Raw genomic sequence first — 144,179 nt, 5'->3', positions numbered from 1 at the left:
TCTCAAGAACTTTGGATTTGACTGTGCAACATGGGAGATACTGGCAAAGGACTGCTCAGCATGGTGTGCCCACATCAGAAAGGGTGCTGTGCTTAATGAGCAAAGCAGAATTGAGACAGCACAAAGTAAATGTAGGATGCACAAATTTGGGATATCCGCCCCAAATATTCACATGGACTATCTGTGCCAAACTGTGGTAGAACATTCCTAGCTTGTATTAGTCTGATCAGCCACAGTCAGACACACTGAATTTTCACTTTATCATGGTGATGTCATTTTGGTTCTCTTCGAAAACTAAGGACAACAACCAACCAACTTAAAGAAGCCTATTCATTGAATGGATGTATCTCACTCAAAATGAGAATGCTTTAGCCTGAATGGTCCAGGGTCTCACATGGTATCGTAGGTCATCTCTAGCCATTCTGATGAATATCAGGCCACTGGACCCAGATGGCTCAGGAGAAGAAAGTGAGGTTGGTGACCTTGCACAGCCCTTCCTCACTCAAATCAAAGTCAACTGCAAGTCATGTCATCATCTTGATGTCACGGTCCTCTTCGACAATGAAGGACAAACACAACAACAACAACAATATATTTTGCATGTTCCTAGTTACAGATAGATAGATAGATAGACAGATAGATAGGTAGATAGATAGATAGATAGATAGATAGATAGATAGATAGATAGATAGATAGATAGATAGATGGATGGAGTTATAAATGTAGACACATCTATAGCTATTTAAATCTATATCTAGGCACGTGTCATCTCCATTAGAATGTGAGCTTCTTTAGATCAGGGACTATTTTTTGCCTTTCTTTGTATCCCCAGGACTCAGCACACCTAGTAAGCATATAATAAATTCTGTTGACTTACTAATTGACTGACGTGTTCTCCATGATTATATCCTCTCCAACTGGTAATATGGTAACATTTGGGAAAGTATACTCCCATGAGTGCATATGAGATTTCTTCTTCTTAGCACTTTATTTTCTATGTTGTTTGATGAAACGTCTTTTGCTTGGAACTTCTATGACCACTTGGGTGGAATCATCAGTTGTCCTACCACTGGACTCCCATGACTCTGGAGGAGAGAGTGAGGCTGATGACTTTGCACAGTTCTGCCTCATTTAAATCCAATTCACTTACACCACAAGAATCACCCTCCTGATGTCATCTGTCCTCTTCAAGAATGAAGGACAAACAACAACTACATGATCACTTATTGGCTAGGAAAGAATTAAACATAGTTATGGGGACCTTATGAATTATATTTTTTAATAGCTGCTTAGAATGTGCCTTGAATTGGATGTAGCTTTTCTGGAAGCCTACATGAAAGAGACCTCCTTGACGCTGGATACTCCATTGCTCAAAAAGTTTCATTAATTTCCTATTTTTTTAATGAGGAAAGTCACTTCACTCCTTTACATATCTCCACAGTCGCACCAGATTACCTTTCAAGCTTTATCTTGTCCTATTCCTCCTCATGACTTCTATGCTCCAGTCAAATTAGTTTCCCTGTTGAGTAAAACACTCTATCTCTGTACTTTTGTTCACGATAATCTCTATACTTGGAATATCCTTTCTTCCTCTTTGCCTATTGAATTTCTACCTATACAGGCATACCTTGGAGATAAGGAAGGTTCAGTTCTAGACCATCACAATAAAGCAAATATCACAATAAAGTGAGTCACAGGAATTTTTTGGCTTCCTTATGCGTATAAAAGTTATATTTATACTATACTATAGTCTATTAAGTGTGTAATAGTATTATTTCTTTAAAAAACATATACACCTTAATTAAAAAATACTTTTTGCTGAAAAATGCTTTTGCTGGTGGAGGGTCTTGCCTCAATGATGTTGCTGCTAACTGATCAGGGTGATGGTTGCTGTGGCAACTTCTAATATAAGACAATGACTCTTCCTTTCATTTGAACAATTAGAGGTCATTGTAGGGTTTTTGGTTGGCTTAATTTCAATATTGTTGTGTCTCAAGGAATAGAGAGGCCCAAGGAGAGGAAGGGAATGGCAGGTCAGTGGAGCAGTCAGAACATATACAACATTTATTAATGTTGGGGCACATTTGTGGTGCCCCAAAACAATTATAATAGTAACATCAAAAGATCACTGGTCACAGATCACCATTATAGAAAAAGTTTGAAAAAGTTTGAAATATTGCAAAAATTACCAAAATGTGACACAGAGACATGATGTGAGCACATGCTGGTGAAAAATGGCACTGGTAGACTTGTTCAATGCAGGGATGCCACAAATCTTCAATTTGTAAAAAAAAAAAACTCAAAAAACCTATAAGGTCTGTGAAGCACAATAAAATGAGGTATGTACAATAAAATGAGGTATGCCTCCATCGAGGCAGCTAAGGTGGTGTGGCGGGGTCAGGAACACCTGAGTTCAAATCCAACCTCCGACACCAGCTGTGTGACCCTGTAGGCAAGTCACTCAACCCTGTTTGCTTCAGTATTTTCATCAGTAAAATGAGCTGGAGAAAGAATGGCAAACCACTCCAGTATCTTTGCCAAGAAAATCCAAAATGGGGTTGTGAGGAGTCAGACATATGAGTGAAAAGTAATATGCCTATACTTCAGAGCCCAACTTAATGTTACCTCCTCCTTCAGGTCTCTACTAATTCCTACAACATTACATAGCACTTTATTTTACAACCCTTTGATATCCTTATCATATAATGTTATTTATTATAGTTATCAGTATTTGTGTCTTATTCCCCAATTGGATTGTAAACGCCATGAGGGCAAAGACCATAATTTATCTAAACTTTGCATCTCTACCTCAGCACAATGCCTTCTATGCTGAAGGCATTTCAAAAATGTTAAATAGATAAATGTTTGTGTAGTATGTACTTACCTTCCAGGAGTAATTTACCATATTTCACTACATAATTGTCACCACATCATCATCCCATCTTAGCTTTTCTCTTCCCCGCTCCCCAGTTCAAAAATTGGTTTATAACTTTTGATTGCATAATCATTGCATGACATGATTTGGTTCATCATTCCTCTTGCCACTTAAAAGGTAAACAGAGTAGCAATGTATTCACCAGTGGCATATGGGTATGCATTTATCTCTGACGCATTTACCTCTGGCACATTGCAAGCCTCTAGCATAGAATTCTCAGCACACCCACGCTGTCAGTATTCAATTTTCAAGTATATTCACGAGTATTCTATGCATCCTCATCTTGCACCAGAGACAATTTAGTAATAAATGGTTTTGAAGTAATACTGGCACATTTGTTTAAAAAAAGTTACTCATTATGGTTGTACTCCACTATTTTGTAAAAAATTTTGGCATAAAATCTGTGACGATTATGCAGTAAATGTAAAGAAAAAATTTTATTGGTAAATTAGTAAACAAATTAATCAATAATCATTTATTAAGCCCCCTAATCTGTGTTAGGTACTATGGTAGACATTTGGAGATACAGAGAAAAGATACGAAACAGTGCCTGATCTCAAGGATCTGTCAAGGTACATTCTGTCAAGGCAGACAACATGTATGGATATAATTATGTATTGAGTTATCTCTCTGACCTCACTCTCCACCCAGAGCAGCTACAACTACCCTCTTGAGATTCTAGGAGTACCCCTGAGGGGTTTGAAGCATATTTTTCCCAATGCTATTGGATTAAGGCCCAAACTAGTTATGTCTTCCTCACTATTTTCTATTATTAACTATGGTCCCAGGCCCATTTCACAACTTAATATCAACTAGCTTTTACAAAGAGATATTTACTTGGAAGATAGAGCAGTAATAAAAGTGCAAACATTCACCTCAACACCTCAGGGGCACATCCTCCTCTATACCACTTTGGTCTCTGGGAAAAGTGGTCTCGGACTTAGTACAATTTCAACACCTACCAAATTTACATCCAATGCCTCATCACTGCCAGAGGAGACCCGGTCTTAACTTTTACTGGGCTGGTCTTGAAAGTCACTCCTCAATACTTAAGGAATGGATGCTAAACTGGCCACAAAACCTGGAATGAACTCATCACACAAGTTCAAGTCTGATAGCTTACTCTCTTGACCTTTAGAAAGTCACAAGGTTGTCATTAATCGTCACCCAGCAGGAAAGAACCAACTCTGATGCAGGGAAAGAAAAAAGGCTGGTATTCACAGAGCCACATGTCAGCTTTAGAAGGAGAGGACCCAAGGATTCTCTCCTTATGTAATTATCTCTCACTGGATGTCATCAGTGAAGGGATCAAATAAGAGCAGAGATCCATCAAAAGTGAGAAAGAGGACAACTAAGACATTTGGACAGTCTCCTCAGTTCTGGTTCTACAACTTCAGACAATTAAAGTGGTTGTTGTCCACCATATGGGTAGCAGGCTGGAACTAATTACAGAATGACTACATATGCTCCAAAGACTCTCCAAGAACCTTCTATTATATGTCATCAAAACTTTCTTATTAGCAGGCTCAAAGTCTATTCCATAGGGAATATAGTTAGAAGTGTTTTGCTCTTAAGAAGCTTGGTGGCACACTGGATAGAGCACTTGACCTGGAGTCAGGAAGACCTGAGTTCAGATCCTGCCTCAGACACTCACTAGCTATGTGCTCCTAGATAAGTCACTTAACCTTACTTTCCTCAACTGTGAAGTGGGGGAGGGGAAGGGTAATAATAACACCTTCCTCTCAGGGTTACTGTGAAGATCAGATGAGATAATATTTGTAAAATACTTTTGGCGCATAATAGACACTTACTAAATGGTTTTTCCTTCTTTTCCATATGTTAGTCCCCCATTATAATATATACACAATACAGTATTACAATAAATACAGAATACATATATTAATTCCATTGGGGGCTCACCAATGTTTATCTCTTTGAGCCTTGGAGAGTTTCAGTATTGTGATTGAAAGGTGTCCCTGAAGAGAAAGAGTAGAAGAGGTCTATCAAGTAGCAATGACATTAATAAAGTATAAGGTAAGAGTTGGTCATGTGACCTGTTGTTACAGTACGAAGAAATGTGGAAGCAGGGGCTCTGCCATGCCTTCTTAGCTGAAGCAGCTTCAGACATAATGGATGATGCCACAGCCTCCACACTTAAGAGCTTCAATTTTAGGCACAACTAAGAGAACAAGAGAAGATGGGAGTTTAGTGCTCCCAAAGCTAGTACTACTGTTATTGATTGGGTAGGGTGATAGGGGGAGATGCAGGGTAGAGACTGTTGCTTCTCATGTTTGTTGAGAATGAGAGTTTTGAAACTCTTAGCTCTCTATCTCTTACCTCACTCTGGCTTTCTCTCTCTCAATGAGACTACTCCTCATTCCTTTAAAGAATTAGGCACTTTCTGTATTCACTAAATGTTCTCAAAAAAGGAAACCAGATTCATTGTCTGTGTCCTTGGGGAAAAATTAAAAGCAGATAAGCAGGAGGCTATGAATGCCCTGGGACACAGACATGGAGAAAAGGTAATTCTCTTTCTAATTCAATTGCTGGGGTTTGTATTGGCTGGGGTTTGAGAAAAACCAAATAAAATTTTATTGGTAACATATTACTGATCTCCCCAAAAGCAGAGATCAAAATTGAATCCTTGATTCTACTCTCCCCCAGATTCCTCTTTAGCTCCCAAACACCATATCAGCATTATCATTTGATATAGAATGGATACATGGTAGTTAGTGAGAGGGCACTTGCAGTTGAGGGATCAGGAAATGCATTGTATGCTCAAACAACCACTTAAAGGAGGAGGGGGATTCCATAAGACTGAGATGAAGAGGAAGTTTGTTCCAGAAATGAGAGATGGCTAGTGCAAAAGCACAAAGATAAGACATGGAGTTCTGTGCATGAAGAACAAAGAGAAAGCCAGTCTGGCTCTATTATAGAGGGTGTGGATAAGAGCAATACATAGATGATTGGATATATGAGGTGAGAGAGAAAGAAATCTAGTAATCAAAGTTATGAACATGGGAGATTGGAAGGATAATGATGCCCTTAACATAAATAGAGAAATGCAGAGAAGAGGTGGGCTTAAGGAGAAGGAAAACAACTTCTCTTTTGGACATGTTGAATTTTATATGGCTTCAAGACATCCTTTTGGAAATGTCCAGTTGGCAGTTGGTAATTCAAGTCTGAAACTCAGGGGAGAGACTTGCCCTGAAAATGTAGATCCATGAGTCATCTGCTTAGAGATGATAATTAAACCCATGGGAGTTGATGAGGTCATCAGGAAAAAATATATATAGAGAACATATGAAGATCCAGTATGGAGGAAATCCTCAATTAGGAAATGTGATAGAGATGATAAGTCAGTAAAGTCAGAACAGTTGAGACTAATATCATCACAACCCAGAGGGCAGAGAGTATTCAGGAAAGTAAGGAGTCAACAGTGTCAAAAGCATCCGAGAAGTCAAGAAACATGGATAAGAAGTGTGTGTGTGTGTGTGTGTGTGTGTGTGTGTGTGTGTGTGTGTGTGTGTATGGTGGGGGAGGGAGAATCAGATTTGTTAATTAAGAGATAATTGGCAGCTATGGAGATGGCAGTAGAGAGATGTGTCTTAGATTTCTCGATCACTTTCACATTACATAGGCAATTAGTAGTTGAATCTTCCTGTTCTTACCTCTACAACATCTCTCGAATCCAACCTGTTCTCTGTACTCATACAGCCATCATCTTACTTCTGACCATTCCCACTTCTCAGACAGATTATTGCAACAAGCCTCCTAGTTGGTCTCACTTGCCTTGAGCTTCTCCTCACTCTCATATGTCATTCACACAGCTGCCAAAGTGATTTTCTTTAAGTTATGATCTGACCATATTGTTCCCCTTCTCAATAAACTTCATCATCTCGAAGATAAAGTATAAACTCCTCTGTTTAGCTTTTAAAGCTCTTCACACCCTGACCGTCAATCAGTCTTTCCAGACTTGTATGTTAACTCCATTCCTATTTTTAAATATATAATTTATTTATTTTTCAGTTCTCAACATTACTTCCACAAGAAATTGAATTCAATTTATGACCAAGGAAGAGATAGAGACCATTATAAAGTGCAAGATGGAGAATTTTGGTTACATTAAATCGAAAAGTTTTTGCACAAGCAAACCCAATGCAACCAAGATTAGGAGGAAAGCAGAAAACTGGGAAAGAATTTTCACAACGAGTGTCTGTGATAAAGGCCTCATTTCTAAAATATACAGAGAACTGTGTCAAATTTACAAAAATACAAGTCGTTCCCCAGTTGATAAATGGTCAAATGATATGAACAGGCAGTTTTCAGAGGAAGAAATTAAAGCTATCTATAGTCATATGAAAAAATGCTCTAAATCACTACTGATTAGAGTGATGCAAATCAAAACAACTCTGAGGTACCACATCACATCTATCAAATTAGCTAACATGACAAAACAGGAAGATGATCAATGTTGGAGATGTGGGAGAGTTGGAACACTAATTCATTGTTGGTGAAGCTGTGAACTGATCCAACCATTCCAGAGAGCAATTTGGAACTATGCCCAAAGGGCTACAAAAATGTGCATATTCTTGGAGCCAGCAATATTGCTTCTAGGACTGTATTCCAAAGAGATCATAAAAAAGGGAAAAGATCCCACATGTACTAAAATATTTATAGTAGCCCTTTTCATAGTGGCCAAGAACTGGAAATCAAGGGAATACCCATCAGCTGGGGAATAGCTGAACAGGTTGTGGTATATGAATGTAATGGAATACTACTGTGCTATAAAAAATAATGAACAGGAGGACTTCAGAAAAGCCTGGAAAGACTTATACGAACTGATGCTGAGTAAAATGAGCAGAACCAGGAGAACATTATACACAGTAACAGCCACAGTGAGTGAGGACTGTTTCTGATAGACTTAACCCTTCATAGCAATGCAGGGACCTAAAACATTCCCAAAGAACTCTAGAGGCAAAATGCCATCCACATCCAGAGATATAACTATGGAATTGGAACACAGAATGAAGCAGACTATTTTCTCTTGTGTTATGCTTTGGTTTGGTTTGGTTTTTCTCATGGTTTCTCCCCTTTATTTTAATTCTTCTATGCAACATGACTAATGTGAAATATGTTTAATAAGAATGTATGTGTAGAATCCATTTTAAAAAAAGAATCTGAATTCAAAATTTTCTCCCCATCTCTCTCCACACCCCACCCCAGGACAGCATGCATCGCATCCATCCCTTCCTCTAGTCTGTCCTCCCTTCTATTACTCTCCTCCTTCTTCAAACTCCCTCCCCTCTATTTTCTTGTAGGGCAAAATAGATTTCTATACCCCCTTGCCTGTATATCTTATTTTCCAGTTTCATTCTAAAACAATTTTTAACATTCATTATTAAAGCTCTGAGTTCCATATTCTTTCCCATCCTCCCTCCTCACCCTCATTGAGAAAACAAACAATTCAATATAGGTCATACATGTGTAGCTATGCAAAACACTTCCATTATAGTTATGTTGCGAAAGAGTAACTACATTTCCTTTTGTCCTATCCTGCCCTCCATTTATTCCATTCTGTCCCTTGACCTGTCCTCCCACAATAATGTTTGCTTCTGATTATCCCTTTCCCTAATTTGCTGTCCCTTTTATTATCTTCCCTCTCCTATCCCCTTCCCCTCTGCCTTCCTGCAGGGTAAAATAGATTTCCATATCCAATTGAGTATGTGCTATTCCCTTCTTAAGAGAATAACTTATTTCCTTTCATCTTCCCCCTCTTCCCCTCCATTGTAAAAGCTCTTTCTTGCCTCTTTTATGTGAGATGATTTGTCACATTCTACCTCTCCCTTTCTCTTACTCCTAGTACATTTCACTCAACAGTAAATTTTATTTTTTAGGTATTCTTCCTTCATATTCAGCTCACCCTGTGCCCTCTGCCTATGTGTATGTGTATATATACACACACCAATGTATGTATACATACCTACACATATATAATATAAACATACACACATACCACACATACACACACACACACACACACACACACACACACATATTCCCTCTAACTACCCTAATACTGAAAAAACTCTCATAAGTTACAAATAACACCTTCCCATGTAGGAATGTAAAAAGTTCAACTTTAATGATTTCCTTAATGCTTCTCTCTCCTGTTTACCTCTTCATGTTTCTCTTGAATCTTGTATTTGAAAGTCAGATTTTCTATTCCACTCTGGTCTTTTCAACAAGAATTCTTGGAAGTCCTCTATTTCATTGAAATTCAATTTTTTTCCCATGGAATATTATACTCAGTTTTTCTGGGAAGGTGATTCTTGGTTTTAATCCTATCTTCTTTGACCTCTGGAATATCATATTCCAAGTCCTTTAATCCCTTAGTGTAGAAGTTGCTAAATCCTGTGTTATCCTGATTGCATTTCCACAATAGTTGGATTTTTTCTTCCTGGCTGCTTGTAATATTTTCTCCTTGACCCGGGAACTCTGGAATTTGGCTACAATATTCCTAGGAGTTTTCCTTTTGGGATCTCTTCAGGAGGTGATTGGTAAATTCTTTCCATTTCTATTTTATCCTCTTGTTCTAGAATATCAGAACAGTTTTCCTTGATAATTTCTTGGAAGATGATGTCTAGCTTCTTTTTTTGATCATGGTTTTCAGGTAGACCAATAATTTTTAAATTTTCTCTTCTGGATCTATTTTCCAGGTCAGTTGTTTTTCTAGTGAGGTATTTCACACTGTCTTCTATTTTTTCATTCTTTTGGTTTTGTTTTGTAATTTCTCATAAAGTCATTAGCTTCCAACTGCTCCATTCTAATTTTTAAAGACTTATTTTCTTCAGTGAGATTTTGACCCTCCTTTTCTATTTGCTCAATTCTGCTTTTTAAAGCATTCTTCTCCTCATTGGTTTTTTGGACCCCTTTTGCCATTTGGGTTAGTCTATTTTTAAAGGTGTTATCTTCTTCAGTATTTTTTTTGGATCTCCTTTAGTAAACTGTTGACTTACTTTTTATGATTTTCTTGCATTGTTCTCATTTATCTTCCCAATTTTTCCTCCACCTCTCTTACTTGATTTTCAAAATTCTTTTTGAGCTCTTCCATGGCTTGAGACCATTGCATATTTTTTTTTTGAATCTTTGGATGTAGAAGCCTTGACCTTGCTATCTTCCTCTGATTGTATGCTTTGCTCTTCCTCATCTAAAAGGATAGAAGAATATACCTTTTCATCAAGAGAGTAACCTTCTGTAGTCTTATTTTTTCCCCTTTTTGGGCATTTTCCCAGCCAGTTACTTGACTTTTGAGTCCTTTGTCAAGTGGAAGGTATACTACCCTAGGTTTCAGAGGCTTTGTGCAGCTGTTCTCTGAGATATATCTAAGGACCTGTAAGTTCTCAGTTCCACTAAGATGGCACAAGAGTAAACTCCTCTCCTAGCCTGTGCTCTGGTCTGTGAGCAACAAAAAACTCTTTTCTGCCCTGGAACTGCGAGTAGAATTTCCTCTCCACAGCCACCACCAGCTCTGCCATGCCAGTGCTCCTCCTCACTCCAGCACCACCACTCAGCGCTGAGACCCAGATCAGATGCTCAATTCCCCCAGTGTCTTTAGGCTGAGCCCTACAAAAGTGACTGCTGCTGCGCTAGGACCAAGGCTGGAGCCGGAGAACTTTCATACTGACCTTTGTCAGTATGGCATTTGTGGGTTGAGAAATCTGGAAACCACAGCAGCTACCCATGATTCAGCTCCCTGAAGCCTGCTTTAGTTCTATCCATGCTGTGTAGCCCATGCTAGGTTGGGCTCCACTCTGAGCCAGTGTGATAGACCTTTCCTGTCAGCCTTCCAGGCTGTCTTGAGGTGGAAATTGGTTTCTCTCTGTCATTTTGTGTCTTCTGCTGCTCTAGAATTTGTTTAGAGTCATTTTTCACAAGTATTTTAAGGGTTATGGGGGGAGAGCTAGAGCAGATCTGTCCTACTCTGCCATTTTGACTCTTCCCACCTAGTAGCTCAATTCCTTAACACTACAATCAGTCCAAACTGGCCTTCTCTCTATTCCTCATGCCTCCCATCACTGTGCCCTTGCACTGGAAATCTCATATGTCTAGAATGCATTCCCTACTCACCTATGTCTCATAGAATGTTATCCTCTTTAGTGAAATTATTCACTGTTTCTATGATTTGTACTTTAATCCACTCATTCTTTAATATTAGGTTGTTTAGTCTCCCATTAGTTTTTATTCTATGTTTCCACGTAAATGTAATTTATTAAATGCAATTTTTATTGCAATACAATCTAAAAATGATGCATTTAGTATTTTTGCTTTTCTTCTTTTGACTATAAAATTTTTACACCCTAATGTATAATCAGTTTTTGTAAAGGTACCAGGTACTGCTGAGAAAAAATTGTAGTATTTTCTATTCCCATTCAATTCTCTCCAGATAGCTATTATATCTAGCTTATATAAAATTCTACTTACTTCCTTGACTTCTTTCTTACTTATCTTTTAGTTAGATTTATTCTGTACTTGGGAAAATTGAAGTCCCCTATTATTAGAGTACTACTGTTTATTTCCATCTATAATTCATTTAATTTTTCTTTTTAAAAACTTGGATGCTACTATATTTGGTGCATATAGGTTTAGGAATAATATTGCTTCACTGTGTATGGTGCCTTTTATCATAAAGTAGTTTGCTTGTTTATCGCTTTTAATCAAATCTATTTTAGTTTTAACTTTACCTGAGATCATAATTGCTACCTCTCTTTTTTTGTATCAACTGAAGCATAATAAAATCTACTCCAGTGCCTTATTTAACTCTGTGCATATCTCTCATTTTATTAACTTATTTTTACTTTTCAACATTCACTTCCACAAGATTTTGACACCCAAATTTTCTCCCCATTTCTCTCCTCCCCCTACTCCAAGACAGTGTGCTTTCTGATTAACCCTTTCCCCAATTTGCCCTCCCTTATATCACCCCCTGCTTCTCTTATGCTCTTCCATATCCCTCATTTTAACATGTGTTTCTTGTAAATAACATTTTGCCAGATTCTGTTTTTTAATCCATTCTGCTATCTATTTCTGTTTTATGGGTAAATTCATCCCATTCACATTCAAAGTTATGATCATCATTTGTGTATTTCTCTCCATCATATTTTACTATTGTTCTTCCCAGCTTCTTTTTTTACCCTATCCCTCCTCACACATCTAGTTTGCTTGTACCTACTATCTCCCTTATCTACATCTTTTTAAATAATCCCTTCCTTGTCATCCCCCTTACCCCCCTCTTCTTTATTCTATATTCTTCATTCTACCCACCCCCTAAATGTCCCTCCCTTATGCTCTCTTCCCTCTCTTCTAAATCTTAATCTATACACCTTTCTAAAAGTTCCTCCTTTATCTTATCCCCCTGCCTTCTTGTGGCTTGATAAATTTAGAAGACCTTTTTTACCCCTGATCCAACGAGAGTAAAGTTCCAATGCTATCAGCCCTCTGTCCCCACCTGCTTGCTCTGTTTCATTTCATGCTTCATTTGTATGAGATAATTTACTCCTTTATATATTTTTACAGGGTTTCTTTAAAGAATCATCCCGTCATACTCAGGTCAACCCCAACCTTTCCTCTAAACTACCCAAGCAATAATGACAATCTTGACATTGATAACATTTTGACATATAAGAAGTAAACACTTTGACCTATTGAGTCCCTTATAATTGGTCTTTAATGTTTACCTTATATTTCTTCTGGATTTTATGTCAGATTTTCCACTGAGTTTTGTTGTTATTGTTGTTGCAATTTTTGTCACAAATGCCTGAAAACGTTTCAGTTTGCTAAATGTCCAGTTTTTTTTTTCATTCAAGATTATACTGAACTTTCATAGGTAAGTTATTTCTTCTCACAACCTCAGCTCTTTTGCGCTTCAAAATAAAATGTTCTAAGACCTACAGTCTTTTAGGGTAAAAACTACTAAGTCTTATGTGATCTTGATTGTCACTCTGCAGTATTTGAATTGCTCTTTTCTTGTTGTTTATAGCACTTTCTCCCTAACCTGAGAGCTTTGAAATTTGGCTATGATACACCTGTAAGTTTTCCTTCTAGGGTCTCTTGCAAGTGGTGATCGGTGTATTTTTTTCCATATTTTTACTTTATCCTCTTGTCCTAGAACTTCAGGTTGGTTTTTCTTAATAATTTCTTGTAATAATCTATTAAGATTCTTTTTTTGATTGTAACTTTCAGGTAATCTAGCAATTCTTATGTTGTCTCTCCTCTCTCTCTGTTCTCCAGATTAGTTGTTTTTCTAATTAGATGTTCCACATTCTCTGCTATTTTTTTCCATTCTCTTTTCTTTTTACTGTTTCTGGGTGTCTTATAACATTATTTGCTTCCTCTTGCCCAATTCTAGTTTTCAAGGAATTATTTTCTTTCTTAAGATGATGGATCTATTTTTCCACTTGGTTTACTTTCTTTTCACATTTTCTGGGATTGCTTTTATTTTTCCTCTAATTTTTTTCCTCTAATTTATTTTTTCTAATTTTTCCTTGATCTCTCTTATTTTATATTTTTACCTTATTTTATTTTATCTTTTTTAAATTCTTCCAAGAACTTCATTTGGGCTTGAGACTATTTGACAATTTTCTTTGAGATAGGAGTGGCTTTTTTTACTTCACTATCTTTCTCTGAATATGAACAGAGATCTTCTGTACCCCCACAGTAGCTGTCTATGGTTGGGTTCTTTCTCCTTTGCTTACTCATTTTAATTTAAATTTTGTTTTATTTCATTTTTAGCAGCTTATTGTTGCAATCAGATTCTAGTCCTGAGGTATGGGGAATGGTACCCAAGGCCTCAGATCCTTCTTACTGTTATTTTCTAGGGGCACAAACTAAGTCACTCCACTCTACCTCTAACCTGTAGCTAGGGCCCCCAGTCACACTGTCCCACAAATGCTCTTGCTTCCTGCAGTCCCTCCCACAGTTTTAAATTTCAGCTCTCCTCTTTGCTCTGGAACAAAAACCAGGGACTGCTCTCCTTCAGGTGCCCACAGTCAGCAGGGTTCCTACCCCTTGGCTACTGTGTTCACTTAGCGGCATGTACTTGCTCCTTCTCACCCACAGTCACAGCCCAGTACAGCATCTAGTCCAACAACAGTGAAGGGTTGCTCAGTTTTCCCCTGCAGCTGTCTGATCCCCACATTATGTGTGAGCTGAGTGTTTCTGAAGCTGAGGCATCTAGCTGCCGCAACTGCCCTGAGGGCTTGTTGTTTGTTGATTCAGTAGAGTTTGCCTGGAGGTGTTTGCACTTCACTCTGCACTGAAGCCCACACTAAGAGGCTTCGGTCTTCTTAGGTGTTCTCAGGAAGACAATTGCTTTACTCAGCTTTTGCTTCTTTTTGCTTGTCTACTTCACTTTGAGGTGATGTTCTGATTGTTGGTGGAGGAAATGTAGAACGTCTGGAATTTTCTGACCTTTTCAGCTATCTTTCCAGAATCCTCTCCTCGATTAAACATAAAAGTGAATCATTGATAACTTTTTTTTCAGACAGCCATTTGTCAAGCATATGCCAGTATACTCCAAACTTTCTTTCAGTTTCTACTCTCATTCCAAGTTTCTCATCAGCCTACTAATTCTTTCCTAGACACATTCTGTCTCAGGGCTAACAGAGTTGCGTGAATAAATGTCTCACAGGACTCCTGGCTATCCAGTTCAGAGCCCTTGGCTCTAGACCTTTTTCTCCCAATACCCTCAAAACTTTCTTGCTCTGAGTCCATCAGTTGGAAATCACCCGATTTTCTTTTTCTCATGTTGAAGAGTTCTGCTGTGCTACAGACCTTACCAAGCATTGTGAATAAGTAAGACAACAGGGTTTATTTTTAATCACATCTAAAGGGGAGAGATCCTGAAGTCCCTGATGAACAGACTTATGTTCTCTCTTTATCCACCAGAGGGAGCCCATTCATCAGGAAATTGAACAAATAATTTCTTTCTTTAGCATTAAAAAAATCAAGAATCTTCAGAGTTGGAAGGGACCTTAGAGGTCATCTAATTTATCTTTCCTTTTAAAGATAAGAAAATCAAGGCCTAGAGATGCCAAGTAATTTGCTTAATGTCACACAAGTTAGGGAAAGAGCAATGATTATCAACAAATTATCAACATATTATACTTCAAGGTTTGCAAAATGCTTTCTTTAATTAATTTTGCAAGTATTACTTTACTTTATCTATGTCAGCATTCCAATCCTCTATGATGAATATGATATCTTCCTTTTGTGTTATTTTTAGGAGGTGTTAGATCTGAACAGATATTCTGTAAATTATCTATAAGTTGCAATATAATAGAAACTGCAAGTATCTATAAAAATATCTACATTTTATAGATGTGAAAATGGAGCTTTTGAGAAGGTTTAGATTTAAATACAAAGCCAGTGTCTAAGGCAGGATTAAAACTCATGTTTCCAAACTCCCATTAGTTATAGCTTACATTAAAACTAGTTTACTTTGGCAAAGTTTTAGAAAGTTTTTAAGGTTTAAAAAACCCCCCAACACTATAAGGTTGTGGCAGGACTACAAAATTTAAATGCCTCTGTGCTTCCCATATTATCTGGTTTCTGTAATCTTATTGTCGTTTGTTGTTCAGTCCAACTCTTTGTGACTCCATGGACCATACTATACCAGATTCTTCTACCCTCCACTTTATCCCAAAGTCTGGCTAAACTCATGTTCATTGCTTTCATGACTATCTATCCATCTCATCTTTTACCATTCCCTTTTCCTTTTGCCTTCAATCTTTCCCAATATCAGGGCCTTTTCCAATAAATCCTGTCTTTTCTTTATGTGGTCAAAATATCTAATCTCTAGCTTTGGTATTTGACTTTCCAGTGAATATCCTCAATTAATTTCTTTAAGGATGAATTGATTTGATCTCCTTGTTGTCCAGAGGACTCTTAAAAGTCTTGTCCAGCACCACAATTCAAAAGTGGGGATTCTGTAGCACTCAGCTTTCTTTATAATCCAGTTCTCACAGCCATGCGTTGCACTGGAAAGCTTTAACTATACAGACCTTTGGCAGCAAGGTGATCATCTCTGCTTTTTAGCATGCTCTCCAGATTTGTCATAGATTTTTTCCAAGGAGTAAGCATTTTTAAATTTCATGGCTGCAGTAACTGTCTGCAGTGATCTTTGAGCCCAAGGATATAAAATCTGATATAGCTTCCGTTTCTTCTATTTGCCAGTGAGGGGACCAGTTGCCAAGATCTTGGTTTGTTTTTTTTTAATGTTGAGCTCCAAGCCAGCTTTTATACTCTCCTCATTCACCATCATCAAGACACTTCTTAATTTTTCACTTTTGTGTGGGATGGCAAGACCCCTAATCAATTGACTACTTAGAGGCATCTCAAAGTATAAACAGAAAGTCCTTTATTTGGTTCTTGCAAGAAGCAGGCAGTCCCTTCACCAGTTTCCTGGAGCAGGGAGGCATCTTACAAGAGAAGATGCAGGATTATAAAGCTAAAAACGACAAAACTCCCCCCCCCCCAACTTAACCTTTAACTCTATTGGTTAATGTTTTGAGCAAGTGGTGTATTCTCAGAAATTCTGGTGATGAAAAGAATTGAAAAAGAAACTGAACATACAATTCCTTTGTTCTACAAGGGGTTTTGATTGTACAATATGATAAGGAAATGGGTTAAGCAAACAAGGGGAGAGGGGTTGCAAGTGGTGTTACACCTTTAAGTTTAGAAACTCAGGCCTAGGGTCTGATCTACTCTAGATGAGAAGTCTTCACTTTATCCCACTCACTTTCTATTATCAACTGCATATCTGAGACTGTGGATATTCCTTCCAGAAACTTTACTTCCAGCTTATGATTCATTCAGTCTGTAATTTCAAATGAATAACTCTGCATATAAGTTAAATAAGTAAAGCGACAATATACAGCTTAGTCCTACTCTTTTCCCAATCTTGAACCAATCATTTACTTCATGTGTGGTCTTAAACTGTTGCTTACCACACACACACATTTCTCAGGAGACAAGTAAGATGACATGGTCTACCCATCTCTTTGAGGACTTGCCACATTTTGTTGTGATCCACATAGTCAAAGGCTTTAGTGTAGTCATTGAAGCAGAAGTAGTTTTTCTGGAACTCCCTTACTTTCTCCATAATCCAGTGAATGTTGGCAATTTGGTCTCCAGTTCCTCTGCCTCTTTGAAAACCAGCCTGCTCTATGGATAATTCTCAGTTCATATACTGCTGCAGCCTAACTTGCAAAATCTTTGTTGGAATGTGAAACAAGAGCAGTTGTTCACTCATTTGAGCATTTTTTGACATTGCCTTTCTTTAGGACTGGGTTGTAAACTTGATCTTTTCCAGTGCAGTGGCCACTGTTGAGTTTTCCCAAATTTTCTTCAAGGTCCACTTGACTTTATTCTCCAGGATGGCTCTAAATCAGTAACCATATCATTGTAGTTAGTGGTGATGTTAAGATTTACATACATATATATACATATATATAGTTCTTTTGTGCTTTTAGCTACCTCTTAATCTCTTCACTTCTATTAATACCTGCTATTTTTGTCTTTTATCATGCCCATTTTTTCATGAAATGTTTCCTTGATATCTCTATATTCTCTTTCTATTTCTTGAAGAGATCTCTTGTCTTTCCTATTCTATTATTTTCTTCTATTTCTTTGCATTGCTCATTTAGGAAAACCTCATCTCTTTCTGCTGTTCTCTGGAATTCTGCATTCATTTGGGTATATCTTTTCCTTTTTCCTTTCCCTTTTCTTTGCTTTCTTTCCTCCACTATTTGTAAAGTCTTATCAGATAGCCCTTTGCTTTCTTGCTCTTCTTTTTACTTTGGAGCATTTTTTGTTACTGCCTTCTGTACAATATTGAGAATCTCTGTTCGTAGTTCTTCAGGCACTCTATCTATGAGATATAATCCCTTAAATCTATTCATCACTTCTGCTTCATATTCATATTTAGGTCAAACCTATATAGTCTGATGGTTTTCCCTACTTTCTTCAATTTAAGTCTGAATTCTGTAGTAAGAAGCTCATGATCTAAACCATAGTTAACTCCAAGTCTTGTTTTTACTGACTGTATAGAGCTTCTCCACCTTTGGCTATGAAGTATATCATCAATCTGATTTTGATATTGACCACCTAGTGATATCAGTGTAAAAAGTCACCTTTTGGGTTGTTAAAAAAAGAGGGTTTGCTATGACTAATGAGTTATCTTGACAAAACTGTATTAGTTTCTCTTCTGCTTTATTTTGTATTCCATGGCCAAATTTGCCTGTTTTTCCAAATATCTTTTGATTTCCTACTTAATCATTGCAATCCCTTATGGTGAATATGACATCTTTTTTGTGGGGCATTATTTTTAGAAGTTTAGATTCAATTTTGGTGTTATTTTTAGAAGGCCTAGATTCAAACAGATATTGTTGTCATTTTTGAGATTATACTCAAGTATAAGTACTCATAGTACTACTTTTCTCCATTTATTGACAATGAGAGTTACTCCATTTCTTTCAAGGGATTCTTGCCACAGTAGTATATATAATGGTGATTGGAATTAAATTCAGTCATTCCTATCCATTTGAGTTCACTGACACCCAAGATATGAATGTTTTATCTTTTCATCTTCTGTTGAACCTTGGTTTGTAGATTTTATGTTCCAGGTTCCCATGTAATATTCATCTTTATAGCACTGGACGTTTCTTTTGTCATCAAACGCATATACAGCTGACCTTCTTTTTGGCTTTGGCCTCCCTACTTCATTAGTTCTGGAGCTGCTTTTAATTGTCTTCTACTCTTCCCCAGTAATGTGTTGGACACTTTCGAATCCAAGAAGCTCATCTTCTGGTGTTATATCTTTTATCATTTTAATTTTATCCATGGGGTTTTCTTGGCAGAGACACTGGAGTGGTTAGATATTTCCTTCTCCAGTAGATTACCTTTTGTCAGAACTCTCTACTATAACCTGTCCTTCTTGGGTAACCCTGCATGGCATAACTCATAGTTTCATTGAGCTACATATGTCCCTCAGCCACAAAAAGGCAATGATACAGAAGGGGAAGCAATTCTATATCCCTGTCAGTAATATATATGGATGTGATTTTATTTCTTAGAATTTTATAACTACAAGTGTTATCCTTTTCTACTCTGGGGAATATAAACAAATTGATATTGCTTGCAATGGAAAAAAGATATACATACACACATATATAGTTATAAGTTAACCTTTGTTACCATCTTTATTTATTAGAAATTTATTCAGCCTTCTCATATGGAGTCTAAATTAGCACTGATATTTAAAATTTCAAGAGAGAAAGTCAGAAGTAGTTCTATAAGGCTATTGATTCCTCAATTGAGAGAACAACCCAAGGCCACTCTCTTTCTTGTAAAGCTTTCATTTTTCCTCTCTCCCTCTCACTGCACCTCCTTCCCCCATAGAACAATTAAAAATAAAATTAAAACTCTCAACAAATGTGCATATTTTCCAAAACAAATTTCTGCATTGATCATGTCCCCAAAATTCATGCTTCAATCTGCATTTTAAGCCTATCATCTCTCTGGCAGGAGGTAGGTGATGTGCTTCATCTTCAGTCCTCCAGTGTCCTGGTTTATCTTTTCATTGATCAAAGTTCTAAAATGTTCCAAATTTTTTCCTATAATAATGTTGTTGTCCTTGAATCATCATTTTCTTGGTGCTACTCACTTCACTCTGGGTAGACATCTTCCAAGCTTCCTCTGAAACTGTCCATTTTACTATTTCTTATGACACAATAATATGCTACTATTCTCATATACCATAATTTGTTTAACTCTTCCCCAGGATGTGGTCACTGCTTTAGGTTCAAATTTTGGGCTACTATGAAAAGAGATGCTATAAATATTTTTTTTACATATAAGTCTTTTCCTTATTGCTTTGTTCTCTCTGGGGTATAGGCCTAATATTGGGATGACTGGATCAAAGGGTAGGCACATTTAGTAACTTTGGGGCTGTAGTTCTAAAATGTTTTCTGGAATCACTGGATGTTCACAGCTCCACCATCAATGCACTAGTGTGTCAGGTTTCCTAAAGCCCTTCCAAACTTTGTCATCTTTGCCAGTTTTGTGAGTATGAGAGGAAAACTCAGGGTTGTTTTAATTTACATTCTCTAATTGTTAGTGAATTGGAGCATTTTAAAAATTGGTTTTTGATAGCTTGAATTTTTTCCTTTGAAAATTTGACTGTTTATGTCCTTCGACTATTTATCTTTTGGGAATGGCTCTTAGTCTTATATATCCAAGTTCCTTCCATATCCAAGGCCATCCTCTTTGGCACTCCTCCTAAACTTGTGAATCAGGCAGATTCATGCCTGCGTTTGGCTATTATCCTATATGTTTCATTATTTCTTATGTTCTTCTGTTGTTGATGAGGATATTGCTAAAGAACTGGATTTGCTCCTCAGTCAAATTAATGAAATCACAGAAAATAAGGAGTAAGAAACAGAGACAACAGGTATTAAGTTCTCAAATGAAACATAAAAACTGTTTAGACTTGGTTAGGCCAAGTCTATTCCCCTCCCAGCTCTACTTTTGACTCTTAAGACTTTGCCACCATGCCTCAACTACCCTTACCTTGGAATTTCCCCTCAGAATCTAGGGCCTTCTCTCCAGAGCAACTGTGCTTCTCCAGCTCCCCTCTTACATTGGTAAGCTCTTTCCCAATCTCCGTTTTTGGGATAGGTCTTTGCCATCATGTTTCATTCTCCTTCTGGCTTTGCTTCTGACTTTCAGGAACTTCCCATCAATCCTTCCCAATCACTTTCAGCTCCCTTTTGCGTGGTTGGTGTATCATCTTGCTCCTTTAGAATATAAGCTCTTTGAAGGCAGGTACAGTCTTTCTTTTTGCTTGTATTGTATCCCTAACACTTAGCATAGCACATAGCATGTAGTAAATGCTTAATAAATGCTTATTACCTGGGTATAATTTCATCTCTCTCCTATCCAGAAAGCAAGGCACTCCCAACAACTCCATCACTTTCATCTTCTCAATCATTCCTGAGGAGTTGTCCATTGGCCACAGAGTATGATTTTGGTAACAATATGAAGGAATCTTATCTATTCCAGATTACAGTCCCACTCTCTTTCATGGGGCCTTATGAGCTATTGTTCTAGGAGTGAGGACCTACAAAGTACCTTAAACTTAGAGGTAGTTTCCAGGAGATCCAATCTAAGGGTATGAGTTGGAGAGGGAGCAGAGGGTGGGGAGCCTTTTTGCTTTTATCCCTCTGGATCCAGAAGGCTTCATAGGATGTGGCATTATAAATAATCCTCTATATTCCCCTTGTTACTTGTCTTTGGGTAAATAGGGAAACATTCCAATCATATACTCTTATCTGTCTCAACTAGTTACTATACTCAAAGATTTAAAAATATAGATCGGGAAGTGAAGGTACCAATAATGCCTTGTTCCACATACTGGGAACATTTTTACACATCTTTTCCCATAAAAGAGGAAAAGTCAAAAAGCTATCTTTGCAGTTGCCGCACTGTTACTATTCCCTGAATGAAGATTTGGAGGCCCACAGCAACCACTCATATGCAGGGGACTATAAATAATATTCTTTTTTTTTAAATTATTTTTTAATGTTTAACAATCACTGCCATACAATTGAGATTTTATCCCCCCCCCCACACCTACCCCCCACTACCCCCCTCCCTCCCCACGACTGCATACAGTTCTGTATAGGTTCTACATATACTTTCCTATTGAGTACATTTTCACTATAGTCATGCTATGTAGTAGGACTAAAATAAATGGAAGAAATCATATAACAAATCAAAACATGATACACAAAAACATACACATACACAAACATGATCTGCTACATTCTGCGAATGACTTCCATATTTCTTTCTCTGAGTGTGGAAGGCATTTTGCCTTAGAGAACCACCACTGGGATTTTCTTTTTTTTTTTTAAGAAGTTCTTGCGTTATTACAAAATTCCAAGTCTACCAGAAAAAACTCTCTCACACTGTGGTCGTTGCTGTACACAAAGTTCTCCTGGTTCTGCTCCTTTCACTCAGCATCAGGTCATATAAGTCCTTCCAGGCCTCTCTGAAGTCTTCTTGTTCATCATTTCCTATGGCACAATAGTACTCCATTACATTCATATACCATAATTTATTCAGCCATTCCCCAATTGATGGACATCCCCTTGACTTCCAGTTTTTGGCAACTACAAAGAGTGCCGCTATAAATATTTTTGTACATGTGGGACCCTTTCCCATTTTTATGATCTCTTGGGGATACAGTCCTAGTAGCGATATTGCTGGGTCAAAGGGTATGCACATTTTTGTAGCCCTTTGGGCATAGTTCCAAATTGCTCTCCAGAATGGTTGGGTCAGCTCACAGCTCCACCAACAATGAATTAGTGTTTGAACTCTCCCACATCCTCTCCAGCATTTATCATTTTCTTGTTCTGTCATGTTGCCAATCTTATAGGTGTGATGTGGTACCTCAGAGTTGTTTTGATTTGCATCTCTCTAATCAACAGTGATTTAGAGCATTTTTTCATATGATTATAGATATCTTTAATTTCTTCCTCTGAAAATTGCCTGTTCATATCCTTTGACCATTTATCAATTGGGGAATGACTTGTATGATTATACATTTGAGTCAGTTCTCTATCTATTCTAGAAATGAGGCCTTTATCCCCGAGCTTAGCTGTAAAAATTCTTTCCCAATTTACTACATCCCTCTGGATTTTGGTTGCATTGGGTTTGGTTGTGCAAAAACTTCTCAGTTTAATGTAATCAAAATTATCCATTTTGCATTTCATAATGCTTTCTATCTCTTCTTTAGTAAAAAATTCTTCCCTTCTCCATAAATCTGATAAATACACTATTCCTTGCTTCTCCAGTTTATTCATGGTATCAATCTTTATACCTAAATCATGTACCCATTTGGACTTTATTCTTGTGTACGGTGTCAGGTATGGGTGTATGCCTAATTTCCACCACACTGTTATCCAGTTTTCCCAGAAATTTTTGTCAAACACTGAGTTCTTATCCCAGAAGCTGGGGTCCTTGGGTTTATCAAACAGGAGGTTGCTATATTCCTTGCCTACTGCGTCTTGAGTGCCAAGTCTATTCCACTTGTCTACCTCTCTGTTTCTTAGCCAATACCAAGTGGTTTTGATAACTGCTGCTTTCTAGTACAATTTGAGGTCTGGTAGCACTAGGCCACCTTCCCAAGCATTTCTTTTCATTAGTCCCTTTGATATTCTGGACCTTTTGTTTTTCCAAATGGATTTTGATATTATTTTATCCAGCTCTAGAAAATAATTGTCTGATAGTTTAATTGGTATGGCACTAAATAAGTAAATTAATTTAGGTAGAATTGTCATTTATATTATATTAGCATGGCCTACCCATGAGCAACTAATGTTTTTCCACTTACTTAAATCTGACTTTATTTGTGCATATAAATAATATTCTTTAATAAATCTCTTTTGGCCACATGCTCTTGGATCCAATAACACTGGTCTCCTTGCTGTGTCTTGATCAAGACCCTTCCATCACTGGGCTCTGAGCATTTTCATTGACTGTTCTCCCTACCAGAAATGTTCTTCCTTATCTCTTCCTCCCTGTTTTCTTCAAGTCCCATATTAAAATCCCACCTTCTGCCAGAAGTCTTGCCCAATCCCTCTTAACCCCAACCCTTCTCTCTGTTGAGTATATCCTGTAATATATAATTTGTTTGTACATAGATGTTTGTGTATTATCTCCTCTCATTAGATTGTGAGTTCCTTGAGAACAGGGACTATATTTTGCCTTTCTTTGTATCCCCAGCGTTTAGGACAGTGACTGGTAAATAGTAGGCATTTAATAAATACTTATTGATTGACTAAGTCTTGTTCATGGACTTCCTTTTCCTCTCTCAACACAGGATACTGGAGTATCACATAATCACTCACTTGAAAAGCTTTTGTCACCTAATGAAGGAATTGAAATGAGTAGAAGAGTTTCTTTCTTTTCATTTTTAAAGTCTTCAAACTCAAGAGTTCTCATTCCAATGGTATCAATAAATGATGCTAATTTAGAGGTTCTACTTGCTATTTGTATGGCCTTCAGCAAGTCTCTTAATCTCTACAGGCCACAGTTTCCTCATTGTAAAAACAGAGGACTATGTCTGATGATCTACACTTCCAGGTATAATATTTTATTATTCTATGTATGGCTTCCATGCCTGAGGATCCACAAGTCATTCCTAAATACAGGATTCATTCTCAATTCCTAATACTACCTATAGTAAGCATACTACTTACTCACTTAAACAAATAGCCCCTCCTGTTTCCCTTTATTACCCCAGGCTCCTTTGTGTGGTACTATTCCAGTGCTGGCAACACATTAACAGGTCTAGGGGGAGTCACAGTTCTTGAAATCAAGATGAAATTGCATGAACTCTTATGAAATATGAAAAAGAGGAGCAGATTGGCTGTAGGAGAACCGGGAAGGAAGGCCACTGGCAGGGGAGTGTAGCATACCAACATGTTTCATTGATTCTGCCTCCACAACCACTCCTGACTCATTATCGCCACGCTAGAGCCAGCTTTCATCATCTCTGATCCGGGCTATTGCAAAATTTTCCTAACTAATCTATCTGCAGCCAGGTTCTTCCTTCTCTAATCCTTCCTTCATATAAATGTCAAACAGATACGATTTTTTAAAAAAATTATTTTTTTGTTCAATAAGCAGTTCAAAATAGGCTACACATGCAATGTAAAACATTAATGTAAAACATATCCATAATAGTCACTTTGTTAAAGAAAATACAGACAAAAAACAATTAAGAAAAATAAAGTAAAAAGGCATGTTTCAATCTGCATTCAGACACCATCAATTCTTTCTCTGGGGATGGATAGCATTTTTCATAAGTCCTTCAGAGTAGTCTTGGATCACTGTATTGCTAAGAATAGCTGTCATTCACAGCTGATCATCTTACAATATTGCTTTTACTTTGTACACAGTCCTTTTTACTTTGCAGCAACCCATGCAAGTCTTTCCAGGTTTTTCTGAAAGTATCTTGCTTATCATTTCTCGTAGTACAATAGTATTCTGTCATAATGACATACCACAACTTGTTTAGCCATTCCTCGATTGATAAGCATCCGCTCAGTTTCTAATTCTTTGCTCCCCAAAATAAACTGCTATAGATATTTTTGTACATATAGGTCCTTTCCTTTTTTTTTAATCTCTTTTGAGATACAAACCTAGTAGTGGTACTGTTAAGTCTAAGGGTATAATGGTTTTATAGCCCTTTGGGCATAGCTCCAAATTGCTCTATAGAATGGTTAAACCAGTTCACAACTCCACCAACAGTGAATTAGTTTCTTATTTTTCCCACATTCCCTCCAACATTTGTCATTTACCTTTTCTGTCTTATTAGCCAATCTAATAAGTATAGGGTGGTACCTCAAAATTGTTTTAATTTGCATTTCTCCAGTCAATATTGAGTTAGAGTATTGTTTCATATGGCTATAGATACAAAAATGCATATCTTTTGATCATTTTTCAGTTGGGGAATGGTTCTTATTTTTATAAATTTGACTCAGTTCACTACATGTTTGAGAAATGAGGCCTTTATCAGAGAAACTTGATTCAAAAATTTTTTCACAGTTACTATTGCTAACTCTATTTCCCTCCATTCTATCCCCTCCTCCTCTATTTATTCTATTCGCACTCTCCTTTCACCCTGTCCCTCCTCAGACGTGTTTTCTTCTGACTATAACCTCCCCCAATCTGCCCTCCCTTCCATCCTCTTTCCCTCCTACTTTCCTGTAAGGTAAGAGAGATTTTTATACCCAATTGACTGTGTATGCTATTCCCTCTTTGAGCCAATTCTGAAGAAAGTAAGGTTCATTCACTCTCCCTTCTCTCTCTCCTTTTCCATCCACTATGAAAGCTTTTTTTGCCTCTTTTATGTGAGATAATTTACCCCCACCCCACCTCTCCCTTTCTCTTTTTCCCAATGTATTCCTCTCTCACCCCTTAAATTTTTTTTAGATATCATCACTTCATATTCAACTCACACCTGTGCCCTTTGTGTGTGTGTGTATATATATATGTATGTATGTATATATACCAAGAGTGTATCTATCTTCTATCTACCTATCTATCTATCTATCTATCTATCTATCTATCTATCTATCTATCTACACCTCTTTGTAACTACCCTAGTAATAAGAAAGATCTTCTGAGTTACAAATATCATCTTTCCATGCAGGGATATAAACAGTTAAACCTAATTAAGTCCTTTATGATTTCCCTTTCCTGTTTATCTTCTTATGCTTTTCTTGAGTCTTGTATTTGAAAGTCAAATTTTCTATCCAGCTCTGGTTCTTTCATCAGTACTGCTTGAAAGAACTCTATCTCATTGAATGTCTATTTTTGGGTAGGTGATTCTTGGTTGTAATTCTAGCTCTTTGTCCTCCAGAATGTCATATTCCAAGCCCCTTGGTCCTTTAATGTAGAAGTTGCTATATCTTGTGTTATCCTGATTATGGCTCCACCATATTTAAATTGTTTCTTTCTGGCTGCTTGCAAAATTTCCCCTTTATCTGGGAACTCTGGAATGTGGTTATAATATTCCTCAAACAGATATTCTTAGAGCATAGATCTGACCATGTCACTTCTTCCTCAGGAAACTTTAGTGGTTCTCTAGGGTTTCTAGAATAAAATTCAAACTCATTTAAAGCTCTTTACAATCCAGTTTTAGCCTATCTTTCCATTTTATACTCCTCTCCCTTGTCAATCAATCAATAAATCAGTGTTTATTAAGCACCTGTTATGTGCCAGACACTGGGTTGGAGAGTGAGGATACAATTACAAAGAATGAAAAATCTTTTCCTTTCTGGGAGCTGGCAAAACTTGCTTACTTGCTATATTATGGATTTGGCACTCTCTCTCCTATTATCAGACCTTCACACAGGCTGTATCCCCCCATGCCTTTCCTGGAATGCTCTCCTCTTTGGAATTCTTAGCTCCCTCCCAGGTGTAGCGTAGATCCTATCTCCCACTAGCATTTATGTAGCACTTTAAGGTTTGCAAAGTACTTTAAAAATATTATAGTACTTCATCTTCACAACAACCCTTGGAGATAGAGAATATTATCATCCCCATTTTATAGTTAAAGAAATTGAAGCAGAGGTTAAATGATTTGCCCAGGGTCACACAACTAGTAAGTCTCTGAAGCTGGATTTGAACCCAGATCTTCCTGATTTCAGGTCCAGCATTATATCCATTGTGCCATCTAACTGCCTCACAAGAAGTCTTTTTTGATTCCTCTTCTTGCTAGTGTTCCTTCCCCCCCTTTCCAAATTGTTTTTTATTTATTTACTACATGTTTCACATTTACTTGTGTGTGTATGTTGTATTGTCCCTTGAATTACTCCTGATGTCAGGGATGGTTTTGTATCCCTAGTACCTAACTTTATATATTATAGGTACTTAATATATGTTTGTGGAGTCAAATTTATTTGAAAGCTTTGACTGCTTGTTTGGCTTGATGTCTCCCTTGTTGAGTTGTGCTAGAATATTGCCAACAATTTCCAAACCTAAAGACAGGGCAAAGGAAGCCAAGCGTGCTGTGGTCCCCAACAAGCTAAGAGGAAATTTGATCTGAGGCCTGATGTTTGCTGTAAACTATGCCCCTCCCCCATCCTTCCCACCCCACCCACTTTGGAAACAAGCAGCTTTCCTTGTCTGATTCAATCTCTTGTCCTTGAAAACATAGAATAACTGTCCCATTCAATCTCTCCTTCCTTTGATAAAAAAAGGTGAGAAGGATAGTTAAAAAACTGGGTGACCATTAAGATGCAGGTAAACCTTGATAGGCTTAGAACATTGGACTGAATTTTAAGAGAAGTTTTATATGGATAAATGTAGAGTCTTAATGTTTGGCTTCAAATAATCAACTTCAGATGTAAAGGATGGAGGTGGCATGGTTAGATGAAAGTTAAGGAAAGAACTTGGGATTTGGGGATTGCAAGATGAATATGATTCAGCAGTGTGATTTTGCAGCCAAAAAGGCTAATGGGATCTGAAGTACTGAATGAATGAATGAATGAATGAATGAATGAATGAAAAAGCATTTAGTAAGTAAATACCTTATATGTGTCAGAGACTATGGTTAGCACTGAGGATAAAACAGAAAGTGTGACAATCCTGGTTTCTGTAAAGGAGCATATATTATATTAGGGGAAAACAGAACTTGTCCAGGGAAAGGAAATTTTGGGTTTTTGTAGACACAAGAATAGTGAGAAGATTCCCAGGGCAGGTGACTGATCTACCCTTTCCAGAAGCAATGATACTTTTAAAAAAAAATTACTATTTTCTTTTTCCCCAGTTACATGTAAAAAGAATTTTAACATTCATTTTTCAAAGTTTGAGTTCCAAATTCTCTCCCTTCCTCCCTCCTTATGCCATGCCATTGAGAAGGTAAGCTATTCAATATAGATTCTACATGCAAAATACTTCCATAATCGTCATGTTGTGAAAGACTAACTTTATTTCCCTCCATCCTATTCCCTCTTCTGTTTATTCTGTTCTCTCTCTCCTTTCACCTTGTTCCTCCTCAAAAGTATTTTGCTTCTGACCTTACCCTCTCCCAGTCTGCCGTGCTTTCTATCACCCTCCCTGCTTCTCTTATCTCCTTTCCCCACTACCTTCCTGTATGGTAAGATAGATTTGTATACCCAACTGAGTGTGTACATTATTCCCTCTTTGAGCCAATTCTGATGAGAGTAAGTTTCACTCAGTCCCCCTCATCTCCCCCACTCTTCTCCTCCACTGTAAAAGCTTTTTCTTACCTCTTTTATGTGAGATAATTTACTCCATTCTACCTCTCCCTTTCTCTTTCTCCCAGTACATTCCTCTCTCACCCCTTAATTTTGGTTTTTAGATATCATCCCTTCATATTCAATTCACACCTGTGCCCTCTGTCTATATATACTCCTTCTAACTACCCTAATAATGAGAAAGGTCTTCTGAGTTACAAACATCATCTTTCCATGTAAGAATATAAACAGTTTAACTTTAATAAGTCCCTTATGATTTCTCTTTTCTTTTTCACCTTTTCATGCTTCTCTTGAGTCTTGTATTTGAAAGTCAAATTTTCTATTCATCTCTGGTCTTTTCATCAAGAATGCTTGAAAGTCCTCTATCTCATTAAATATCTATTTTTCTCCCTCATGGATTATACTCAGTTTTGCTGGATAAGTGATTCTTGGTTTTAATCTAAGCTCCTTTGCCTTATGGAATATCATATTCCAAGTCCTCCAATTCTTTAATGTAGAAGCTGCTAAATCTTGTGTTATCCTGAGTGTGGCACCATCATACTTGGTTTCTTTCTGGCCACTTGCAATATTTTCTCCTTGACCTGGGAACTCTAGAATTTGGCTATAATATTTTTGGAAGTTTTCATTTTGGGATCTCATTCAGGAGGTGATCAGTGGAGTCTTTTAATTTTTATTTTACCCTCAAGTTCTAGAATATCAGGACAGTTTTCCTGATAATTTCTTGAAAGGTGATGTCTAGGCTCTTTTTTTGATCATGGCTTTCAAGTAGTCCAATAATTTTAAAATTATCTCTCCTGCATCTATTTTCCAGTTCAGTAGTTTTTCTATTGAGATATTTCAGATTGTCTTCTATTTTTTTCAGTCTTTTGGTATTGTTTTATGGTTTCTTGATTTCTCATAAAGTCATTAGCTTCCATCTGCTCCATTCTAATTTTTAAAGAATTATTTTCTTCAGTCAGCTTTTGAAGCTCCTTTTCTATTTGGTCAATTCTGTTTTTTAAGGCATTCTTCTGCTCATTGACTGTTTTGGACCTCTTTTTGCCATTTGGCCCAGTTTGTTTTTTGAAGTGTTATTCTTCTTTAGTACTTTTTGGGGTCTCCTGTAGCACGCTGTTGACTCTTTTTCCATGAGTTTCTTGCATTCTTCTCATTTCTCTTCCCATTTTTTCCTCTACTTCTCTTATTTGATTTTCAAAGTCCTTTTTGAGCTCTTCCATGGCCTGAGACCAATTCATATTTTCCTTGGAGGTTTTGAATGTAGGAGCTTGGACTTTGTTGTCTTCTTCTAAGTGTGTGTTTTGATCTTCCTTGTCACCAAAATAAATTTCTATAGTCTATATATGTTTGCACCTTTCCCCAGCCTATTACTTGATTTATTAACTCTTCTTTAATGTAGGGCTCTGCTTCCAGTTTGGAGGGCAAACTGTCCTAAGCTTCAAGGGTATTGTGCAGCTGTTTTCGGAGATACTTGTAGAGACTTAGAAGTTTTCAGTTCTTTCAAGTGGTGTGATTTAAGGAGAGGTGTTTACTCCTCTCCTGGTCTGTGCTCTGGTCTGTGAGTGACCACAAACACTCTTTTCTGCCCTGAAACTGTAAGAAGAGTCCCCCCTCCACTGAGAAAGCTCTGTTGCTCTTGTGCCCCAAGACTGCCACCTAGGACTGCAATCCATATCCAAGTATGGGCAAAGCAACAGAGTCCTGCCTTAGTGCTAGTAAAGAGGTCCCTTAATCTCCTTTTGACTAGTTGTTCAACCCCCTTACTGTCTGTGGACTGAGAGGTCTGGAAGCAGATGTTGCCACTGCTGATTCAGTCAGTCCCAAGTCTTGCTCCTGGTTTGCTGGGGTTGGGGCTATGCTGGCACAGCCTGTGCTGGACTGCACCCTACTCTCATCCACATCCAACCAAACTTCCCTCCTGACCTCCTAAGTTGTCTTTGGTGATCATGAGCTGATAAGTTTGGAAACCACCACTTCTGCCATGGATTCTATCAACCCAAGGCCTGCTCTGAATTTGCTGGGGCCTGGTATATGTTGGCCCAGCCTGTGCTGGACTATGTACCTCTCTTATTCTGGTCCAACCAATCTTTTTTATTCACCTTCCAGGCTGTCTTAGGCTGGAAATTTGTTTCACTCCATCTTTTTGTGGGATCTCCTGCTCTAGAATTTGTTTAAAGTCATTTTTTAAAGTGATTTGGAGGGGTTTGGTAGAAAGCTTACCTTTACTCAGTCATCTGGGCTCTGTCCCTTGAAATGGTACTTTTGCTACTGTGCCTAGAGAAAAAGTTAGAAGGGTAGGAGATGGGAGTAATAGATACTCAGGGAAAGGCAGATGGCAAGATGGCCTGGGTGAATGGAATATAAAATAGGAATGCCTACCTCCTACAGTTGTTGTAAGGATCAAATGAGATAATATTTGTAAAGTACTTGGCACAGTGCCTGTCACATAGTAGGCACTTAAGTGTCTCTCCCAATTTTCTTTCCCCCCTACTCCCCCCTACTATTCATTCAACTCATCAAGGTTATTGTGAGAAATGATTCATAAAAACAATTGTAAAGAACTTTGTTAACAATATATGAAGAACACTAAAGAAAAGTACCACCTTCATTGATTGGTCACTAGTCAACAAATACTTATTAAATGCCTATTATAGGCAAATCTCTGTGTTAGGAGACAAAGATTATATACCCCATTTACAAATAGGATGTCTAGATTCTGTAACTTTGTAAGGCCCCTAATTAAACTGTGAGTGTCCAATGAATCCACAGTTCATGACCTGAGGGTCCCAAGTCATAGAAGACCCTAGAACACTTATGCATGGCACTATCTGGTTAGTTATTGGTTCACCAGGGCTAATTTTTATCTTGTCTTTTAACTAAAGAAACATTCCTGGGTGCTGAGCCAAGTCACAGATGGCCAAAGGGAAACTGATGCAGGGGATGGTCCTCAAGCAAGTAAGTTGGAAGACATCTTATCCTTGACTAACCTGCTCAACCTTTACTAGTGGATTTTTACTCTTGAAGCTAAAAAGCAGTCAAACTCTCCTACTCATCCTTTGCCCCTCTTCCCTACTCTAAAACACACAGCAGGCTTCAGATAAGTAGAATAGTTGCTTGCTGTGTGATCATGGGCAAATCACTTAATTTTCTTAACTAGAAGATTTTTCATTTTTAAAATTGGGATACTGATATAATTCCTTTCACAGAACTGTAGTGAGAATTAAGTGAAATTATGCATATGAAAGATATTGCAGCTAAGCATCACTTTCTTCATCTGCAAAATGGGAATAATTTGAGGAGCTGGCTTTCTCACCACGTTATGGTGAGAAAACCTCTTTGTAACCCTTAAAAGGCTATATAAATATGAGTTAATGGTTTAAAAGTATATAGTGCTTTATTATTATTAATAATAAATTATTATTTTTATGTTGTCTTAAACAACACCAATATTTGCATTTTACCCTAAATCATTTAACTACTTCATTACTTCAACATGGTGATATATCAAATGGATTTGTCATCCTATTCAAATCCCAATCCATCCAAATCTTCTCATCCTAAGCAACAATTGTTTTTCTCCCATAAACCCTCTATAAATGATCTACTCAACTGACCAGAGACCTCCCACTAAGTCTTTTAACGTCAAGCGTATACCAGTAGAGGGTACCTGTTATTCCTCTATCTAAACACAGGTTTACAGAGCATATCCCTCCATCTCACTAAATAACCAATCAACTTCCTTTTCTTGTTTTACATCTCCTGGATGATATCTTCTATGTCACATCCTTTGTAAAGCCATTGATGGTAATAGATCGCAGTCATTTATACCCATCACAGACTGCCCATTGTTCTTTGGGTCATCTGTTAATTTGATTCTTTAGAGATTGTTAAGTTCATGATTCATAGCTACACAGGGTCACTGGGAAAAAATGTTAGTGCTAAAAAGATGGAAAGCCAGTTAATCAACATGACTGAAACTTCCAAAATATTTCCATGTGTTTCTCCCAAAGAAGGTCCATGTTGAAACATGCCTCTCCCCCAGAAAGTTATGGCACCAACTCTTCCTCTTACATAGGTCTGAAGCAACAGATTGGCATTCTCTCCACCATTTGGAGTCATATCTCCTTCAAAGTACGTAGCCATGGAGTGCCCTTCTCCCCATTCCTCAGCTTGGATGGGAACAAGATCGCATATATGAATCTGAATTATTATTAACTCCTCTGTACATCTTTTTCCTCATTTAAAACTTGAAATCTAGGGTTACAATGTTGTGTTTCAAGCTGCCTATAGTACCTAGCATTATTTGGAGATACTTAATACCTGTTTGTTGAATGAAATGGACTTAGAAATAACATTACCAGATACTTCATAAAATAAAAAGTGAGATACAAACACTAAGAAATAAATAGTTTCTATGAGACAAACCTGTAAATTTAATTCTCTGTAGTTGAGGGATGTAATGATTAAGGAAGCAAGAACGTTCAAATTCTTCACAGGGGTTTGGAAGATATAAGGGTATGCAAATTACCTTGTCACAAGGAATAATTTTGAGATAATTTCATTATATGACAGCAATGGACATTGTTTATGCTACTTCTGACAGCAGACTGACTCAGAACCATTTGACCTCAACCAGAGCAGTCCAGCTGGTTTCCCTGCCTTTCCTCCTCTGTCAGTTGTACTGGATTTCATATCATACACAGGTAATTCATTGTTCTCTTTTGTTATTTTTTTAATTCTATATTTTAAAAGAATGGTTCTTACTCTAAGGAAACATGCAAAAGTTTTACCTCTTAAAGATCACACTTCAGTGACTCTGAGATATTGTGGTGATTGTTGGTGGAAGGAAGTATACCATTTCAAGAACTATTGAAGCCCACAATGAAACAGAATTAGTTAAACCAAAGAACAGCATTAAATATGACCCAAAATAAGAAACAATAAGAGCTGTCAAACTATTGCTACAAAATATCCTAACGATTCTTCAAAAACAAAATAAGAAAATACTTCTATTTGAGTAGCTGGAAGGGTTGTTACTGTTTTGCTTTTTTTCTATAGCATATCATAGGCTTCTTGAAGTTGGAAGAACAGTGAGAAGACTAGTAAATAATTTTTACTGATGAAACTTGTTTTATCATTTAAGGCTCTAAAACTTATCAAAAGTCCAAGTGAACTTGTAAGATACAGGGATTTTCATCAGCCTGAAAACATCCATTCTCTCCCCCAAAAATATTTTGGATAGTTTTTACTTCCTTGAAGTCTTGTCTCAATTGAGGGAATGATGAACTGTGATAAATATACTTATATACTGAGAAGTAGAATTGTTCTGGAATTAAATTCCCAAATGGAAATGGAATATTGCGATATAATCTTGTGCCAGGTCACACATGAAGAAAAATTACAAAACTTATTCAAGAGATCAAGATAAAGATGCTTCAAAAGCTTGGAAATTAGCCTGAGTTAAAACATGTAGAAAATGTATGGGCTATATGTAATCAAAGCTATAATGGAAGGTGGCTCCAGGGAAAGAGTATTGGACCTAGTAGTCCAGAAGACTTCAGTTCAAATTCCACCTCAGGACACCATCTGAGTCATCTGGGTGTCACTTAACTGCTATTTTCATGAATTTCCTTATCTGTAAAATGGAGATAATAATAGCATCTGCTTCTCAGGGGATAAAATGAGATATTTGTGAAGCCCTAGGCAAACCTGTCATCTATCTAGAGAGGGCAGGGTCGGGACACTAAATTCTACAGGATCTAGATGTTCTACTGTTACAGACAGATGGATACATATTTATATACTTAGTAACACAGATGTAGCAGATGTGGAGATCTAGGTATACATTCATATACTTAGTATCTAATATGTATAAATATGTTCATAGACATATATGCTAGTTATTATTATTAAGGTATATCTGGCAGGATGGAATGCTTGTCCAATAAAGCACGGTTGCACGATAAAGAATTAAAATCTCGTGGAACGCGGCGCTCCAAAGGGTCACTGAGTACTTGGTGGCTTTTTCTCAAAGATGCAGCAGCTGCAAGGTTCACTGTATATGTCAATACATTTAATGACTTCCCTCGGACCGGGCTGCCTGGTCCATGCCCGGCTCCAGGGAAGGCTCAGGTCCCGGGGCGGCCCCCGGAGCCCGCCCCCTTCTGACAGCGTGTGCGCGTCTCAGTGGCTCCTGCGTGAGGCGGCGGCCGCGGCGGAGTCGTACCGGAGTCTCTCGCTGGTTGGCCGCTGGAGCCCAGACGTTCCGCAGTGGTTACGTCCCTTCGGGCGCCCCGCCCCCCAGCCGGCCTCCCTGCTTCCCTTCGCTCGCCCGTCCTCCCCACCCCCCAGCCTCCACTACCCGCTCCTGACCCCGCCCTCCTCCCAGTGCAGCTCAGCTGGGGCGGTGACGCGGTCTGCTCCGCCGGCTCCCATTCTCCGAGCCCTGCGTCAAGCTCCCCTCCCCCTCCCCCTCGCGCTCGCGTCCCTCCCCCTCCTCGCCGCTGCTGCTGCCTGCGCGAGGCGGACGGACAAGGGCACGCGGGGCCTGGCGGCTGAGACTGGGCTGCGGGGCCCGCGGAGGAGGCGGCGGGCGGCCGGGCGGGCAGCCTGGACCAGCCGACGTCTGGCCGGAGGGCGCCGCTGCTGCTCTTTGCCCCTTTACTCCAGGGTGAGTTGTCACTGCCGGGAAGGGAAACCCGAGATGACGGGGACCTGGGGGAGGGGGGCTTTGTGTCCCTTCAGCGCCTCGGGAGCCGCCGGAGGCGGCTGTGTGTCCTCCTTCCTATCCCCGCCTGTCACCGGGCAGCGGCCAGTGCCGGGTCCTGCGCGGCCCGAGGAGGCCCTTCCCCGGAGGCAGTGGGTGCACATTGCCCTCGGGAGAAGGAGGCCGGTGTGTGGGAGAACTTGGCTCGCGTGTTCTCCGCAGGCTCTGTTTCAGCTGTCAGTGCTTGGGATGGGGAGGGGGGAGGGATGCGACGTGGTGCCGGGGAAGGCTTGGGAAGTCGGGGCCGGGGGCTGCGATGGTGACGAGTGAGGGTCCCGCGGAGTGGGGGTAGCCCGCTGCGTAGTGCGAGAGCCGGGCACGGGACACACACAGACACACACACACACACACACACACACGACGGGGGGGGGGGGACCACCATAACACTGTGCACTTTTTCCGGTACTAAGACAAAACCGAGATGCAAAATAAAAAGAGGGGGAAAGGGAGAGGGAAGGGAGGGAGAGAGTTCTAAAGTTCGCAGACATTTATTAAGCGCCTAGTGTGTGCCAGGCTCGAGCTCCGGGAATACGGAGAAAGTCATAACAAAAACAAAACAAAAGGCAGTTCCAACCCTCCAGCTCTCACAATCTAAGTCTGAGGTTTGACCTGAGACATTGACTCGGACTTCTCAGGCTTCTCCAAGTTAGACACGGGAAAACGAAAGCTTCTCCTTGCCTCCTATGTAAGAAGAAGTTGAAAAAGCCTTTTGGTCTCATTCCTTCCCAACCCCCCCAGTATTGACCTGATTAATACATTTTAGAACCTGCTTCAGTTTTAGTCTTGTCGTTGCAAGCAGTTTGATTTAATTGTACAGAGGATTTCCTGAGGAAACCTTGTAATGGTGGGAGGAAACTGTCAATATCTCGCTTAAGTTTCAGTCTCGAAAACTTTTTTATTATCTTGGTAAGAGGCTGGATGAAACCACTTCCTGTTTTTTGAGACTCAAGAGAAAAAAAAGCAGAATCTTGGTTTTTAGCCGTTCTAGATGTCTATGGGTACAGTTGGACTACAGGATAGCTGGGCATTGTCTGAAACTGCCAAGTGGAAATATGTTGTGGAATCAGAAGTCAGGGACAAGTTTAATAGAGAATGCGTGCATTTCAGGGAAGCCACTTTGAAGCCTCTTTTGGAAAAGTGGATGTGTTATTTTTCACTAGTAGCAGCCGGGCTACAGCTGAGCCTAAGAACTACTGCTCATAGGAGGTTAAATGCTGTTGGTTTTCTACTGAGGGGAAGTGTCTTCATTTAATAATTGTTCTTCCTTTTTCCCCTCTCCTGTTGAACTGAAAACTGCATACACAACCTATTTCAAATTACTTGCCATCTTGGGGAGGGCAGAGGGGAGGAGAGAGGGCAGGAGAAAAAATTTTGGAACTCAAAATGTGAAGTGAATGTTGAAAACTTGCTTTATATGTAGTTAGAAAAAAAATGCTATTAAAAAACAGCAAACACGGTATCCCAAAAGACCTTAAACTGCACTAAGACTTTTTAGGAATCCCTGTATATATGTGTATAATGCATAGATGCTCATCTACCCGTTCTAGAAAGTTTATTCCCAGATCCTACCACAGGCCAGGGTCTGGTTGAAAACATTTCACATGAAATTTTGGACCTCAGAATCCATTGAAGGGTTATACAGAACTGGAGAATTACTTTTATCCCTCAAGTAAAAAGAAGAGGCTTTAGGCTAGCATGAGGCTTTTCCAGATTTCTCTCTCCCATGTAGCTGCTGGTTCCTCCTCTTGCATCACCTTGTATATCTCTATATGTATACTCTGTGTTTTGTCTCTCTATATGGTGGGGAACTATTTCACTTCCATCTTTGTTTTTCCTAGTGCTTGATAAGTATTGTTTGTTACATTATGGTTTTATTTTCAAACTCATTTTCCTTGTTGGTAAAATTGCCTTGTAGTTCCTGTTGTAGCCTTTTAGTAGCACCTCTGACCACATATATGGCCTTTGTCATTCCTTGGCTATTCTGTTATCTGCGTACCTCTCTTCTGTGACTGAAATCTGTGGATCACTTTATCTGATTTACTTCCCACTTCTATATCAATATTCCTTTACTAAATGATATGTTAGGTATGCCATATGGGATTTCTTTTGCTGCCTGGAGCTGGACAGAATGGACAGAAAGCTCTGCAGACACCTTGGAAATGACTCATAAAAACAAATAATTTAATTTTTAAAAAATGTATCTACTTTGTAAGTTTTTATAGTGGGAAGAATCATTCAAAAGAGCAGGCCTCTCTGCTCTCCCATATTTGAAATTCCTCAGGAAGTCCAGTATCATCTGGGCTTTACAGTGAAGGCCTTGGCTACTCAGTGCCTTGTTTGGAGGGGATTTTCTGACTTTGTGGGGTTTATTTTTTCCATGAAGGGAGTTGAGGAGTAGTGAGAAAGAGCAGAGATGGAGAGACAGTTCATATTGAGGAGGAAAGCTGGATTAAAATGATATAGCACTCATGCTATACAGCTTTAGTGCCTCCTTCCTATTTCCTGGTGGGCTTGGTACATTCTCTGGCAGGGCTGCCTCGCGTTATAGAAGTTTTTAGGGCTTCTTGTGATGCATAGTTCTTTTTCTGGAGTTTAGGGTGATACTTCCAGAAAAGAATTTCATTCAGGTGTCATAAGACTAAAGGGCAATCTTTTCTGGTTCTAGGCACTGATTCTACCTGTCTCTCATATCCACTCTCTCCTCAAGGAAAAAACACACTTTATAGCTCTTTCTGTTTAACTGCTTCTTCCCTTTTCCTGTCCACCTAATTCCCAGTGGTATAAGGACATTCTGTCAGTCTGCAGATCCCATCTTCTGTCAACTCTCAGAAGAACATTCTTTTATTTAAATATTATTTGCCTATATACTTCCTCATTCTAGTGACAATTGGAAAAGAAGGGAGGCAGTCGCTGAGGCAAAACTATTTGGGGTAATGAAGTAGGCCCAGAGAAGGGTGGTTTGTCTCCCTTTCCAGTTCTCCTGCAGTTTCAGAAGAATCTATTCAACAACTGCTGACTGGATAATCATACCTCACTTGTAGCCTTAAGTATTAGCAGGTTCACTGGTGTCCAGTATTGCATATTTTAACATGAAATCATTTTCCTTTGCTTATTTGCATATGGTTTCCTATAGAGGTTCTCATTAGCCCCTGACTTGCAATTAGATTTTGAGATTATTATTATTTTCATTATAAGGAAGAAATTTTTTTTATTAATAATGGTAATGTTATTATTGGCTGTATCTTTCCTTTTCCTATAGTTTTAATAATTTATTATAAAATGGTGTAAAGCAGCTTAGAAAAAGAAATACAGTATAGTGTCTTGGAATCAGAAAGATGGGGTGGGGGGTCATTCTGACTTAATGACCATGGACAAGTCATTTACTTTTTGAATGTCCTAGGTAATTCTCTAAGACTCTGAATTTAGGAAGAGTTGCTGACCTAAATTGGTAGACAGATTCCATACTGAAAGTTCCTCACAATTCAGGGTGTCAGAGGTGTGGAACCACTTGCAAAAAAAAATGTGGTCTTGCAGTGTCGTATCACTAGGAAATAGGTAACAGAAAGCTGATGGTAGGGGAAGAAAAAAGTGTTCTTTTTTATTTTGAAAGGCTTGCCAGCAGCAATCTGATAATCTACCCATTTTAGTGCTAGCTATAGGAACAAAAATTCATTCATTCACAGTGAGGATGCAGACAAATGCATACATATTAGTGGGAAATCTCCTTTTTCCTCTAGCATCCCATCTTATCTCATGGGATGTTGACCAGCCAGTTCACCCATCCCACTTCAGCAGTGGTCCTGGGGATTATTGTAACATCAAATTAGGGGAGAAGGGCTGCTCCATGATATTTGTAGTGCTGCATTGGGATTGTGGAAAGCTGTGGCTTGTGAATCACCAGCCTATTTCCTATAGATCCCAAAACTTTTGCTCCCAGAAACTAAGACTCTATCACTGCCATCCTGGCCCTGGTTCAAGCCAGCAATCCATTGTTTCCCTCCTTGGTTTCTGAGTCATCCAGAATGTGTGTGCATGGCATGCACATGGGGAGTGGGCGGAGGGAGGGGGAAAGAGAGTGTGAGAGGCAGTATAAAACTGAGATAAAAGAACCTTTGGTTTTAATCTGAAAATTTTGAGGAGTTGGAGATAACAGCATCACCTGAAAGTCTTGTGTTTTAAGAAGCTTGGTATCATCACATATCTTCATTGTAATTTTCTTTTGTTTTTACTTCCGATTGTGTGGTGGAGAACTGGAAATGACTTGTCAGCCTTCTTTTTCCAAGAGATAGAAGTCTGTAGTTTTCCTAGTAGTCCTTATTGGAAGAGGGCAGGAGGCGTCTTAAAAGCACCAAGCCATTATCTATAATTCTGTCATCAGAACTAGGCTTTGCTATACTTGAATCTCTGTAATAAATGTCATATTGGGCAAGAGAAAGGTTTGGTTCAACTTCAAGAAAGTACTGCAAGTATAGTTAGAATGGAAATATTTTATACTGTTTCGTTATGGTCTGGTTCTCCTGTCCCTCAAAGAACACAAAAACTATCATGAAAGTATCTTAAAGTAGCCAGCCTAGAACTTATTCTGCATTCAAGAAGCAGGATGTTACTGAACAAAATTTTCTCAGACAGAAACAGATGTATTTTCTGAATGTGTCCTGTGTTGTTAGATACTAAACTCCTGCAGCAGTAGAACCTTAAACTCTCCGTTCTATATTTTGGGCAGAACTTTGTTATTTGATGTTCGAGGTGGGTAATCAGCCTGCATCTTGTGAGGGAATTAATAGGCTCTCAGTATGTTTGCACTCAGCAAAAATGCTGACTGGCAACTCCTACAATAAAAGAGGATCTGCTGTGGCACAAAAATGAATCAGGATTTCCCCCCTATCATCCAGCTCATGAGAACTGAGTATAAAAAAGTCTTAGATCAAAAAGATGGATCCAGAGCTTGTTCTTGCTATCCATTTTCAATAGAGGGAGTTTCCCAAATCAGCCCACCCAGCGACTGACTTGCCTTCTGTAGAGAAGTATAAGGTCCAAGCATGGGAGTGTCTTTCTTGTGTTTGTTAATTGTGGTAAAATTTTCTTTGACCTAGAATGGACTTTTGCATTGGTAAGTTCCGGTAAATGAAACTGGCTTCTAGGAATACTAAAAGGAACTGCTTTTACACTTCCCTTTGGGGTTTGGGTTGTTCCCATTTGATATCTGAACTCAGTGGATAAAAATTTTCACTCACTTTGAAAAAGCAAAGAAGGTGGCTTTGCCAGTCTTACATTTGAAAATGTGAAAGGTGAACATTACAGACTGAAGGGAGATTAAAAAGACACATTTATAAACTACATCCAAACTTTTGCTGTGGTAAGTAGTGTTACTTGGCATGTAGGCTGCACGTCCAGAAAACTGAGATGTAGTACAAAGAGTTAGGGAACCTGGATTCAGATGCCAAGCTTAGGCCATTAGTAGTTTCATGGCCGTAGTAGGCAAGAACCTTAATCTTGACAAACCTCAGTTTTTTATCTGTAAAATGAGGATAATAATATTTATATTACTGACTTCACAGAATTACTATATGAAGAGAAGTTTGTAAACCTTAAAGTGCTATAGAGATGCAAGCAGAGTAATGATGAGTGGGAAGTAGCTGTTTGACAAGTATTTATTAACAGAACCTACCAGGTTGGTTGAAAGAAATCCATGTTTGGGTGTAAAAGTAACACTGAACCTCCTTCATGGATAACAAAATTTTTCTCTATCTTTGTGGAAATTTCTGGCGAATTGTATATGCAAATAGCCCCAGGGGTAGAGATTAAAACTCTGGTCAAAGGTGAGAGGAACCACTAAACATAGAATATTGGAAATGGAAGGAACTTTGGATATCATTAAGTGTCAGCTGCTGTTATTATCTTTATTTAAGCCTACTTTTCCTTTAGAAGTGAGGAAAGGGAGTTGGTGAGAGGTGGAATGAGTTTACTGAATTCAACTCATGCATCTAATTGGTGGCAAATGAAGGATCCAGATCTGTCTCCTGATTCCTAATCTAGTATGCTTACTACTATCCCATATATCTTGTCATCCCTATGCCTAAGTTTGAACACTGTTCCGTGATTTTAAATTAAATATTTAACATGAAAACCCACATAAGAATCCTGGTGCATTGTCATTTATAAAGAAACATTTAGCACGAGCTAAAGCCTAGTTAATAGAAAACTTCCCCCTTGTTCAAGAGGGTAAATTAAACTGTAATCTTTTAAGGAATTTACCTTGTAAAAAACTCAGTGGCTGTGTTTTGTATTTAGTTATATTAAGATTGTTCTGCTGCCAGATGGAACTCAAAATGAGGGGATTAAGTCAGAATTCCACCAACTATGATTTGGGAATGTTAATTTGTACCCTTGGAAGTCCTTATAAAAAAGTGACTGTGGTTAACGCTATGCCACATATTACAGGTGGAGCCTACTTAAACCCTATTTTTCAAAGGTTGTCTTGACCATGGAAAGTAACAGATGGTGATGCTACGAGATGTTAGTTATTTCCTGTGGTAGCTCTATCCAGGAGAGATTTGCACCCTCTGGGAGACAGGAAGCCTCGTCCTCCCTCTGCTACCAACTTGATTATGACACTGAGTGAATTAGTCAGTAATTTCTCTGGGCCTCATTTTCTTCATCTGTAAAATAAAGGCATTCGATTAGAATAATTCTTTAGAGTCTAAAGCAGGGTTGGGGAACCTTTGGCCTTGAGGCCAACATGTGACTTTCTAGATCCTCGGGTGTGGTCTTTTAACTGAGTCCAAGTTTTACAGAACAAATCCTTTTATTAAGCGGATTTGTTCTGTGAAGTTTGGATTCATTTAAAGAGCTGCACTTGAGGACCTAGAGGGCAGGCATGGCCATCAGTTCCCCACCCCTGGTCTAAAGTCCTTTCCAGCTGTAACATTCTATTCTAAATTGCTGTGGTACAACAGTGAGTCTCTTTCCACTATTCATCTCTATTTACCTGTGATATAATTTGAACTCATTTCTACAACATGTAGTAGTACTTTCCTGGAGTGTAGATTACATGGTATGTTTAATAGCTCTAACAATAAAATATAGTATTTTATATGCTGTCATTTAGAGAGTATACCCCTTGACTGAGCAAATTAGATCAAGAACTTTATTCTACTTTTCGTGTTCTGTAGCCTATTGCAGTCAGTTCTTACAGGAAGTTTTCCCCCATATGTATAGGGTGGTTAAATTTATCTAAGGTGGGGAGAGGGAAGATAATCCTTATTTCTAAGTTATGTTGCTTGCAGTTTCCTTTTTGGGAGCTGAGAAGGGTCTGAGTTAGAATCATCAAATCATAGGTTTTGAGAGCTGGAAAGTACCTTTGAAAGCATGTAGTACAGCCCATTCATTGTTATGATGAGAAGAACTAGTAATTCCACATTCAGATTGCAGGGATTCCTCAAGTCTGGGAGCAAGGCAAAAGTCTTATCTGAAGTTTTGGTTTTGAGGATATGTGCTGTGGCTCATAGCCTAAAAATCCAAGTATTCAAAAAGATGCAGTTCACTACTATAGTAGATTCTTTTCTTTATCTTTTTTTTTTTTGTAAATTAGATTTTATTTTTTCTAATTGCACGTAAAGATAATTTTCAACATTCGTTTTTTGTAAGATTTTGAGTTTCAGATTTTTTTTGCTCCTTCCTATCCATCTCTCCTCCCCAAGATGGCAAGCAATCTGACACAGGTTATACATGTGCAGTCATGTAAACATATTTCCATATTAGTCATGTTGTGAAAGAAGAAACAGAACAAAAGGGAAAAGTCACAAAAAACCTTTTTAAAAAATGAAAATCTTTGATCTGCATTCAGACTGCATAGTTCTTTCTCTAGGTATGGATCTTGCTTTTTCTTTCAAACATAATAAGAGGATACAGAACTCCTTTCTAATGGAGTCGACATTTGATATGTCCTATAGAATCAAAGAATATTAGCATGGATATTAGTCTCAGGAATCACATATTCCAACAGTGTACTCATTTTAACAAAGATAAATTACTTCTACTAGATTGTGAGCTTCATGAGAGCAAAGAACATGTTTCATTTAATCTTTTTATCTCCCTTAATGAGAGACAGCATTGTATAATGATTAGAGTGCCAAACTTGGAGACTGAAAGACCTGGGTTCCAAGTTCTATTTCAGACAAATAAGTTCTGGGTTCCAAGTCCTACTTTTGACACATAATCTGTGCCACCCATTAGTAAGTCATTTAATGTCTCAGTGTTTCTGATAACTCTGAGACTATGAATTAAATAGTTGTAGATATTGGCTTTTAAAATCCCCTTATAACATTCTCCTACCTTTTCCAGTCTTCTCATATTTTATTCCTCTCCACATACTCTACAGTCCTTTGACCCTAGCTTCCTTGTATTGAGATCCAGGAGTGTTGGTGTTGAGGTCAGGTTTTGGGAGAGTGGTTTGGGTGTGAAAGAATTTATTTAGATCTTCTCTGTAGCCAATGGGAGCTTTATTACAGGAAACACATGGGTCACCTTAGCAACAAAGCTAAATGAGACTTCGATGTTTGGGGGAGTTATGCTTACATAGAGGCTTCAGGATGATAATGTAGTTTTAGAGGTTTTTATCTGGGTTAAAGATTAAAGACACAGGACAAGAAAAGATTTTATGACATAGGGATGAGGGAGACAAAGGGAATTCTTTATGGTTTAAAGATTTAAGGACAGGGCAGAAGGACACAGGTTAAAGATTAAAGGACAGAGGAAACACAGAATCAGAGAAACCAAAGCAATTCTTTTGGTACAGGTTAAGGAGAAGTTTTATGGTATTTCAAGATAAGGGGGAAAGGACTTTAGGATGTCCTCAAGTTATAGGCTAAGCTTTGGGGTTTCACAAAATACTGGAAAAAAGCAACCCGTAATATTCTTTTTAACCCTGAGGGCATTGTTTATATCCACAGCATTTGAACCCCAAAATTCAAGGGCTAGGGACACAGATGCTCCCTCAAATGAATTTGACCCAAACCTTTTTTCAGCCAAAGATAGAGTTTATTTAGAACACTGGTCAGGGTAGACAAAATTTTAAGAATCCCCACGGTATTGGCCAAATTTTAAGAATCTGAGCATTGGCCAGACTCTTAAGGAATCTGAGCTATTTAATGGGGGGCACAATGGACCTTATATACAGAAGGACTATGGAAATGATCTAGGATTGGCCAAGTATCTGGGGTGACTAGGAGATGATAGGGAAGGATCTGGAAGGGCCAGGTGCCCCAGGTGAACTCAGGGTACAAGGGTTTTTCTTTTTTGGGGTCCAGATCCCAAAGACATGGTCTTTTCTTTTTAGGGATTCAGATCCTATTCCCATCATTTGCTGTTCCTTGAACACCCCACTCTGTCTTTTCACTGGCTATCCCCTCATGCCTGGAATCTCTTCCTCTTCATCATCTTCCTGGCTTTCCTAGTTTCCTTCAGGTCTCAGTTCAAAATCCTACCTTCTATAAGGAGGCTTTTCTGATTCCTCTCAGTGTTAGCACCTTCCCTTTGAGATTACCTCCAGTTTGGGGTGTAGGGTGAATTCAGGAAGGACCAGTACTTTTGGTATGATGGCTGCTGAGCCCTTTTCAGGGCTGCTTTCCACCTTTGGTAACCACCTGTTCCACCCAGTTCTCACCTGTGGTTCCAAGAAACTGTAGCATGCGCAGTGGCCACACTCCAGTAAACCATTTTGGCAGATAGGCCAAACCAGATTGAGGGTAATCAAGGGGTCTCAAACCCATTGGTGAGTTAGAGGGGTGTCTACCCAAGCATGTGAAGACTTCTTCTGGTGGAATGGGTGGATAAGAACAATTTGTTCCAATGGTCCAGTGGCCATGAAGGCAGCTAAAGCAGGCAATGTGGAGCGTTTAGAGCTTGGTTAGACACTAAAGATGCCAAGGTCATCCACTGCATCCTGAGCCATCACCAGTCGTCTTGACTCTGTCCTGCCATTAGACTGTGATGACTCTGGAGGAGAGAGTGAGGCTGATGACTCCGTGCAACTCTGCCTCATTTATATCCAATTTATGCATGAGTTAAAAGATATCACTTCCCTTGGTAGCGTACTTTCCAGGGATGTACATATTGATGCACACATTGCCAGAGCTCACTCAGTGTTTGGGGAGCTCTGAAGAAAAGTTTGGGAGAGAAGAAGTATTAGAATGACTACCAGACTGAAGGTCTACAGAACCATTGTCCTGACCTCATTGCTGTATGCCTGTGAAACATGAGTAGTCTACCAGCACCATGCCAGGAAACTGAATTGCTTCCATTTGAACTGTCTTAGGAAGATTCTGAGGGTCATCTGGCAGGATGAGGTACCAGACACTGAAGTCCTTGCTTGAGCTGAATTGCCAAGCATTCAAATTATGCTTCAGAGAGTACAACTCTGGTGGACTGGCCATGTTGTTTGAATACAAAATGTACACTTACCCAAAAAACTATTTTATGGAGAACTCACATGGGGCAGGAGATCACATGGTGGTCAGAAGAAGTGATACAAGGACACTCTCATGGTCTTTCCTAAGAACTTTGAATTTGACTGTGCAACATGGGAGACACTGGCACAGGACCGCTCAGCATGGCATACCCACATCAGAAAGGGTGCTGTGCTCTTTGAGCAAAGCAGAATTGAGACAGAATAAAGTAAATGTAGGTTGCCCAAATTTGGAGTATCCACCCCAAATATTCACATGGACTATCTATGCCTAATCTGTGGTAGAACAATTCCAAGCTTGTATTGGTCTGAGAGCCACAGTCTGACATACTGAAACTTCACTTTAGCAGGGTGATATCATTTTGGTCCTCTTCGAGAACAAAGGACAATAACCAACCAACTAATCTCCAGTTTACTCTGTACATACCTTGTATTTTTTATTTGCTTGCATGTTTTCTCCTCCATTACCATGTGAGACCTGACATTATATTGAGGGAAGGGATTATTCACCATACTCTATATCCCCAGCACTTGGCATAGGATCTGACACAGAATACATGCTCAATAAATGCTTGTTGAGTTTATTGAATATGCTTTGATGAAGGGAGTTTCCATGCATGAGTTCCCTACACTGAATAAATCTCAGGCCTAGATGCTTTTTTTATGCTTTTCACTGCCCCTTTCCCCCTAATTCCTTTGGTACTTATTAGCAGGGTTTCTGAGTAGCACTTAGTAGGTGCTAACAATTTTTTGTTTCAAGTTTATACCTAGTGACAGAAGCCAAGTATGATTCCTGAACCACTAGACCACACTGCTTTCATTATGATTTTACTGTTGGAACATGTTTTTGTTCCAAAAACAAAGGCTTCATATTCTGCTCCTGATGGTAGTGTGAAGGCCAAAGGTGAAAGTACAAAATGAGTCATACTTGTAGCCCAGGTCTTCAGGAAGAGGCTCTCTGAAGAGTTGGTTTGTGGTTAGGTTGAGTCAATTTGTGAGATCTATCTGTCTGTGTTTTCTTTCTTTTTCCCATTCATATATGATGCTTTTGAACTAAGGTATGTGTATTTTTTTTTTGAAACCAAGTACTCTGACTTCAAATCTAACAAGCTGAGAGTTTTGAACTGAGAGAAGGGCAATGTGATAAAGTGGAGAGAGCCCTGAATTTGGAGTCAGAGATCCAAGTTTGCATTCAGACACTGACATTAAATAACCATATGACCTTGGATAAGTCACTGTCTCCCATTGGAACTTAGTTTGCTAATCTGTAAAATGAATAGGCTGAACTAGATGACTTCCGGAGTCCCTTCTAGTTCTGAATCTAGGAGAGAAGAGTCAGTGGGGAAGACAAGAGGAGAAATTGACTAATGGAAATTCAACCAAAACTTGCTTGTCTGAGGACCCAAACCCTATGTTCTATTCAGGAGGTGCTACTGTTTCAGTTGGCATGTTATTGATACTTTTATAGTATTAATGTCTTGCACTGTTGTCCATTCATCTAAAAGATTCTGCCTGTAGGTAGAAACTTGGCTCCTTGAAGGTTGTTTTACACACTATTTCACCTAAGTGGGCATTCTGTTTATTGTGAAATACTAAGACCAGAAAATCAAACTCTGTGTTTTGTAATAATGATTTACCTGTCCCCTTCAAAAGTCATAGTCCTTGGGAGATTATAATCCTGTTGGGTATGATGTCACAAACAATTGGGAAATCTGTAATCCAAGGATAAATAACTCATGAAAAATAGTGACAAGAGTAAGGATGGAGAAATCCACAGCATCTGTATTTAAGAACTTCTGAATCCTCCCTCTCTATCTCCCAATGGCAAATCAACACTTTCTGTCACTATGGGTTTGACCCCCAAAAGCTTCTTTTATGTTTTGGAAAATATGGTTATAGCTTAGCACTCTCACTGTATATCTCCAATAGGATTGGCAAGAGAATTCTGGTTTGTATGATGGTTGTTGTAGCTCTCTCAATGAAATAAAATCCTAAAAATGTGGCCAGCAGTTAGGTGCCAGGTAGGGAAAACTGATATGAAAAATGTCCTAAAGTATAGCTTGCAAGTAGAATAAATGGTTTTATCTGAAAAGAGTTAGCAAAGTCTTCTGTTTTGGTCTAAGCATAAGCACTCTTGATTCTCTGGAAAAATCATTTTATTTTTAATTCTACTGTAAAGGTGGATAGATTAGTAATGCTACCTGCCCCTGTTATTCCCTTTGAGAAGTGCTTGAAAAAATGGTTCTCTTTTGGATGTTTGGGAGTTATGCAAGATTGAAAGAATCCCCTTTTCCACAATCCTTCAAAACCCAATTTTGGAAAAATTATCCTGTCTCTTGAATTATCTCTGCCACTCATTTGAGACTTGTTCTATTCTGCTTGATTTTGTTGATTATCTTCTCATGCATATGTAAATGTATGATTATGGTAGGATTACTGTGGCCATTGTATCTCCAGCTAGATTTTTACTTCCACGCTTCTTTGTCCTTATGTCCCTCTTTTTCAGCACAGTTCCATCCATATAGTTGGTACTTAATGTTATTAATAAATCTCTTAATATTGTAGTTTGGGAATTAACATGTCATGGCAAGTTTGTATGAAGGAAAAAGCTTTGCTGGGGTGGAGCACTCCTGTTGGAGAGTAATGAATGGGAGGAGAAGTTGGATAGGCAGAGCCAAACCATATTGCATAAATTCATTTTCTCACTACAAAAATGTGCATACCCTTTGACCCAGGAATATTGTTTCTAGGACTGTATCCCCAAGAAATCATAAAAAATGGGAAAGGGTCCCACATGTACAAAACTATTTATAGCAGCACTCTTTGTAGTTGCCAAAAACTGGAAATCAAGGGGATGCCCATCAATTGGGGAATGGCTGAATAAATCATGGTATACAAATATAACGGAATACTATTGCATCATAAAAACTGATGAACAAGAAGACTTCAGAGAGGCCTGGAAGGACTTATATGATCTGATGCTGAGTGAAAGGAGCAGAACCAGGAGAACTTTGTGCACAGCAATGACCACAGTGTGCTAGACCTTTTTCTGGTAGACTTGGAATTTTGTAAAAATGTAAGAACTTAAAAAAAAAATTTCCAATGGTCTTCTAAAGCAAAATACCTTCCACACTCAGAGAAAGAAATATGGAATTCATTCACAGAATGTAGCAGATCATTTTGTGTGTGTGTGTGTGTGTGTATTATGTTTTGATTTGTTATATGATTTCTTCCATTTATTTTAGTTCATCTACAACAGCATGACTATAGTGAAAACGTATTCAATAGGAAAATATGTGTAGATCCTATATAGAATTGTATGCTGTCTAGGGGAGGGAGAGGGGTAGTGGGGGATAGGTAGGGGGGAAAAAAATCTAAGTTTTGTGGTAGTAATTGTAGAACACTAAAAATAAAAAAATAAAAAATAAGAAAAAAAATCATTTTCTCAAAAACCATACAATCCCTCTTTAACTACTCTCTCCAAGAAACCAACCTAATCAAAGGTGAACCTTGTACTAACTGCCTTATTCCAAGATTCTCCTGCTTTCTCTCAGTATGATTATTTTGCTGATGATTTCAGGGAGGAGTCCTTGTTGGGTAAAATGGCCTCTTTAGAAACTGGCTAAGTCTTTGATTAGAATGGTGTAAAAAGATCTCTTTGTGGGGTATTGTTTCAGAACTGATAATTGAAGACTGATGAGGTTTCTTATTCAGATTAGAAGAAGGATTTAGGACTAAAATGTCCTAAAATATATATGTGTATATATATGTATATATTTTTTTCTCTAATATATAGCCTAAGAAAGAAAGGAGTGATGGTTATCAGGGTGCTTCCATAGGCATGGAACACTTATTAACAGGCACAATTATTATTAGTAGTAGTCTGAACCTGTAATTTCATTGGTATATTCCGTTTGAGGAAACTGACTCTTACCAGTGCAGATTGACATCTTCTCTATCATTTCCTGCTCTACTGTCTTAAGAGACAGGGCAGTTGGTAGTGCAGTGAATAGAGTCCAGAGGACCTGAGTTCAAATTCAGCCTCAGACACTTACTAGCTGTTTGATCCTGTGCAAATCACTTAATCCCAATTGCCTCCAAAAATAAAATAAGTGAGAGATAGTTAATTAGTTAGTTAGTTAGTTGCCTGGGTCACTGAGAGGTTGAATGATTTGTTCAGGGAATGGCAGAAGCAGGACTTAAACTCATGTTTTCCTGACTCAGAGGTTAGCTCTCTAACCATTACCTTGGTCTTGGTTGGTGTTATGCATATGCACAAAGTGATAATATTCCAGAATTTTTAGAGTTAGAAGCCACTTTATCAAGCATTTGTTAAGCTTCCATGTGTAAGACACTGTGACTAGGTGCTAAAAGATAAAAAAAATGGAAAAATAGTCCCATTTCCTCAAGGAGCTAACCTTCCACTGGGGGAGATATAGCATTAAAAATGCTGTAGGTATCAGTCCTTGACCCTCATTTTACAACTGATGAAACTGTAGCCCAGAGATGTGAACTAACTTGGTCACATGGCAAATTATTGGCATACTAAGCTAAGTGTCAGTAAAGAAGAAAAGTAGGGACAGAATGCAAGAAACAGTAGAAAAACTGGATTTATCAACTGGCTAGAGAGGATGAAAAATAAGAGTCAAAGATAACTTAATGAGGACCTGAGTGGTATGGCAGAATTCTAGTTCTTCGACTATTACTGGGGTTTCAGGCCTGAAAGTGACTGGGAATAACAGTGAAATCATTCATAGTCAAAATTGGGTGCTGAAGACACCTACTTTGAGTAAAAACCACATATAATTATGAAGTAAAGTCGGTGGAGCATAGACTTTCCATGCCAGAGCCATAGAGTTAAATATTTGGATTGTCTAAAATTCTTCAGCAATCTAGAAATGGGCTTCTGACTTTGAGCAACATGGGAAAAGGACACTAAGGCTTTTTGATTTTTTTTTTTTTTTTTTTAGGCAGTCTGTTTTTCAGAAGCCTTTTCTTAGGCTTTTAAGGTTCTCAGTATGTATCAGTCACTCCCTGAAATAAACTTTTAAAATGTTGTCTGTGTGGTCTTTCTTCCTTGCATCCCATCTAGATTATTAGATCATAGATTTAGAACTGGAAAGGACTTTAGCAATCCTTAGGTCTAACCTCAGAGAAGTGACTTACCCGTAATCATATAGATGATACATGTTTGAGGCAGGATTTGAACCTAGATTTTTCATATTCACCAAATAAATGCCTATCACACCATTCTGCCTCTCATAAAATGTTTAACTTCACAGTTTCACCTGTAGAAGGATTATGTTCTAGCTCACCAACCTAGGCCCAGAAATGTTAAGTACCTTGCATAAAATTACACAGGTGGTAATGGGACAGGTAGATTCAAACTTAGGCCCTATGATTTTTAGCATTTTCTCCTTTGTACTTTTCTGTGCCCATCAGGCTGCATGTAAAGACTTAGGATAGCTTGTTTAATCTATCTTTGTTGCTATAAATGAGAATTTTTGAATGTTATTCTTGCTTTAATACTTCAGAAGAGCCAGAACAGATGACAGCTCTCTTCCCAATGCCTTTAGTAGGCCAATTAATGAATTACCATGGTTTAAAAAATATTCTTTACCTGGTAACCAATTCTCCATTGATAAGATTCTGAACTTAGCTAGACAGGTCCTTAGTTGATGGACACAGTACATCAAAGCCTTTAAAGTTTGGTAGAACTTGCCAAAAGTTGCGCCCTGCTGGCTTAGACTTTGATAACTCAAGAGTTTTCTCCATGCCAAAATATGGCATCAGAATAGGACTAATGTGGTGGAATATCCTTTTACATTATAAAACATTGAAATAACTGAGTTTGTGTGTATATGTGACAAGTATCTGAGGAAACTGCTTCTGTAAATGTCAAAATGCTTATCTTTGGGACCGTGACCAACAGCAAGTAGAGAGAAAAGCATATTTTATTAAACAACAGACATTTATTAAGGACCTGTGTGCAGTGTAATATGTTTGTTGATGAGGGAGATAAAAGGATGACATGATTTCAGTTTCAAGAAGTTTACGATCTCATTGGAGTGTTAAGACATATGCAGGTAATTATAGTACAAATTATAATAGTTCAGTTGAAGTAGCTTAGAGAAGTATGAAATGCTGGTAACTGATAGCACACATTTGAACTTGGCCTAGAAAGATGGACAGTATACCAGCAAGTATGTTAGGAGCAATACCTGTTATTTAAATTGAGCTACTTTTTCATTAAAAGCTATTGGAACTATCCTTGAGACTTAATTGGCTTAGAGGACCAAGGCTTAGACCATTGCTGTAGCTTCCAAGTGACCTAAGTATATAAAAGCTAACCCACAAAGAGGCAGCAGGAATTGCTCTTCCTCAGGCTTAACCTGTGTGCCAGCCTGAACAATGCCAAGAGACTAGGAAGCTCTGCTGAATCAATGTTGTATCCTTGCTAATTATCCATTCAATGGTATGGCTTAGTAAACCTCCTTTGTTAACTGTTTCTCATCTGAATGTGAAGCGCCAGGTCAGTCTGTACCAGATCTGTCCTAAAGCATCAAGATTAGCAAAGATATCTGCTTCTAGATATAAAGTGTATTTGTAGGGTGGGCACAGTCATGGAGATAGGGAAGCAAGAGATAGCATTGTTATAATTATGCTTTGGAAATTGTAGAACCATAAACTCTGGAAAAGGATGATAGGGACTGGTGGCAAACAAAATGGATATTGTGAATTAGCAGGTATTTGAACTCATACATTAACTTAACAGATATTTAGGGAGTCCCTGTTAGAGGAAAGGCACTTTGCTACTTATGTAATATTTAATATCTTTACCATACAATGTAGTAGTTAATTACCTGAGTTGTATCTGTTCTCTGTTTTGTATGAGTTGGTCTTATCTGTTTTAAACTACGTGCCTTATACTCATTTTGGACTGCATATAGCACTAGGACACCTTGGTTTCTGGTAATGCTTCTAATTAAATGATATGATACATGGTAACTACATTTATTGTCAGTGTTCCCTGCATCCGCTGCAGCATGAGTTAAACTGGACTGGCACCACGTTTTGGGGAATAAGAAAGATTTTAGGATTAGAGAGTATAAACTTAATTTGCCCATTTTAAAAATATCATAAAATCCTTGGACATTCAATTCAGCTGCTTAGTGGTTTGGTTTTTTTTTTTTGGTTGGTTTTTGTTGTTTTTATGATCAGAGTAAGCACAATCGTTTATACCTATGGGATATCCTCCAAAAGTATGAATTTTCATATCTATGTTTAAAAAATGTATTGCTCTCTTATTTCTGAATATATCTATTCCTTCTTCTTCCCCTTCCTGGAGAGTAAATACCAAATGGGGTGGGAAGAATAGTTAAGCAAAACTAACCAACACATTCACTAATTCCAATAGTATATACAATGTTCTACACCCATTGCCCTCCACCTCTGGAAAAAAGGAGGAAGATGTACTTTCTTAGTTTTTAGGGGTGCCAAGCTTGATTATTAAAATTATAGAGTACTAATACTCTATTTAAAGGACCATCTTCCTCTTCTGAGCCATGAAGAGTGTTTCTAGGCAGCCCTTTGTAGAAGAGAGGGCAGGGCAACAATGGATGATCTTGTATAAAAGTCCTTGGTATCTAGTAATGCTTCCAATTAAGGGATGTAAGAGCCCAGCTGATTAAGCCTAAATTAGGCCTGCTTATGTTAAAAGGCTCTTGGATGAGGTTATTTGAAGGTCAAGCATATGGGTGTTATGAAAGGATGAAATTAAAGATGCAGCCTTTTGCAATAGGATTTTTTCATTCTAACAGCCTTCTGAATTTCTATTAATATCCTAACCCCAAACAAGAATGTCTCATCTCCAGAAATACCTACCACCATTCTTCTTTTCTCAAAAATTTTGGTGTTCTTAAAGAATTTTCTTGCTGCTTGTTAAAATGATCTAGCTTAGCTAGCAGTTGCAGTATTCAAGTATGAGGTGTATCTAGGCATTGACTCTTACTCTTTCCATTTGCATTCCATTTATTTTCAATGGCCTGTGTTCCTGTATTGAGTATTCCACTGTAGCCATTTTCTCCAAGGCTAAACTTGCTAGGAAAATGGACATGGGTTAGAGATAGAGGAACTTGTCACATGGCAGCTTGGATTAATCACACGTACACAGTATTAAATCTTTCCTATGACAGAAGGATATAGAAGCAAAACTGCCTGTATTTATTTTTCCACTCATTTGGAAAGGGTAGGGAATACAGCTGGGATGTGGATTCTACTTAAACTGTTTCTTTCCCCTTCAATATGAAGAGCATAAACCCTTGGACTAAACACAGACATCTTGACTTACTTAGGTTTGTACTGAGTGGAATCTTTTCATCTAAAGAAATGACATTAATAGCTTATGTTGTTTAGTGCTTTTAAATTTTTGAAGATATGTCCCATCTATAACATTTTATGCTCATTGTAACCCTGAAAAGTAGGTAAGACTGGTACTGTGCCCATTTTACAGTTAGAGAATCTGTAGTTAAGCGTATTAGGCGTGTTAGCTGTAATGTAGCATTAACTGTGGTGAAGTGTGTTGCATAAGGTCATAGAGTATCTAGCAAGCAAGGCCTACAACCTTGATTTCCTAACCTTGAATCTAATGCTTTTTCCTGCTGTATCATAATGCCCGCAACAATACCACAAGTGTCCTCCTTTCGATTGATAGTGAGAAGGAGTGGTGAGAGCAGAAGAGGGAGATGTGAAGTCAGGGGAAGTGGTTTTTGTTCCCTTGGCAGTCCTGCTGTTGATCCACTTTCCTACCCTATTCTTCTAGGCTCAGTAGTATAAGTTTGCAGTTGGCTCAGACTTTGCTTCCCTGTGGATTCAGCTCCATCCAAAGTGGATCTAGTGCAAGTTCCATTTTCATGTTGCTTTCTTAGATGCTGCAACTGATGCCTTAGTCTGATGAGTTATTGAGCTTCCAAATATGGACAACATAGTCAAGCACTTGATGTGCTTGTCTATCTTGTATTTACGAGTTATTCCAGATACATCTTATCTTTCCAGTGAAATTGTAAGCATGGGCCATGTATTAACTTTCTTCTATCTCACTGAGCCCGAGCATAGTGCTGGGCATATTTTAAGCTGTTTAATAAATAATTAGTAATAGCTCACTTTATAAGGAGCCTTCCAATTTTTATCCAGTGCTTTCCTGAAAATAACTTCGGAGAGGTAGTACATATCTGTACTTTATAGATGAGGAAACTGAGGAGAGAGATGTGACTTCTTCATAGTCACACAGTCAGTTGGTGTCAGATCTGCTTTTTAAAAGAACACTTGTTAAATTGTTGAACTGAAACTAACTAGTCCTGGAGTGAAACTGGTGTTATGTTATGGCTTAGGTTTCATAGTTAATATATCTAAACTTGTGGAGAGGAAGTGCCTTAGACAGATGGAGAGTTATTACTGTCAGCAGTGTCCCCAGAGAGACATTTTCTTATCCAAATATAACTCAGTTCAGTAAACACTTATTAAGCTCCAGTTTTGTTCGGAGCATTATGCTAGGTAATGGGGTGAGATAGAAAGGTTGGCATACGTTCAAGAATAGTATTGCTGGGTATGTCCAGGTATATACTCTTGTGTCTCAAAAATTTTGGTATTTTGTGTCTCATTTTTAAAGTAAAATTTAATTTTTTTAAGAAATCAAGCTTAGGTAGTTTTAGTTTCTTTGGTTTTTGAGGATTAAAAGTTTATGATTTAGTAATCAATAAATGTTCTTCTTAAAGAAAAATGTGAAATAAATTTCCCTGGTTACACACCCCATATTGTGTATGTCTATAAAGTGTAGATAAGACATACTCCTTGCCTTCAGGAAACGTAGTTTTAGTAGGGGGATATGGCACACGGAGGGGTAACTATAATACCAAAACTAGACCTAAGTACATAAACAACCCTATTCCCCCTCCATTTAAAGTTACATTGTCTTCTCATCGTTTTTATTTCAGTATCCCCTTGTTGATCTCCTTTGCTTTGACCTTGTCTTCAACATGATCATGAAGTACCAGCCTGATGTGGACTCTAAGACAGCACATCATAAGTTTTAGCTCTCCTCTTCCCCTCCTTGTGATTTAGTGGGAAGGCAGTATGAATACAGATGCATGAAATATATATTTTTCATTTGGACTTAGTTTTAGTTTTATGTACATTAGTGTTCATTTTTCCAGATTTCATCACAATAATAAGCCTAATCACAGAACTTGTGATAGGCTTATTAAAATCAATAGCTTATTTATTTGGTAAATTCCCTGCTTTTTAGAACTCCCATGTAACAGGCTGTCAGAACTGTGCCCATAGTTAATCATGCCAAATTTGTTTTGGTCTCAAAATCAGAAATAAGTTTGAACCCCCATTGTTAAAAGATTCAATCTCAGCCATATCTTGTCTCCTTTGTAAGACATTTGCCCAGATCCCACAATGCAGTTGGTTGACCATTGGCAGTAGGTCTGTCAGAATTTGTTTGTGAATAGCACAGATGACTTCTTCCTTTAAAATGTTCCTAATATCTGTCAGACACCTCTTTACTACTTTAAAAGTAATTTACCAACAGAACCTTCTTACTATTTGTTACTTGCAAAATAAAGAATCACTTAAGTGAGAACATAACCTCCTTGAGCCTCAGAGTAGATGAAAGTAGTACTTCAGGGTCATACTGTTTGGTATAGGTACATATACCATCTTAGCACCACCCTGCTGGACATACCACATGAATTGTTAATCTAAAGCCAGTCCTCTGTTGAAACTGGTTTATTTTTTGTTTCAGCATATGTGTGATATGTTTAAATTATGGAGAAGAAGAGCATGAAGACACTTTTCTAAAATGGAAAGGACATTTGATTGGACATTTGGATACCTGAGTAATTGTCCTGGCACTGCCGCTAAATTAATCATGTAACCTTTTGGACAGATCTTTTCTTTGAATCATAGTTTATGATTCTTCATTTTCATTCCCTGGTTCTTTATTTCATTTGTAAAATGAATGGGTCAGAGTAGATAGTCTCACAGATTCCTTTGGTGCTCTACATTCCAGGAATCATAAATCATTAAAACTCTGTCTGTGGCAAGGGGCTCTTGTCTACTGTGGAAACTCCTCCAGTGTATTAAACTCTCCAGGTTGTGCTTTATAAACAGTGCTTCATACGAGGGTTGTTTAGGTTCTGAGGTGAAATCAGCTTAAATTAAAAGAGAAAACTTGGGGAGTTTGGAGTAGGATAAGGAGATAACTATAATAAAATTAAAATCCTGGGTTTATTTAAGACCCACGTCATTATTGTAACTGGTTGAAGATTTCAGAAAAGGCTGTAGTGTTTCTTTTTCTGGGGAAGTAACTTTGATCAGTTTTGTATTTTTTTTTAATAACATATTACTGAGCGAAACCCATTCTGTTTCTTATCAGAATAAAACCAGATGGTATATCTGGTGAAACTAGCTAACAGATGTTCATACAAAATCGATTTTTAAAATTTGGATTTAATTGAAATGGCTCTGTTCTATTACATCTGTTCTTTTGAGTTCCAGTCTCATAATGGTGTCCACCTCACTGTCTTGTCAGACAGAATGCATCATCTTCAGGGCCTTATCACTTCTTGCCTTGACCCTTTTACAAAAATATATTTATTTGCCTTGACTCTTTCTAATTAGTCTCCTGGCCTCAAATATCCCCCTTCTTCAATCTGTCCTCTACTAAGCCACCAAAGTGATTTTTCTTAGGGGTAGTGCTGAACATGTTACTTCCCTACTAAATAACTTCCAGTGGCTCCCTTTTACCAAGATCAAGTATACTCTGTTCAGCATTAGGGTGATTATCAATAGTAACAGTTTCTCTTTCCCTCCCAGCTTGATTTAGTTATTTTTTTTTCTGCTCATTAAAGGGGCCATTCCCTGACTACTTCTCAAAGAGGCCTATTCACTGAAAGGGTGTTACCTCCCTCTAAGTGAGTACCTGAAAAGGCCCAGCCTAAAAAGTCCAAGGTCCCCCAGTGCATCCTAGGCTGTCTCCAGTCATCCTGATGAATATCTGGTCACTGGATCCACATGGCTCAGGAGGAGAAAGTGAGGCTGGTAACCTTGCACAGCCCTCCTTCGCTCAAAACAAAGTCAAGTGCAAGTCATGTCATCATTTCTCTGATGGCATGGTCTTCTTTGAAAATGAAGGACAAACACTACAACAAAGCTATTTGCAACCTCACTTCTCCCTACCATACAATCTACTTACACTTTACTACTCTGTACATATTCTACTGGCCTATTTGCTGGTTCTTGACACTCCAGCGTCATTGTGTTTACATTGGTTGTCCCCAGTGCTTAGAATAGTCTTCCACCTCACCTACCTTTTAGATTCTCTTTCTTTCAAGTCTAAGTTCAAATGCCTCCTATGTTTTGGAGGCATTTTTTATTGTCTCTTCCACCCTCTTCTGTAGGCCTACTCTCTCTAACCACCAAAGTGCCTCCTGTGAGAGTTCATCTCTTATCTACTTCTTTAAATATCTTCTATGTATCTATTTATATGTGCATCTGGGTGGCACTGTGGATAGATCGTGGGCCTTGGAGTCAGGAAGACATCTTCCTGAGTTCAAATTTAGCCTCAGATACTCACGGGCTTTCTGACTCTGGGCAAGTCATTTAGCCCTGTTTTCCTCAGTTCCTTCATCTGTAAAAGGAGATGAAGAAAGATGACAAATCACTCCGGTATCTTTGTCAAGAAAACCTCAAATGGGGATCACAAAGAGGCAGTCATGACTGAATAACAACAACAATTTATATGTGTCCCCCATTTGAATGTGATCTTGAGGAAAGGGAATATTTTTACCTTTAATTGTATCCCTGGTACTTAGCACGGTTCCTAGTGATGAGGACTGGAGAGATAGAGGTACAGGAACTCCAATGCTGGAGTTCCTTACCTGGGCCGTCTGGACTCAATCATTTTTGAGGTCACGGTAAAGATTTATTACACTTTTCAGTGAGCAAGAATTCTTAGGGAACTTGCAACCTTAGAGGGGTACAGGTAAAGGTTTTATAGGATACTGTATTGTAAAACATGTGCCAAATATGCTAACTAGGTGATTCCGGGTAGGATCAGGGAGTGGTTAAGGAGTGGTTAGTTTTTACGTGGAGGTGTGGTTTTAGGCCTGAAATGTCACTAAGTCACCAAGTCACCTAGTAGTCAGGACTGACTAAAGGAAGCTGTCATCAGTGTCTTCTTGGACAAGATAAATGTAAGGAAGTATAAATATGTCTGAGTCTAGAGTAGTAGATGTCATTATGACCCAGTGCACAACCCATTCAGCCATAGCTGGTTCAGACTAATAAATTCTATAGGTACAGCTGGCTACTGTAGTAGGAAGGAAGTTAACTGGGTCAGACTGTGTCCTTGGGCTGGGGAGAAACTGCCTGAGATATTGTTTTGAGGCTAGGGAGAAATGTGATTTTAGAATTGGGGTCCAAACACATGTACACAAGCACCCCATTACTAGCACATGGTACATGCTTAATAAATGTCTTTTTGATTGATTTCCATGGACTGTGGTAAATGGTGAATGTGAATATGTGTATGTCTGTGAGTAACTGCTGTGGGCCGTTGCCTGCTTAGATAAAAGAGGAAGCCTTTTTGATTAAAAATTACAAGAGGAAAGGGAAGGGATTTGATAGAAATTATTATGACAGTAATTCCAAAGAAGTACTTACTAAAAGGGAAGAGGCTCTTGGGCTTCTTTTTGGGTCCCTTCTCTTCAAAGATGATTCCTTAACTCTTCTCCATATTTAGGCGGGTGGTGAATACTACCCAGCAGGAAGCCTGATTAAACTACAGGTATTTTTAGACTGGTCTTCACTTTACTGGAAGGGGGAGTTGCCTTCCAGTAAAATAAACCACTGAACCCTCTTTAAAATGCTGCAAATGTGGATTCCCTTTTGGCAAAGGGACGGGGAATGGGTAATAAATACCCTGTTATATTATCCCAATTGCCTGCTGCCTCAGAGGTTGTGCTAAGATAGTGCTTTCTCCATACTCTGACTTTAATGTGCCCCACAATCCCAATTACAGTTTCCTTAAGCACAGATCTTCCTCCTAGAAAGGGAATAGACATTCAGCATTAGTGCCTAGTCTAGGGTAAAGTTTCAGTTAGAGCCAGAGTAGGGAGTCTAGCCTGTCCTTCACTTTTCAGAGCTGTCAGAAATGCCCAGAAATTCTGATCTGATTGGGCTTGCCCCACCTCATTGTGGGGTCATTATTCTTCTTTTGTGTAGGTAGCCAACCCTAATGTTAATTAGCAACACACAAGAGGAAGAGCAATAGTTTGGATTATGTGTCAACGATAGTCTCTAAGTTTTGTGAATTTTTCTTCCTATCAAAGTTTGGACTCCTGTCAGAATTATTTTGCATTCTCAGACACAGGTTTCCTAACTCCAAAGTTGGGAATCAGAGAGAGAGAAAAAGAGACAGTGAGAGAGAGAGAGAGAGAGAGAGAGAGAGAGAGAGAGAGAGAGAGAGAGAGAGAGAGAGAGTGTGTGTTGTGTGCATATGAAGTGAAAGAGCTAACAGGAAAGCTGGTGTGAGATACAGAAAAAAAAATTAGGGCTGACTGAACTAGCTTAATTTAACTTTATCATAAGCAACAAACAAACATTTATTCGATACCTATCATTGTAGGGAATGACAAAGACAAAAGTAAGCTATGGCCTCTGATTATAGCCTATTTGGGGAGATATGATATAGGTTACTATTGTTTCTTCTTCTTCTTGTTATTATTATTATATGTGTGCTATAGGCATCCAGAAGGAGAGAACAGTGTAGCATAGGTAGTGCTTAAGTTGTGTTGGGTTTCCAGAAAGACATATGACTTAGATAAGTAGTGACCTAAAAGTAGAAATGCACATCTGGAGTATGGTTCCACTCTTTGATGTTACATTTTAGGAGGGATGTTGAGAAATTAAATTTTATGTTCAGAAGCAAAGAAGGGAGTTAACTAGGATGGTGAGGGGAATCAAATGTATGCCAACTCTTAACTTAGAGAAGACAGCACCTTTAGGAGCCTCCCTCTTGGAATCCCTGAAGAGAGAGAGCAGGGAAGTATTAGGGCAGACCTATGAATCAATGGATGACTTCCTGCCCCTTCCCAGCAGAGCTCTAGAAGGCTTCTGGATGGTTCTAGCATTCCCTTAGGTAGGATAGAGTGGGGCAGACAGGGAAGATTTTAATTTGCCTGTCAAGAATTTGGAATAGTGTGTGATATAAGTAACATGTTCTTTGTAGTGAGTTTTACTGTATTAAAAAAGATAGCAAAACCGGGTCAAGGCATTGTTCCCACCTTCTTCTGGAGGACATCAAAATATCGCTTTCCTAATAACACTCACATGCCGCCACACATTCTGTAAGAGATTGTCTTCTGCCTATAGTAAAATGAAATTCGTGCACAGGAAAAAAGTTATTGATTGTAACAGATGTTTTTACATTTTTACAGTGATTTATGTTTTTATAGCACGTTAAGTTTTATGTGGCACTTTCCTCATCCTGTCCTTCTGAGGTAGATAGGTAGTATGGTATTATTCCCTCTACAGATGTAGAAATGAAAAGCCCAAGGAGAATATGTGTAGTTAGTGTGGAAGAAAAAAATTTATTCTGCATATTAGTCAAAAATATGCTGGAGAAGAATTTATTAATCATGATTTTACATATAATTATAACATATAATAACAGAGAGGGAAGAAATCCAAAGGGGCAAATTTCTTCTGCCTTTGAAAATCTCTCTGACATAAGCCATTTCTCCCTATAATTTATGGCCTTCCCAAACAAAAGACAAAATTCCACAGTAGGTTAACAGTTTAGATTCAGCAAGCAGAACAATAATCACTTCACTTTTGGTGAACTATGGAGAATCAGGTTACTGAAAACATTTAATCCATCTTTAGCCACTCTCTCCAAGAATTTTTCTTTAAACCTAGTCAAAGGTGGACTCAGGAGATACTTAATTGAATTAATCAAAGATTTCTTAAAAAAAAAAAATCTGTCCTGAACCTTAACACAAAAAGAATATCTCCATATAAATAGCAGAACAAAGAGAATGCACATGAAATTGAATCTCCATTTCATACTACTATACCTCTTACTTTTAAAAAAGAATATAGAATACATTCCACATATTACTTTTCAAAGCTGCTTTGTATATCTGTGCTTTCTTTTGAACATTTGTTCCCTTCGGTGTTTTTAAAAAATGTTACAATGGCCTTTATTTTTTGATATCACTATTGCTAACCCATCCTTCCCCCCTCAATTAAAAGCTGAAAGAAAAAGTCCTTATAATAAATAAATGTCATCAAGCAAAAAGAATCCTTACAGTGGCCATGTCCAAAAGTGTATGTCACTTTCTATACCTTTTTTCTATTACCTCTCAGGAGATCAATATGCTTCATCTTTAGTTCTCTGGAGACATGCTTTAATCTGAGTTAAGTCATTCAGAGTTGTTTTTTCTTTACAATGTTGTCCTTGAATAAATTGTTTTCCTGCTTTTGTGCCTTCATTTTGATTCAGTTTGTTACTACCCAGGAGCCTCTGAAATAGTCACTTTGATCATTTCTTAATCAGTAATGATATTCCATTATATTCATATGCCATGTATTGTTCAGCTGTTCAGATGATGAGCATCTCCTTAAAGACTACTCTTAAGTATGTATATCTCTTTAACCCTCCTTTGTTTAGTTCAGATAAAAGTGAGGTCTGTCTGATTCCCCCTTCTCCCTACACGTTTGTATAGTCTTCTCAGGGAACCCAGTTACATATATATGGAAATAGCAAGTTCCCCTCTCCTTCTTCCTCCTTTCTAGTTTGTATTGCACTCCTTTCTCTTTTCACTCCTCAAGTCCTCGGAATATAACTAATTCACCCCAGGTCCTTTCTTTTCCTTATTTTACTCCCTCTTTTTAAAGACATTAGGGTTCTAAAGGGCACATGCTTTTCTCCTCCTATTATAATATTACCACTACATAGATACATACAGTCACTTCCACTTACTCAAATTGACCTTTCCAGGTTTCTCTGGATTTGTGTGTTTGTATTTCAGAATTCATGGTCAGCTTTGAACTTTTCATCAAGAAATGCTAGAAATTCCTCTAATCCATTAAAAACCCATTTTTTTTCCTTCTTGAATTGTATTCAGTTATTCATGATAAGTTATTCTTGATTATTAGCCTATTTCTTTTGGTTTTGGGAGTATTGTATCCCAAGTTCCTGTAGATAGTTAGATAGTTCCTGATCTTGTGTGGTGCTGATTCTATTTCTTTGGTAATTGAACAGTTTGAAGTATTTTTTCTTTGAAGTAGAAGGTCTGTATTTTGGCTATGACATTCCTGGGACTTTTGCTTTTGGAATTCCTTTTGGAATTTCTTTACTTTGCCTTCTGGTTTTTATAAATCCTGAAATAAAGTGTCTTTTTAAAATCATGATTTTCAGGAGGTGCAATGATTTGTGAATTATCTCTCCTCCTGTTTTTCAGGTCAGTTTTATAAGCTATCTCACATTTTATATTTTCAAACTTGTTTTTGCCATAATATTTGTTGATGTTTCATGGAGTCCTTGATTGCTATTTGATCATTCTGGTTTTTAGGATATCCATGTCTTGGTTAAAGTTTACCACTTTTTCTTCTAATCTACTTATGCTTCTTCTTATACTTTCTTCTAGAGCTTTAATTTAATTTTTTTAATCTCTTATGTCATTTCTTCTAAGTATTCCTGTAAACTTTGTGGAAATCTATCCCTCCCACCCCCTTTGAATCACTGCTTTCAGTTATTATGGAGTTATTGGAGCCGCCTCTTGTGGGATCTCGATCTCGATCCACAATAAAAGTTTTTGTACTGATTGTTAGAACTCATTTCTTCAGCTTTCGACTTTGAATTAAGGCTTTGTGTCCAGACCAGGCTCTGCCCAGTGATGGCCTTTTGGGTGTGGTCTCACCCTGTATCCCCTGGGTTTCTGTGCTGACCTCTACTCCCTAGGGAAATTAGACTCTCTTGGATTTTTGAAGCACTTTTCAAGGCTTCCTGTAGCATCTCACTATTGAATGTTAGATACTTTAGGGTCCTAGATCCCCAAGTTCTCCCCTTTCTAATCAGTGCTACATCACACTTGTTATTGATGCACCCTTGGTCTTTCTGACCTCTCTGGTTATGCTCAGAGACTGGCCTTGCTTGCCTGTTAAGATGTTGATTTTGCTGGTAGCTAGCCCTCTTTCCCTATTGCCCATCAGCTTAAAGCTTACTTTTTCTGCAGTTCTAGGATGGAAGTAGTCACTTACTACTGTAGTTTTTCCAGGTTTCTTCATTTCTTCAGGACAGTTACATGATTAGGTTTTTATAAACAGATGCATGTAAATATAAATCTAAGACATTGAACATGTAGCTTTTAAATTCAGTAACATTGCACTTATTTTCATTTCTAACCAAAGACTTGTTAGACCTAGGATCGTTTGCCATGATGACATACAGAAGAAGCAGAATAAGATTAGTAGCAATAGTGACCTGCAGGGCCTGAGGATTCATTCAGAGGGCAGTGACAGACTAGAGCAGGGGTGGGGAAGCTGTGGCCTCAAGTGCAGCCTTTTGACTTAATCAAAACTTCACAGAACAAATCCCCTTGTTCTGTAAAATTGGCACTTAGTCAAAAGGCTGCATATGAGGACCTAGAAGGCCACATGTGACTTCAAGGTTGGACTACATTGTATTGGCCTGAGAGATAGGTAGTTTGTGAGATGTGCTTGCTCTTTCATCTAAACAAACCCATGCTTTCAAAATTCTATACAGTGTTGACGAGGTTGTCGGGGTGCTCTGGGACCCCAAAATACCGACAGTCTGGGTCGTGCTCGAATGAATTCGACTCAAGCCTTCTTAAAGTCAAAGAAAACAAAGTTTATTAAAGATTCGCCAAATTGGGTTTGCTCTCAAGAAACCCAAGCATTTGTAACACTTGTATTCACAAGCGGGCCAGATAGAATCTCAGCTAGACACAGTCTGAGCTGGATTGCATCTGAGTGCCTTTCTGGAGGCGAGATGGAGCTTAAATACAGAAAAGACTATAGGAGGGATGGGGGTGGGGTGGGGTGTGTGTGTCTGATAGTGTAGAGTGATGGGAGAAGGGGTCTAGGGAGGGTCCTGAGAAGAAGTTCAAAGAGGGAATCCCAGGAGGATCAAAGGCTGGAAACAGCTGGAGGCAATCAAGAGACTTCAGACTAGGGAGTGCCTAGGTGGGAAGCAGGTGGGGCAATCCAGGGGTAACAGACAATGCCCACAGATTTCAGTATGAAAAGCCAGGTTAAGTGGGGAGATACCAGGAGAATTCAAGGAAGTTCCCAGAGTCTGAACCCCATCAGTGTAACAGGACTGATACTTCAATAAACACCAGAATTCATGTACCATATATATACCATTAAAAGTGTCCATTTGAAAAGCATTGTTATCACGTAAAACATTTTTGGAACTAATTTCTTTTGGATTTGCCTTTAGAGCCAGTTTTTTTAAGATACATTTTTATTGATTTTTTTTTTTTAAACATCACCAAAATTTTCCCCAGTGTCTCTCCCCAGTTTCATCACCCATTTTATCCAGTTTGACTTAGTCACCTCCAAAAGTCAAGTCTCTCCATTGAGGATAGTTTTTAAAAAGATAATGCTTTAGTAACTTTAAAGCCTCCAGAAAAAGGAAAGTTTTGAGCATTTATCAGTTTTCTGTAATTTCCCAAAGTGAAGGTTTTGAAGGAGAAAAACTCATTTGGATATACATTTTGGTGTGTGATAAATAGTAATCTGTAATCACACTATAAGTTTTTTGTGATTTAGATTTATACTGTAAATTTGGGGAACAACCCCCTCCCACATATGAGGTACTCAGCACAAAATGGGAAGAAAAATTTTCTTTTAGGAATATCCAGCTTTTTTCTTTTTAGGTTCCCAAACTGACAGTTTGCCTGCAATTCTCTGCAAAAAGCCACTGGAGATGAATCTCATACCCTTTCTTTTGTACCTGATGTCTCAATTCATGAAAAATAGACCTTCAGGAAGCAGCTCTTCTAGGCTTATTTAACCTCTTTCTCCTAAGCTCCCTTATAGTATATGAGTGCTTTGCAAAGCCTAAAGTGACTTTGGGGACAAGTAGGACATTGACTTTTAAAAATTTTTGTTGATACATTGTCATGACACTACAAATGGTTTCCAAAACACATCCAAGCAAGTCCCTCTAGAAATCCATTTCTCCAGAAATAGTTTCTTTATTGTTGACAGAAAGAAGAAATGTGTAGAACCTTGACTTTAAAAATATATTTCACTTTTCTACCTCATCTCATAACCAGAGCTGCCAGTAAAAATTAAGTGCAGACAACATTTGTTTAAAGGTCATAATTTGGATACAAGTATGTAAATCACAGCATGAATTAACAGATTATGATGAACACAAGCACAGTCAATATTCCTCTTTCCTCCTCTCCCAGGCAAATGGGAATTTCAGGAAATTATAACTACAGCAAAATATTAGTGTTCCGGAGGTGAGGGTTTGGGGGAGGGAGGAAAGAGCTTCTGAAACTCACCAAGTCTGAGTGCAAAAAAACTAGGGAAAATAGAAACCACAAGCAGGAGTCTAGAAAATTAAGGACCAAACAGGGCCTGACCAAGAGTTCAGGAAAGAACAGAGCTTGGCTGGGGCACAGAGTCCATCCCAAAGAAGGAACTGAGGTTGGAGATAAAAGACACCAAACAAAAAAACCTAGATACCTACAAGAAGTCCTCAGTGAAAACTGCCCAGATCTATTAGAACCAGTGGACAAAAAAGGAGAATAGGAAATATCTCCCAACTACCTCATTACACCCAAAATGAAAATAAAAACTTCCAGGAATGTCATAGCCAAGTCCAAAAAAAAAAAAAATGGAAAAAGGCTTACAGCCAAGAAAAACTTTTCTTGAAAAGATTATGATCCTGTATGGGGGGGAAAATGGCTCTTCAGTGAAATAGAGGATTTTTAAGCATTCCTGATGCTAAGACTAGAAGTGAGTAGACATTTTGGATTGCAAACACAGAATTCAAGAGAAGCCTAGAAAAGTAAATACATTTGAGCAGTTGGAAGGAGCTAAATGGTGGTAAAATCTTTACATTCTAGTAACGAGACAGAATTGTCCTTTCAGGATCATACAGGGAGTTTAATAAGACAAACAGAGGACTTGGGGGATATTTTTATTCTTTTTTGATTGTTTTAAGATAGAAAAGAAAAAGAGAAGGGAAAGAGAATACACTAGAGAAGAAATTAGGAAGAAGAGGGTAGAATAATATTTTTCATAATAGGGGTGCTGAAGAACAAGAGTAGGCAAATATGATAGAGTTAGGGTAAACAGGTGTCACATGAACCTCGCTCTAATCTGAACTCACATGTACAGAGTTTGGAATAAGTTTGTGTAGAGGAAGAGGCAAAGTCATCATTTGAATCCGAATCTCATCTGACCACAAGTCAGCAAAAATGTTATCAAAGGTATCAAACATGCAGCATCAGCGTAGCCCAAATCAGATGAAAAATGAATTGAGAAATAGTTAACAGAACAGATAAAAATACAATCAATCTTAGATAATATTGTAGTTTTCTAAATCAATATTTAGCCTGCAGGGATCCTCATGTATACTTTAGTGGTTGCCATTTCTTTTTTGAGTTTGACACCACTAGACTGCTATATTTCAAGTTACCTTGTGATTAAAGTGGGAGGAAATTTGGCCAACCCAGATATGTTGGCAAGGGTTGTAGAGATGAAACTTTGAGATGCCAGAAGTCTTTGTCTATTCTAGGCCCCTGTGGTGTGTTAGGAGCAGTAACTACTAGGGTCTTAACCATTTAGTCTAGTATAGCTTTTTTCTTAAAATACATTTGATTGGTTTGATGACATTTGATTGGTTTGATGGCTAAGGCCAGTGCTATTGACTTGGCTTCCTGGGAACCTAAAGAAATAAGAGACTAGACCATAAGGAGTCAGTGGCCCTCTGACTTGACAGATTTTTGACTACTCTGTGTGGTATCATACTCATTTGAGCTAACCAGTTGGATTTGATCAGATGTTTTTTCATATTGGGGGGAGGAGAGTTATGTCTACAAAGTGCCATATTTTTACTGAGGATCCTTTCTGTCCTTTTGTTAAATTTTAGATGGTTTTTGACTATGTCATTTTATTCCAATATCAAACCCAAATTACCATACAGGCCTGAATGAGGCCTGTCCTACAATGGAGGGTGCTGAGGGTTCCTGGCCATTGGCACTTTTATCTCATTAGTCAGAATGTAGCACTGTGCTTTGTATATAATAGATCCTTGGAAATGTTTGTTAAATTGAATTGGGTTGCAGATTGAGGAAGCCTTCACCTAGGCTCAGAGGTTCCCAAAGGGGGTAGTATTGTCCCCTGGGGGGCGCTGGAGCGTTGCGGGGTGGGGGGGGTGGGGAGTAGCCCCAGCTGCAAATGCAGCTCAGATGCAAATGCAGCCTCAGGTGCAAATGCGGGGAGTAGAATAAAGGTAATAGGGTAGTGGAAGCATAAGGAAAGATGAGAAGATAAGAAAAAATTTAAAAACCGTTCATACATGTTTCATCTCTTGTGTAACAGAGTTAAAATTATAGTGATTACATTATTTTCCAAATAAACACACAGAATGCAAGTTATAACCAATCAATGATCAAGTCTGTGGATAGGTCTTAAGCAAGGAAAGTGTGGTGTCCAGCATTATTGGGAAGTCCAGCATGCATTGGCAGGAATATGTGCATGTAATGACTTGTTTACAATACGATATCTTATGGTTACATAACACAGTATTGTGTTAACAAAATTTCAATGCAGGAAAACTCCACAAATTTACAATAAGTTATTAAATGAACATATTTTATATATATTATATATATATATATAAATTGAAAATATTTTTTGAAACGATGCAATTTTTTCTTTTCAAAAGTTCAAAGGTTAAAGAAAGTAGATTTCCAGGGGGGTGCTGAGTAATTTATATTTTGAAAAGCAGGAGATAGGCCATTTAAGTTTGGGAACCTCTGATATAGGGGAATCAGTGAGACTGTTTCGTTGTCGGTAAGGCTATAATTTGAGTGTGTATCTGTATCCTCCCTTTTGGGAAGTTTGGAATTCTTAATGTATCCTAAAAAAAAACTTGCTTTCCTCTCTTACCAACCTAGTTGCACGGTTTCAGTTGCTCTTTGTAGTCTAATAATAGACTCTTACACAGTAATAAAATCAACAAAGTCCTATCTCTGTCTCCGAGATAAGTTTGGAGGTTTTTTGCTGCCATTTTCTCCCTAACCAACTTCTTTATCCCAGCCCCAATGTGGAGCATACAACGTATATTTAACACATTAATATGTTAGGTGTCAGGTATAGATATTGGATCTAAATCTGTTAAACATATAGAGGCTTAAGAAAATCCTTGAGAGAAAATATGGTTGCTAAAATGAGGAGCATTCAGCTCCTGTTTGTAATCATAACCTTAATACTTCAGGAATTTTCATATTGATGGATGTGGATAGTCCCTCCTTCGTAGCAGATTGTCACCCCTCTATGCTTTAGAAGATGGCTTAATGAGCTCCTGGGTTGGTTACCAGGGGACTGTAGTAATAGCCTACTTTCGTATAACTCATTAAATTGTCTCCTCTATCATTAAAATAGCTGCCTTTTCTTAAAGCCGCTAAAAAATGACCATGAACCTTTTTCTTTATTTCTATAAAGTGGATTTCAGGTTTCCAGTTCTTATCAGTTATATGGCTGTAAATCAGTGACTAACCTTTTAGTGTTTGTAACTTTTTGAAATGTGTTAGGTACTTCTCACACCATATGCCAAATGCATATTTGACTTAGATATAAAAAGTCATATGATAACAACTTAGAGGAGTGAAGAGGAAAATGTGTTTGTCAACTATGTTTGAGTAAAGAGTTCATGACCACGCTAGGAATAGAGAGGGTCACAGAAAACAAAACAAATAATTTTGATTATATAAAATTTAAAAAATTTTGCACAAAGAGAAAAAGTTAATGTGAAAATATTTTTTCTGATAAAGTAATTCAAATTTATAATAATAAGGGTTATTTTCCAATAGATAAGTGGTCAAAGGATTTGAACGGGCAATTTTCAAAGAAGGCCAAGCTATTAACAGTTTAATGAAAAAATAATGATCCAAATCACTAATAATTAGAGAAATGAAAATTACAGAAACTTTGAGGTTCTACTTCATATCCATCATCTTTGGTATAGATGACAAAAGAATAAAGTCATAATTGTTGGGAGGTCCTTTAGGAAAACAGGTACACCAGTCCAGAAAACAATTTGGAATTATGTCCCCAAAGTAACCAAAATGAGCATATCCTTTGACCTAGTGATACCGCTACTAGCTCCATGCCCACAAAGAGATCAAAGAAAAAGGAAAAGGTCCCATATGTACAAGCATATGTGTAGCAGCAGCTCTCTTGAGCTAGAAGCTAAGAGAGTATCATTTGGGGAACTGCAGAGCAAATCATGACATATACACGGCATATTATTGCACTGTAAGGTGTGAGGAGGGAGAACTTATATGAATTGATCCAGAATGAAGTGAGCAGGACCAGGTGAGTAATTTCTGTGGTAGCAACAACATTGTAAAGAAAAACACCTCTGATCAGTGGATGAGGTAACCAACCATGATTTCAGAGAACTGATGATAAAGCATACTCTCTACCTCTTGTGATAGTGACATGATGAACTTACGGTACAGAATGAGACATGCATTTTCATACATGGTCAGTGTGCATTTATTTTGCCTGGATATGTGTGTTTGCTATAAAGATTTTTTTTTTCTGGTCTCCTTGTCCCCCTTCCCCAAGGAGGCGGAGTGGGTGGAGGGAGAAGGGTAAGTAATAAGGTTGCCAAAAAGAAAAGAGTCATTGAAACGTTTTTTTTTAAGTGCATACACAAAAAAAGGAACAGAGGGAAGTACAGACAGCAGGACAGCTTTGAAAGTCTCATGCTGAATTTATTAGCTGTTTAAAGGAAAAGTAAGCTCTACATAATAGAAATTTGAAGTTTCATGTACAGCACTCTATTCTGTTACCTATAGTATATTATAATAGTGCTTATTTTAATTACTATTTCAGTATTTTATTTTTAAAAAGAATGAGGCAAAAAAATGTATTGGGTAAAGGAGTCAAATAGCCTTGTGTCAAAAAACAAAACCAACCACATGATACATTGTTCTCTGGCCCTGAATAAGTCCTTTCATCTCTTTGTGCCTGTATTTTATCTACCAAATTGAGGTCAGTAGGGTGGGCATTGTGGGGCAAGGTATGGGTTAAATAAGCTCTAAGATTCCTTACAGCTCAGAGTTACAGGATTTAGAGCTGGAACAGTCCTTAGACCAGCTGTTCAACCCCTCCCATTTTACGGAATAAAAGATGGAAGCTCAAAGAAGCTACCAATTTTTAGTATCAAAGTAATAATTTTAATCCAGGTCCTCTAACTCCAAATCCAGGGCTTTTTCCACTATACCATACTGCCTCTCCTATGTCAAAAACAGGCTACCAGGAAGAAAATGATATACTTGTATTAGATAGTATACAATAGAGGAAGCTTGTAAAACATACTTACAATATAAAAAGATTATCAGGCAAACCTTGGTTACTGAAGTACCTTGAACTAAGTTGTGCATTTTACTGCGTTTCTGTATGTTCTTCCTTTTGTGAGTTTCCAATAAAATAGCTTAATGATTTCTCTGGAGCTCAGCCCTACCCATTCTTTTGAATTTATGACTGTTTTCTCCCTTAGGGAATATTGAGGGGCTGGTGTTATGATAGGGGGGAGAGATTATCTAATTGAGGTTTTGAAATTTAAAAATTGATTTTGCTTTTGAGAAATGCAAGTGTATAGAGTTTGAGAAATAAGGATTTTTTTGTTTTGATAGCAGTCTTCCACAACTCTACACCCATTTAGAGATTTCATGTTTTCCTCATGGATTCAAAAGAATTCAGTATTCAGGATACCTAAATTGGGGTCCATTTGTGTACTTGGCCCAACATTGCTTCTCAGCCACTAGATGAGTGAGTCAACCTAACACCTCCCAGTCCCCCTCATCTCCATCCTGAACAGCTATTTATTGCATGGGCTTCAGAATTCAAAGTTAGCCAACGTTGTTAACGGGCACTGCACATTAGTGCAGTATCAAGGAGATAGCATCTTGGAAACATAGGAGAGATTTCTGTGGATTAAAATTGTTTTGAGGGCTCTGAAAGTGGAAAGCACTGATACTGAGATTAGCAAATGGACTTAATCCCTGTCTCCCTTGGCCCTGCAGTCCCAATACAGACACAATCAGACTTATTTTCTGGCCATGTCACTCCCCTACTCAAGAGGGTTTAGCAGTGAGTGTGATGAGTGCCCCATTGCCTTTGGGATAAAATATGAATTCTTGTGTTTGGCATTGAAAATCCTTTATAATCTGGATCCACCCTGTCTTTCTAGGCTGATTACACATCTCTACCCCACACACTCTGTACTTTGGCCAAACTGGCCTACTTGCTATCCCTCTGTCCTCTGTGGCCAGTGTGGCCTCCATAATTGGGATGCTCGCCTACTTCGGTATTTATATCTCTGTGCTACCTCGGTGTATAGTATATAGCAGGCACTTCATAAGTGCTTCCTAATTGCTTACCAGCGGGCTGGGGGTACTTGCTTGTGTGTTTGAGGGAAGGGGAGATGGAAAGGAGGAATTCTGTTTTGGCATTTGTAAGACCTAGAGTTAAGGAACATTTATTAAATATTTTCCATGTCCCAGAAATTGTGCGAAGCCTAGGAATACAGATATAAACAAAATAAAAGGTAGTCCCTGCCTTCAAGGAGTTTACTTTCTAAAGTGGGAAGAAAACACATAAAAGGAAGCTGACTGGAGGAGAGGTGGCGTGGGGGAGAAGTCCAGAGAGTCAGGAGCTGAGCTGGGGGAGCAGCACAGGAGTGAACCTGACTAGCTTGGTTACATCCTTAAATGGCAAAAGTCTCTTTTAGTTCTCCTCTATAGAAAAAACACCATTAAGGCTAATGATAACTTCCTTCAATACTTCACACTCCTGAGAGAGAGAGAGAAGCAAGTTATGAATCCCAAGTAGTGTTCCCAATTAAGGGGTATGGTCCACTATAAATCTGTTATCTAATCTCAGTTGGGCACTACAGCCAGGAAATCTTCCTTCCTAAATGATTCTCCCTACCATTCACCACAGCAGCCTTTTCAAACCTTCTCTTCTCTCCTTGTCTCCCATACCTCCCCTTCCACTTCCCTCCGCAGACTACTTTGCTTCATTCTTAACTGAAAAAATTGAAGCCCTTTTCATTTCCTGACATCACTCACCTTCTTCACTTCAGCCTCTGATAAAGAGGTAGCCCTTCTACTTGCCCCTCCATATATACCCTTGAACCCACTCCATCCCATCTTTTCTACCACGTTGCCCCACTGTCATTTTCCCCTCAGCCCCCACCTTTAATCTCTCCTTATTTACTGATTTTCTCAGCTATCTACAAACAACCTAAGTCTTTCTCCAGTCTCTAAAAAAACCCCCAAAAAACCCGGAAAGCCCTCACTAGATCCTATCATTCCTGCTATTGACCTAAAATAGCAAGACATTCTGAGGAAAGGCATGTACCAGATGAGTCAAACCATTGCTTCTATCTCTCAAGACCTCAATGGAGATAGTCTAAGACCCTGAGCCCCAACGTCCCAGGAATAGCAGCACCTATCTCAGGCCACGGATGGTGCTTCTAATCCTGCTCCTGAAGCCATCATCAAAGGGAGTAGCTCCTGTGGAGAAAGGGCCTACCTTTCTGACCCTTACAATACCAGCTGCTGAAGCCCTTATCTCATCAGGACCTAGAAAAGAAAATTCTGTACACCCAAGTCCAAGGCCCTGTCAGATAGTTCAACATCAGAAGTAAATGTGGTTTTGTCAGTGGTAATGTTACTAAAAAAGATGCATTACCATCCACTTTGCAGCTATGGGACCTTTCCATCTGACTTAAGGAAACCATCTATATGTGTTGCCTTGCCCATCAAAATATCAGCTCTTTCTGTTTCCTGCCTTTCTGTTTCCCCAATGTTTAGTACATAGGAAGCACTTGAAAGTGCTTTTTCACTCACCTATTCATTCATCCATCCATTCATCCATCCATCTCTTCTTCTGTTCTCTATCACTTGACTGGGTATTTTCACTGACTTTTCCCCCATTTTTTGAATCCTCTCCCTCATTATCTTTACCTCTTGCCTTCAAATGCTATCAGAAAATCCTGCCTTCTACAGGAAGTCTTTCCCAATCTCCCTTAATTCTGTTGCCTTTCTTCTGTTGCTTATTTCCAGTTTATTCTGTATATGTCTTATTTGTACAAAGTTGTTTGTTTGTTATCTGCCCATTTAGACTATGAATTCCTTGAGAGCTCCTTTACCTTTCTTTTTGCATCCTCAGAGTTTGGCACATTGCCTTGAAGGATTTTAATAAAGGTTTATTGACTAGCCCCTTAAAAAAGAGGTTTATATCCAGTGCCTCCACTTTCTCACCTCTCTCTTGAAAACTCTCTCTACAATCTGACTTCTGATCTCTTAATTGTCAAATCTAATAGGCTGTTCTCAGTCAACCTTCTTGACTCCGGTAGAGTCTGGCACTATTAACCACCTCTTCTATCTTCTCTCTCCTCTCTGGGTTTCCATCACACCGTTCTCTTCATTGTCCTCCTACCTGTCTGACTGTTCCTGGATGTTCTTTGCTGACTCTTCATTCTCATTATACCCAAGTATGGGTGTACCCCAAAGACATTGTCTTGAAGTCTTTTCCAAGTTGGTGGTTTCATTAGCTCCCTATAGATTTAATTATCATTTCTATGTCATGACTCCCCAATCTGTATATCCGGTCCAAATCTCTCTGCTGAACTCTTAGTCAAGTCAACAAACATTTATAAAGAAAGCCCTTATTATGTGCCAGACACTGTCTGAAGTGCTAGGAGTACAAATAGAAGCAGAAAGAGTTCCTGCTCTCCATGAACTTACATCTTGATTAGGGAAGACAACACATAAAAGGAAGCTGAAAAGATGGATGGAAGGGAGGATTTGAAGGATATGCCCCCTTGGGATGGGCATATGGGTTCAAGTTCTCCTATTTATTCCTTTTTGATTTTGAGCAAGTCACTGAACAGCTCTGGCCCTCCTCGATTTCTTGATCTAAAGGGGGAAAACAATACTATGGTCCCTTTCAGTCATATATCACATCCTAACCTCCTATGAATTTATATGTTAAGTACCTACCATGGACATGTCGAAGGAAACTGTCAGAATAGAGAGTTGGCCTTGGCATCGAACCTGTGTCCAAGCCTAGTTACTGGCTGTAAATTATAGAGGAGTTGCAGTTATGCATCTGTAGAGGAGTTCCCCTGTACTGATGAAATCACAGGCGGGGTCCCATTCCAGAAGGGTCTGAGGCACTGGGCATACAAACGTTTTAAAAGGCACAGTCACATTTCACAATGAGTTTTTAAGGGTCCTGGCTATCATTACAAGATGTGGAAAAAAAATAAGGGCAAAATATTAATTTAGGATATAATTAATTTGAACATTAGTCCAGTTGGTAAGAAGCCACCAAATGGTTAAATGGCAGAGTAGTAACAAGAAATGCAGCATCCCTACCTTGTTTTCTTACTCTTTTGATTAAAAATTCATCTGGAGAAAGATAGAGGACTCAGTCTTTGGTTTTTTTTCTTTTTCCTCAAGTTAGAATAAGCTTAGTCAAAAGCCTGTGATACATCTTCGTTGTGAATTTTAACATCTGAGTTTTTGGCATACCTTGAAGTTTCCCTACCTCAGCCATGACCATAAGGGAATGTTGGTTAAATCTTTAGCACTATCAAATTACTTTTGGATCTTAGGATCATACGTAGATTTGGAGGTAGAAAAAGGTCCTAAAGATGGTGTTATCCAGTCCTCTCATTTATAGGCCTAGAGAAGTCAACTGATTTTCCTGAGGTTACATAGGTAATCCATATGCCTGGCATTTAGTAGGCACTTAAATGCTTGCTGAATTAATGAATGATCTATTCCTCAGTAACTTTACTATCCACCTGGGGAGATAGGATCATACACAGTCTTGACCCTGATGCCTACCTGAATGATGAAAAGTAGCCCTGGGCTGACTATAAGAAATAGTTATGTGTTGGAGTCAGGGAATATAGTGCTATGTTGAATGCCATGCATACTTGGATACATCTAATGAAGGGTATTTTACTTCCTTGGGCTGGATTTTATTTCTCTCTTCTTTTAAAAAATTCCGAACTTATCAAATAAAACGGGCATTTCCATATACAGAGTAAAATGGAAAAAGATTATACATGAAACTATGGATCTCCATTGTTTAAAAGTTGCTTCCTTTTCCTATAAATATCTAATAAAATTCATCACGTTACTATCAAAGCTGTCTTGTTTGTAATTTCTTCTGGTCTTGTTTTGTGTGCATAAACACCTTCAGTCAACTTCTTTATTTTTTGTCATCTCTGCCTGTCCCCAACTCCCCTAAAATTCTCCATTTGAAAAAGGGAAAAAAATTGCAGCAACCATACATAATCAAGGATAATAAATAATAAATTCCCACATTGGCATATCTGAAAATATATGTCTCATTCTGTACCTTGAGACCATCACATCTCTTGTCAAGAAATCGGTAGCATGCTTCATCATCCTCTGGAGGCATGGTTGGTTATTGATCAGAGTTCTTAAATCTTTCAGGGTTTGGTCCGTCCTTCCTTTCTTCCTTCTTTCCTTCCTTCCTTCCTTCCTTCCTTCCTTCCTTCCTTCCTTCCTTCCTTCCTTCCTTCCTTCCTTCCTTCCTTCTTCCTTCTTCCTGCCTGCCTTCCTGCCTTCCACAGTATCGTTGCTGCTATAGAAATTGTTCTCTGGTTCTGCTCATTTCCTTCTGGTTCAGTTTAGAAAAGTCCTCTCAGGTTTTTCTGAAAATGACCATTTTTCTAGGTCCTATAGTGTAATAATGTGCCATTACATTTATATATCATGATTTGTTCAGCCATTTTCCAGTTGATGGACACCTTCTTAGCATCCACTTTACTATGCACAAAAGAGTTGCTGCAAATATTTTTGTGTATATGAGTCCTTTTCCTGTTTTTTTTGTCTCATTTGGGGTATAGGCTTACTAGTATGTGTTTGTCCTTCATTGCTGAAGAAGACTGTGCCATCAGAGAAATCACTTGACTTTGTTTTGAGTGAGGGAGGGCTGTGCAGGTCACCAGCCTCACTTCTCCTCTAGAGCCATCTGAATCCAGTGACCAGATATTCATTAGGATGACTGGAGATGACCCAGGATGAGGCAGTTGGGGTTAAGTGACTTGCCCAAGGTCACACAGGTAGTGAGTGTCAAGCATCTGAGGTGAGATTTGAACTCAGGTCCTCCTGACTCCTGCACTGGTGCTCTATCCACTGCACTACCTAGCTGCCCCTAGGCTTACTAGTAATATCATTGGTCAAAGGGTATGCTCAATTTAGTAGTTTTGGAGGCACAGTTCCAAACTGCTTTCCAGAGTGACTGGACTGATTTACAACTCTTCCAATATTGTATTGGTGTACCTATTTTCCTGAAGGCCCTCCAACAGTTGTTACTTATTTTTTTTTTTTATCATTTTCCCCCAGTTAACTGTAATCTTAGCTTTATTGGATTTGTTTGTGCAAAAACTTTTAATTTTGTGTAATCAAAATTGTTCTTCTTTTATCCTTTTTATCTCTTATTTATGAGCTCTTTCTCTACTGGATTTCATTTCTAAGAAGTGAGTCAGTTCTGTTATTCACATCTTATATTGGCTTTTCCTATCCTTTTATACAGTAAAGGGTATAGTACATTTCTCCAATCTTGACAACATTTGTTATCCTGGAACTATACTGAGGTCATTCTGTATAGTGCACTGGCACAATCCACACTAGGATGGTCTAGTGCTTCTTACACTTTTTCCACTTGTGACCCCTTCAGTGCTTCTTAAACTGTTTAAGAGGTGCTGGTCACTCTAGTGGACAAGTCCTTAGAATCAGAGGGCCTGAGTTCAAATCCTGGCTCTACCACTTATTTCTTGGATGACTTAACCTCTCCCTGCTTTAACTTCTTCATCTATAAAATGAGAGTTTTATACTAGATGACCTTGGAGCCTCTCTCTAGCTTGAATTCTGTGAGCCTGCAGTCATATATACTCTAGATACCCAGCCCTAAAATGAGTAAGATCTGTTTTCTCAATGAGCCTTTTAAATAATTCTGACTCTTAACACTTTAGAACCTTGTCTCTTCTCTCCTTTTTCTAGGAGATGGAGCAATGGAAACCCTGTCTATAATATTTTAAATATGGTAGGAAATGGGGATATGACAGACAGTGTGGTATAGTAAAAAAACACAGACCTAAGACAGGAAGTTAATTTTAAAGTTAATAAGTTATTAGTTGGAATTAATTGAAAATGCTCCATAAGGAGACAGATGTCCTACTCATTTCAGGTCTGGATATACTTAAAGCTGTCAAACTTTAACCTGGGATTACTCCCACCAGTGGCTTCCTCCACTTCTACTCATAAACTGCTTAATGGAGCTGGAGGAAATTATGAAGCCTAACTGACTCTGTGCCCTACAGATTTATTTTATCTTATGTCAACTGGGTCCCCACCATAGCAAGATGATCCTTTTACAGTCTTTTCTTCCTGATTGATTCACTATCCCACTTCACACAGAAACTGTTCCAAACCGTCTCATTTTTTCAATAAGCATCACCACCACCACCCCTATATTCCAGTAACCATCCACTCCTCTTCGCTCTCAGATGAGGACTTACCTCATTCTTTACTAAGAAAATAGAGATTATTTGGTATTATTTTTTCCACCTCTCAAATCCCATTACATATATCTTATTCTCTTATTTTTAGTTTTGTATCCTGGCACCTAACAGTGCCTAGCACCTTGTAGCCCCTTAATGTTTGTTGATTGATTGTTTGGATCAAATAATTTCATGGATGTGTAATACAAAGTGTATATAAAGGTGAACTGACATTAATTTACCATATTTTCTGTGGTCATTTTCTTTCTTAAATGTAAATTTTTATTGATGCCTTTTTTTCTTAGATCACCACCATTTTCCCTAGTATCCTGTCTTCTCCTCTCAGAGAGCCAATCTTTATATTTTTAAAGCCCAGAAAGGAAGGGGGGAGAAAAAGAGGAAAATAAATAATTAAAACTGATGACTATATTGAAAAAGTGTGAAAATAAGTGTAGTGTACTACACATGAACCTCCCTTCTCTGCCAAAGAGTAGGTTGGGGTGGGGGAGTGGCTTCTTTAAAAGCTGGGGAATCTATAGCAAATATATTCCTCCCTTAGTTGATAAATATGTGGCCCTTGCTAACTTCAAGTAAGTTGACCTCTCCCTGGAGGATAAGTAGAGGGGAGGGAGGACTAGGAAGGATGGAGATTGTTGGGAATGTAAAGAGCCAATGTAAAGAAGTTCTTGCCTTCAAGGAACTTTTAATCTAATTAAGAATATAAGAAAATATAAATTTGCTTTGGGTTTGGAAGACAGATGAGTTTTTCAGCTTTTTAGGAAAGGAAAACAGAAGCAGAAAGACTGCATGTTATCGGATGACAATTGGTTTCTTAAACTGAAAACCCAGCTTAGCGTAGAAAAATCTATATAGAAGGGTCTGGGCGAAAAGACTCAGAGAGGGAGTTAAGTTAATCTGGCCCCAAAGTGTTTGAAATAACAATCCAAGACTTATAAAATGACTGTATAAGGATTTTCTTATAACAAATACATAATGAATGATACTAACCATTAGTACTTTGAATTAAAAAGATGGTAAGATCTCTGTGACTGAATTAATCTAGGAAGATAAAGGGTTATAGGTTTAGAACTGGAAATGACTTTGGAGATGATCAAGTCCAGCAGAAGAAGAAACTGAGACTTGCCTAGGATCATCATAGGTAGGAAATAGTAGTAGAAGTGGGATTTGAATCCAAATCTTCTGCCTCCAAATCCAGCAATTTTTCCACCTCTCCTCAAGGACAAGAAACAAGTTGAACTGAGCATTAGAGAGTGAATTAGTTTTGAGTAGGCGGCTAGGTGGAAAAGTAGAGCACCCAAGAAAATCTCAAATGGCATCACAAAGAATCAGGTGGCTGAAAAACAACAGGAAATGGTCAGGAAAGGGTATGAACAAAATTTTCCCATCAGGACTAACTCCTAGTCCTCAAGTTTCAAGGGGTAACATTCCTAGAAGCTGGCACAAAAGTAAAAAAAAACAACAAAAAAGTGAATGTTGATATATTGAACCTATGGGAAATAAGGGGTTAGGTTCCCACACCCACTAAAAGCTGTAATCTTTTGCCAGAGAGCAGCTGCAGACACTTTCGGGACAAAATTACAGCATAAAACTTGAATGTTAGAGGCAGGCAATGAAAACATACAACAAATGCACAGGGAACTCTCTACTCTATTAGGGTAGACAAGAGCTGTGAAGCACCTCGTAGAATACCAGCCGCTCCACAAACTTTTCTGTGCATAGCAAAGTCGCATATCTTTTTTTTTTTTTAATACATTTTCCTCTGCCCCATCACAGCAGTATGTTTGTGAAAATGCCCAAGATCCCAAGCTGAAGGCCCGGAGAGGTTATAATTTCACCAAGGTCACATAGATAGTACAGTAGTACAGAATTCCTATCCTCTTCCAGTTCAGTACTGTTCCTATTATAGAGTGTTACAGAAACCACAGCCCTGAAAGGTGCTTTATTTCAGATACACCTTTGGCAGATCTGGGACTGGAATATGTGTCTTCTTATTCTGAGCCTAGGATTCTTTTCAGCATTCCTGCAACTACTGTCTCAGAAGACTAGGTACAATGCTTTTAATAAACAAATTTCATACAGCTGCTTAGTGGCTCTCTCTTTTTCCTCCTTGGCTACCCTTTAATTTCCTTCTATTCTTCTCTCCCAGACTCCCCAGTGTGTGGGGGTAAGGGAAGGAGGATAGAGTAGTAGCTATGTACGCGCGCCAACGCACATACAGATGAGCTTGTTGTTGTGTAGTTGTTATTTTTGGGAAGCATTTGAGGAGCACTGTACGAGTCTTATGCAAGTGTGCTGATAAATTAATTGAGCTTGTTGCAATTCAGATGTAAAGATACTGGGGTGGGACTTCCTGGATATGGGAATATGACATTTTCCAAAGAGAATAAATCTGTTCTTCCTTCTCTAAGTCATATTGTGAACATTCCAGGAAAAATACTTTTTAGCCATTCCTCTTGTCTCTCGGTTATGCATGTAATAACAACAATATTGATATAATACCTGAAGGTTTGTAAAGTGCTTTAGGTAGATCCTCATTTGGACTTCTTTTTATAATTATAGAAGTCAGCACAAAAATGTGCCACCAATTCATTTGAGGGATAAGGGTGTTGGTATGGTGTCTCAGACACCCAGAGGCCACTGCCTAGAAGGCCTAAAGACTAGTCTTCTACTTTCCTTACCTTAGGCCAGAGCATTTGTTATGTTACATATATATGTATATATTCATTATATATTAGTTTTTATGGCTCTGACAAGTGTGAGAATACTTATCAGAAAATAGCCGTTTTTCTAAATGAGTAAACTTAGACCCAGAGATACTAAATGATTTGTCAATGGATGTTAGTGACAGGTGGGACTGAAGCCTGGGTCTTCCTTTCTATAAGTTCCTTACCATCTTCACTATGCCAGGCTGTCCTGAGAGATCTTCTGTTTTAAGAAGTCAAGTGACTTGATCAAATGTATATACAAAGCCAGAATTAGTGGCACAGTCTGTACTAGAACCAGAATCTCTTGACTATACTACACCTTGATGTTTTCTGCTAGAAAGAAGTCAGGGAAGTTGAAGAGAAGGATGGGGGCAAAAGAACCGTGGTTCTAGGCCAGAACAGGCTACAGGGAAAATACAACTCCAGGGTTACAGGTGATCTCATTTCAGCTTACCTTCTCAGACTCCTCTCTGTTTTCCTTTAAGCAGCAGCCTACATTCTAGCTCAATTGGACTTATTTCCAGACTACCTGCCTCTTCCTACTCTGTGCCTTTGTTCCTCCCACCCGTCCCAATGCTCCCTATTCCACACTCCCACCACCCCTCCATACCATAGATTGAAATACTTTTGCATTCCTTTGAGACCCAATTCAGATGCCATCTCTTCCATAAAGCCTTTGTTAAAGCTATAAGGGACTTTATAGATGATCTAGTCCAGATCTAGTCCAATATACCTTTATTTTGCAGCAGGGGAGACTGAGACTTATAGAGTTGAAGTGACTTATCCATAATCACGTGAGTGTGTCTGAGATTTAAACCCAGAACTCCCAAGTCCAACATTCTTTCTGTTTTGTTGTTGTTCAGTCAGTTCAGTTGGGTCTGACTTTTTTATGATCCATTGGGATTTTCATGGCAAAGATACTGCAGTGGTTCTCCAGCTCATTTTACAGATGAGGAAACTGAGGCAAACAGGATTAAGTGACATGCCCAGGGTTACACAAGTAGTAAGTGTCTGAGGCCAGATTTGAACTCAGGAAGATGATTCTTCTTGACTCCAGGCTCAGTGCTCTATCCATTGCTCCACCTAACTGCCCCATATTTTACCATACTGTCTGGATTTTATCTTTAGCTTAGAGTGACCTCCTTTCTCAAATTTCTCATAGCATTTTGTGCTTCTATACAAGTTGTCCTAAAAAAATCTTTGTGAAGTTTAAAGCTTTTCTTAATGTTGTTCAGTTGTGTTCATGGACCATAATACACCAGACTTTTCTATCCTTCACTTCATCTCAAAAGTCTGTCCCTTCTTTCCCAACATCAGGGTCTTTTCCAATGAGTCTCATCTAATCATTAAGTGGCCAGAGTATTTAAGCTTCAGTTTCAATATTGATCTAACCACAAATAGCCTGAATTAATTTTTTTAAATGTGGACTGATTTGATCTTACTATCCAGGGGACTCTCAAAAAAGTCCAGCACCACAATTCAAAAGTCCAATTCTGTTGCACTCAACTTTCATTAGAATCCAGCTTTCACAACCGTACATTACTATTGGAAATACCAGAGTTTTGACTTTGACCTTTGTTGGCAAGGTAATGTGTCTAAAGTATTAAAACTTAAATAGCTACTAAACTTTTTAAAACTTAATAGTGGCTTAAAACTGCACTGACTTTTGGGACAATCTGTGTATACTTACCACATCCTAATTTGTATATCATTATTTGTATCCCTGCCTTTTTACCCCTGCTAGATGGCCTGTGGTATCCAAAAGTAAGGCATGGCCTTAATACCAAGGGCAGAAAACCTCTATTAGACTGTGATACTGACTCACAGCTGAAGCAAAAACTTTAGTTCTGTTATGCTCATACCCTACACCCCCTAGAGTGTCTGAAGGCAGCCATTTGGGAAATATTTAATGGTCAATAGATCTTTACCTTGTGGAGAGGAGCTATTTGCAGTCTTGAGCAGTTTACAAGATGCTTTTTTGTTTTTTGGAGGGTGTGTGTGAGGCAATCAGGGTTAAGTGACTTGCCCGGGGTCACACAACTAATAAGTGTCAAGTGTCTGAGGCTGAACTTGAACTCAGTCCTCCTGACTCCAGGATTGGTACTTATAAGGTGCTTTTCTCAATGGCCTTGATGAGTAAGGGAGGGAAGGAGATCACAGATTTAGATCTGGAAGAGACCTTATAGATAATCTAGTCCAACTCCCCTTATTTAAATTTTTTATTATTAGTAATTTGACCAGCATGAATATTTCCATATGCAAAAATAGAAAAAGAAAAATATATATGGCAAGATGAATATTATGTACATGGATCTTTATAATGTGGCTGGATTATTAGAGTACATATTCAGTTTAAAATGATAAATGCAGCATTGCCCTGCTTGTTTTTCTTTGTATCTTTGTGAACTTCCTTTTGCTTTCTTCTATGTATTTCTTAAATATTTAATTGAGACTTTTTTCTTTTCCTTTTTTGGTATCATTATCCCTATGTCCTTATCCCCCCACTTCTCTCACCAAGAAGCTCTCTAAGTCATGTGTTTTGGCCAATTAAGAAAATGTATATCATACTCTATCCCTAGTTCATCTTTCAAGAGGTAGGAGGTATCAATTATCAATTTTCTGTAGTCATAGTTGGTTTCTGATTGATCATATATCTGTCTCAGTTATTTTCCTCTACAGTATTATATTTCATTCCGGCTCTTACTTTACTCTGAATCAGGTCCTACAAGTCCTCCCAGGTTCTTTGAATCTATCCCTTTTGTTATTTCTTAGAGTTCAGTAATATTCTGTTACATTCATATGCCATAAATTATTTAGTCATTGGATGAGTACCCACTTTATTTCTGGTTCTTTGCTACAATGAAAAGTAATTCTATGAACATTTTTGTAATGTGGATCCTTTCCCTCTTTCTTTAATCTGTTTAAAGTGTAGGCCTAGCAGTAGTATCATTGTGTCAAAGGGTATGCTCATTTTAGTGACTTTTTTTTGCATACAATTCTATATTGCTTTTCAGAAGGGTTGGCTCCACCAACAGTGCATTTAGTGTGCCTGTCTGCTATAGTTCCTGCAACAACTGCCATTTTTCTTTGCCAATCTAATGGGTATGAGACGGAACGTCACAGTTGTTTTAATTTTCATTTTTGTTTTTGGTGATTTGGAGCATTTTTTCATGTGGTTGTTAATAGTTTGCCTTTCTTCTTTTGAAGTGTATGTTCATATGGCTCTTGTTTCTATATGTGTGTCAATTTTCTCTCTATCTTGGATATCAGATCTTTATCCAAGACAAATGTGCTGCAGAGATGCCCCTCCCCCACCCTGTTTTCCATCTAATTCTAACTGCATTGATTTTGTTTGTGCAAATCCTTTTCAGTTTTATATAGTTGATATCTCATCTGATTCTCCTTTTTGATCACCACACTCTTCCTCTAAACATAGTTGCAAAAGATATTATTTCCTTTTTCTCTTTTTCTAATTTGTTCATAAGACCTTTTATATCTAGGTCTTGTGGCTATTTGGAGTGTATTGTGGCATATGGTATGAGATGTTGGTCTAAACCTAAATTCTTCAGCAGTTTTTGTTGAGTAGTGAGTTCTTATTAAATGATTATAATTCTTGGGTTTATTGATTGAACACTGCACTACTATGCCCTCTTTCTTCTGGGTTTTCTGTGCTTAATCTGTTCCAGTGATCTGTTTTTTAAGAAGTACCAAATGGTTTTGACTGGTTTTGATCAGAGGTGAGGAACCTTTTGGCATGTGGTGCTCTGGGTCCTCAAGTACAGCGCTTTGATTGAATCCAAACTTCACAGAACAAATCCCCATGATAAAAGGATTTGTTGTGTAAAACTTAGACTCAGTCAAAAGGCTGCACTCAAGGACCTAGAAGGCCTTATATGGCCTCAAGGCCACAGATTTCCCATCCCTCGTTATGATGATTACTGCTGTTAGTATAATTTAAGATCTGGTTCTGCCATATATCAGTTTAAAATCAAGTCTGGTTTAGTATCTCCAGCAGAGTATCTGGTCTTTGTATTTCAGTGGCTGACTGTGTGTGTGTGTGTGTGTGTGTGTGTGTGTGTGTGTGTGTGTGTGTGTGTGTGTAGGGGGATGAATTAAGGGGGAAAATATAAAAGTTCTGTATATAACACTGAAGTGTCTGAATTATAGAATTTTTTTGAAATTAAAAAATAAAATTTTTGTTATTTCTGGGTATCTTTTATGAAATTAGACATGGGATCCTAATGGGTAAATTGAGATAAAGTAAATAGGCTATATTATGTACTTGAGCATATCTGAGTAAACATGGACAAGTCACACTTGACCTCAGCTTCCTCATTAGTAAAATGAAGGGAGGAAACAGGACTAAATGTCCGATCTCTTTTAACTCTGAAGTTATCACCCTCAACTCAAAAAGTCCTACAACAGACAAATTGATTTTCTAGATCCTGGAATTCTCTTGAGCACTAATTTGGCAGAACTATTGGTTTTAGACCGTTTCCTTATATGAGTGAAAACCCCAGATTTCTAGAAGTCATTTTAAATTCTGCTTAAAAATCATTGAATTAGCAAAAAATAAAATAAAGATTGTTAGTGGGAACTAATGAAATGTTTTAAGAAAGGGAGCTTTAGAGGAAAGTATTTGGGATAGAGGGTAACAGTGGAGAACTTCCACATCCTCAGCTGAAGGCAGAAAACCCAGTGCAGCCATCTCATCATTTCCCACAGGCTGTACTCCTGGACTTCATCACCCTCCCTCCTCCATGTACTGTCTGCCCCCTTAACATCCCCCACAAAAGGGTGCCCATTCCCTACCTTTTCACCTTTTTGTGTGTTGATTTCCCATATTTGTATCCCCAGCACTTAGCACAGTCCCTGGCATGTAGTAATTGGCTGTTCTGATCAAAGTCTCTAGAATAATACAATATCTTTTGTTATGAAATGAGATGTTTTTATGTATAATGGAGGGAGAATTGGATGATCTCAAAGGATCCTTCTAGGTCTAACAATCTTTCCTTGTTGCTCATTTGTCTGATTAGAATTCCTCCTGTCAAGGAGCTGTGCTTCACTGGGAACCTGGCACTATATTATATTTTACATTATTATCAACATTTAATCTTGCTTCAAGTGAGGAGTGTATTGCGGTTTTTTTTAGAGAGGTATGTAGTGGAGTGTCAACACATGTGACTAGCTATAACTTCCGGGGTTGCAGGTGTGTGTATGATGAACTTGGTAATTGTTTCATTTTTGAAATTCACAGATGCAGAGTCAGAACTGTGAGTGACTAGGCTTGTTGTTCAGGCAGCTCAGGGACACATTCTTTTTAAGACAGTGTTTCTGAAGTTGCTTTTCCTCCCACTAAATTAGTTCCTTTTTTTTTTTCCCTAAGTTGAACTCATACCATGTGCTTGTGGCAGAGGAAAAACTTGACTCATTGATACAGACAGCAGTCCTCCTGTCGTCAGCTGCTTCTTCCCTGCTTCACCCAGAGCCTCCATGACTTGTGGGGTAGAATTGGGTCTTTTCTCAAAGCTCAGCTCTGCTTGAAAAATTTCAAGGTGAGATAATTCCTGCTTTTCTATCCTCTTTCAGAAATCTGGCTGTGCATGCTGGAGACTTTGGACATGCTATCATCCTCCCAAGCCATAGAGAGGCTAGATGTTACCTTCCTTACATTGAAAAGAGGTGAATTTCGTTGATAGGATTCTCTAAAACTTGACTTGTAAAGACTTATATTCCTTCCTGAAGTTTTTTATGCCTTTTTTTTTTTAAATAGGTGGATTTGTACCTGGCTGGCAGTATTTTTCCCCCCTTTTTCTTTCAAACTTGGACGGATAAAAGATGTGCTATGGCAGGATAACACCAAAGAGCAGCTCAGCCCCACCGTTGGCCTCCTTAGGACATGGACTACTTCTTCCATTCATGATTATTAGCACTTTCCTTGGAAATGGAATTGCTTCAGGTAAGTCAGGTGCCTGTACTTGGATTGTGTTAGGCATCCTCAGAGGATGTAGTGTCATAATACTAAATGGCTCCAGAGGAGCCCAGGGACAGCAGATTACCAGTGTGTCCCAGCAACATGATTTTAGGGAGGTCTTTTGCATGGTAGATTTAGAGCTGGAAGGGACTTCAAAAGTATTTAGTCTAGTGCTACTTAAACTGTGGGTCGCTACTCCATATGGGTCATGAAGGGAAAAAGTTGGAGAAGCCGTGATCTAGCCAACCCCTGTCATGGCAGAAGGCAGTTTCTCTATTCCCATGATTGTTAAAGTGTGGTTCAGGTGTGCCCAAGAGACCTTTCAGGTGGTCCTTGAGGTCAAAACTATTTTCATGACAATACTAAAACATTTAAATGTCTAATACAGCAAATATCACTAGCTATACTCTCTAGAGGACCAAAAAAGTTTGAAAACCACTGCTCTTGACCTTTGACCACGAATATGTTAGGCAAAGAGGCTGAACACAAAGCTAGACTATTTGGGGCAGTTGAAGGAGTCCTGATATTGCCCCTCTTCTCCCTTCCTACTGGATACATTGCAGCTCGTGCCTTTTTCCTGTTTTTCTTCACTTTCCACCTTAGTGGGCAGCCATGGAGCACTGAAATAACAATTAAGGAACAGAATTATTGTCTCAAACTTGCCATTAATTATCTCTGTGGCTTTGGGCAAATACCTTGATTTCTTTGAGCTTCATTTTCTTAGCCTATAAAGTTAGAAGTTTGTACTGAATCCTCCCATTCTGATCTTATATGGTTTTAAATGCTGCTAGGTGTTGGCAAAATGGAAAAGGTAAAACTAAGGGTTTTAAAAGTTGTGAAATGTTTCATCTTTGTTGACTTCTTGGATTCTTTTATCACTAATTTAGTTACCCTGATAAGTATCATTCATACCATCCTATATAATCCTTCTTTATGCGAATGAATCAGTGAAAATACATTTACTAAACACTTACTGTGTACCAGGCATTGTACGAAGCACCCAAGGACACAAATTAAAAGAAGTTATACAGTCCCTGCTCCCAAGGTCCTCATACTCTAATTGGGAAAGACAGTACGTAAAAGATATCTTAGCTGTAGGGCAGATAGAAAAGCCCTAGCGGTGCACCCTTGTGACCCTGGGTTCCTTAGGTGATATCAATAGGTAAGATAACAGTACCAGGGATTTTTGAATGTAGAAATAGGGCGGAAATAATAGGAAACAGGTGTGTGGGTGTGGAATATAAACCTTAGACAACAGTTTTTGAGTCTCAGAGGGGCACACACACACGCACATTCAAATTCTTTCTGTTTCTGTCTCTCTTGCTCTTTATCTTTTTCTTTCTCATGAGGGAAATAAAATATGTAAGGAAAGATTATTGTGAATTGATAGAGGAGGAGACCCAGTGCCTGTGGGTACTGCTCTGAATAGGGGCATCAGAGCTTCCACAGCCCCATTTGGACTGCCTCATATTGTCCTGGAATATCTCTTCTCCCTGTTAAAGCAAGAAATTATACCATTACCCATGTTTACATTACACATCATCAGTTTCTAGTCCAGAGTTGTCAGAGAGGACTTGCCAAGTCTCAGTATTTCTTCCTTCAGTGTTCAGCATTCACATCATATCTCTCAGTACAACCTTTCCCCTCCATGTCTGTGGTTGGCCCAGACATAAGAAACACCTAGTATATCTGTCTGTGGAAGAGCTGATTCCACTGTGTTCCTTGTTTCTGGGATACTATGGAACATTTTAGGGTGTGGAAGAAAAAATGACCTTCCTGACCTCATGAAGAGTAAATCTCTTGGTAAACAAGGCATAGAATCCTCATAAAGGGTGGAACAATGTTGTGGAAACATATTTCAGCACAAAGATCTGTAAGTTTGGATCTAAAGCCATTGCTGCAGTTTAGAACCAGCCCTCCTGGAAGTTATTATTCATAAAATCCTAAAATTTTAGAGCTGGAAGATCTAGCAATCATGTAATCAAATTTTCTTATTTTATAAGTGAGAATACTCAAACTCAGAGGGGTGACTAGTCCAAAGTGACCTCAGCTAAGTGAATGTTAAAGTCAGAATTAGAACTGAGGCCATCCCTATAGCTGCCAGATTGATGTTTCCAAAGCGTAGATCTGACTTTGTGACTCTCCTATCTAAGACTGTTCAGTGCCCAACACCCCCCTTCCAACTGCCTTTAGGATAAAATGTTGTTCCTGTTTGATATTTAAAGCCCTTCACTATCTGGCTGTAGTCAGACACCTTTCTAGGCTGACTATGCACTTCTCTCCCTCACACACTCTCCTCTAGCCAAACAACATTCCATCTCTCACCTTTGTGCCTTTGCACAGACTGTCTTCCATGTGTGGAATGTACTCCTTTGTCACCTCCACCCCTTAGAATTTTTAAAAGCATAAGTGCCGTGTCTTTTAAGAGACCTTTATTGATTCCTCCAGTTGTTAGTATGCCACCCCCAATCACTATTTTTATTTTTCATATACATATATATCCTATATTTACTTGTCTATAAATATGTAGTCTTCCCCCCCATCCAGGAGAATTTAAGTTCCTTGAGGACAAGGACTTGGGTTATTTGTGTATTTGCACCCTAGAATCTACCTGACATATAGCAGGCACTTAATGGATGCTTGTTGGTTGACTTTTTCCCGTACTGCTTTTTTTGTGTCTTTTTTTCAAAATAAATTTTATTGCTAGCTTTTTTTTTTTTTAAATCATCTCATTTCCAGATATACCATTACAACCAGGTGAGCTTTCCCATGTGACAAAAGAAACAAACCAACTATCAATGAAAGATCTCATCTGACAGTGTTTGCAACATTCAGCATCCATAATCCCTACCTCTACAAAAAGGAAAGAAATGTTCTGAGCCAGACTGGCCTTTATTATCATTCAGTGCCTGGTTTCATTTTTTAGTGGCTTGTTATATTAATCATATATGTATAATTTTATTTTATTATTATATTTTATATTATAATTTATATTACGTTATGTTTTATATTTTAATTGCTTATTATAGTTTTAATCAGAAGTTCTCTATATCAGTGAAATCACAAGTGTAGTAAAATAAAATGAAATCATTGCCGTACTGCCTTTTTTCCAACCTCAGTATGGGAGGCTTGTTTGGGCATGTCACATGAAAGCATTACCACACTGGGAAGTCCTGTAGCCTTTGCTCTTCAGTGGCAGACTTGGGCTGTGAGTCACCTCATCTTTGCCCTTGCTACCCCTTCCAATCTCAACTTCACCCCACCCTTTCCCCAGTACCCACACCTTCTGTACTTTCCTCTCAAAGTCTGAAATCAATGATGAGAAACTCATGACTCTAAACTAATAGGGAAGAGAAGGGGGTGGGGCGGGGAGAGAGACACCTTCCTTATTATCCCTCTCCTTCCCCAACACACACACACACACACACACACACACACACACACACACACACACACACACACACCTACACAATGTGGCAGAACACAATGTGTATGAAGTGAGGGATTACACTCCTCAGAACCAGTGCATCGCTGCCTGCCAGTCCTCCTCCTCCAACCCAACACACACACCCAAAAGGAGATTATTCCAGGGTAGAAGGGAAAAATAATTCCCTGACTACAATCCAGGAGAGACACCTGTAATGACATACCTTCCAATGAGGAACATGGCCAAGAAAGTTTGCCAAGCAACCAAGATCCAGATGTGCAAGCTTTTGAGAAGAAGCAATTTCATTTGAAGAAGCTCCCTTCTCCTGCCCTCCTTCCCCTTTCCTCCCACAGTTTTAAAAGATGAAGTGCCCTGTGAAATGCTGGCTTTGTCTTAGTTTCAGTAGCCCTACTTTAAAATGTAAACAGTGCATATACTTGCTTACACATATCTCATGTGTTTACAAGCATGCTTTACGTAGTTTAGCAGGCATTGAGTTATGATGAGAGGTTCCACGAGAGAATGCTCTTCAGGAGCACACACTTCAGCAATGCCTATTCTTACAAGTCTTACACCTAAAGATTGGAACAAGTAGGCTACATTAAAAAATGATAGGACTGTTGTCCCCCAAATAGCAGCTAGATTTTAGTTATACTACCCTGTCTTTATATAAAGCTGTCTTTCCTGGGCCCTAGAATTATAACAGTAGGAATATTAGATGTTGGTGCTGTTGTTCAGCTACATGATAGTAATATTTAGTAATGGAAAGGAAGAGGGTGTTTGTTGTACTTCCTTGAGTTCTACCGCATAACCTAGAACGGAGGTATCAAACTCACTCAGGGCTACAAGCAGCCCACAAAACTTTGGCGTGTAGTCCAAACCAGATTAAAATCTAATTGGGAATGTGGAACAAAATAATAAAAAATGTTATTAGATAATGTTAATATGTGGGTTTTTAAGTCAAATATGTGACTACAAGGATCCGTTTCTATTTGACATTACTAGAGTAGAATACTTGATAGTAAGAAGATCATGCAGGCTACATTAAAAAAAAGTCAAACCCCTACCTTTTTTTTTTTTTTTTTGCAGAGTGGGGGTCTACAGCTTTCCAGAGTAATAGGATATTGCATATACTTTCAGGCTTAATTGCTATTTTGGTTAGTATTGTTGAAGAGCTTTTTTTTCCTTTTTAAAATTCTTTTTCTAGAGGATAACTTTCTGGGTAGGGAAAGATATTAAAAGTTAAGTTTATATAAAAGCAAAAGATATCAATAAAACTGATTTTTAAAAAAATTAAGCTCATTCGCTTGCCTTCAGCAAAATTTACCATCTCTTCTAAGGTGAGGAGTAGCAATTCAGAGCTATGTTGAAAATATGCAAGAGTTTTGAACCCCATGTCCCCAATTCCTTCTTCCATCTGTCCAACCTTAAAAGGATACTTTCTGTATGACTATAGACAATTCTTTGCCTCTCTGTGTTGCCTCTGTAAAATGGAAATAACAATCCTTGGGTTCTTTAAAGGCAATATTGTGAATAGCCAACTGTGTATGTTTGTCCTTCGTTGCTGAAGAAGACCATGCCATCAGAGAAATAATGACATGACTCGCACTTGACTTTGTTTTGAGTGAGGGAGGGCTGTGCAGGTGACCAGCCTCACTTCTCCTCCAGAGCCATCTGAATCCAGTCACCAGATATTCATCAGGATGACTGGAGATGACCCAGGATGAGGCAGTTGGGGTTAAGTGACTTGCCCCAGGTCACACAGGTAGTGGGTGTCAAGTGTCTGAGGGAAGATTTGAACTCAGGTCCTCCTGATTCCCACACTGATGCTCTATCCACCGCACCACCTAGCTGCCCTGAATAGCCAACTAACCAGAAAATGAAGGTACAAAGTTGTCTTTTAGTAGGGGAGATCAAACTTTGCATTTAAGTTTCCATTTGCTTTTTGGACTCATGTTTAATGCTTGAGGATCTACTTAGCCATTGACAAACGTCGTTTTTCTAAAGCATAATTCTGATTGATTCTATTGTATCAAACTGCAAATATTAGTAGACTGTAGCGTAGCATATTGTACAAAACAAATTTAGACACTGTCATGGCTGTTTGACTTACTAATATCCATGCTTTTGTTTCTATCCCCTCCACCCCTACCCTATCTTATCTTTTCCTGAATAATTTTCTTGGGAAGGATAACATATTTTGAATTTTATTCTTGGCAGTTTGGGAGGCACAGTGATGCAGTAGGTAGTAGATCTATCATTGGGTACCTTTCCACAAGTCAGTTTAGTTCTCTTGACTTTTCCTTTTCTCATCTGTTAAAATTAGGGAATTAAACCAAGTGATCTCTAAGGGCCCCTTGCAGTTCTTAACTGCTGTGAACCTGAAAATGTCTCTTTACAGATTGTCCTAAAATGTGAAAGCATGTTAAAAAAAAATTTAAATTATGTGAGCATTTTAAATATGACAGACAAAACAGACACACATCTGGTTTTACCTATAAATATGGGTTAGACTTTGTGTGAGTTGGCTTGACGTTGGTTTGCTAGTGCTACCTTGTAGAATGTTGTCAGCTAATTTATCTGATTGTACCATGTCCCACCAGGCTTCAGAGATAATACTGAAGGTTGTGCCACTATTGTGTTATGTCTTCTTTCTCCCATTCCCTAGGTTTCCATTACAGATGACAGACCATCCTATCAGGAGACTGGTTTAAGGAAGAAGAGAGTAAGATCTTTTAAAATTATTGACCCAAGGAAGAAAAAAGTAGTTTTCTTATGTTTTTGTTTTTAGGCAGTCAGGGTTAAGTGACTTGCCTAGGGTTACACAGCAAGTAAATCTAAGGCTGTATTTGAACTCAAGTCCTCCTGACTCCAGAGCCAGTGCTGTATCCACTGGGCCACCAAGCTGCCCTTTTTTTTTTTTTTTTTTTTGAGGGTAGTTCTTTTATAGTTACCAAGTTTCCTTGTGTTGTTCCTTTCTTATTGTTTTTAGCTTCGCCTGCGATGACCCCTTATGGTTGTTTGCTTCCCAGTTTTAATTGAAGAGGTTTATCTGGGCAGTTCTATTTTTGGAAAGACAATAGGGCCTCTCGAAGATTAGTGGATTGTTTGCTAAATGAGGGTATAGTTCCTACAACATCCGATGAACATCTTCCTATCAACTGCAAACACTGCTGACATGAGTGATGTAATCTCTTTGTGGCATAATTACCGTCTCTGTAAAAAGACTGGGTTTTTGGATGGAAATTTGGACAGGTTATTACTGAGGAATTACTGTAGAAGCTAGGCATCAGGGAAAAAGGGAGAAACTATTTTGCAGTAAAGTAGTGAATTCTCTCCCTCCTCATGTCAGCCTCATGTCTTCTTCCCTGGTTTCCTTCAAGTCCTAGCTAAAACTCTATCAGGAAAGCGTTTCCAATCTCTTAATTATAGTGCTTTTCCTCTGTTGATTATCTTCAATTTATCCTGAAGACCCTGATGGTCTTCCCCTTCCAGATCTTTTTTTTTTTTTTAAGAGTCTGTTCTTTGCCTCACTTAATTAAGCCTTCATCACGGAATGGGTGCTGCCTCAGTCAAGCTGAGATCTGTTAAAAGATATTAGCTTGAAAAGGCCAAGGTCCCCCACTGCATCCTGGGCCAACTCCAGTAGTCCTGATCCATATCTGCCTGCTGGACCCAGATGGCTCTGGACGTGAAAGTGAGGCTGGTGATCAGTTCATTTGCATGTCATGGCATTACCTCCCTGATGGTAGATGATCTTGGTCTCCTTTGAGAATGAAGGAATGACATGGGCAGCAGTGACAAGCAAGCACTCCTGTTCTCCCATAGTTGTTTGCATGTTGTCTCCTCCATTAGATGGAGCTCTTTAAAAGCAAGACTCTGTTGCTTTTCTTTGTACCCTCAGTGCTTAGTAAAATACCTGGCACATAGTAGGTGCTTAATAAATATTTTTGGACTGACTATCACATAGGATTATCTCTACCTTAAAATTTCCTAACAAAGAAAGGCAAAATCTGGATCACACATCTTCTCTACCAGAAATTAAGTAGTAATTCAATGAAAACACTGTCAGCCTGACCAGATTATGTATTAAACATACATTTTAACTCCTTGGCAATTAATCCAAATACTGGCTAAACTTGGTATGATTTAACACTTGGTGGTTTTGTAAGGCCAGCCTGATCTGAGTGGTTTTCTTGATTCTATGATCCTTATCTTTCACCCTCTTCTGCAGGTGGAGGAACTAGCATCTAACCCCAGGATGTCAGTGTGCAAATAAATACTCAAGGATTAGCACTTTCACCATAATATTTTAGGCAAATAGCTTAACTACCTTAGCCCCAGCCACTACTATCCCACTTAGAGATTTCATTCTTCTGTATCACTGAATTTAGCCAGTTGTGGGTAATATTGGACTATAATTCCTGTCCAGTAGCAGTCACACAGCTATTAAGTGTCTGTGGCCAAATTTGAACTCAGCTCTTCCTGACTCCTGGCCTGGCGTGCTGTCCATTGTGCCACCTAGCTGTCTCAAGTGTGTATGTGCCATCTATTATTATATTCTTCAGAACAGCAATGAAGAAGTTTTTTTAATATTCCCTAAATTCCTTGGGATAGATGTTATGACTCGAAGGAACTATAGTGATCATTTAGGTCAAACGTCTTGTTTTACAGATGAAGAGGTTGAGGACCAGAGAGGTAAATGTCTCCCAACAAGCAAGTTATAGGGCTAGGACTATAAATCAGGTCTTCCAATTAATGTTAGTGATCTTTCTTCCCATAATGAAAGGACAAAAAAAATAGTAACAGTAATATTAGACTATAAATTTCAGGGGGGTAAAAAATCTGTCTGCACATGGGCACTATTAATTGTGGGATTTGTTGAATGTTTGGAATCTTTAAAATATATATGTCCTTTATCTTTTCTTCATTGTATTCTTGATTTCCTTTTGCCTTCATAGCTAATTCCCAGTCTTTTATTACCTTATCTTTTTAGGACTAGGATTGCTTGAGAACTATGTGCCAAAAATAGATCTTTGTTCATAATCGTTAACCTGCCTGACAAAAATAACCAAAACTTCAGTGCTGTTTTTAAACCTTTATAAATTTTTGGTGGGTGGGTTAGTGGAGAAATGATGGAATGAGTCAAACAGATTGCTGTTAGCTTTACGTCTATTATTAGTTTTTCAGTGCTTATAAAAGTACTGTGTGTAAAGAATTTCAGCTCCAGAGAAACTGGTACAGTGAGGGTGGCTGTCACACCATTCAACTGTATCTTTTGCTTCCATTTTTTGAAATCCATGTATATAAGACAAAGGATGTTCTGGGCACGTGGTTACCAGCACTTTCTGTGGCAGAGGCACATGTTTCTTTACTAGAGAAAGAGATTCAGGTTCTTATTTATTACTGATTTAAATTTGTTTCTAGAATTTAGCTATTGGATTTGGTAAAAGGTAGAAGGTCCTTGGGTGCAGCCTTTTACTGAGTCAAGTTTTACAGAACAAATTCTTTTATTATAGGGATTTCTTCTGTGAAGTTTGGATTCAGTCAAAGAGTTGAGGACCTAGAGGGCCATGCAGCCTAGAGGCCACAGGTTTCCCAGCCCTGACTCTGGTCCATTATACCAGTGGTAAAACTTAGGCTAAGGACAGCACCCAAATCTGAGTGTCATTGTTGCCTTTTCCATTGGTGAGAAAATGTTATGCCTAGAAAGGATCTTAGCTATCATCTGATGGCAGGCCCTTAATTTAACAGGTGAAAAAGCTAACGATTAAGTATCGGTTCCAAGATCAGAGAACAGGTAGTAAACACTGATCTTTAAGTCTTCTCTACCCATAAATCCTGTGATCTTTAAGAAATATGGGCAAAGCATGCCAACGTTGTATAATTTCAGGTCAAGAAAAGGTCCCTGGCCCCAACTTAGGGGCTGCCTAAAATTCAACAATTAGAGATTCATTTCTTTGTTCTAGTTATAATGCAGATATTTCTAAGGGAAATTATATCGATCCATTTATACCTTGGAGTAAATTAATCTTTTTGCTACTTTGCAAAGTTAGTTTGAGTTTTATTAAGGGTTGTAGAGAGAACTTGAGCCTACTTTAATGTAGAAGGGGAGGGGCCAGAAGGCAGGAGTTGGGTGAGTTCGCCAAAGACAGACTGATCATTAAGTTTAAAGCAGCGGCACAGTTAGTCTCTAGTGGTGTTTTCTGTACAAGGTTCTGCCGTGTTGAAGGGTTGGTAGAGTAGCGTCCTAGGTTGTGTGTGTTACTTCAGAGTCCAAACTCCTTTCTAATAACTTGCAGGATTGCTGTTATTACAGCTGTTCAGTTACTTTATAAAGCTCTTGTTATTTTCCCTCAGGTGGCCCCTGAAAAAAGTTAGCTGATTATATTTAATTGATTAACAACTCACCTACCCACCTATCTTTCCAGAGGTCAATGTACACTTAAGACAGGAGCCCCTTGTAAATTGCTTATGAATTTGTATGGGCTGAGGAATGTTCTGTCCCATGAGGGATTCAAACTTTGGAATGTTTTGACCACAGTCCTCCACAGAGGCATGAGAATTGACATGGTGATGGGACCAGTCTGGAAAAATCCAGCTCTATATTGACTTTTCCTTTTTATACCTATCTATTCCTAGTAAGCCCAAGAATCTGCCATTCAGCAATCTCATTCCCTCTATAGTCAACATACCTTTCTTCATCACACCTGGGATAACACTTTGCACTTCTCTTTTGTGTTTATCATGTATTAGTTTACATTATAACCATCTGTGTGCCCCACAGGTGCCCCTAGTAGACTAAACACCACGTTTCTATCTTCTCCTGTGCTTACCACAAATGCTCTTTAAAAAAAATTATTTATTGAAACCAGAGTTGTTGAATCTCTTCTCTCATATCTTGTCATCTCTGTTGCCTACCTAGCAGCCATGATTCAGTATTCATGTTTATCAGTTTCTGCTTCTAAGTAGCCCTAAATTAAAAGTCCACCAAAGCCTTCCTTGTCAAAGGTAAGGTTCTAACAGATTGGATGGGGAATTTGGAGCAGTGATTTTATTTATGAGCTCTCCAGACACTGTGGAAGCGGACCCCATAGCACCTGCTGTAGAAGGAAAGGAATGTTCTGTCACCTCGGAGGCACAGTGAATAGTGTTGGACCTAGAGTCAAGAAGACCAGAGTTCAGATTCCACTGCACGTGTTTTGCAGCTGTGTGCCCCTGGGCAAGTCTGCCAACATGGGGATAAGTAACAGCATATCTCTCCCAAGGTGGTTGTAGGAGTCAAATGAGATGTTTGTGAAGCATTATTAACGCTAATTATTGGTAATTCCTCTTCTTTGGTAATTCCTCCACTCAGTCTGACTGCTGGTCTGTCTTTTCAGGGAACTCAGGATTCTAAATGCCATGAACTCCAAGGCTTACCCTTAGAGTACTTGTTGGACACTTCATCCAGCTTCTCAAAAACTGTGCCACCTTCTCTGACTGCCACTGACAACAAGCCATAAAGGCTGAGTGTGGGCTATGATGGACTTGCCTGTTAGTCATGCAGCAGCCAGCCTAGATAGCTGAGCTGTCTAAGGTCAGAGCAGCTCACTGATGATCATTCCCTGTTCAGCAGAGTGAGGAAAGGTTCGTACACCATAGGAATCATTAATCCTTAAGATACGCATCTGAGATCACTGGTACATTTTTTCCCTTCATCTGTCTTGTTGTTCGAGGTCAGAATCCTGAAGTCCCACTCCACGTGGACTTTCAACTCTTCTACAACTCTTCTTCAACTCTTCCCTGGCTCCGTCCAGGTCTTCTCTGTTCAGGAATATGCCAGCCAACTGCTGTGAGTCCTGTGATTTGGGGTACATCAGAAGCCTGGGGAGGGGGAGGGAAGGAGCAGTGAAAAAGACCCTGCTTAAGCCATCTGCGTAAGGGCACACTGCCTGAGCTGCTGTCGACTGGATTCTGCTACTTGTCCTTTTGGCTATGTGGTAGTAATGACATCAGCATTTCAAAAAGGGGATTACCCAGAAATCCTCCCATTCCCCCTTCCCTCCCTTCTCCCTACAAGAGTTGTGTCTAGGCTGTACAGAATGGCTTCACTGTTCTGAGGAATTGCTGTTCATTAGACCAAATTTGACACCCTGTTTTGATCCTCTAGTTCATGGACTGAAGTTGCCTGTGTTTGTGTTGGCAGGCTTAAGAACTTCTGGCCTGGATGGAACAAGCACCCACTAGGCAAGCAGAAAGACCTTGCCCTGTCTTACTGGCCTCCATTTAAGTAGGTAGTATCATAAATTTTATGAGGATTTCTCAGGCTTCTGTTAATTAATTCATACTTAATTCCTCTCATTTGGTATAGGTGGCTTCCTAGAGGTGCAGCCCAAGGTCTTTTAAAGCAAGTTCCAACTGAGAAGGGTTCAAATGCATTTTTTTAGTGCTTTGGGGTTTTTTATTTTTAACTTTTAAAATGCTTTATTGATCTTTCTCTTTTAAAAAAAAATTTATCACTACCCACTAACACTAATCACCAACTCTCTTCCAAGGAGAAGCTGATCTTTCCAGTGTATAGTCAAGCAAAACAAATCAGTATATTGGCTATATCTAAGAATTTATGTCAGGTTCTATACCTCTGAGCATAAAGGTGCTTAACTTTTTTTTGTGTCATGGACCTTTTTTTTGCATGCCATTCCTTTTCAGAATAATGCTTTTAAATATATGTATTTTATTTAATATGTTTTATTTTAATAAAATGCATAAGATTACAAAGGAAGTCAATTTTATTGAAATGCAGTCATCAAAACATTAACATCAAGTACTCCTAGCCCAAGTTAAGAACCTCTTTTTTCTGCCAAAAGATGCAAGGTGAAAGATATGCTTCTTTTCATTGTCAAGAGGCCTTCTTGACCTCTGTACAGCCTCTGACATATCACACTCTTCCCCTTGATGTTCTTTTCTCTCGAGACTTTCATGAGGTTGCTTTCTCCTGGTTCTCCTCCTGTGTATCTGACCACTCCTTCTAAGTTTCCTTTTGCTGGATCTGTTCCCAGGTTACGCACCTGGAAGACATGGGTGTCCTACAAGCTCTTTCCTGGGCCCTCTTCACCTTCTATACTGTTTCACTCAGTTTTAAGACCTACGTAGAAGGACAATGCCTTTTTCTTACTTTTAAAGAGAATACTGTCAAGAAGCTCCAGTATCTGGGGAATAGGAAGAGCAGGAACAGGATTCTCCTTCAGAGTTTTTTACTCCCAGCCAATATCCCAGTCTTAGGTTGACATTTGGGTTTTTCTCCCTTTTTAAATCACCTGTCTGTCAGCAAATATTTATTAAGTTCTTATTTTGTGCTAGGAACTGTGCTAAAGCACTGGGGAAAATAATAGTCCCTTCCGTCAAGGAGCTTACTTTCTAAAGGGGTTAAATTAAGGAAGAATTAAAATTTTCCTTTATGGCTGAGCTGAGTAAGTAGCTCTTGCTTGCAAGGCAACAGACTGAGAATGACAGAAAGAAGAGTCTGTCTGTGCAACCAGAAAACCTTTGCCTGTGTGGTTTTTATGAATAGCTACATAAAACCATTTTACTACATATACTTGTCAGACTTTTATGTAAGAGTTGAGTTTCTAAAATGTTTAGGTAAGTCCTTTTTTTTCAGCCATGTTTTTAAATGTACTAGAAGAGCTAACTTATGTTAGAAAACCTGTAATCAATGCTTTCCTTTTAATTGACTTGCTTTGCAAGTGCAGAGTTTTGTATATTGGGTTTTCCTAAAGTGGAATATGTCTTTTTTGGGGGGGGGGGGGGGGGAGGTTGGTGGGAGAGGCAGTCCAAGTTAAATAACTTGTCCAGTGTAGCTAGTAAATGTCAAGTGTCTGAGACTGCATTTCAATTCAGGTCCTTCTGACTCTAGGGCTGGTGCTCTATCCACTTTGCCCCTGGAACATGTCAAAATGGACATGACATAAAATCAAAGTTTTTCTACAGAGTTGATGCATTTAGAATTAGAAGGGAAATAAGGGAGGAAAAGTCTTTGCAGCAAATAAGAGCCTTCCTTAGAAGATTAATAGTCAAAGGATATGAATAAAAAAGCTATTTACAACCCTTTGAAATAAATGTTTCGCATCACTAATGATGAGAGTAATACAAAATAACTTTAAAAAAACAACCTCTTAAGATTTTACCTCACATACACCCATCAGATTAACAAAAATTGCTAATGTATTACTTGTCAGAAAAGGGGAGGGTATCCCTATGTGCAGAAGTATTCATAGCAATATTCTTGTTTTAGTAAAGAACTGAGAATGGTTACCTATAAATTGAAGAATCATTAAACAAATTAATGTAACATTATTAATATTAGTGCACTGTGATAAATGCAAAAAAGAATGGTTTCAGAGAAACCTGGGACAGGTGATCCAGAGTAAAATGAGCAGAACTAGAACAACTTATAGAATGAATGCAGCTTTGTAAAGAGATGCAACTCTGAAAGACTTAAGAACTTTGTATGATCAATGCAAGGACCAATCACAATTCTAGATTGATGAATTATGCTTCCTACCTCATGGAAGAGAGATTTTCTAGACAGTCCTCTTTTTCTGTTCTTTGTACAGGAAAACATTCATGTTTGTTGCTTGACAAATTATTTTAAAAATAATTTAAAAAACAAAAACCAGGACATTCCTGTATATGGCTTCATCCTATTCTCTGTAGTTAAACCAAAAAGACGACAAAAACCTAATTTCCATAAGTCTTTCATATGCTGCTTTTAAAGGACGGAAGAATTACATCTCTTCCCTTTTCTCATAGGCTGCTTCCTTAACTTCAGAGTCTCTTAAAAGATTGGACTTGCTTCACCCAGTAGCCATTATCTTTATTGGCTGCTGCCGAAAGGACCTCAGACAACAACACTAATTCTTGGTTTAGGTTTAGGATCTTTGTTCTAGTAAAACATTGCTATAGAAATGGAGTGGAAGTCTTTGCCCTGCTATTTCGCTGAAAGAGGAGAAATGTTAAAAGTCTTCTCTTTTGGGAAGTAGTTTTGTCATTTCTAGAAAATTTACAGAGAACATTGCCAAATATTGTTCCTCTGACAGGCTTTAGAATCTTGAAAGGAAATTGTGCAATCTGTTGTCGTAGAGTACTACTTACTGCTTTTGCCTCTACATCTAGTACCGACTTTTCCTCTCCTTCCCCCTCCCCCAAAAGTTCATGAAATCTGGAAATGAGACATCCAGAATCTTGGAGATCTGTTTGAGATGAAATTTGGGCAGATGAACTTTTTATTTCAAGAAGAGCTTTACTTGTAAAAATCCAGGTAGAGAAGGATTTGTGTACTTGAGAGTCTGGAGTAAATGACCTGTGTAATGGTGACTGGTAGATAGAGTCTCTGAAGAAGAATTTCATGGATTCATTAGCTTTTAGAACTAGAAGGGACCTCAGCTGTTATCTAGTCCAGCCCCCTCATTTTTACCAGATATACAGAACTTAGTGGTATACCTAATGTTATATAGCGAGTATACAGTCAGGGTTTGAACCTCTGTTCACTGACATAAAATTCAGGCTTTTGCTATTATACCACAGCCTAGCAGAATCTTTGATTGCAGGAAGCTTCTCTGAATCATAGGTATCTATTATGTAGCATTTACAAGTGTCTCTTTGTTTGAGATTGTGTTTGTAGCAATTAGAGCCATTTTGTTAATTTATCAGAATACTTGTATCATAGATAGGGAAACTAAGGCATCAAAACATCCAGTTTTAATCCTACTTACCCAGATACACAGCAGACTAATGGCATGACTAGTATCTCAGCATTCAGTTTCTTGCTTGATCTCCTATGTCTGTCCCAACCTGTTGTGATTCCATGTAAAATGGGGACTTATTTGGTTCTAGAGGGCAGAAATTTAGAGCTGGAAACCTTATTAGGTTAGCTGTTATATAAATCCTAGTTATTGTCGTTATTGTTACTATCCAGCTCTCATTTACAGATAAGAAAAATCTGGTCAAGAGGTATAATGAGTTACCCAAAGTCATACACATGTGTAGCAAAGTAAATATAAAGAAGTAATTGAAGTTTAAGTTTTCCAACTCCCCTCTCTATCAAAAAAACCACGCCCAAACTTGTGTTCCCCCACAGAAGCAGGACCACTTCTTTGTCAGGGGAGAGAGGAGATTCTTGCTTTGGGTGAGGGCATGACTTTTCCAGGCCCTTTAACAACTATAGGATCCATGTCCAGGTCCTCTCTTCAGGTGCTTTATTTTGTTAACTGAGATTAGCATGCTTGAGACAGACAGGATAGGAAGTGAAACACGGGCCTCAAACTCTGACCATTGTTACAAGGCATTCTGTGAGAGTGAGGCCAGTGAAGACACTGCTCTACCTCTTAAGTCTCCACCTTTCCTTGTTGCCTTATTTCCACAAGCTGTTTTCTTTGCCAAAACTGAATAGTTTGAACACATTAAATACTTTCTGCTGTGTCCTGGCAGGAAAAGTTGCTCTTCTGTTTGTTTTCCAAGAGGCCTTATTTTATCTGGGGAATTTTTTCCCCTCTCTTTTGGGAAGTAGCTTTGTCATTTCTCGAAAATTTACAGAGAACATAGCTAAATACTGTTCCTCTGACAGGTTTTAGAATCTCAAGAGGAAATTGTGCAATCTGGTGTGTGTGTGTCTGTGTGTGTCTGTGTGTGTGAATATCCACAGATAGAAGATGTCAGACCTGGGTAATTTATGGGATGTCAGAAGCAGGAATTTCCTGGAGGGATCAGAAAAAACAGGTGTAGACTTTAGGTAGAGGCCTGATTTGGTTTTTCTCTCTACTTTAAAAATGTAACTCATTTAGAGCTGAAAGAGATATTCAGAACAACTTTCCCTCTGCTACCTTCCTTTTACAGATGAAGAAACTAAAGTCTAAAGGTTACATAACTTGCCCCAGCTCACACAGGTAGTAAATAAAAGATCTAGGATCTGAACCCTGATCCTCCAACATCAAATCCAGCACATTATGCACCACATCTTTTTACCTCATGGGAGTTAAATTTAAAAATAGAAGATAAGGACCCTACCTACCATCAGGAGGTAATAGACTATTTGACTAAGGTAAGGAAATGCATCATCCAACAATATGGTATATAATGAATGGCACCAAGTAATACTCCCTCTAGCATCTCACATTCACTTTGTCCAAAATCAAATTAATCAACTTCCCCATCAAAATCAGCTTTTCCTCGTGAGTTCCTTATTTCTGTTTATTGGCTAATATCCTAGTCACTCAAGACTTCCTTTCTTGCTCCCACATTGAATCAGTTGCCAAATCCTGTATTCCCCATTTGTTTTCTTTTTTCCATTCCCACTGCTAGCTTTGGACTCCACTTTTAGCCTCCATCCAATACCTTCCTAAATTTGTCATTATATTATTCCTCTGCTTAAAACCTTCAAAGACTCCCCATGCCTGCTGAATTAAATTATGGCTGCTTGACCTGGCAATAACAATGATAACAAAAGTAGCCAGAATTTATGTAAGTACTTTATATAGTTCTTATGTAATGCTCACAGCAACTCTGTGAAGTAGGTACAGTTAATATCTTAATTTTATAGATGAAGAAACTAAGATGCAGAGAGGTTGTAACTTGTCCTGTTAGTATCGTAGATGGGAAGAGATTTGAACACAGGTCTTTTTACTCCCAACCCAGCACTTCATCCCCTGTGCCATGTTCCATTATGGCATATACGACTATCCATACTCTTCCAGTTTTTCCTTATGCTACTCCATATTCTAGCCAATCTGGACTACTTAATGCCTTCCCGGACATACCTTCTCCTTAACCATCTCCTAGCCTTTTCTGCTCTTTCGCCCTCCACTTGAAATGTTCTTCCTGACTCCATTTCTGCCTGTTGAAATCCAGCCTGTCTTTGAAGGTTCAGATTAACTGCCAATTCCTCCATAATTCTTTCAGGGAAGGTATATAATCTCACAGATGGAAAGAGAGGAATGGTTATAGAATGGGGCTCTTGTTAGAAAATTCCTTTTTTTTGTTTTTTTTTTTGTTTTTTTTTTTTGAGCCACTGGTTTCAGAAACAACCTGTTTGGTCCTCCTTCCTTCCTCCCCTCTCTCCCTAACTTCGGGAGTGCTAAGGGAAAGTTCCTTGCTTAAGGAACCATCACCTAATGAGTTAAGCCCCAGAGTAGCGCTCACTGAGTGTAGCAACCGGTGCAATAAGGAGAGTTCCACTAATGGAACAGATGGACTGAGCCTTCTCTGGTAGCTTCTTTCAAAGCCAGCTGTTACTGCAAGGCTTCTGTCAGTAATACTTTAGCCAGTAAATTCAATTCTGCCAGAAGTTGGTGCTAGCATAGTTGATGGTGATGCTGCAGAATGTGGAGGCCCATTACCAACAACTTAGATTGCATCAAAATTTTAAGGGAGGGACTGGTAAAGGGCTAGTCAGCTCAAATCCATTACAGGATTGAGGAGCCCAAATCTATTACAGGATTGAGCCTCATAAATAGTCTTTTTAGGATCAGGTGGTCCAATGGCTATAACAGTAGTCCAGGGGATGCCAGTCAATTAGGACTCTGATTTAGGCTCATATATTCTAGCCGACTTAACGAGACTACCAAAGGGAGGACCACGACCCAAAAAAGACTAAGAACTTTTGGTCTATAGGAGGGTATGTGTTGGTGTTGGGGAACCCAGGTGCTAAATGAGAGCATACTTAAGTTAAAAAGAACCAAAGAAAAGTTGCTTTTTTACCTGGCAGAATATAGATAGCACAAGAAAGCATCAATCTGGGAACATAGCCTGAAATAGGCCTTAAAAATTAGAAACAACTTTGGGATGGGTTTTATAACAGGTGGTTAGACCAGTCATGGACTTAATGGTGATATGATTGAAATGTTAAAGCTTATTCAAAAATAAACCTTTTACTATTATCATTGCCTATTTTCCACTCAGTGTTGGTAATCATGCAGTAGTTCCATGCTTTGTGAAAGTCCCATCTCCTTGTCTTATGTTCATAGGATTGTAGTTGCTCATTTAAAGTATGGAGCACAGAGTGTAGCTTGTAGGATCTCTAAAAGCAAAATGGACCAAGTAAGTGGTTACACCAGAAAGTTAACAAACAAAATACCTTTTGTTTTTACATCATATCATTTCTGTTGTATCCATCCCATATCCCCTTTCCAGAGAACTATTTCTTACCACCAAGAATAAAAGAGGTGAATAAAAGGAGGTGAGCAAAATTGACCATGTTCAAGTTTAGTTGTTATTCTTTCTAGTTATATTGTGTCTTGTTTTCCTGCTTATTTCACTTTGCATCAGTTCATACATGTCTTCTTTTATGCCCCTACATTCCTTATAATCATCGGTTTTCAGTTCAGTAATATTCTGTTACTTTCACCTACCACAATTTGTTTAATCTTTCTCCAATGAGAACCATCTACTGTGTTTTCAGTTCTTTGCGACTACAGAAAGTTCTGCTATAAATATTTTGGTGTAAATGAGATATTTGTAAAATGTTTTGCAAACCTTAAAATGCTATATAAATGGTAGCTAGATAATAAATAGGAACTTCCACTATTCCTAACAGTGGGATCTCTTAGTCAAAGAGTATGAAAATTACAGTCATTATAGCATCATTTCAAATTGTTTCTCTGACTGGTTGGCTCAATTTATAGCTCTGCCAACAGTTTATTAATCTACTTGTCTTTCTACAACCCATCCAACATTGACCATTCCCATCTTTTGTCTTCTGTACCAATTTCTGAGGACGAGATGAAACTCAAGCATTATTTTGATTTGCATTTCATTCTTTCATGTGGTTGTTAATAGCATGCAGTTTTTCTTTTGAGAACTGTTTATACATATCCCTTGACCAATTAATTACCTTTTGGGGAATCATTCGGAAGCCACTTTAAATCATTTAACAATCCTACTTTGTACCATATACTGTGCTAATTGATGGGAATACAAACACAAAAATAGCTTCCATTCTATTAATGGGGAATAACATATACACGTATTAGTAGGTACAAAACAAATACATTTCAGATATATTCATTTTGATTTTCTTCTCTCAACAAAGTGATTTCCACACATTCATACACAATTGGATGTGGAGTCAGGACCAGGATTCAAATCCTGGATCTCTTTCTTACTGTCTTTGTTAATTTTGGACAAGTCAGTTAACCTCCCTGAATTCAGTTTCCTCGTTTATAAAATGATGAAGTTAAACTCTATGACCACCCTGGTCTCTTCTAGTTCTAAAATTATGATCCTATGAAGACCCTTTCCTTTAAAAAAAATTAATAAATTGAGTGAGTTTAAAATGAAGAGATGAATTCAGCATAAAGTTTTGTTTACTCCTCTCACTGTAGTCAGTACACACCTAGCATCCCCCCTTAGCAAACAAATGTAATTTTGGAAAGTTGGCTTTTTAATAAAATTATGTCACTGGGAGCGAGTAAGTTCTCTCTTTTTCTTTAGTTCTTTTATTCCCAGTACAGAAAAGCAAATAGCCACTGAGAGTTCATTAGGTTATATAATATATAATAATATAATTAGGTACTGTAAAAACAGTTTAAAGTTCTACATGCATTACCTTGATGAGGGCCAGGGAAAAAGTACCCACCTACAGTGTGCTATGATCATTTGTTCTTATTTCACCACAGTCTGAAGGAATGGGCCCTTCCCTTTGAGTTTTCATATTAGTTAGTATTCATTCTTGCCAAACCTATGGGCAGTTACATCCATTTCTCTACCCTGTGGTTCTTGAGCTGACCCTGGCCAAATTTCAGCACCAAGGAAAGTTCCAGGAGGGTTTTAATATTCAGTACAGTGTAGAAAGCACTCCTCTTTGGGAGAGTAGCCCTGAGGGTTTCCATCCCACTATCTGCTGAGTAGGAAACTTAAGGGGGCACTGAATCCCAGCATATGAACTACCTAGCATGTGCTACCTATGGAGTGGATGAAAAGTAAAATCTTTCAAACTGACTTAGAAGGCCATTAGAGTGGAGAAATGAAGAAAGCGTTCATTTTCTTCTGCCTTCTTTGTTCTCCCTTACATGTTGGGTCTGGTTTAGGGCCTGTGAGGGAAGAGAGTAATCCTATCCTTTCATGTGCAAATATACACACTTAATCTAGTGTCTGAAATAAATTGCTTTCATCTCAGGTTACCACTTAAGATGCTGGCACTTTCCCCTTCTGTTGAAAGCTGTAGCTGACAGTCTATTGTGGTGCCCAGGTGTTTCATTCCTGATTTTTAATAGATAAATTGCCTGTTCTGTCTTTACTGGTCTTATCAATTGATTCCTGTTGAACTTGCTTCATCCATTTAACACTTAACAGAGTATCTGTTATGTGGGCCCAGTTTCTAAATGCACTCAACTCAGTCTTGCTTTTGCACAGAGCTAACAGCTTCAATTGACTTTTCCTTTCTAACACCCTTTGAGACAATGGGAACCTCCTGAGTAAAAGGATAACAGTAATATTAATAACTCACATTTCTTTACTGATTTAAACTTTAAATAGCCTTTTCCTAACAACCCTGTGGAAGTAGTATAAATACTTCCCATTTTACACATGAGGAAACCAAGATCCAGAGAAATTTATCAGTTTGTTTCAGGAAGTAAGAGTTAGGGCCTAGATGTGAACTTGGGTCTCCAATTCCAAGTTATTATTATCTTGCCTTTCTTTGAGAGAGCATCAAATAGTTATATCACTTTCCAGATTGATGAGAATGTATATTCTGTATTTACTTTCATTAAGTCTCCTGTATTGTTTCTTGGATAAGTATAGATATTTGTTTCTATTTTTTAATTGCAAATGCAAGTTTTTCTGAGAGTTTGTGTTTTAACTTCCTGTGAAGATGGTGGTGTGAAAAACTATAGAACTACGCAAAAAGACAGGCAGAGAGTTTTAGGAGGGTCATACTAGGAAAACCAGGAGATGAGTTTTGGTAAATGTGAAAGCAGAAGGAAATGGACAGAGAAGCTGCATTAGGAAAGTCACTGTGAGCTTCCAGAAGTGATCTAGGAGCCAGCCAAAACTCTGAACAGGGGCGGTGCAAACTAGCATGAACTTCAGAGAGAGGCTATGGCAGGCTAGACCTGACTCAGGAAGATCCCCAGAGAAGTTAGGGTTCAGAGTTGGAATAAAATGAAACACTTAGAGAAAGATCTGACACATAACGAAAGGAGACTTGCTTAGCCATGGTAGAAGAATATTCAACAAGGATATTCAATAAAGATACTACATTGATTCAGCTGAGCACTACTCACCTACCTCTGTTGTTCATCACAATCCCTCACTCAAGTATCGGGGGCCAGTCAGAATTCATCATGGCTCTTTTAAGTTCAGGTGATTAGTAAGCCATGTCAATAGACTGAGCCTTAGTCTCCTGAGCCAGTTAAAACTCACAGATAATTCAATATTTTTAAAGGAAAAACTAATTTAACCTTTATGGGTACGGATCCTTAAAATATTACTTTTGCCACAGGTGCCAGAAACCGAATCTGAGCTCTAGCCTGTCAGAATAGAAGCAGGAGACAGAACCAGCCCTCATAGGTCATTTTTAGAAGAGAGACAGACTCTGGTTGTCTACCCCTAAGAACATATAGCAAGAGACTAATGGACGCTCAGGCACCAATGCCAGGAGGCCTGAGACCAGGATAATCTCCAACATCCCCCTGGAGTCAGGGTGACTAAAACCAATTCCCACTTGAGGATCCAGCAAGAAGAAGACAAAAGATTTAGTTGAGACCAGAATACACAGTGAATCACAAGGATTGAGTCAGAAGGTGGGGTCTAATACTAGCCAACCCATAGAGGTCAGCAGTGGCACCCAGAATACAAGGGAAAAAACAAGACCCGACCCAACCCATCTAAAATGTGAGAGGACACAGGCCCCCCCAAATTCCAATCCAAGAATTGAGGATGAGTAAACAGAAAAAAAATCTCACTCAGTGAAAAAATGCTGTGGGTTGAAAAACTCCAAGAGGTAAAACCTAAGGAAGTAAATTACCCCACCACAACTATAAGCCAAGCCTCAGAGAAAAAAATGGCTTGGCTGTAAAAACCTGTAAGAGTGGCTGGAAGAAATGAAGCCAGTTTTTTTTTTTTTTTTTAATGAAATTACAAATGAAATTCCACAGGAAAAGATGGAAAGAAGAAAATATGACTTAAGATGGAAAGGGAATAGGGCATGTCAGTCAAGTACAATGTGGTATGATGGGGTAAATGCAAAATTAAAAATCATAACCACTGCTAGACAGCTAGGAGACTCAGTGAATAGGGCATTGGACCTGGAATAGAAAACATGAGTTCAAATCCCACTTCAGACACTTATCAGCTGTCCATAGGCAAGCTACTCAATCAACCTCAGGCTGTTTCAGTTTCCTTATCCATAAAATGGGAATATTAAAGCACCCAAGGTTATTGTGAGGATAAAATGAGATAAATATCTGTAAAGCACATTGCAAACTGTAAACCTCTAGCTATGACCATGAATGTGAATGTATGGAGTAGAGTCATCCTTAAAATAAAAGAGGCCAATAGAATGGATTGGAGAGCAAAAATGCAACAGTGTATTATTTACAAGATATATCTGAAACACATATACTTATATAATTAAAATGAGACGGTGGGAAAAGTTTATTGTGCTTTAGGCAAATTCAAAGAACAGTTCTGCTGATCTTGAACAAGGCAACATGAAAAGCTGGTTAAAACATAATCAGGGAAATTACATTATGCTTAAAGGCACCACAGATAATGAAACTACCAATGATTACAAATAACAGAATGACATAGTAACTTAAAGGAAAAATTAGTTGAAATTACAAGCAGAATAGCAAAACTGTAATACTTAGGGAACTCAGTGTACCCTTTCAAGTACACATAAACCTAATAAAAAAAATGAAATACACTAACAAAACTGAATAGAATCTTAGAAAAGTTAGAAATTACAGTTCTCTGGAGATTACTGAATCAGAATAGAAAGGAATATGTATATAATTTTTAACTGTGCAGGGCATCTTTACAAATTCTGACTATGTGCTAAGGCATAAAAATCTCATAAACAAATACAGAAAAGCAAAAATATTAAATATCCTTTACTGACCATAAGGTAATAGAACCTGAAGTCAATAAGTATCCTTTGAAGGAAGGATTCAATCTTAAATGGAGACTAAATAATTTAATCTTAAAGAATTGGTAGGATAAAGATCAAATCACAAAAACAATTGATACTTTCACTAAAGAAAATTACAGGGATCAGAGGGTCATGCCCTCTGGCTCTGAAAAGTGTATAAATACTCTGAGGGTGAGGTTTTTCTTTGAGGCTTAGTTTTTGGAAGAAGCTTTGGTGCCAGGAAGATTCTGAAGACCACTTGGCAAGATATGGTACAGGATACTGAGGTCCTTTCTCAAGCTGGACTTCCAAGGATTCAAATCCTACTGCATAGAGCGCAACTCCAGTGGGCTGGCTGCGTTGTTCAAATATCAAAGATACATTTGGAGAACTCTCATGAGGAAAGTCTTCATGTGGAAGTCAGAAGATGCAATATGAGGACACTCTCAAGAACTTTCTGAAGAACTCTGGAATCAGTTGTGAGATATGGGAGACAGTGGCACAAGACAGGTTTAGCATGGTGTGCCTACATCAAAGAAGGCACTGTTCTCTGTGATCAAAACTGAACTGCAGTAGCTCAAAAGAAACATGAGACTTGGAAATTCAAAGACATCTCCAGAGGTTACAGAGCCTTCCAAGCACATAATGGTCTGATCAACCACAGTCAGACACAGACCCCTACCATGGTAATGTCATTTTGGTCATACTCTGGCACAAGGACATTAACTATGTGTTGAGAATGCCAGGAGTGAGAAAGACTCATCTTCATGAGTTCAAAACTGGCCTAAGACACTTATTACCGTCTTTGCAAAAAAAAACCCCAAGTGAGATCAGTGGGGTCATATGACATGAATGAAAAGACTGAGTAACAACAATGTGCTGGCAATACAAATCTAAAGAAATAAAATGGCACTCTGTATTTAAGAATATAAAATATACTTTTTAGGAAGATGATGTTTAAACAAAGAATACTGAGAAAATATGCATTGAATATATATTATATACATATTTAAACAAGCATATTAACATATAAGTTCCAAATGAGTATAAGACCTGAGTATAGTTACATCATTAAAAATAAAAGGGAATGCCAAAACTGGAGAAGGCTTCCCAACTAAACAGGCAAAGAATATAACATAAAAGATGAAACAGATCATTTCAATTTCATGAAACTAAAAGAGATTTTACAATAAAAATATAAATGTAAGAGAATACTATTAAAGAGCAGGTGGACTTCAGAAAAACTTGTATGAAGTAAAGCTGATCCAGGAGAACATTGAACACAGTAACAGCAACATTGGACAATGATCAACTATGATAGACTTAGCTTTTCTCAGCAATGCAATGATCTAAGACAATTCCAAAAGACTCATGATGGAAAATGCTGTCCACATCCAGAGAAAGAACTATGGAATCTGAATGTAGGTCGAAGCAGACTATTTTCACTTTCTTTGTTTTTTTCATGGTTTTTCCCTTTTGTTTTGATTCTTTCACAACATGATTAATGTGGAAATATGTTTTACGTGATTGTACATATATAATCTATATCAGATTGCTTGCTGTCTTGAGGAGAGAAGAGTGAGCGAGGGAAGAAAAAAATTGGAACTAAAAATCTTTTTAAAAAATGAAAAAAAAAAAGAAAATTACAATAATGATGCAACATACTGGAACTTTTGGGATGTAGTGATAGTAGTCCTTAGGGAAAACTTTATATCTCTAAACACATCAACAAGAGAGAACAGATTGATGAATTGGGTATGGAATTTAAAAAATTAGAAAATCCAGCTAATTAAAAAACTCTTACTAAACACCAGAATAGAAATTCTGAAAAATAGAAAGATTACCAAAATTGAAAGTAAAAAGGAGTTGATAAAAGCAAAAGCTGTTATTTTAGTGGAAAAAACCCATTGGTGTGATAGTTAAATAAAAGGTGACAGCTAAATTACCAGACTCAAAAATGCAAAAGATGAATTTGCAACAAACTTTAGAAGAAATGAAGGAAATTACTAAGAAACTATTTTGTCCAATCGTATGCCAACAAAATTGATAACTTAAAAGAATTGGATAAATAGTTACAGAAATACAAAACTTTCAGAACAAAAAAATACAATTTAAGTAACTCGGTCTCAGTAAAAGAAATTGGAGAAGCCATAAAGGAACTCCCAAAGGGAAAAACAAAATCAGGAACTAATAAATATAGAAGTAAATTTTATCAATAGTTAATTCAAGTATCATATAAATTGTTCACAAAACTAGGGAAAGGAACAGTTCTGATCCTGAATCTGATGCCAGGCAGAGATAAAGCAGGCATACAAAGCTATGATGAACCAATAGCTCTTATGAATATCAGTACAGAAATACTGACTGAAATATTAGCAAAGAGACTATAATAACTTAATCAAGATATATACTGTGACCAGACTGGATTTGTATTGCGAATGCAGGACTGTTTCAATATTAGGGAAACTGTAAACATAAAAATACTAAGAATCTTACAGTGCTATCAGTAATTGAAAAAAAAACCTCTTGGCAAAATATAGCATACCTTTATGTTCAAAATAATTAAGGGAGGAAAGAAGGAAACATTTATTAATCATCTGCTATATTGCAGTCAAATACAATGTGAGGCACTTTAATTTCAACTTCACAGCAACCTTGGGAAGTAGGTGCCATTATTTTCTGAATTTTACAGTTGAGGAAACTGAGACAGACAGAAGTTAAGTGACTTATCCAGGTTAATACAGCTAATAAGTGTCTGAGAAGAGTTGAACTCAATTTGCTGCCTAAAAAGACAGGAATAAATGGATAGTTTCTTAGTATTATAAGTAATTCCTATCTAAAAGGAAGAGCTAACATTATCTATGAAGACAATATATAAAGATATATATGAGAAAGTGCTAGAGGAAAGTCAGGGTTAAAGCATGGATGTCCATTGTCACATCTATTTGATATATTGGGGGCAGCATGGGATCATGTATAGCATGCTGATCTTGAAGTGAGTCAGACTTGAATTAAAATCCTACTTAATCCTGCTTAAGTGTGTGACCCTGGCAGATCACTTAACATCTCTGTTCCTCATTTTCCTTTTCTGTAGAAGAGGGTTTGACTCTGTAATCTCTTAAATTCTCTTTCATCTCTAAATCTGTGATCCTACACTAGAGTTCCAGAAATGCAAGATGTAACAAGAAGAGAAAAATTAGTTTGCATAGGCAAAGAAAAAACCAAAGTATTTTTAAATGAGGTGATGATTTACTTAGAAAAACCTAGAGATGAAACTAGAAAATTTATTGGAACAATAACTTCAGGAAAGTGTTAGGACATAAAATAAATCCACAAAAATCACCAGCCTTTCTGTATATTACCAACAATACTCAGCAGGAAGAGATAGAAAAAACTTCTATTCAGAGTAACTACAGACTGTATAAAATATATGGGTGCCCAGTTGCCCGGACACACGTAAGAATTATATAACTAGAGCATCAACATTTTACCGGAATAAAGATAGACCTAAATAACTGGGGAGATTTTAAATATAATCTAAATGTAATAGCACTTATAAAATGACAGCACTAGCTACATTGATTTATAAGTTCAGTGTCATGCCCATCAAATTAATAAGGATTATTTTATAGGAATAGAAAAAAGCAGCAAAATTCTTCAAGTAGAACAGAAAGTCAAGACTCTCAAGGGAAATAATGGAGGAGGGTAGGTGGAAAACCTAGTAGATTTCAAATACTACAAAACGATTATCATTGAAACTTTTGGGTATTGGTTAAAAAATAGAAGAGTCGATTAGCAGAATAGATTAAGAACAGAAGACCCAGAAGCAGCCATAGTAGCATAGTGTTCCACAAACCCAAGTACTTGACTTATTAAGATAAGGAACCTGTTGGGGAAAAAAAAATTGGATGGGAACTCAGTCTTTTAAGAACTAGATTTAGTCCATCATCATATATCCAGTTTACCACTGGGTATTAAACTCCAAGTGGATATAGAAGCTAGAAGTTTTTTTTAAAAATCATATTAACAAATTAGGAAAGCAAGAGGAGGTATAGCTTTTATACCTAAAATAGTATGAATATTAGTAAAAATACTGACTGAAAAATAGTAAAAAAAAATACTTGATCAAACAAGGGATAGAGAGGATCATATGAGATAAAATGAATAATTTTGTTTGTATAAAATTGGAAAGTTTTTGCACAAACAAGACCAATGCAGTTAGAATTAGAAGGGAAACTATTCATTGGGGGAAATCTTTTTAGCAACTTTAGCTGATGAAGGTCTGATATGCAAGTTATTTAGGGAATTGATGCAAATATATAAAAAAACACAAATGAACCATTCTCTAATAGACAATCAAAGGATACAGACAGGCAGTTTTTTAAAGAAAAAATACAAATCAACTACACAATTACTTGTAAAACTGTACTCTAAGTCACTAATAATAACAGTAACACACATAAAATAATTCTGAGGATCCAACTCACAACCGTTCAGATTGGCAAAAATGAGAAAAAAAGGAAAGTGATAATTATTGGAAGGGATGTGATAAGACTAACATGTTAGTGTACTATAGGTGGAGCTGTGAATTTGATCTAGCCATTCAGGAAAGCAGTTTGCAACTATATTCAGAAAGGTCTCTAAATTAAGCATATCCTTTGATGCAGTGGGATTGCTAACAGGGTTCTATACCCCAAAGAGATCAAAGAAAGAGAAAAATGATCCTTATAGTATACAAAAATTGTCAAAGCCAGTCCTTTTTTTGGACTTCAGAACTAAATACAAAGTAGGTACCCATTGATTAGGGAAATGATTAAACAAATTACAGTATGTGAATGTAATAGGAACAAAATACACTGTAATAAGTGGTAAAAGGGATAGAGTCAGGAAAACCTAGGAGGATTTGAAGTGAGCACAAATAGGGCAACTATTTAAACAGTGAATATGACACTGTAAGGGGAAGGCTTAAGAACTGCAATGAATGTCGTAATTAATCACAACTCCAGGAGACTGATAATTAATCACGTTTACCACTTCTTGGGAGTAACTAGGTGGCACAGTGGATAGAGCACTGGGCTTGGAGTGAGGAAGACTATCCTGAGTTCAAATTCTGTCTCAGACTGGCTATGAAACCCTGGGCAAGTCACTTAATCCTGTTTGCCTCAGTTTCCTTATCTGTAAAATAAGCTGGAGAAGGAATTGGCAAACCACCCCATTACCTTTGCCAAGAAAACCCTAAATGGGGTCACAGTCAGACACGACTGAAAAATGACTGAACTAAACCACCTCTTGGCAGAGAGATGATGGACTACAGGTGCCGAATGAGGTAGTGTGTTTAGATGGTACCAAGTGTAGACTTAGTTTGCATGACTATACTTTTGTGGTAGAAGGATGGACTTTTACTTTTCTTTATTCAGAGGATAGAGTTGAGGAGTTAATGAGGCAATAGTGGTAGCAATCCCTAAAAAGAACGAAAAGTGATAAGAGAAGGTCAGTGACTCATTAAACGAAAAGAAATTCAGAAAGAGACCAAGACTAGCAGGGTAATGTTGGAACTATCATGTAAAGTTTGAAATATACCTCTGACTCCCTCCATTTTCATAGAGAAAATCACTAATTTGTTCTGACTGGGTCCTCTACAAATTTCTGTTACATAATATCAACTGAGTCCTCACCGTGGCAAGGCAATCCTTTTACACTTCCCTAATTAATTCACCATCCTACTCACCACTGTGGCTTTTACAGACCTTTTCATCTGTCCTTTAACTTCCCACATCTTCCTCTCCCACCACCCTCTCTGCTGAAGGTCCTTGCCACATATTTCACTGAAATAATTAAGGCCGTGCACCAAAAGCTCCCTCTTTTCCTCATGTCCCATCACCCACATGCCATCTGGCACTATTTCCTCCTTTACCCCTAGTCTTCCAAGAAGAGGTAACTCCTTTTCCTTGCCAAAGCAAATCCTTTTACATGCACAAATGATCCCTATCAAGCCCATCTTCTCCAGAAGATTGACTTGTCACCCCCACTCTCTCATTTATCTTGTTTCCCCCTGTCTTCTACCTACAAACATGCCATGTCTCCCCCATTTTCAAAAAACCCTTACTTGATCCATCTTCTCTAGCTGTTGTCTCATGACCTGATATAAATCTGTGAGTTCTGGACACTTATTCTGGTTCATCTGTAAAATTTAATTGTGGCTCTGCCTTTATCCATCATTCTTTTTTTGATTTTACTCAGTTATGATATAGGATCATCTATATGAAGGGGACCTGAGAGGGCATCTAGTCCAACTCCCTCTTTAAATATGAGGAAACTGAAGGCCAGGGACGTTAAGTGACTAGCCCAAATCTTAAGGGTACTTAAGCAATCAGAAGTGAAATTTATATCCATATCTTCTAACTTCTAGTGAAGTTCTCTTTCCACTATACTATGCTGCTTCCCAGTGTGTTTGAGTCCGTACCCATTAAAATGGTTTCTGAACAAACCAAAACAATGCATCTTTAAAAATTACTATAAAGCAATTTGATTACTCATAGTATGTCTCATGATTCTTGATCTAATTTTGAATCATTAACAGGATTATTATGTAGGTAGATAAGAGGGAACAGAGTTGTAAAAAGTCAAGACAAGAAAGATATGCTTGCCTTCGTCAAACAAAACTGAGGTTTAGGGGGGAAGAAGAGGTACAAAAATATATGCATTCAAGCCTATTGTACCCTAAGAACAGAGAAGTGTAGTTTTATATTCTTGTCCCAGGTCAAACTTAGCTAGTTACAGGGCTGGTGGAGATTATTCATAAGAACTAAATACCCTATTTCTAAATCTCTGATATTGAATTTATGATGTCCTCTAGTGGAGGTGATAATTACTGCTTTTGCCTGGCATTTTTATGTTTGTAAAGTGCTTCACATACATTTTCTCATTTGAGCATCACAACAGCCTACTGAGTTAGATGCCATCGGTATTGGTATCCTGATTTCACAAAAGAGAAAAGTAACCCAGAGGTTAAATACCTTGTCCTTCCATTGTCATGCAGTTTGTAAGTTTAAGAGGCAAGGTTCAAACCCCAGTTTTCCTGACACCAATTGACCCCAGCACTATATGCCACAGTGTTCTCTGGAGTATTTTGTATGTTGACTGGTACTTCATTGCAGTTCTTCTGCATATTCATGTTCATATTCATTTCCCCATCCCCTTCCCCTTCTTAGAGTGTACTGAACTCAGTTGTTTTATGTCATCAGCTGGACTTTATTTTAGAAGGCGTAGTTGCTAAAGCCTCTATGTTTGGCTTAGGTGAACAGATTAAAGAATTTATTTTAAACTTTTAACAAAGCTTCATCAGAAACCTCAGGTATACAGACAATCCATGACTCTGATGTGAAATGGGGGTTTTTGTGCATTGTCAAGAATGGAAGCAGGATGAACTGGAGAAGGAAGAGACTGGAAGCAAGAGTAGTCCAGCTAGGAGATGGTGATGGCCTGAACTGAAGTGGTGACTGAGTGAACAGAAAGCATATTGTTTATAAAGACAATACATACAACTAGATTCACTTACAGAAAGGAGAAAAGTATCTTTAACTATAAAGATACTGCCATACTTTCGCTCTGCCTAATTGGTCCCAGTTTGTAAATGATAGGCACACAGTCTTTCAAACTTGCTTTTGCAGTGTGTTAATTAAGAGAATTCAACTGTGGCACCAGCTGGGCATGGCTGGCTTTGTGGAAGATTGCAATTAGATGCTTCATTTTCTATTTCCTTTTCCCTCTTTCAACTTTGAAATGATAATGAGTAGGGGTTTTTACTTTTTTCAGCATAAATAGTTTGATGTACCTAATTATGTAATCATATAGTTATATCCATCTATGTGTACATACACAGCGTAGCCTTTTATGTTTTATGAATGTCAACCCCTTTTATAGTCCATTGCATGAAAATTTAGCCTTTTTTACTCTGTGACTTAATTAGACTGAGCTGGATTAGAGTACAAGGTAGGGAGGGGGAGGGAGCAACAGATGTTTTGTGTTCTATTTATGCCACCATTTCTTGTCTCCATCCCCTCCCCATTTGCTCCCCCAAAGTCAGGATAAGCTAAATAAAATTGGATTTCATTATATTATACTTTTCTGTTAGTTTAAAGCTCTGGCTACAGATCTCCTCAGAAAGTTTTTAACATCTTTCCTTCCACTCCAAGTTCTAGGAAAGCAGTGAGATTGGGCTTCAGTGTGAACACATGCATGCACAATAGAAGCCATTATTTTTCTGATGTTTGCCTCCTGAAATGAGCTTCTTTAACCCCAGCTGTTGGAACTGGGACCTGCTAGCAGCTGCATTCTGGGATTCAAACCTCGGAGGGATAGGCCATCTGCTTCCCTATGTGAGAACTAACTTGGAAAAAGAATATCGCAGAAGGGCACTGAAATGTATTTTCTCCCCTTTCTTTCCTGTTCTCAGCCTGTTTTACCTGAGAAGCTTACAATTTCATGAAGAACAGAAGAAACTTTGGTTTCCCCTCAGCAGCAAGCCCCCTCCCCCCATCCCCCCCAGATCAGCAATGTAGCAAAAACACCTCCCGCATCACATATTCCATCTCTGGGGAGGAGGTTTTTAGAGAGTGCCTGTGGCTTGGTACTGTTAGCTTCCACAAGATTCATATCAATATGACTGGAACTTGGGTTTTGTTTTTAAATGCTTCTCTCTGGTGAGAACTATTAGACCTTATATCCTGCAGGTTATAGATCCAGTATTCTTTGCTAAAAATTCTGGGTTAGGATGTTGAACAAGCCCTCTGCAGCACAGGGGCAGGACTCTCCCTGCTTCCATCCTATACCATGTGGCTATTTCTCTCTGGAACAGAGATCTTCTGCTGGTTATCACAGATTGCTGCTATGTGAGGCTATGAACACACGCAGCGTAGCCTTTTATGTCTTATGAATGTCAGCCCCTTTTAGAGTCCATTGCATGAAAGTTTAGCCTCCTTTTTACTCTGTGACTTAATTAGACTGAGCTGGATTAGAGTACAACGAGCTACATTCAGGGTTTATATTTGAGATTAAGTGGAGTAAGAGCAAGACTAGGTTATTCTGGCCTCTGCAGAACAAATGAAAACCTTGATAGGATTTTGTCTGAGTCCTGATGCAGTCTCAAACTTCGATGATCTCTGTTTTAATGCTGCGATATAATTGGGAGGGGGGGTCCCTGACCACATACTTGTTAAAGAATAAAAATTATATGCACTCTCTTTCCAGAAGCATACATTCTGAATCCAAAGGGCAGGCAAGATGCAGATAGTAACAAGAGGAATATACTGTCTCTTAAAATGTAGAGTAAGTTTAGGAGGGTTTTTTGAAGTTTCTTCAAGTCTTCCTCAGAAAAAAGAGAGCTCAGAAAGGGTTTAGAGCAGAGAAGTCAAACATGGGGCCCTCTACACTCCTTCCTGAAACAGATTAAATAAAAAAATAATAATTCACTAGGATACAGACTACGTTAATATATGGTTTCCTAAGTCAATATGTAATGCACAGGAATCTTATATACAGTTTCTCTTTGAATTTGACACAAATGGTTTAGAGAAAGAAACTTAAAATCTGTCACAAAACGGTTCAAAAACTCCCTAATAGATCCAAGTGACTGTCATCTTACACACACACACACACACTCACACTCACACTCACACTCACTCTCTCTCTCTCACTCTCACTCTCTCTCTCTCCCTCTCCCTCTCTCTCCCCCTCACTCACTGTGTCCTTTGTATATTAAGAGTCCAATCTGAAAAATGAGGTGGTTGCATCTCTAAAGGTTCTGCTGAGTCTCAACAATATATGGGGGACCAGGAAAAAAATCAGGCTCATGTATTTGGTACCATATTCGACAACAGTTCTTTCAAAAACAGAGTGAAAGGGACAATTTCAGGATATGGAAGAAAGAAACCAATGAAGTGAGAAAAATTATACTTGTCTACATCTGGGAACAAATTATAATGGCTTGCCGTGATTTTTTATTTTACATTTCAGGAATAGAATTATTCTGATGGCTTCCAGTACCCCAGGCACTGGGCACAGAAGGGCAGCTTTTTGATTTCTCATCAATCCTTCACATAATTATGCTAGTGATTCTCCTTAAGCACAGATCTAACCATATCAATTCTATCTAACCCTATGAAATATATTCCAGTCTGTCTCTCTCTTGCCTCTAGGATAAAATATTAACTCTTCTGCTTAACCTTTAAAGCCTTCACAACCTGACCCCAACTTTCTTTTTAGCCTCTTATATATTGTTGTACAATCCTTCTCTAGCTTATTTGACAGATGAGGAAACTGAGGCAAACAGGGTTAAGTGATTTGCTCAGGGTCACACAGCTAGTAAATGTCTCAGAAATTTGAACTCAGGACAGTGAGTCTTTGTGACTCCAGGCCCAGCCATTTTACTACCTAGCTGCATTGTATCCTTCCTCAAATACTCTGTGATCCAGGCAAACTGACCTCTTCACTCTGTTCCTCATTCAGGGCATCAGTCAGTGCCTTTGAACTAGCTGACTTCCATGTCTAGAAGACACATCTTCTCTCTGCATCATAGATTCCTTCAATTCCTTAAAGATGCAGCTCAAGCACCCACCTCTTCATGAAGCCTTCCCTGATCCCTTAACTGCTAGTGGGGAATCCTCCCTTTATGACTACCTTATTTGTAACTACTTTGTATTTATTTTCATTTATTCACTTCATATTTATTCTGTGCTTATATATGTACGTGTCTCTGTTAGAATGTAAGATTCTTGAGAGCAGAGATAGTTTCATTCTTTATATTTGTATTTCCAGCATCTACATATAGTAGGCACATAGTAAATGCTTATCATTTGTATTATCCTCCCTTTGATCTTGCATGAAAGAAAAACTGGTGCCCTGGACATCAAATCCCTCTTGTACCTAATTTTACTAGCAACCCTTGTATTTGTGGCATCAAGTGTGTGCAAGGTACCATTCAGGTGCTAGGGACAGAGACAAAAATAGGACTAACCCTGCTCTCAAGGTGTTCACTTTGGGGGGTGCGGGTAGTATATGGCACACCCACAGCTAACAACATATGTTTGAGGAGGGAAAGAGCACTGACAGCTCTTTAGAAGGACTTTGTGGGGGAGGTGATACTTGAGCTGAATATCTTTGAAGGATGAGAAGACTTCTGAGAGGTGTAGCCCAAATTCACCACTAAATCAGACTTGTTGAAATCAGATTTTTACTGAATCATTTTTTATCCTTAATTGGCCCATGGATACATTCTTCCTTTTCTCCTTCCCATTGTTTTCTTGTTATTGTTGAATGCGAATTGCCTTATGCAGGAGACTAGGGAGTACTGGGAAGAAATAGCTGCCTCCAACCAGGAGCTGGGCAGAGAATGGTGTAGCAATCAGCAAGCTGAAGAAGAAATTCTGTTGTGGAGAGTCTGCCAAGAAAGAGGATTGGTCATAGTCCAAAAATATATGCATTAATGATTTCTTATCCTATTTATTTCTATTGGCCCAGCGACAGCAAATGCAGAGCTCAAAGGCAGTGTTGTTATTTTTCAGGATAAAACACCTGTCTAGTACTTAGTATTAACACAGAGAGCAGACTGGATTTCCAGTCCTGTCTCATCTGCACTAACCAGCAAATGTGACCCTTACCAAGCATCTGGGTGCAGGGTAAGAGGTTATGTGCACAGAACAATGCTTCCAGCTTGGAACAGCAAAATGAATAAGTCTCTTCCTTCCTTCTGCCTTTTTGCCCCCAGCCATAACAATGATATAGGGGTGGGGAAAGCTAGCCCCAGATGGCATTCTGTTCCCCAAAAGGCTTTCTGAGTCAGCCAGTGTGAAAACATTAGAAGCTGAGTGACAGGCCATATGGGGGCTATTGATCAACCAGCAACAGCAAGGATTTTTCTGCTATTAGGAAAGAAGAAAGGGACTGATTTACTACAAATCTGAGGGGAATGGAAAGCAAGAGGTTATAATAAGTGCTTCTTTTTTCCAATCTCCACACACACTTTCCTCTACCAGAGCATCTCTTTTTACCTCCTCTTGCTTTCCTTTTCCCAATAACAGAGCTATTTCTGGAGGGAGGTTTTTAGCCTATCTGTTCCTTGGATAGATTTTTAGATTTTAAGTGTGGTGAATATGAGACATTTTCACTGAGGAGGGAGATTATTGTTGTGTGTAAGAATGGGCTCTTTATGTTTCTCAGTGCTATTGAAAATAGAGCAAAGCAGATTGTCCGGACACGCTGAATGGAAAATTTTATAGTTCTTACACAGGAGTTTCTTAAAAACCTAGGGTTCTTGGAGTTTAGGTATTACTTATCTGAGAATTATGTCTTCTAATAAGAGGCAAACTGACATACTACCCAAAAGTGCTGGGCTTGAAGTCAGGAAGACCTAGGTTTAGATGCTGGCTCTTACACTGACTGGCTTTGTGACCCTAAACAAATCACTTAACTTATAGGTACCTCTAGCAACTAACTTCCTAGGATTTAGCTATGAAGTCACCCCTTTTGGATCTGCATTGATGAAGGGAGTTCCCACACCTTGAGTTTTTCACACTGACAAATCTTTCACATATTCAGGCCATATTGTCATAATAAATTATATTGAATTTCTGATGTAAAATAATTTATTAGATAGTAACACATTTCAGGATTCTGGTTTAAACCTTCACAAATTACAGATTCAGCATTGTTTTATGAGAGAACCAGTTTTAGTTTAGCCAGTTCTCTCATTTTAGTGGGTTTTGGTGCTTATGAAATCTAATTCTTTGTTATTATTGGGAATATGTTTAGTCCACTGACAGGAAACTTTTTTTTAAACTTGTACTTTTAATATTAAAGTTCTTCCAATATGTTTTACCAGTTACAAAAAGAAAAGAGGACACAGAAGAGACATAAAATATTTGTGTTTGTGCATAGCGTTTGGCTGTACTCCCTGTGTGAATATATATTCCCTTTTGTGACCAGATTCTTTGTGTTAGGAAATTCTCATGGGATTATGGTATGAGAAGAGATGAAATATTTAAGACTAAATCTCCTTGACATGATAGTCCTTTTCTTCTAAAAGGAATGCATGACCAGTTAGAGATAATGAGCATTAACACTGTAAGATCTAAATCTGAAAAGGTATTTAAAAGGACGTTTAATCCTTCGTTTAATTTCCAGATCAAGAAACTGAGGCCTAGGAAGGTTTAAGTGCTGGAGGCCATGTGGTTCAGATCTTGTATCTGAACCCAGTTCCTACACAATCACAGCTCACGTTTATCTAGGGCTTTAAGGTGTCCAGTGACTTTTCTTACAACTCTTTTGAGGAGGAGGTGGAGAGGTAAGAGTGAAGTTGCCCGAAGAGCTCTGAGTTATCCATCCCACAAAGGAGCTCTGAAACCAGTAAGCCAGTGCCTGACCAGTAAAACATTAAAGGGGAATTTAAGTATCCAACTAGGGCAGTGAGACCTCAAAATAGTTTCTCCTCCCCTTTGTCCGTCCTGTGCACTGATGCCATAAGCCAGCTAAAGAAACTAACTGACTGACTTGACTCCCCTCCCCTTCCTTCTCATTATGTGGGAAGTTCTTGTGAGAAAATAGAGATCCATGCTGGACAATGAGCTTCCTGTCTGATTGCTAGGAAAGTTTATTTCATATGAAAAAGAGGTTGCAGATGGCACGAGAAATCTTTTTTTCTTCCCTCATGTTCAGTTATATTTCAAATTAAGGTGCTTGATATCCACCCCTAAGATGGAATTTCTCCCTTTTTGTGGGACAAGTTGAATTATATATATAAACTCTAAAAGTTTCTTCTGATTCTTAAGATTCTGTAAGATTCTCTGATTGTTTGCTTGGCCAACAAAAAGCAGAGGAGAAAAAAAAGGAAGAAAAAGAGATATCTAGGTTACCCTTGCAAACCAAAGGAAAATTTAAACCTATGCCATCCTCCCTTGCCAACCTAGAGCCTATCTTCATGAATCTACAGAAATTAGGAGGACAATTGTATTGACATATGTCTTCTACCATGTATCATTTCTCTCAGAAGAAAATAAAGGTGATATAACGCACTTTAAAGGATAGTATTGAAATAGATAGGAATACTACCCATCTAATCATATGCAGCTTTGATTCATAGAATTCTAGATCCATTAGGGACCTTATAGATCATCCATTGAAACCTCCTCATTTTATAAAGTGAACAGCAGCTCAGGTCACGTAACCAGTCTAAAGTCACACAGCCATCAAGTGGCAGGGCTGCGGCCAGAATCAGAACTGGCAATACACACCTCCTTTTTAGAATGTGAGAGAAAAGAGAAAATGAACACATGAGCATGCTGTTTTTCTGCGTCCTAAAAAACATTTCTGAAGTTATCTACTGACCTATTGTCAGAAACACCTGGCTTTTTTTCTCCCCACCATTTAACAAAGAGTTCATAGTCTAACTGTGACTGCCACTTTTATGCTGTTTCACTTTCTCTTTGAGGATTGTCACTCTTTGTGGTTTCTGACTTTTACTTTTATCATGGTAAAAACACACCAAAGAGAAGTTTATTAAGTGGCACACAACTGCAAGGAAAACACTTTGGAAAAAAGTTCTCCCCTTTCCTGCTGTCTTATACTGAAGGAATCTATTCCCAGTAATACCTTTCCCCCACCCCATTGTCAGAGCTTTCAGAAGGAGACTGTGGAAGAGTTCCTCATTCAAATAAAACATGTAGCAAAACTTTTATACCTTGAGAGAAATAATCCTTTTTTTTTTTTGTGACTGTTAGATGGCAAAACAACTTGTTTCTTCTGTGGGTGTCTGGGACAATTTCTCTTTTCCCATGCCTAGCTTTGCAGGACAGACTGGGTTGGTAAACTCAAACACCAAGACTTGTTCAATCTATACAGTAATGGAGGCTAGATGGGGGTCACTTGTGTTAAGAGTGAGAAAATACAGGACCCTTTTTTCTTCACCTCTACTCTCTCCACTCTTGTGCTTGCAAACACAATAAAATGTAAACTAAAGAAAAAGGAGTCCTTGACTGGTTTTAGAAGTGAAAGCAAAAAAAGAAGCAATTGAAGCTACTTGGACATAAGTTTTTCCAAAGAAGGTTCTGGCTCTAAATTGACTCCCTAAATCTCTTGAGTCAGGCTCCAGATTAGCCACTAAAACCTTAGTGATTCAGTAAGCAAACTGACACCCACTCAAGGCCTCTTCTCTGTATTTCTTTGTCACTGTCTTCTGTTTAACCTGGGAACTCCATTAAAGTCAAGAGAATAGACTCAATTACCAGGCACTTTAAAAGCTTGAAAATTTATCATGGAAAGCTCTTCCTTGTAAAAGTAACTCCCAGCTTAATTTAAACAGGTCCCATCTTACATAATTTAAAAGAAAAAAATGAAAATACTTTTTGCTAGCTTCCATGCACTCAAACGAGACTCCAAATTTTATAATCGAGGCATTTTTTTTTTCTCTACATAAGGGTCAGTTTTTAAGGCAAATAAACCACTGGTTTATTTAACTTTCTCCAGAGATTTAAAAAAAATAGTAATGCACAGTTTGGACGACCAGTCGATTTCTCCCATCGGTTTCTCTTAAATGGCATTTTCAGAGCCTAGGAAAAATTATTCTTTTATGGGAAACTATTAGATTTGTTCCATCACAACATAAGGGCAAACACAAGGAGAGGCTTATCCAGGGCTTCCTCTATATTTCGAAGCCCACATAGGCCAAGACTTCACTGCTAAAGTAGAAGTCAGGTGGCCACAAAAACAAAACAGAGAGACATAAAGAAAGAAGGAATCAGTCAATAAACAAATCTCACTGAACAGAAAATGCAAACAATTAATTTAAACTCTCCCACAACAGTTAAGTGAAGGTCATTAAACACATTCTCCTTTACAAAACAAAAAAGCAGAACAGGACCCACCACCCTTAAAGCAAAACAGAAGAGGGTTCCATATCATCTATCGAGAATCAGCTGGTTCAACCAGGAACAGAATAACAGGAATAAAAGTTCTTATTGATTTGAGGGGGAAAAAATAAGACTAAGAAATCTAGTTCCTCAGTCAAATGTGGGAGTTTACAGCCTCTTCTCACCTAGTTGGTTGGTCTTTGGATTCCTAGCCAATGTACCAAATAAAAATGGAAGGAGAAAGGGAAAGAAAATAAGCAGACAATTTGGAATAATAAGCTTCGAAAAAGTTTATTCAGAGACACTTTTCAGTGGAAAGGACACCAGAAAATAGCCAGCATTTATATAGTGTTTTAAGGTTTACAAAACCTTATGTTGCCTCATTTGATTCTCACAATAACCTTAGGAAGTGTGTGCTGTTATTGTCCTCATTTTACAGATGAGGAAACTTAGGCAGAGAGAGGTAAGTGACTTGCCCAGTGCCACACAGCCAGGAAGTATCTTAGGCATAATTTGAACTTGGGTCTTTGTGACTCCAAGTTCAACCCGCTATGCATTGTGCCATCTGACTGCCTAAGATAAGTCCTTTCATGGACAAGTAGCAGGTACGGGGCTGATTTCCACAGAAGAGTGCCAGAGTTAGCAGCCTTTTTAAAGCTTGAAGGAAACAATTTATTGTTTTGAAAATTGTTTATCACTGCCCTTGCAGGCTGGACAAAGTAACCTGTTTTCTTTAAGCTTAGCCTTCTAAGCAGGACAAAGCAGCTTGTTTCTTCTGTAATTGTCCACAACTTCTCATCCTTCATGCTTAGCCTTGCAGAGCAAACTGGAACTGGGATAAACTCAAACATGGAAACTCTATCTTTACTATAATGGAGGTTTCTAAAATGAAATCACTTATGTCAAGGGAGGAAAAATATAGGGCCCCTGTCTTGCCTCTATACTTTTATTCGTTAAGCTTACAAATTTTACAAGCTTAGTTCTGGTGGGAGATAAGACACTTAGTAGAACTATGGAATAAATTTGGTGGCTCCCTATATGACTTATGGTCTCTCTGCCCCTGCTTCTTCCTAGCCCACCCTCTAAATCTTTCTTCTTTATCCTTAAAATAAAATTATTCTACCTCCAAACACTTTCCTTATCCCTCTCATTTCCTTTCCTTCTCTTTTCTGTTGTTAGTTTAAGAGGCCAGATTTTGAAATTGAGACAATTTAAAGGTCACCATGTAAATAATGCTCTTCTGTTTATATAAATAATAAATATACCAGTCACATTCCAAATATTGCTTATATAGTATCCCTAGGAAGAACAACCAAGTTAATTTGTTAAATTTCATGACTTTTCAGTCCCCAAAACTTACTAGCTCATCTCCCAAAATGATCTGTATGCAGAGGCATCAAGAGTGAAAAGCTCCCAGAGAAAGTCCCAAGGGAGGCTCAGAAACTCACAGTCAAGACCTTAGAAGTAACCAGGAGAAGCAGTGGTCAGCACAGGCACAGCCAATCTCAGATGAGACACCCAAGCACTAAAAAGCCCTTAGCATTCTGTCCTGAGATGCTCAAGAGCAGGGCTTCTCAACTTTTTTGTGAATCATGAATCCTCTGGCAAAGAACAATCTTTATAATGCTCAAAAATAAAACCTACCCAAAAAGGAGGTGATAACTAAGGTTGGAGAAATTAATAAACACAAAAATATATAGACTGTTATAAGAAACCCCCAAGAGGTGCCCAAAAATCCAGACTAAGAGGAGGGAATGCCTACATAACAGTTACAGAGACTCAAAGGAAAAAAAAAATGAGTTTTCCATAAAGACTACTTTAATGCCTGGAAAAAATGAAGCAATAGATTAAAAAATGAAATGAAAACTCTTGAGGAAAGAATTGGAAGGAGAATAAATAGCTCAGAGCAGAATTACCCAAGTAATGAAAGTTGAAATGGCCCAAATGAAAATCAGTGACTCCATGAGAGAGCAAGAAATATTAGAACAAAACCAAAAGATTTTTAAAAATGGAAGAAAAAATAAGATATATGCTACCAAAAGTAACTGACATAGAATGCAAGTCAAGGAGAGGTTTTTAAGAATCCTTGAACTCCTTGAAAACCATCATTTTAAAAAACCTAGATAATTTTAAGAAATATTTTTTTAAGTGGGCCATTAAAACATTTTAAAAATGCATAGAAGAGAACAGAAAGGAGTTTAAAAAGAAACACAGATAAACAGGGCAATTTTAAAAGTAATATCATGGATTATTTTCTTTTAAAAGCAGTAGTATGAAATGAGAGATTCACTGTTTCATATATGATCTTCCTTTTATGTTCCACTGTGTATATGGAAAGGCTCATATTTGAGGTGTTTAAGTTCAGATTAACTTTTTTTTTTTAATTAAGGCACTATTTAAATGTTAGCTGTCATTTATTATCATAATTATTTAGATTTTGAGTTGTAATGTCTGTAAATGACTCAAAAGTCATTTCACCCAAGTCCTTCATTTTATAGACAGAACTGAAAGTGACGCAGTGGATGGAGGCTGGGCCTGCAGTCAGGAAGAACTGAGTGAAATCCAGCCTTAGAGACTTCCTAGCTATGTGGCCCTGGGCAGTCCCCTTAAGCTCCCTCTCAGTTCCCTCAACTGTAAGATGGAGACAAGAATAGCACTTTTCTCCCAGGGTTGTTGTGAGAACCAAAGGAGAACATACTTGTAAAGTGCGTTGCCTCGCACATCGTAGGGCTTTAATAAATGCTTGTTTCCTTCGCTTTTCCTTCAGTTCTCTTCCTTCCCTGAAATGAACTGGCCAAGGTTGCTTTAGGAAATAGTAGAGCCAGAATTCATACCACAGACTCTCCAAACTCAGGCACCTTCCATGGTAACACTATACTTCTCCCTAGTTCTTGAGTTGTTGTTATGAACAATTCTATTATACCATCCTGTAGGTGTAGATTTGGGCTGAATATTCCAGGACATACCCTAAAGTTGTCTTTATTACTAATTCATATGAAAGCTTGTTTTTATTATGAGTTACCTCAAATCACCACTACCATCCTAATTGTAAATGGCTAATAGAGGGTCCCAGTGATCAGGGTTCTATTTAGTCAATGTTGCCTGACTAGTTGATGATACAGGCTGGTGTGAAGGCGAGTGCCCTCAGAGTCCAGGATTTTAGTCTGGGCTCTGCCCCTGAAAAAGCTGCGTGACCTCAGGCACATTGTGTAGAATCAAAGGTACCCATCAGACATGGTAACAATTCCAGAGACGGTCACCTGCTTCTCTTTATCTCTGCCCTCCTGAACTGGAAGCAAATAGTTGTGCTTCTTGTGCTCATGAGTAATAGAAAACCAAGAAGGGAACATAAATTGATTTTTCCCTGTCTTCAGCCTCTTCCCCCACCCCCACTCCCTTTAAATTATGCAGCATGCCAGTCAGGCATGATAATTGTCTTCCTTTATTGATGGCCCAAGCATGAAACAACCTCTGGCATCCTGTCATTGTCATTTAGACAGCCTGATGAGTAGATTAAGTCCGGAAATGGTGACTCCTTGTACCTGTCGGGCTGATTCATTGCTCTTAGGATTTTTGATCCTCCCTGATGATCTTCCCCTGTCCTGCCCACTGCAAATAGACATTTAGAAGGTAATACCTCAGAGTCTCCATTACAAATGACTGATCTTCTACTGAGCCTTGAAGACCTTGACTCAGTCCCAGTAGTCAGGAGCAATGCCAGATTGTTTCTTTTGCTCCTGGTGTGTCCTAAAGTAATTTACCTTGCCCACATATTCTGTCTTGGGCTGGTGATAGCTTCTGCAATACCGAGCCTGAGATCTCCCAATTTGTTTTCCTTTCTCTAACCTTGTTAAGCTTGATGTTTTTGTCATGCTAGTTTTGATTTCCCGAATTAAGACTGCTCTTTGTCTGGGGTATTCAAATTTGTGTAATAATTGGAACGTAGATGATAGAACTTCTCCTAGAAAACCAGAGAGTAAATTGAATGGGAGATCTTTCTCCTCTGTCTAGCCACCTGCCTTGACTGAAATAAGGCCGACATACTTTGTTCCTGGAAACTAGCCCTGTGACGCTCTGTATTAATCGGTGGGAAATTTTGCTGTTGGGGAAATATTTAGCTGGAGGAAGTTAATGTGTTGACATAGAAAGCTAGAGATTAAGTCCCTTGGATTCTAGAAGGACTTTGTTGTACTGAGTAAGAGGGAGAATGTGTAAAGGGCGAGTGTCCTAATAAGGACTCTTCTTAAGAAAGCAAGTGAACTTTCAAATGTAAAGCCTGAGGGTGAGGGATAGCAAAGGTAAAGGGTAAGTCTCTTGTCTTTTATTTAGGAGTTACCTGATTAGGTTCATTAGCAGTATTTGCCCAAATATCTGTCTAGCTAAATGGTGGCTTGTTTTCTTCCAGAATATATTTTGGAGAGTCTGGTGGAAATAATTAACAAGTAGGAAATTGTGATTTGTAAAGTGGGGCCAAGGACTTTAACAATAGAAATGACCCTGTATGTGCCTAGTCCTTTCTCACTGATTCCTACCTATTTTTCAAATGCTACCTCTTTACTTCCTTGCCCACCCAAGCCCAGGATGACATCTTTCTTCTCTGAACTCTGCAGTGACCTTTGGGATCATGGGGTTAAGAGCTAGGAGGTTCTTAGAGATCATCTAGTTTTAACTCCCTCCTTTTTATACCTGTAGCACTTTCTGTATTAATCTGTATTAATCATACGACATTTAACGTATATGCCTTCTTTTGTTCATTTGTTACCTTCTTATATGTACTTGTCCCCACAACTAGATCATAAATTCTTTGAGGATAAGGGACTTCTTTGTATCTTTACCTTTTCTACATAATAAGTACTGTATTTACTGATTAGTTGAAGGTGATTCTGAGGAACATAGCATCTTAGAAGGGACCTTTGAGGACGGAGGTTCAGTAACCTGCCCAGTGGATAGTTCAGTGACAGAGCAAATATTCCCACCCAGGGACTTTGGCATCTGTGCCAAATCCAGCACTCTTCCACTGTATCCTGCCATCTGTGTCCCTGAACATGTGTGTATATATGTAGTCCTCTGTGAGAGTGAAGTCATTACCACCACAGCAAAGAATGATAAAACCATAAAGTGACAAATACTGTTTTTTAGGCAAATGATGCCTGTGATATTCAGGAAGAAGACAAGAGATTGAGGGGGAGAGGGTCATTTGAACTGGGAATAATTCTCTTGAGAAATTCTTAGTCTTGGAGACATTGGTAAGCTTCAGGAAAAGTTGGGAGTCTATGAATTCCTAGCCTCTACCCTGCTGCCCCTGGTACCGGGGGAGTGGGAGTGGAGGTGGGGCATGTGCTCCTTCCTTTCTGCCTCTCAGTGTTCACTGTTTCCCTTCTCTGAGAGGATATGCACGAAAGTGCCTGTGGTGTGAATTATGCATCTGTACATCTATTTCAGGAGGTTGCCAGGGGTCTCTCATATCCTCCCTCCCTTTCCAGCTGCCATTTGGTTGTTGGTTCAGGTTCCCACACTATACTAAGACCTGCCCCTGGGCCTACAGATAACCAGGTCAGTTTGACTGTCTTAAAAGGTTGATTCAGCCACCAAACTCTTGGCTGAAAGGCAACAGATACCAGAAGAACTTTGGGAAGAAAAATGGTTTAAATTAGTCTCTAAAGCACAAAGCTTGGGAAAAAATAAAGTACTTTTAAGTGAGAAAAAAATTTAAAAAGCACAAAGCTCGGCCTCTGCTTTGACCTGAATTTAATTCATTTTGATTAGACTGTGAAATACCTTCATAACATGGGTGATAAGAAATAGAATTAATCTCTTCCCTTTAGGTTAACTGTTACATTTGGCTTTATATTATGTCCAAATCAGTGTAGTAGTGAGGTGTATTATAATAAAGATATATATTTGTTTCTTCCTTCATTACTTGATTTCTTGTAAACAGTGCAAAATGGGGAAAGGTAAAAATGCAGGGAATTAAACTTCCCCAATTTCAGAGCATTTCCCTTTTTAACTTTAGCAATCACCAAAAACTTCGGCCATAGTTCCTTAGGCCCTCTTTCTGAAGGTATGAGATAGTTCCTCATACCTTCCTCATGGTATGAGTCTTCTTGCTGTTTTATTTAGCTGAAATTTCCAGGAAAATTCCTTAACATATATTTCATCCATTTTTTTCCTTTTTAGTGTGTCCTCGACCACCAGCACCAGAAAATGGTGGCTTCATCTGCCACCCAACCCCCTGTAAAGCTCCCTTGGCATCAGGCAGTGTCATCGAGTACCTATGTGATGAAGGCTACATGCTGAAAGGAGATTACAAATATCTGACATGTAAAGATGGAGAATGGAACCCAGCCATGGAGGTCAGCTGCCATCACAGCCAAGGTCAGCCTAGCATTTATGCTAGAGGATATGAGAGAGAAACTCAGATTCCCTTTTTGAAGTGGGAAGTCATGTCTACTTCCTCCAGTGTTCTGACAGTGTTGGCCCAAGTGTAATTTGTACTCAGACTACCTGCTTGTACACAGGTCCCAATGCCCTCATTATCCCCTTTGTCCTTGCTAATCCTCTTTGTGAAAGATGTCATGACTAATGCACATGCCGCTGCATGTAATTGAAAGGTGACCTTTAAGTGCTTGATAATTTGCCGAGATATTTCCCCAGTATGGAGACTTAACTTTTCATTCTCAAAGTCTCTTGTTTTCATAGCCAACTGCTGGTGACCTTTGAGCCTCATCCGTGGGACACAGTGGTTATTGTTCCCTACTTCGCCTACCGCATTCCCTCAGTGGAAATCAACTCTTTTGTTATATGAACAACAGTTTAGCTGGAGAGATCTCACTCCCCTTGTGTTTCACCTAACAGGAAAACACATGCAGCCTATAGGAAAATGTGTCATATGCCCTATTTGTGTTTCATGAATGGATTTCTAATCCAAACCATGTTTAACCCATGACACTCTAGGGGAAACCCTGAGGGGCAAAGAAAAATTAGTGTTTCTTACAGAAGCTGGGAACAGGAGTTGTCACAGGCTCTGTAGGCATCACAGTGGAACTTACTAGTTCAAATTTGATTTTAAAACTTCCTACTGCCATCAGAGACAGTGGATTTGAGTAGATCTGATGACCTAACAGTGATGGTTTTAAGTATAGTCAGAATTGGATATTTAGGAATCGAGATGAGGAAAATTTTTCAGTGAACTCTGAAACACACACAGCATGATATGTGTGATAGAGCCTGGCATATACTTGGTGGGACCTGTTATATTTGGGCTGATATGTTGCATTTTTGTGGGTATGGACTGCTATGGGTGCTTGTTTCTGTAGACAAAGACCTTCACGCAACAATTGGTGTACCTACCTTGTCGATAGTGGCCTCCACAGCAAGCTCGGTAGCACTCATCCTTCTCCTAGTTGTGCTGTTTGTTTTGCTGCAGCCAAAACTGAAGTCATTTCATCATAGCAGGTGAGCTTGATAGATGGAATGGAAGGGGGGAAGGGGAGGAGGGGAGGACTCAGAAAAAATTGACAGTTGGGGTTCACAAATGCAACTTGTAGAAAAGCCCTGGAGTCACCCAAGTTCATTTTTCCTTTCCATTTTCAGAAATTCAAGAAGGCAGCAGAGACTTTCCATTCTGTACTTAGGATGGCTGCTTAAATCTAATTGATTTCTAGGCCCCCTGAGCTAGAAGAGTAGGAATGGAAGTGGTTTTTCCTGTCTGTCCTTGTCACATTGCATCTCTCCTTATTTAAATCCAGACTGTAATTCCCTTGAGGGATTAGCCAGCTCTCACAGCTGCCTTGGAATTGACCAAACTTGGGGAGCTATGCTAAGAGACAGAAACAATAAGCCCAAAATGAAAAATCAGCTCTGCCCTCGAGGAGTTTATAGTCTGCAGGAACGTTGTAGAGCCCTCTCTCTTGGAGTTGATTTCTCACGGTAGAAGCCACCTTCAAGATTTGGTCAGATGTTTTAAGAGGCTTCTCGTTCTCAGGTGCAGAGTAAACCAGAACCTTTACACGCTCCTTTCCCCAACTCAGTTCAGTTCCTCTCATTCTAGTCAATCATTCTTCTAGTCACTATTTGAGATTCTGGTGTGAAATACAGAATAAGCCAGCATTCCTTTAGGTTCCAGGCCAGAGCTGAAGTGGAGTTTACCTTGGGATATCTAGGTGAGGTTGTTTGTTTTCATTTTGTAGTTGTTCTATTGTTTAAAAGAAAAAGGTGCTGACCATATCAGTGGATGTAAAATAAGATTCTAAGAGGGAATTGCACATTTTTAAGGGAACTGTTTTCAAATATTTAAACATACTTTAGGGGCTAGAGACTAGATCTGTTATTTCTCTGGTAAGGAAACTCCCTGGAGAGAGAACTCCTACTATCAATGCAGGTTGACACCTTCCTCTTACCTCATGGTTGTTTAGAGTTGCTTAGAGAGAACACTGAAAATTGAGTGACTTTCTCAAGGTCACAAAGCCAGTACGTGTCAGAGGTACGACCTGAACTCTGCACTTGCCGGTTTAAGGTTGGCTCTCTGTCCAGTAAAGTGGATATGCAAATATGATGACCAGCCAATACTTTGTTAGACTAAATGAGTAACTATGTATTTGAAAATAATAGAAACCGATTCTACACTCAAACTTTCTCCCAGTTAATTTTAATTAGTGCCCTTTTACTGTAGTTAGCATATAAAATCTAGTGCAAGAAGTCAACTAACTTTTAACGAATGATATCTCATATTTACATAGACTACCCTCTGCTTTCTGTGCTGTCTTTTATAACAAGTCCCCTTTCTTCCAAAGGCTGCTAAATATTTTACAAATGCCATGTCATTAATGCTCACAGTTTTCCCTGTGAGGAGAGAAGATGGCAGGAAGGATTATATTTACTGCTGGGTAAAGTAAGGAAACGGAGAGCTGACACCAAAAGTCAGAGGAATGGGAAGAACTAACATATCTTGACTCACAGACCAGTGTACCTAATTTACTAGACTCTGTCTCATCCCTTCTCCTCTTGTCCAGCTTTGGCAAGTAGATGGCAGAGTTTTCTTGCAGCTTTTAAATTTATAAATAAATAGATGATAAAGCGCTCATATCTAACTCTTGTTGCTTTCCCTTTTCCCTTTTCTACCCCAAATGCAGACGTGATCCAGGGGTGTCTGGTGACCAGGTCTCCATTATGGTGGATGGTGTTCAGGTGGCCTTGCCATCATATGAAGAAGCAGTGTATGGCAGCGCTGGGAATTCTCTGCTGCCTTCTAATTCCCGAGTACAAATTGTATTATCTGAAGGGGCCGGGCCAAGCAGTGCAAGGGAAGTACAGCAGCAAGACCAAGGAGGCTATATCTGCTCTTCCTCAGGGGGAGAAGATGACGCCCCAGGACATTCTGGCTTAGGTGATGCTGGGAGTGCTCAGCACTCAGAGACTGTGATGGTGCACCAGGCCACCACCTCCTCTTGGGTGGCCGGCACAGGAAACAGCCATCCAGCACACAAAGATGCTCCAGACTCAGAAAACAGCGACATACAAAGCCTTTTATCTCTCACTTCCGAAGAATATACAGATGGTAGGTGGTCTCACTGACCAAGAATTCTTGACTGCTCAGAGCTTTTGCTGCAGAATCAACAGAGATTCTAGTTTTCTTTCAGTCTTTCCAATGCCTTAATAGATTCAGTTTATATTCATTTTGTACTTTGACATAAAAGAAAGAGATAGCTGGGGAGAGTTTCTGGGATCGAACCTACAAATTCTTCCTTAATTGGGTCATTTTAGCCTTGTCTGTGGAGCTCTGTGAAGTTCAGATTTTACTATGACTCTTGCAGAATTCTGTAAGAATTATGTATTTCAGACAAGTTCACTAAAGAATTTCTTACCCTTTTTTTCTTGCTCTATCCAAAGCACCCTGATTCTATTTATTTTACAAAGAATCAAGAGCCAATTGAGCAAAGTGAGGAGAGGAGGGACCATTTTAATTGTTCATCAGCATGATGACAGAGAAAGCTTGGATGGGAGTAGGGGAAAGAAATAAGCATTTATGTGGCACCTACTATGTGCCAGGCACTTCACTAAAGTCTTTACAGATATTATACCTCTGATCCTTACAGCAACTGTGTGTGTGTGTGTGTGTGTGTGTGTGTGTGTGTGTGTAGCTATATTCTGTATTTATATCAGCTATCATTGGTGTTATTGTCAGAAGACAAAATTAACATTTACCAAGGATGCTGAGTATAATAGTTTTAAAAATTTAAAAATACCAAGAGTCAAGAATAATATCATTTGTTGAATATAGCAAAGGTACATTGTATGTTTAGCCAGCCTCTCCTGATTGAACAAAAAAGGAGTAAACCCCTTTGAAAAAGTTGACCCATATTTTAAACATGAACTCCCAAAGACCCCCCCTATAAATGTCATAAGCTACCACATGTGGAGTGAAGCAGGTGTCAGGAGCTAAGTAATTTTTTATTGTAGCTATTGTTTGGGGTCTTTTTGCATTTTTAGGCATGCATTACTTTTCCCACAAAAACATAAGTGAAGTCACACTTACATCTATCCTCTGAAACTGAATGCGTAGATTATACCTCGAAAACTGTCTGGTTAGAGGCATATGTCCTCTTGACTTCACTCTGGAGTTTACACTCGATAGTCCATATACCCTCACTGCCGTAGAGCACCCAAGAAGTTCTGATTGACCCTTTTCTCATCTCCCTTTACTTCAGTGTCCAAGTCATTCAGGAACTTAATTCAACGAATTTTTTTTAAACTCTTCTGTGTATACCACATAGAAGTAATAGAAATATAACATGTAGCCTTTGTGTCTGAGCTCACAATATAGTTGGAAAAGAGGATACGTACTTATTAAGCAGTTAATATGAGGTTGTATAAGTGCCCCAAGATCTGAGAGCTGAAAAGGGAACAGCTCAGTGGTCTACAGTAGGCTTTGAAAGCTTGACCTTGGGAGATAGGCAGGCTTTTGATGAGGGAAACAGCAGGAATAAAGTTCTAGGACTGGGAAGGAAGTTGGCATATTCAGAGGGGCAGTAAAGGAGAAATGAAGAGTGATAGCAAGAGAGGATGGGAGATTGAGGAAGAGAAAGCCAGATGACAGCATCGGACATCAGACTTTGTCCTGTGGGCAGTGGGGAAAATATGTAAGATTATGCTCAACTATTCCCTTTTGTACCTTCCCTGGTTCCCTATATGTAAGTAAGTGGTATACATAAGTAAGAAGAATGCCTGGGCATTTTATTTTTTACTACTTACGCTTTTAAACATACTAACTCCACATAGAGAGCTCTATAATCTTGACACTGGATTGAAGCAAGGAGTGTTAACCATTTTCTTTTTCTTTGCCTCTCTTTTAGATATCCCATTGTTGAAAGAAGCATGAAGTTTGCTGCCGTCTTCATGTGGCCTCTTTCCCCTTTATGTTGTTCCTTCCTGCCCCCTCTTCATTTCCCCTTGGTTTTTGAGCACTCTGTGCAGCCTCTACCCACTGTCCTATGCCCTCCTGCCCTGGTGATTAGAGCAGTGCCCCAAGGACCTTCTGGCCAAACATCCAAAGGAAACCTTTGCCAGGCAGCCAATGGGGCTGGTCCCATACTTGGCCTCTCCTGCCTCTCTCTTTCTGGTGAGCTGAGACTGGGCCCTTCCTTCCTTCCTTTCTTCTCCCTCCCCACCCCCCACCTCCTTGGACCTCTTCAGTCCTCCCCTCAACCAGCTGTTTAGCAGCGGCCCCCACAGGCCATAGCACGGCTGTCTTTACTTGTGCCTTCCCCCAGCCCCCAGGCCTGTTGGCTCAACACTGGCCTGAGTGGTTGTGCTGTTGCTGCTGCTATTGCTGCACAGGATGCAAAAGGTCTGTGGGGCCAGTGCCCCTTTCATTACTGTTGGCAGCAGTAAGCCCAAGGTTGAGCGTTTGCTGGTGAGGAAAGGCTTCAGGGTAGGGGGGGTTATTGAGGGGGGTTGGAGGTGGGGGAAGAGGGAAATTAACCCCCCAGTGGCTGCCTTACGGTGAGCAGCTTTGTACTTGGATGGTGCATCTGTGACTTCTTCAGCTATTAGGATCATTGAGAATCATGCCAGTTTTCAGCAGTTCTGTGTTGATCAATCCAGGGGCCAAGAATACTAGCCCCTCTTTCACTGATATTTTTAGGTGATGCGTGTGAGGAATCTCCAAGGGGAGGGAGAGCATGTAGAGGAGGCAGCTGTTGTCTTTCTAATATGCAAGATTCCACTTACTGGGCCTGGCTTCTCAGCCATGACCTTTGTCTTTCCCCCATTCCCTAGATTCTAAAGGAAAGCACCATGTGGCCTCCTGGGTTTGTTTTCCTTTTCCCAGGCCTCTGTGGCAAAGGTGAGGAAGAGAAGTCAGAAATCATCTAGTACCCATCATCATTCCCTCCCCTGCACATGCTGGTTTTCCCAGGCTTGCAACTAGTATTTTGGGCAAGTTGCATCTTTCTGGGTGTGTGGTGATATTATGGAGCTGGAGGAGCGGACATGCCCTCCTTTCTCCCAGACACAGTGCCTTGGGTGTGGCTGCAGGCAGCCCAAACCCTGGGTCCTGAGCATTCCTGTCAACACAGTCACGTGCCTTAGTAACTGTGCCCAAGAAGCACCCTGCTACTTAGTGCTGCTGCTTTTCCCACCTCACCTTTTCCTCTCCCACCCCACTCTCCCCTTTCTTCTTTGTCACAGCTGACAGATGACTTTCTTGTCTTCCTTGGAGCTCAGGGAGAAGGGCTAAGAAAGAGCCTGAGCTACTACCCTCACTCCATGACACACCTGACTGCCTTGCTGTGGATGAACCGTTGCCAAGCAACAATTAGATTGAGGGATAGAGAAGGAAGGGCATTCTAGAAGAGCCATGTGTGTTTGGGGAGCAGGCATTATTCTCTAGAACCATTGGTTTCCTAGAGAAAAAGGCCAGAGTCTAGGCATTTAGGCTTTTTATAGGTTGCATGACAAAGCCTCCCATAGACAGCTTCCATGATGTTGCGCTTAGAGAACAATTCAGTGACCCTCTTCATTTGACCATTGTGAGAGCTCAAACAGACATTGGATAAAAAGGGGACCAAGGCTTGGGAATGTTTTAGAAGCACAGGGGCAGAAGACGTTGAAGACACCTGTCTTTAATTCTTTTCCCCCAGCTTTGTTTTGAAGACGGTAGTAATAACTTCCAACTATTATGTAACCTGCTCAACAAAGCCTTTGGGGACTACTTCCAGCTGTCTTAGACGATGGCAGTGACCACAAAGAACAACTAGGAAGAGAAACTTCTCTCAACCAGCAGTGTGACTGCTCCCCCCTTAAACTCCCTCACATATCCTTACAACACTGCACTTTATTGCACTGTCATCCCCGTGTTTTAGCGACAAGAAGCAGTCTCCCTTCCTCATAGAGTAATAATAATGGCTGACATTTATATGGAGCTTTAAGGTTTTCAAAGTGCTTTGTAAGGGAAGTGCCTGTTATGCTCCATTATTCACTTCCTCCTCCCTTGCCTTCCACCACCATACCCTTACTCTTACCCAAAGCCATGTGAGTTGCGGGGAATTTGGGGAGCGGCTCTGTAAGGAGACTTCCACAGCAGACACTACTGCTTCATAGAGGGACTTAAGGCCAGGAGAAGATTTCCTGCAATGAAGCAGAATGGATGTCAAGTGAACCCCTGTCTCCACAACCACTTTTAGTATCTAGAACCACAGGCAGCTTCTGATCCCCGGGAGGAAGAGGGGGAGGGTCCCTCATGCCACTGCTGCCTGGCCACAAGTGGAGCAAGTCCAAGCCCTTCCTTTCAGTCTTCCTAAAATGGTGGAAAATAGAAACGGCTAAGGGAGAGACAATCCTGCCTCCCCACTAAGCCTTCAGCTTGTGCATTCCCGTGTTTGAAAATCTGCACGTAGCTATGCCCCAGGATACCAGAAAGAGAAGATCTTACCATGTTTTGTTGTTGTTGGAGTGAGCCTCTCCTCAGAGAACACACTCCAGATTCCTGTGCTTACCATGCAACATATGGACTATTTGGTTGTGCTTTAAAAAGGAAAAAAGAGAAGGTTCCCCATTTCTGAAGTTCCATTCCACTGGTCTTGCTCAGACAGAGCAACCTACCCAGGGGACTAACTGCGTGCCCAGACATGCTGCCATATTAGGAGAGAAAAGGAAAAAGTGAGGAGCAAGATAAGTCCATGAGTCCTTTGCTCCCACCTGCTTTGGTTACTGGAATGTGAAATAAAGGCAAGGCTGTTGAGAAGCCTGTATTGGATTAAATGAGACCTCTTTCATGAAACAGCCCATCCTGTATATACTGGAGTTGAGGCTACACATTAGCTGCTAATAACCGGAACAGCTTCAAATAGAGTAATTCCCTCCCTCCCCCAGAACAACCTTTTAATGAATCCTCAGCAGGAAAACAACCTGCATTTAGCCCCTCAATACTGTTTTCAGGGCTCATGGACCTTACTTTGACAACTGCAAAGGGATTCAGGGAGTTTAGCAGCTGCTTTGAGGTGGGTCCTGGCTCAGAGACAAAGGCATGCTCTGTTGGACAAAGCAACCAGGCTGATTGTTGGTGGTCCCTAGGGGAAAACAAAGTACCCAAGGGAGCTTCTTTGGATGACACTACATGGCAAAACACAAACCACTGTAGGTGAACTGAGCAAAAAGCATTTGTCAGCTTTTTAGGTTTTAGGAAGGTAATGGTCAGCGCCAAAGGACTAAATTTTTTTTCTTTTTCTTTTTTTTTTTGCACAAAAACTATTCTGTCTGCCTCAGTGCAAGTTTTATATCCTGTTGACTTGCACCACCATAGTTACTTCAAAGAGAACCAGTATAAGGTGAAAATTCCTTTTAAAGTAATACCTGTTCTTTGCAATGCCTTAGTTTAACATTTTGCCATCTCTGCAGTTTATTTTCCCACCTTCCATTGCACCTGGTGTAAACTTGACCACTTCGGTGCTGTGCTGTCCGTTCCCCCTAGTTCTTCTGATTTGGGGTTCCAGCACTGCCCAGGAAAGCTTCCATCTAATTCTATTTCCTAGTAAGTAGATTGTATTAGATACAATATCTCACTGTACATTCTATAAGTCTTCTATTTAAAAACAAAATTTATACTAATAACCTCATCTGCCTCCATCCTTCCAATCTGTCCATCTGTCCCCCTCATAAACATTCTAATAAGCTCTATTGAGAAGCTACCTAGCAAGACAAAGGTATAGATTTCCTGCTTTCATTCCCAGGAACACAAAGAGTAGCAATCTAGTCATCCTTTCCTGCATCCTGCCCTAGCTTTCAAGTTCTTTGCTTGCATACCTCTGCTTCCTCCATATTTAGGAAAGCATGTGAGCACAGAGATTGGAATATGCTGTAAAAAATATCTGTCTTGGCTTTAAAAACAAAAACCAGGCCCCACAGTTCGGTTCCCAGATGTGGATTGGGGATGGCAAAGCTGCCTTTCCCACGGGAACCATTTGGCTTCCTTCTTTTCTTTGGATTCAATTTGCCTATTGCCAGGAAAGAAATTGGATCAGTCTTTTGCTTTGGACAGAGGTTTTGATGTTGAGCACTGTACCTGATAGCTTCCATGAAAAGGGGGAAAAGAATAGATTGGACTTTACTGGGAAGCAATGCCTGTTTTACTTTTAGCTTAAACTTGAAGTTTTCAAATGAAAGCCCCCAAAACTGAGTACTCTGCCAAGCAGAAGAGGGGAGTCCAGGAGGGACAGTGTGGGAGCTGAGGTGTCAGACTACCTCCCAGTGAGGGAAGAGACTGGTAGTTAAGCCAGGAAGAGTTTGGTGGCCTTCCATGCATTTCTTCAGTTCTTATCCAAACTGCACCACTATGGAATCCTTTGTAGAATGGTACTCATATATAATGTGGGACTTAAAAGAACAGATATGTAATTGATGCTGTGCAGGATATCAATCATTTTTATTTTGCTTTATTTTATAAACATGTATCCTGTACATTGCAGTGGGTGTGAAGATAGTATTTTAATATTTGTACAAAGTTTAATTTAATTTTAATTGTTCTATGTATATAACTGCATTTCTAAATAATAATAATAAAAAGCAAGTTATTTTAAAATGAGTAAGCAGTATGTGCAATCTTTCCAGAAGTTTTCTGCTAAAAGTTTGAGATGAAATTCATGGATAATGAGCTAGAGTGAAGATAATTTTAGTTAAGGACTGATAGACTGTACAATTTATATTTTTCTGGTATTGGACATTGCCATCCACTTTACTTTATACTACCTGTTTGCAGAGCACTGCTGAGTACTAGGGGATCAAACGTAGTCCCTGTGATCATAGAGCTTATAGTCCTTTAGAAGGAAATAGAACTGACACAACTAATAATGGAAAGTAAATGGTAAACACTGAGCTATTTGTGGTACCAAGGCAAGGTCATTATCAACTAGGGGAGGCTTCCTGAAAAAGTGGGCATTTGAATTGGGTTTTATAATGCTTTGGAATTCAACAGACCAAGAGAGTGGATTAGAACAGGCCAAGTATTCCTAGCAAAGATTGTGAAGGAGCCATGAAAGTGTGAGGCAGGAAAATGTTCAGGCAGTGAACACTATCATGCATTTGTGGGATAACCAATTAGATTTAGGGGTGCAGTGTAGGGCCTTGAAACAATTACCTTGACTATTGGCCCCATGTGTTAAATAGCTGAGGGAATCAACCGCAGGATACAATCAAAAGAGAAGTTGAAAGGGTTAACCTAGAAGTGCTTAACAAGGGGATCATGGTGGAAGAAATGCAGATTTATTTTTTCCAAACCTTTTAACTGAAATTCAGCATTTCATTATGTATGTGAGCAATATGCCATTATTTTTAGAATGAGTCCATCACACAAAAAAGTTGGACTCCTCATTGCTGAGGTCTATCCCAGATGCTCCAGTGATCTCCAGAGTTGGGGTGGGTTAGAAAAATGTCACATTCCACCTGCCTTGCTTATGGCCAGTCATACACTTAACCATTCATCCAGCATTCTGCTAGGCCTCCTCTTGCTGTTGTGCAAGTTGCTGAATGTCTTTCTTCCAAGTCAGATATCAGTCCTTCCGGGGACTAACCAATACCTGAGAGCTCATAACAGAAGTTGCAGAGGTGCCATTGGGAAAATTCATGAACACCTCAGCCT

General features: G+C 38.8%; 1 protein-coding gene across 3 annotated transcripts; it reads left to right on the top strand.

Moving 5' to 3' along the window:
• The first annotated feature begins 35,187 nt into the window (after positions 1 to 35,187).
• On the top strand, positions 35,188 to 143,126 carry SUSD6 (sushi domain containing 6). Of its 3 annotated transcripts, none has more exons than XM_072629486.1 (7): positions 35,188 to 35,455; positions 87,028 to 87,196; positions 87,415 to 87,600; positions 133,226 to 133,423; positions 134,365 to 134,503; positions 136,180 to 136,604; positions 138,400 to 143,126. In XM_072629486.1, the coding sequence occupies exons 3-7, from the start codon at positions 87,480 to 87,482 to the stop codon at positions 138,423 to 138,425; spliced, it is 909 nt and encodes a 302-aa protein (XP_072485587.1). In that variant the 5' UTR covers positions 35,188 to 35,455; positions 87,028 to 87,196; positions 87,415 to 87,479; the 3' UTR covers positions 138,426 to 143,126. The 3 variants fall into 3 exon arrangements, with proteins under 3 accessions (XP_072485587.1, XP_072485588.1, XP_072485589.1); XM_072629487.1 differs by lacking the exon at positions 87,028 to 87,196 and adding an exon at positions 87,231 to 87,323 and having other exon boundaries at positions 35,194 to 35,455; XM_072629488.1 differs by lacking the exon at positions 87,028 to 87,196 and having other exon boundaries at positions 35,194 to 35,455.
• The last annotated feature ends 1,053 nt before the right edge of the window (positions 143,127 to 144,179 follow it).

The sequence above is a fragment of the Notamacropus eugenii genome, chromosome 1, assembly GCF_028372415.1.
Source record: "Notamacropus eugenii isolate mMacEug1 chromosome 1, mMacEug1.pri_v2, whole genome shotgun sequence".
NCBI lineage: Eukaryota > Metazoa > Chordata > Mammalia > Diprotodontia > Macropodidae > Notamacropus > Notamacropus eugenii.
Note: the sequence above shows the minus strand (reverse complement) of the source record. Positions and strands in the feature narration are given on the sequence as shown.

What these genes read in the sequence shown, in the direction of transcription:
- SUSD6 (XM_072629486.1), top strand. Translation starts at nt 87,480, where the DNA reads ATGTGCTATGGCAGGATAACACCAAAGAGCAGCTCAGCCCCACCGTTG. An exon ending in CAGCTGCCATCACAGCCAAG is followed by an intron (nt 133,424 to 134,364) that starts GTCAGCCTAGCA and finishes TTGTTTCTGTAG; the next exon opens with ACAAAGACCTTCACGCAACA. An exon ending in TTCCGAAGAATATACAGATG is followed by an intron (nt 136,605 to 138,399) that starts GTAGGTGGTCTC and finishes CCTCTCTTTTAG; the next exon opens with ATATCCCATTGTTGAAAGAA.